Source organism: Mesocricetus auratus, unplaced genomic scaffold (assembly GCF_017639785.1).
Source record: "Mesocricetus auratus isolate SY011 unplaced genomic scaffold, BCM_Maur_2.0 Super-Scaffold_4256, whole genome shotgun sequence".
Classification (NCBI taxonomy): domain Eukaryota; kingdom Metazoa; phylum Chordata; class Mammalia; order Rodentia; family Cricetidae; genus Mesocricetus; species Mesocricetus auratus.
In genome coordinates, this window is record NW_024429182.1 from 57698621 (window position 1) to 57839362 (window position 140742).

Genomic DNA, 140742 nt, shown 5'->3' on the forward strand with positions numbered 1-140742 from the left:
ATGCATACAAGTAACATTATGTGGAACGAGCAGGTTTTATTTATTTAGGAATATGTACATATATATACTGTGTGTGTGTGTGTGTTGGTCATGGATGTGAGAGAGAATAAGAGGAATGCATGGGAGGGTTTGAAGAGAGGAAAGGGGGAAATGATGTAATTATTTTGTGTCCTAGTTAGGTTATTATTGCTGTGATGAAACACCATGACCAAAGCAGCTTGGGGAGGAGAGGGATTATTTGGCTTGTGCTTCATCATTACTGTCCAAACAGGGCAGGGACCTGGGGCAGGAGCTGATGCAGAGGCCATGGAGGAGTGCTGCTTACTGGCTTGCTCCATAACCTGCCCAGACTGCTTTCTTATAGAACCCAGGACTATCAGCCCATGGGTGGCCCCACCCACAGTGGACTGAGGCCTCCCCCATTGATCACTAGTTTAAAAAATTTCATTTTACATTCCAACCAAAGCTCTCCTCCCACTCCTCCTTGTTTGCCCCCCAGCCTACCTGCCCCCCATCAATCAGTAATCAAGACAATACCCCCACAGATAATCCCACAGACCAATCTGAGAGAGCAGATCTTCAACTGAAGCTCCTCTTCAAGTGACTCTGAGATGTTGACAAAACTAATCAGCACGGAGACTATGGGAGAGTGGGAGAACAAAAGAGGGTAATGGATGACACGCCACAAGAAAGCAGGAGGCCCTACCTGAGAGGAGGAAAGACTAATTAGAGGGGAAGAAGGAGACAGAGGAGAACACTGGGGGACTAAAATCAAAGTATAGTCTCGCCTGTGTATGAAAATGTTACAGTGATCCTTAGCACTCTCTATGTTACACACAACTCTGGCCCTCTTCTGCTTAACTTCACCCCTCATTCCAGGATTCCAAAGATGCACTTAGTGGTCATTAGATTTCTGTATCTGTCTCCCCAATGGGACCACACTGAATAAATCTCTTTGTCCTGCTTTTCACTGTTAATCTGGCACTTAAAAAAGAATTATGTGTATGGATGTTTTGCTTGCATGTATGTCTGAGTACCGCATGTATACAGCTCCCAGGAGGTCAGTTACAAAGAGTTGTGAACTGATGTATGCAGGTCCCAGATGTGGGAACAGCCGGAGGCCCATTTCACCCTCAGCCTGGGAGCAGGCAGCTGTAACTGAACGCAAAGAAGACATGTTTACTAAAAACAATTCGGTGCCAGTAAGAAATGTTTACCGGAGCAATAAATTCCTGATAAGGGCTCGCCCATGGAAACACCCTGACCTTGACCTTTTGCAATGGCTAACTGTCTCTTCCTGACCCCCCACCCCGACACTGGTGTCAGGGCATATAATCAGCCGGGGTAAGAATAATGCGAAGCTTTCTTGAGGCCTTTCTTGAAGCTTTCTAGAAGCCTTCTTGAAGCCTTCTTTCACCACTGACTGGTCTCTGTGTCATCAATCCCGACACCCTCCACACATTCTCAGTCACAGGCTGTGCAAGGGTGCGGCACCCAGGATGTCAGTTACAAAGAGTTGTGAGCTGTCTCTGGGTGTTGGGAATAGAACCCAGGTCCTGGGAGAGTAGCCAGTATTCTTAACTACTGAGCTAGCGCTCCATCTCTAGCTGTTAAAAAAATGCATTTATTTATTTATTTTTGTTGCTTCGGTTTTTATTTTTTGAGGCCAGGTTTTTCTGCGTAGTTTTGTAGACCAGGCTGGCCTCGAACTCACAGAGATCTGCTGCCTTTGCCTCCCTACCTGGCAAAGAAACTATTTATTTTATTATGTGCATGTGTCTATGTGAGTGTATGCCACATGTGTGCATGTACCCATAGAGGCCAAAAGAGTGTCAGACCTCCTGGGAGCTGGAATTACAGATGGTTGTGAGCTGTCTGACCTGGGTACTGGGAGCAGAATGAGCTCTTAACTGTTGCGCCATTTCTCCAGTTCCTAATTTGGTTCTTTTAATTGTTGGATTAAGGTCTGCCTTGTTAGGGATGCCACGAGCACAGTCTCTGCCTTTAGTAATTCTGGAAACAAAGCCATCCAAATAGTCATTGACATAAAAAGGAAGAATACATGTATTACAACATGGAGGGATCTGTCTGGCATGATAGTGCATGCTTTAATTCCAGCACTAGGGAGGCAGAGTGTGGGAACCAGTGTTTGTGGGGCTACAGTTGGATCCAGTCGACTTGCCCCTGGTTCGTACCTGAGAGGGAGAATGTAGATTGAGAAAGGTCAGGTAAAGACACCTAAGAAAACGACAGAGACAAGGGATAGAGTCAGGAGGGCAAATCCAGTGAATACTGAATGCTCCAAGTTTATTCATCACCATTCTAAAATACCTTAACCAAAAAGGGGAGCATGGTATCTTGTAGGTATCTTGTATACAGAACAAACAGACTTTCTTCCTCAGTTCTCCAAGGATTCGGTAACCACACCTTAGATTCAATTTCACCTTATCTGGCTTTGAGGGTCAAGAGTAACCTCACCTCATACTAAGTCTGTTGTTATTTAGATAAGACACACAAGGCCAAGATCAAACATCCTACTGTAGCCACACCTTAGACCTTTAGGTCTTATGACTTACTAAGGACAGTTTTGAACTCTATGACCTTGAGCCAAGATGAAGTGGAGCCAATCTTTATGGGCCCCAAGAGCAGAGACAGGCAGATCTCTGAGTTCTAGGCCATCTTGTTCTACAGAGTGAGTTCCAGGACAGTCAAGGATGTTACACAGAGAAACCCTATCTCAAAAAACAACATGGATGTACCTTGAGAACACCATGCTGAGTGAAACAAGTTGGACACAAATGGGCCCTGTGCTCAACAATCCCACAGAGACAGAAATCAGAGTGGGGGAACCGAGGGCTAGTGAGGGGAGGAGAATAAGCCTTTAGTGGTGACACAGCTTCAGTGTGAAAAGATGAGGGAGGTCTGGAGGTGGATGGCTGAACTACATCCCAATCAGGAGTGGGTCCTAGGGATGTGGTTTACCTGATGAGACATCTTGCAATCCTAAAAGTCACTATCTTAAGTATGTCCAAGTGCACTAACTCAGCAGCATAAAGTACACCTACTGTTGATCACCGCCATCCACCTCAGAGATTACTTTTTTTTTTTTTTTGTTTTTCGAGACAGGGTTCCTCTGTATTGTTTTGGAGGCTGTCCTGGAACTCACTCTGTAGACCAGACTGGCCTCGAACTCACAGAGATCCACCTGCCTCTGCCTCCGGAGTGCTGGGATTAAAGGTGTGCACCACCAACACCCGGCTTGCAAGAAAAAACTGCCAGCAGGGTGGTACATGCCTTTGGCTGTTCAGGATTGAGTAAGAGTAGGTGACCTTTGGATTCATTGACTGGAGTCTAGGGGAATTTCAAATTTGTTACTAACAGTTGCCCACAAGGACAGTTGTGATGAGAAGATGTTATTTACCAAAACTAGTCATTGCCTGACCACCCAGATGGGGTCACTTTGTCCGGGGTGAGCACAGTTTGGGTGTTCCTTGGAACTGTTTATAGTTCCTTGGCTAGAGCTGAATCAGGCTTGTGCCACGTAGGGAATTTTTCAAGGTGGCTTTTTTCTGAGGATGGAATTAACGTCATCCTCTCCAGTTTACCTTGATCTTACAATTTTACTATATAATAATGTTAAAAATTAAAGAGAACTATGCAAAAGTGAAAATAAAATATGGGACAAGTGGGCACATATCCTAGACTTGCTAAAACATAGATCTTGGGTTGCAGAGCCCAGGCAATATAAAATGGGTAGCCAGGGAACAGGAGAGTGTCTATCACGGCATTCTTTGCCATGAAAGCTAAGTACTCATCAGTGGCCACGTGAAGAGAATAAAGCAGCAACATGTGTCCTTGGTGACCAGTTTGTGTCATTAATCATAGTGTTGTCAAGGTCCACCCATGATGCCTTTCCAAAGGGAAGCCTACACAGAGGAAGGAGCCAGACTCACATTAACAGTGATTCACAGGCCAGAAGAAAAAGCAAGGGGCCTAAGAATAGTGACAACACCCTTATCTCTAAACACTCCTGGCTGGGGATCTGACTCAGTGGTGGAGTGCTTACTCAGCATGTGTGAGGCCATAGTCCCACTGGAGGAAAAATAGCAAAGAATTGGAGGGATGTTTGGGCTGGCAACATGGCTCAGCAAGTAAAAGCAGCTGCTGGTAATCTCTGGGACCCACATGGTGGAAGGAGAGAGCTTTGCTTTGACCTCTGACCTCCAGATGTGCACCAGGGCATATGCCACACCCTTCTGTTCACAAACATTCCCACAAAATAAATGGAAATGTAATTTTAAGACCTTTTAAAAGATTTTAAAAATATGTATGAGTATTTTACCTGCATGTACACTGTGTGTGTGCCTGGGGCTTAGGGACCAGAAGAAGGCACTGGATCTCTTAGGATGTTTGTGAGCTGCCATGTGGGAACTGAACCCAGGTCCTCTGGAGGAGCATCTCTCCAGCCCCCAATATTAAGAAAATTTAAATACTCCAAAGCACACAACAAAATAAAACTACCTACATGTGGACCAATAGATGTAGTGAGACTACAAACACAGTACAGGAGGACCCCCACAAACCAAACAGTACAGGAGGACCCCCACAAACCAAACAGTACAGGAGGACCCCCACAAACCAAACAGTACAGGAGGACCCCCACAAACCAAACAGTACAGGAGGACCCCCACAAACCAAACAGTACAGGAGGACCCCCACAAACCAAGCAGTACAGGAGGACCCCCACAAACCAAGCAGTACAGGAGGACCCCCACAAACCTGGTATTTCTTTTCTGTTGATGGGACAATACCATGACAAAAAGCACCTTTGGGGGGAAGGGTTTATTTGGCCTACAATTCCAAATCACAGTTCATCACTGAGAAAAAATTAAGGCAGCAACTTGAAGATGGCTGCTTGCTTCTCTACACAATTACCTCTGACCAAGGAGTTTACTTAAGAGCCAAAGAATCATGGCAGGAACCATAGAGGAATAGCTTGCTGGCTGGCAGGTAAGCAGGCAGGTACGCTCATGCTTCCTAGCTTTCTTTCTCTCTCTCTTTCTCTCTTCCTTCCTTTCCTTCTTTTTCTTTTCTTTCTTTTTTTTTGAGATAGTGTTTCTCTGTGTAGCCTGAGAGTCTGAGCAGTCCTGAAATTTGCTCTGTAGACCAGGCTGTCCTCGAACTCACAGATATCCACCTGCCTCTGCCTGCGGGGTACTAAGATTAAAGGACTGTATCATCACAGCCCATAGACCAGTCTGATCTGGGCAGTTTTTCAACTGAAGTATTCTTCCAGATGAATCTAGATTGTGTCAGGTTGACAGTTAAAGCTAATCAGGACACCTAGGTAGCAACTACCTCTGGACGCTGTAGACTTGGGTGGTAGAGGGTGGTGGTGATGAGATCCTTCCTATGGCTTTTCTAATCTGAAACAACAACAACAAACAGAACTGTAGCATGATAAATAAAAGACCCAGAGTCAGATATTGGGGTTCAAACTTCAAGCTGAAGATCAGAAAAACAAAGCAACTTTGGGGGAGAAAGGGTTTATTTGGCTTACAGTTCTGGGTTGTCTATTTAAAACATGTTTTTCTTAGTACATGTGTATGCATGTTTGCATGTGTGTAGGTGCATGAACATATACATGTAGTAGTGCATGCATAAAGCTAGAGGCTATTATCTGGTGTCTTCTTTGGTTGCTTGCCACCTTATATTGGACTAGGGTCTCTAATTTGAACACAGAACTTACTGTTTTAGCTAGTTTAACTCACCACATTATTCCAGGGATCCCTTGTCTCTGTCCCCTGTGGGCTGGGATTAAAAGCAGGCATTTATGTGGATGTTGGGGATTCAGAATCAGGTACTCAAGTTCGACCACTGAAGACCCTGCTCCTATCTTTTAAACCCCTCTAGTGCTGGGATTAAAGAATTTCCCCAGCCCAAAGACATCAAACAGCAGAACACGACCATGTTTCCATATTTGTGTCTGAGCACCAAAGGCATTTACCCATCAGAACAAGTCAGGGGCTGGGCTAGAAGGGAGTCTGGTTTCCTATAGATACATACAGTTTTCAACGTATCAGTTTCCACAGGGACTACACCAGTCTACTTTCCTACCACAGAGAGTAAGGCTTCCCTTTCCCCACGTTCTCATTACCATCTGTTGCTATGTGTTTTTGTTTTTAATTCGGACTGGGGTGAGATGGAATTTCAAAGTGGTTTTAATTAACATTTCCCTAATGTAAGGGTGTTTTCAAGCAAATAAAAATAGAACTATCATATAACCCAATGACAACACTCAGTGCCATATACCCCATGGACTAGGTCCACGTTCCACAGAGATACTTACACATCCACTGGCTGCTGCACTAGCCAGGAAGTGGGACCACCCTAGACGTCCATCAACAGATGAATGGCTAAAGAAAATACGCACAAAAAAGTGGATGGAACTATAACACAAAGTGAAACGCGTCAGACTCAGAGAAGCCAATACTGCATGTTTTCTCTCATAAAAACAATCTAAGCCGGGCGTTGGTGGTGAACGCCTTTAATCCCAGCACTCGGGAGGCAGAGGCAGGTGGATCTCTGTGAGTTCGAGGCCAGCCTGGTCTACAGAGCCGATTCCAGAACAGCCTCCAAAACAATACAGAGAAACCCTGTCTCGAAAAACCAAAAAAACAAAAACAAAAACAAAAAAACAACAACAATCTAGCTATTTTTAACAATGGTGATGGTGGAGCGTGTAGAACGTGAATCTAGAAGAGCTGGCTCAGGTGTTAAGGATGCTACCTGCCTGTGGTAGTTTGAATGTAGCTGGCCCCCGTATCCTCACAAGGAGTGGCACTACTGGGGGGTGTAGCTTCCTTGCAGTGGGTATGGCCTTGTTGGAGGATGTGTGGCACTGCCAGGGAGGGCTTTGAAGTTTCCCGTGCTCAGGATAGCACCCAGTGTCTCAGCTGACTTCCTGTTGCCTGCAAGATGTATGTAGGACTCTCACCTACCCCTCCAGCATCACACCTGCTTGCCTGTCTCCATGCTCCCCGTCATGACCACAATGAACTGAACCTCTGAAACTGTAAGTGAGCTACCTCAATTAAATGTCTTTCCTTTATAAGAGTTGCCGTGGTCATGGTGTCTCTTCACAGCAAGAGAAACCCTAACTAAGACACTGCCCAAGCATGAGGACAATAGTTTGGATCAAAGCACCTATGTAATAATATCTCATGGATGCCTGTGATCCCAGCACTAAGGGGAGTAAAGACAGAAGGATCTCTGGGGCCTGCCGGCTTCTAGCATAGCTAGAGAGGTAGGAGCTTTCGGTTCAGGGATAGACCCTGCCTCAAAGGAATGCGGTGAAGAGTGATGGTACAAAACATCCTTCTTTGGCCTCCACTTGTGCACAAAGGCCCAGAAACCACATGCCCACGTGAGCACACTCAAACTAAAAAGAGAACTATGAGGAGGGACCTTAAGAGATGTGGAAGGGGAGAAAGAGAAGAAATGGAACACATATGAGGGAAGCATAGAAAGCTAATGGGGGGGGGTTGCCAGCACCAGGAAGTGGTGGCACACGCCTTTATTCCTGGCACTTGGGAGGCAGAGGCAGGCAGATCTCTGTAAGTTCAAGGCCAGCCTGGACTACAGAGTGAGTTCCAGAACAGCCTCCAAAGCAATACAGAGAAACCCTGTCTCGAAAAACCAAAAGAAAGGAAAGAAGGAAGGAAGGAAGGAAGGAAGGTTGTAAGAGAGAGGCTATAGTGGGTGTGTGCATGAAAGAGTGTCATAATGAAACCCATACTTTTAAAGGGGTGGGTAGCAGCAGGGGGACTGGAGCGATGGCTCAGCAGTTAAGAACACTTGCTGCTCTTGCAGAGGACCCAGGTTCAGTCCCCAGCACCTACATGTCACTCACAACAGTCTACAAGTCCAGTTCCAGGGTATCGGTCATCCTCTTCTGGCCTCTGAGGACATGCATGCACACGGTGTTCATCATACACACAGAGAATCTCATATACATTAAAATAAATAAAAGCCATTTCATCAGCTAAAAATAATAAAGTATAAGAATAAACCTCTTCCTCATACTAGGTTGCCTTTCCCAGGCTTAATAAAAGGGGAGGAGCTTAGTTCTTCCTCAATTTGATAGGCCATGCTTTGTTGACACCCATGGGAGGCCTGCCCCTTTCTGAACAGAAACAGAAGAGGAATGGATTGGGAGGGGTAAAGGAGGGGGAAATGGGAGGAGAGAAGGGAGGGGAAACTGAAATCAGGATGTAAAATAAATGAATAAATTTAATTTGTAGAAAGAAAGAATAAACATCACCTTTCTTAAAATAAAAAAAAAAGTTTGAATGGTGGTACACGGGACTGAGGAGGTCAATTTCTAGTGGGGACCACCATTTTGTTTTGTAGGAAGACAAAGAGTTCTGCAGATGGATGCTGGTGGCAGTACACCTTATTCTCAAGGTCTCTGGGCTGTGCTCTTTAACGTTGAAAGGGTAGGTGTATGTTTGAGCATAAAATACAATTTAAGAATATGGACGGGGGCTGTGGCTCTGTGACAAAAATGATTGCTTATCATCCACAAGGCACTGGGTTGGATCCCTGGCACTGACACATTAGCAGTGATAATAATAAATATTTTTTTTTAAAAATTAGTAAAGGGCCATCTGCTGCATTAACATTTCATTTACTGTTCCTCCTCTCAGAAGTCAGGCTGGGCAGCCCAAGGGCACGGATGGTTCCCATGCCTCATAGGTTGAAACAAAGAGCTGAACATTAACTTTTCTTTACCACGCAGAGTGGTCAGTGTCTGGCGACCTCCTTAGCTGCACCTCAGGCGGCCAGCCCGCGCAGTATACTGTTGTAGGCAGCAGAGGGCGCGCGCGGATAGAGCAGAGGGCACCAAGCTCGCTACACCTGCTGGACCCTGTGTGAGCAACTCAGCACTCTGAGGCTGCCGCTGCTGGAACTGCCTGGATCTGGGCGAGCCTCTAGCACCTATAGGGTCCTGTCAACATAAGGAACTCCGAAAGATGTGCTCGTGCCGAGGCCGGCATGGTGCGCTCACTTGCGGACTCCGGTGTCCACAAGGCTGCCAGAAGTTGGATCTTGTCCGCTCTTGACACAGAGATCACTACTAGATTCAGCACAGATGAGAGAAGCACCCAGAGACTGCTTTGCCGGCTCCAGACACTTCTAACCTCCACTCAGTTTGTGAATATATACTCTAGTGACCAGCATTCCAGACGACTGCCTCACATTACTGGGGGTATGAGGGAACAAGATCGGGAATGGGAAGAACCCAGCCCCCCACTGAGAAGGCACAGGTTTGCAGAGCAGGTAGTGCTGGAAGGGTACATAACTAGCACTGTTTATATGGAAGAGTCTAGCAAGCCCACCCACAATTTGTAAGTGTCCCAGCACAACCACAAGTGTGTTCCAACACAAAACTATGAATTTACTTGAAATACTTTAGAACTTTTTGCAACCAGATTATACCGTTTACAATATTGTGCTCCAGTCTCAAAAGAGTGGGGACAGATTGCTGGCCACCCCACCCACCTGGAGTTTCAAGAAGGACCTCCAGGTCACCTGTGCCCTGTTGCTCTAACCTAGCTAGAATCTGCCTCAGCATAACCAGAAATCTGATGGACACTCCCAAAGTATCAGACCATAACGTATCATACTCTTCCTCACCTGGACACTCTCTTTGGGTCCCCACAGGACTCCTCCTGGGCCTGGTCGGGCGAGAAGCCAGCTCTCTCTCCCTCTCTCTCTCTCTCTCTCTCTCTCTCTCTCTCTCTCTCTCTCTCTCTCTCTCTCACACACACACACACACACACACACACACCAGGAGACTGACAGCTCCTCTATCAGTCCCCACACGTGCAGACCCAAGCTCTCAGGTCTGCTGCTGTCTCCTCAGGAATTGTACATGCCCCACTTGCCACCTGGACCTGTTCACGTCTCAGCCTGAGTTGCTCCCCCTTCCCAGACTCCAGCCTCCCCTTTCCTTGGGCTAAAGTGGGCAGAAAGCCAGCACATCAGCAATCCCCATTCCAACACTGACCTGGTTAAGCATCCAGCGAAGCTTCAGCTTCAAGGGTTATCTCCAACAGGGTCCAGCCTGAGGCAGGGAGAGAAAGATCTGAACCCAGTGCCAACCCCAAACATCCCTGGGCTCCTCATGCTTCCTTCCTGGCAGCACTCCCAAGTTGTTTGTTTATTTTGTGCTATTTCTGAGCCAGAGACACCTCTTCCCTCCAACCTGTAGTAATCCCAGGTTAGACTCCCAGACTCCCCTTGGGCTACATAGGGAAATTTCTGCAAGCTGTTTTTAAAACACCCACGGTGAAGCAAGCCAAGCAGGATGCAGCAGCGTAGAGGAGAAGGTCTCTGCAGAGCCTTGCCCAATACCAGCACCCATTGTTGTTTGCAGTATTCTTCCCCAACCACACTAACATAGGAGTGTTCCTTTGTGCCTACTTCACTTTTTGTGACCTTTCATCCAACCAGCCTTCTCCCAAGCTCTTTCTTTCACTTATAGTGAGAGCCAGTACTCGAAGGGTAAGTTCAGAACCACCTCTCCAGGAGATTCATGTTATTTGGTCACCTCACTGTTCACCCAGCATCCTAGATAGAGGCACTTTTTTGAAATGTCTGAGGTGGCCTGGCATCATGGTGAGTGCTTGTAACCTCAGCACTCAGAAGGCTGATACCAGCCTGGGATGCAATATAGAATCTTAGGCTAACCCGGGTTGTATAATGAGATCCTGGAGGGAGGGGAAACTAAGGTCACAAGTGGTTCCTGCCTGCAGGTCGACTAAGGTGGCCCAAGAATCCCCTTCCTCTTAGATCTGCCTGACCCCTGTGTATTTCTGCCCTAGTTGTAATTACCCATGTTTTGTTCTGAGTGCTCACGTGGTTGTGCTTGCACAGTGGGATGAGGTCGACAGTCCCCAGCGGGCAGGGGAGATGTCGGGTGGGAGCAGAGGACTGTTTCCAGGCGGCTTTTCATTGGAAGCGTCAGGGACTAGATCTCATAGGTAGAGGGGAGCGTCGCCTGGGGAGCACTAGTGTGTCTGGAGCACCGCCCCCGAGTTCCCGGGATGAGTGACCTGAGGCAAACCACATCTCGTTGGAGTTTCTCCCGCAAGGTGGAGAGCTGGGCTCCCACCTCCAGGGGTCGTGGAGAGGTCAAATGTGGACACCACAGGTAAGGCGCTTTGAGGATGCGGTTCTCTGTGAGCGCGTGTCCGGGCCGCACCAAGGCTAGGGAGGCGCATTCTTGGTGGGCGTCCCCGCGTGAACAAAGGCTAGGGGAAGGAGAGAAACCGACAACAGCTCCAGTCCAAGAGGACCGGGAAGGGAAGACCCTCGCACATAGGGACAGTGGGCACGGGTCAGAGTGCCGCGAGGCTGAGGGCTCTTGGGGTCACCAGGAGCCCTGGGCAGGGAAGGATTCCTGGAGGTGGGGGGCCGCGGCATGCGTGGCCCCTTTAAGAACCGGTGCCGGAGGATCGCGGGGTGTGGGGGACCGAGGGCGGTGGCAGAAAGACCCACGGCTGCCGCCAGGGCTCCGCACCCAGCGCCCGCTCCGCTGACGTCACCTGCCCCCGAGCGGCCCATTCTGATTGGCTGCAGGTGACGTCAGGGGCTTTTTCGCTCGGCATGACCTCATCCCCGCCGGCAGCCCCGCCCTCCGCCCCGGGCCTGTCACTCGCGGTTCCCGCGGTGGCCGAGCCGGCTCCGCGGACCCCCGCCCCACCCGGACGCCGGACGCCGGACGCCGGACTCTGAGCCGGGCCGGAGCCGGCAGCCGCGCCCGCCGAGCCGCGGGCTGGGATGCGCGCCGTGAGCGCGCGTGCCCGACCGCAGTGCGCGCGCTCCGTCCCGAGTGAGCGCTCCCCGCGGTGGCGGCGACGACGACGGCGGCGGCGGCGACGCGCCCCGCGCGCCTCTCCGGCCCTTGCCCCGGCTGCGCGGGCCCCCGACGGGCCCATGGGCGGTGTGACAGATCGGGTGCCCTGAGCGCGGCACCGACGTCGGGGGCACCCCCAAGGCAAGCGAGAGCCAGGTGAGCCGGGCGCCGGCACCGGTCCGGTTCGGAGCCGGGTGTGGGCCCGGTGCGTGCGGGAGGTTTCAGCGGGCGTGCGCCCTGGAGGAGGCTCTTTGGAGCGCCAAGGAATGGGTAGATGGCTCTGCCCCGCGGCCGGCGCGCGCTGCGAATCCGTGGGCGCACGGAAAGGTCTTTCTCCACGCATTCCTTCTTATCTGGAGGGACACCCATTAGAGACCTAGGCATTCGTGGGGGAGGGCTGAGATCCAGCACAGATCGGTGGGACTCCCTGCAAGGCGCCCCCGCTGGCCGCCAGAATTGGAGAAGGTCGTCCGCAGCTGCAGCCGGCGGCTAGATGCGAAACCTCCGACGCCAGAAGGTCGGCTCCGGTCTGTGGTAGGCGCAGTGTCTGGAGGGGGAGGCCCTAGGACCCCCACTCTCCTGCTCTCTGTTGCTGTCTGGCCACCCCCACTTCAGGGTGCTCCACTGGCCTCTGCGGATAAAGAACATCCTTACCCAACACAGAGGCAGCAGGCGCGATGCTGGGGGAGGGGCCGGCACAGCTGCCTCCTGCAGCTTGTCTCCCTAGCCTCTCTGCCCACCTTGGGAAGAAGCGGCCAGTCACCCACCGCGGGTACCTGTGGGCCAAACCTTGCAGGTAGAGGGATAAAGACAGGCCCAAATTCTACTAGATCAGACCTCTTCGATAAATTTGCCTTTGACTCGTTGTTGACAGGGTATGCTGCGTCTGCAACAGAGATGGGGGCCCTGATGATGCAGTGATGGGGGTGGGGGACCAGTGCGGCATCTGCAATGCTCTGTTGTGCAGCTTGGGGTGGGGGTGGGGGTGCTTCAGGCCAGGGGCACAGCTTCTTTCACTGTATGAGTGGGTTCAGAATGGAAATCTAGTGACCTGTAGACCCACCCTCACACTTGCTTGCCCCCCCCCACGGGGATAGCTGGGTAGGTGAATGTAGCCTACAGTGCCAGGCTCTGCTCAGAGGTCAGAGTCCCCGTGCATCCACTCCTTGGTCAACAAGCACCTGCTACAGATGAGCAGATCATGTGACCGGGAGCTGTAGGTTCATCGTTATGTCTGACTGCTGCAGTCAGCCTAGAGATCTTGGGAGAGTTGCTGGGCAGGTTCTCTTTCCCCCTTGCCCTGCACCCTTGGGGAGACTTGAGGCTGCCTCTGGAGACTTAGCACTGAATACAAATGCAGAAAGATACTTCGAGTCAATGTGTCTAGGACTCCTGCCACCATCTCTCTTCTTGGGCTGATATTGATGTCCCAGCCCATAAGTTTCAACTGGACAGGTGTTCAGTGGGGTATATCTGTGGATTTGGGGTGACTTAGATATGCAGCTCACAGAGAAAGCAGGGACAGAGGCTGAGCCCATGGCAGAAGAGACAGTTTTACTGTGGTCTTAAGAACCATAGGAGCCAAAGAACCTCTGACTGGACCTCTCAGGACCACAACTCTCTCACTGTCTTTTCCTGACCTGGCCAGGTGCCATGTTTCTCTCCCTTCTCCCAGGGGCAAGGGTGCAGGGGAGCAACCTGGCCAGAGAAGCCATGGGCTCAAACTGCCATGCAGGAGTATTTGAACCCCTTAGGAGATGGTCTCTGTCAATCTCCAGAAGTGCCCTGTGTGACAGTGAGCTGGCATCACAGTATCTTGGGCCTCTTATTGCTGGCTCTTTTCTGAGAGCCTGCCTGACTCTGGGCAAGGATGCTCTGGCTAGACTACTATGAGAAGTACCCAGTCTTACAGTGGTCCTGGCAGCCATCTCTGGAAGTAGGGAGTTCCTTATTACTAGGCACTGAGCAAGAACTAGCTTGGTGAGGATGCCACCCAGGACTTGAGCTTTTGTTGGTCACATAAGGACTTAGGGACCTGAACATGCTGTGTGGGAACCCCAGTGTGAAAGGTAATGGTAATGGGCTGGCACTTGGTATATGAGCACCAGGAGCTTTGGTGTACAGAAAACGAGGTTGCATGTGCAACTGTATACTTCCGTCATGCACTCCAGGAGACTGTAGCACCGTGTGTATGTGCAGATGGGCACATTGATGCATGTAGAATTGTACTCAGGGACAAGCTGGATTGTCAACAAGGCATGCATCTGCCAATGTGCAAAGGGGTGTGTTCCTGTGTCCAGGGAACAGTTCCACAAAGGTTGAACTGTGGACCTGACCTCCAGCAATGCAGGGTGGTGGGGGGCATCTGGGACCTCTCTGAGGGGCGTGGCCATTAGTTGAGCCTAGGAGAGGGCTCCTCCTGACTTTGGACTTAGGAATGCTTACCTCCTGGCTCAAAATCCTTTGATGAAGGCCTACAGCCTTTGCCTGGAGGGTCTTGACCACCCCCAACCCCATTCAAGGCTCTGGAAGAACAGGCTGATAGCTGTTTTCCCCAGGAGTACTTGAGATCATATGCTCTGCTCAGATTTTGCATGGTCTATGTGTACGGTGCTGACCCTCTCAGAATTAACCCCACATCTCTATTTCTAGCCCCAGTGAATTCTAGGCCTGATGCCCAACACTGAGGAAGCCAGGGGTGATCGTACAAAGATGCGCTGTCAGGATATGCTACTGAAACCAGCATAGCATAGGGTTTCCTGTGTGAGGGGGCTCATACAAATCTTTGCAGTGCAGTATACTGATGGCCTCAGAGGAATGGGGAGCCAGTGAGCTGCAGTGTAGGACTGGGTTTTGGGAATTAGAGCCAAGTAGGCCAGGGTTGGAAAAGGGAGCTTCATCGCTGCCTTTGAGCAATAGGTCAGAGCTTCTGGGCGCCTGCCATGGAGGAGTGGGAGCATAGAGGAGGGAGACCTGTCTGTTCTGCAGAGCAGCCTGCTTAGTGGCTGCTGCAGTAGGAGCAGCCGTTGCCTGGCACCTCTGCTGTTGCCATGGCAACAACGGAGGTGCTAACTTGCTAATGAGTCCCCCTCCGCTGCAAATAACAATACTGTAATGGTTAATAGGGCCCAGCTTCAGTTCTCAGGGTTCTCTGGGAGGCAGAGGAAGGGACAGGTAACAGTCCTGAACAAAGCTGCCCCCATCCCACCTGCCACCAACCAGCTCTCTCCTGCCCTTCCCTCTGGCTCTCAGGCTTCCCTTCCTTGCCATCCTCAGTCGTCATCCCTTGGCGGGGCTGTGATGAGGGTCTTCAGAGGGGGCATCCCCAGCACAGCGTCCCTCAGGGTGGCTCAAGGGCTGCTGCAGAGAGGGTGGGGCTGCGCCTTCTAGCTCCCTAGACTAGTCGCTCTCTGCTGCTTCTCTTGATGCAGTTAACTCATCCATTCTCTTGGGAGGAGGTGGAAACTTCGGGGTGGCAGGACCAGGGGACTAGCAAAGGCCCTCTGTACACCAGCATCCTGCACTATGGTCCTCTCAAAGACCTGGATTTTTTTTAAGTCTCACTGTCCAGTTCTGCTAATGGGAGGGTCTGCTCCTTCCTCTGACCCAGGTCCTAACCATTAGCCTGTTATTCCCTCATGCAAGATCCTGGTTAGAACTCAGGGAAATGTCCCCAAACAGAATGCTTTCACCAGACAGAGAACCCTTTGCATAATAAGTAGTCTATTTTCTGTTGAGCTTCGTTGGTGTGACTGGCCCAGGCCTGGATCCCCAAGTGAAGGGTTGCAGAGAGACCTAGGATGTATGTAAATATCAGGGATTAGCACTCCAAAGTCTCCACTGACCGTGCACGGCTCAGGTCCTGGAAGTTGTGCCCTTGCACCAGCATGGTGGCTCCATGTAGGCTGCCTACATGGCCCCAGGAAAGCCAGAGGACACTTCACCCCAGGATCCCTGACTTCCATGGAGGAGTGGGAATGGGCCAAGCCAAGCAAGGGCTCAAGGGAGTGTCTAAAGAGTCAGGTTCCTTCCTACCCCACTATATTTGTAAAGTTAGATGCAGGGAGGAGGGCCTGCTATTTCACCTCCTCAAGCCTCAACTTTCCCATTTTAAGGCAAACTCATTGTCCCGACACTGCAGGTGTCCTGGGAGCTGCAGGGGAGACAGCACTTGACAGATGAGGGTTCTCAAGCCTGCTTGACAGGGCTTCTAGGTCGCTTGATGACATCTATCACCAGTTCCTCCACACATTCTTCAGCCAAAGAGCTTCTGGGGTCATGCAGAAGGTCCAGCAGTTCTAAGCATCTAAGTACCCCAACCTTCAGCCTAGAGCTGACAGCCCCCATCCCTTTGTGCAGTGGATGCACACAACAGTAGCAGTAGAACAGGAACTCCCTGGCACCTGGCCTTTAGCGTCCAGGAACCCGTGAGTTGGGTGGGGGTGCGGGTGGTCCTGGCCTTTGCATACAGGAACCCATGAATCAGGTGGGGGTGCGGGTGGTCCTGCCCTTCTGTCTACCAGCATTCAGATTATGGGCTTAGAGAACCTTTCCTGGAGATGGAGTCTAGGAATTGACCACGCTGCACTGTGTCAAGAAAAGGAGGGAGGTCTGAGAGTCCCTAGTGGGGAAAAGAGAAGAGACAAACTTTGTACCCTAGGGTCCTGAGAAGAGGAAAATGCAGAGACCATTAAGACAGAGGTTCTAGAAGCTGCAAGTATAGCTGCACCCCAGAGCCCATAACAAGAATGCTCCTCTGGGTCCTCATTTGTCCTTTGCCTTACACCAGAACCCAGGCAGAGTAGGGGGTGGTCAGGGTCTCTTCTATATATTCACCCTGCTGGGTAAGATGTTGATTCATCCATCCAGGAGGTAGAGTCCAAAGGACATGCCAGCTGTCAAACATAGTGCCTGCCTGAAAGTCAGCAGCTACCCGAATCCCCTCATCCGCTGACCATTCGCCTTTCCTTCAGGTCTGGTGCCATGCACTAGGGTACCCAGAAAGCTGCAAGGCCACACCCTCCTCACTTCAGGGGTCACTCTCCCCACTGCCTACCACCCCACCATGGCTGGGGATCGGCTCCCGAGGAAGGTGATGGACGCCAAGAAACTGGCCAGCCTACTGCGTGGCGGGCCTGGGGGACCTTTGGTCATCGACAGTCGATCCTTCGTGGAATACAACAGCTGCCATGTGCTGAGCTCTGTGAATATCTGCTGTTCCAAGCTGGTGAAGAGGCGCCTTCAGCAGGGAAAAGTGACCATTGCTGAGCTCATCCAGCCAGCTACACGCAGCCAGGTACCTGTGTCCCACCCTTGCATACTTAGGTCCCTGGGGCTGACCATTCCTGGGCAAGCATGCACATGTCACCTCTGAAAGAGACTGGAGTTCCTAGGCCTGGTGCCCATGAGTCCTCTAATCAATTACTTCCCCATCTCTGTCACCTAATTCCAAACTGGATTCCTTGGAGTCACAGCTGGGAGTGCTGTAGAGCAGTCCCCTCTAGTGAGACCTTCCTCTGGAACTGGTGGGGCGCGCCTTTGTCTCTCCATCTACAAGGAGTGCTGAATAGATACAGGAACTGGGGTTTCATAGAGGATAGAATAGGGTAGATGAAGCAGGCATTCTGAGGACAAGGACAGCTGGGTCTGGCCAGTCTGACTGTAGTGAGGCCAGGAGGGGGTAACAAAGGGGATTATACTGGGCAGACTATTTCACTAGCCTCCCCATTCCTCCTCCCACCCCCAGTCTTCAGTGACCCAGAATGCTCTCTGTGGCCCCTAAGAAGGACGATCCTTCCAGGCAGGAAGGGACAGGTTTCTCCCCAGTACTACCCAGTGAAACATCTGGGGGAGGGACTAGCTTATCCAGGAGCATATGTGGCCTGGGATAGCACCAGCTACCAACTTCTCCCCCCTCCTTTGGGTTAGAGGGGCATGTCAACAGAACCGGAGGCATTAGGAGGGGTTCAGTCCCCAAACTGTCTGACTCCAAGCTGTGATGTGAGGGAACCCAGGTGGGATGCCGCTTGTCGGGAGTCCCCCACTCCAAGGCCAGAACGGGCTCCCTGTGGTGCCAATGAAGGGAATCCAGTGATTAATCACCCCCAGCGAGGACTCCAGCCAGAGTGCAATTCTATTGGCTGCTGATGACATCATCCAGCCTGGGGTTGACAGCTCAGCTGGCTTAAAGGCTGAGTGTGCTTGGGAGGCAGAGACATCAGCCTGTCTGAGCAAAAGCCCCTCAACATCTGGCCCTAAGGCCACCACAGTGGGGAGAAAGGCAGCTTCTTTCTTCCTCCTGACCTGGTGGTATTTGGGGAGGGGAGGGTCCTCTTGCAGCATCCATTTCTCCATCAGGTCTGGGACGGGTGACAAACAAAAAAAGAGAGGTACTGCCTTCCAGGAAGCTTAGGAGTCGGCTCAGGCTATGCGCATGTGCTCTCTTGGGCCCCATTATACCCACCTGTGCTCTTTAACACTTCTGGTTCTGGTACTTTTACCCATGAGGAGCATGGCTACCTAGAACTCAAGCCACCCCCACCCCACTCCAGTCCTTGCCTGGTACAAAGCCTGTCAGTGGAGCCATCGGATTTTTTTTCCTGCCCATCCAAGGGCGTTGTAAGGGAGGATGACAGCAGCCTCCTACCTCCTGTCCTCTGGCACCTTGATTTTCCAAATGGCCTAACTTCTGCCCTAATGGACCCCCAGGTGGATGCCACAGAACCACAGGATGTGGTAGTGTATGACCAGAGCACTCGGGATGCCAGCGTGCTGGCAGCAGACAGCTTCCTGTCCATCCTGCTCAGCAAGCTGGACGGCTGCTTCGACAGCGTGGCCATCCTCACAGGTAAACTCCAGGGGTGGGCCAGGGCTATGGGACACCTTCTCTTCCAAACACCCCTCCCCACACGCTTGGCTGGGACTAGGAGTGTCAGAGGAGAAACCCAACTGCAGAGACAGGAGGGGGATCCTAGCATCTCTGGATTTCTCAAAACAGCAGAAGAGATAGGCAAGCAGGAACTCCCCAAAGCCACGTTTTTGATAGAGAGGGATCCAGGGTCTCAGGCCACAATCTGTCCCCATCTCAAGGAGAAGGAGTGGAGGCTTTAACTTCTGAAAACCTTGGTCTATCCCAGAACTGGTCACATAGCAGGGGCCTTACTCACAGAGGTGCCAGCTGGCCACAGGTTACCTAACAACAGCCTACTCCATTGTGGCTGCTACTTGAGGGACCAGCAGATCTCTCTGGGCTACCTGTGTTCCAAAAGCAGTCTAGCCAGCTTGCCTCCAGTCCCTACTCAGAGTCACACACACCCGCTGACTAATATTGAATACTCCCACTCTCAACCATGTGCTAGGCACACTCACCCTCAGGCCATGGCTGAAAGGGCTTTTGTAGAATCTACCTCCCTGGGAGGCAGCCTAGATTCCTAAATAGCTGCTAGAGTGGGCTTGTTCCAGGATGCCTACTCTGGCTGACTGCAATCTGGGCTCTTTGCTGATGCCCTCTACCCATGCTGGAAGCCTCTGCATAGCACAGAGCTGATGGAGTGTCCTGTACACCCACTGCATATGGAGTGGAATAAGTGAGTGGGTGGCCAGCTCATTTCAGTGGCACCGGAATCCCATGAGCACCATGACATCTAGCCCAACCCGAGAGGGAGACTGGGAGAGCCCAGACTGCTTTAGTCAGACTTCTAGGTAGATGACCCCAACCTGAGGGGCTTCAAGTGGTTTGGAGACTCAGCATCATGGGTGGAATGAGTGTCTATTTGGATATGAGTTATGTCCCACCATGCTCTAGGCCAGTATGGTCCAAGGGTATCTGTGTGTCTATGTGCCCTGAGCTTCTGGTATCAGCCACATATATATGTGCATGCACCCCACCTCCGGTATCTGGACAGATGCTTAGCCTGTCTGGGTAGGACTCATGATTTATTGTGCTTGTGCATGTGAGAATTCTTAGAACCAGGAGCCACATAGCTGTACCACAGCTCCAGCCTCCTGGGCTTTGTTTAGGAGGAAGAGGAGTTTGACCCTTCTTACAAGCCCACTAGGCCTACAGGAACACCTCCAGGACCCCAACTCACCACCCTAGTCATGACTGGAAGCATGGAGTTCTTCTGAAAATATAAAGGATTCCAGAGCAGCACCCTTCCTGGCCCCAGCAGGACAGCTCAAAACTTGGCAGGGCCTTGGGCAAAGGGCAAGGGGCAATGACAATATCAGAGGCTGGGGTAGTCCTGGGCTGGGATCCTCCCAAGGGTTCATCTGGACCTGGCTGTGCTCGACCCAGCTCCCTCCAGTTCTAGATGTCTGTCTTGCCAAGTCTGAGTCCTTGTTCCATTCATCCAGACATTGAGCCAGGGAGTCCTGATCAATGCAGTCTGAGACAGACTCAGAGTGACAACACATTGGCACAGCCCCTGCTGAGCTAGTATAGAATCAGAAATAGACTACTGAGCAGGGGCTAGGGGTGATTTCATAGCACATACATAGTTCTTTGGCCTCCTGGCCAAATACAACAGAGGCCAGGTCTTTAAATATCACCTCTGGCTGGTACTCACCAGAAGCTCAGGGAGATGAGTATGGCCAGTGAATGGACTCTGGAGAGGGAACTGGGAATTCAAGCAGTGCCCCCTGTGGTGCTATCTGGGGGGAGGGTTTCTTTTTTGTTTCTGTTTTGTTTGTTATTTGTTTGGTTTTTGAGACTGGGTTTCTTTGGGTAGCCCTGGATGTCCTGGAACTCTCTCTGTAGATAAGGCTGGACTGGAACTCACAGAGATCCACCTGCCTCTGCCTCCTGAGTGCTGGGAGTAAAGGCCACCTGGCTAGTTGGGATTTCTATCGAAATGAAAATACACCATGACCACAGCAACTCTTATAAAGGAAATTATTTAATTGGGGCTGGCTTACAGTTCAGAGATTTAGTCCATTATCATCATGGCAGGAAGCATAATAGCGTGCAGGCACATATGGTGCTGGAGAGGCAGCAGAGAGTTCTACATCTGGATCTGCAGGTAGGAGGGCCTGCCTTGCATTTGAAACCTCAAACTCCACCCCCAGTGACACACTTCCTACAACAAGAACACACCTCCTAACAGTGCTACTCCCTATGAGCCTATGTGGGTCGTTTTCATTCAAACCACCACAGAGGGTAATGAACTTAGTCCCTTTTTTCATTAAATAAAGTCAGAGTTTATTAAGAAAGAGCTTTAACCTAGATGTCAGTATGCTTTAGTTCCTTTTCTCTGCTGTGATAAAATACATTTGAAGGTCAAATGTACCTTCAGAGAGGAAGGGTTTATCTGGCTCACAGATAAGGGTGTAACCATCATGGTGGAGAAATTAAGATTGCGGAGCCTAAAGTAGCTGATCACATCACATCCACAATCAGGAACGGAACAGTAAATGTGGGTAGCTGCTGCTCTACTCACTTCCTGTATGCTGTACTGTCCTCCATCCCCTGCTCGGGGATGGTTATGTTCACATCAGCTAACACAATCGAGATAATTTTCCACAGGCTTGTCAGAGAAGCCTCCCCTAAATGATTCTAGATTCTGTAGAGTTGACAATTAACATTAACCATCACAGTGTGCATTTTTAGAGTAAGGGGGAGGAAGGCAGGGGCTTTACCCTTTTACACAGCAGGCAGACCCTTAGCCAGGAGCTGGTGAGACCTATGTGAGTCAGTGATGTCACAGCTATGTCTGCAGCCTGGAGATGCTGGCATCTCCCAGACCCTGATGGGTAGCTGGCTGTGATAAGAGCAGAACAAGCCTGGCCATCAGTAGCCTGGGCTGTGCCAAGTCCATTGACAAATAAATGCAGATTTCTGTATGTGTCTCCTTGTAAACATTAGGCTTGATAAGGGCACTATCTGTGACCTCCCAAGTACAAATAGTAGGAGCAGTAGATGGAAAAGTTCTATAGGAGAATGAGCTTCAGGGATAGCCAGAGCATTTTCTAGGCCTCCCAGAGACTTGCAAATAGTTGAGATGCACTCATTCAACCTTGGTACTCCCATTTCCATCATCCCACATAGCCTGGGATAGCCCTCAAATCCCTACAGCCTCAGACCTTGGGGGGATGGAGTCCGTAGGAGTGATCTGGAAGGGTGCTCAAGGGCTGAGAACTACTGAGAAGTCTTGGGTGGCTATACTTGGCGGATGCATTTGAACCTCTCTCCTGTGGGTAGGGTGGGCAGGGGTCTCTGGTAGAATTCATGCCCTCCCTTCAGCAGGCTGTAGAGGAAAGACTGAAACCCAAGCTTCTGGCAGAGTAACAAGAAGACAAAAGGGCTGTAACCTATGGAAGAGGCTATGCAGAAGCACCATCCCTCTAGGGTCTAGGCCTGAGTAGTCACAGACCCCCACAATGCCCAACTCAGCCTCCCCTTGGAGTGCCTGCATGTAAGCTGCAACATTGCTGGTACTACCATACCACCTGTTCCTCCCTGTCTAGCCTTCTTGAAGAAGGGACTGTTTCTCCTCTAAGGCCACCAAAGATAAGATTTCACCGAGGGCGTAGGTAGCAGCCACACAGATATACTGATGTTGAGGGGTTCTGCATCCTGTCTGTGAGTTAGGGCAGTGTGAAGGCAAAGGTGGAAGCTTCCCTGTTCTTAGAGATTATCCAGGTCCCTGGCACCTACTTCTTTTCAGGCTGGGAAAAATGTGTGTGTGTGTGTGTGTGTGTGTGTGTGTGTGTGTGTTTGTGTGTGTGTACACCTGTGCCCAGAACCCTATCCTCACTTCCTCCCATGGGACACATTGGGTCTTAGCCCAGGTGTCCTGCGCTCTGGATGGTATGATTGATACTAGACAACGAGCCCACTTGCTTGACAGAACTTGCCATTGTGGAGCATAGGAAGTCATTCGCTGAGCTCAACTCACCATGCTGAGAGCTGATTTCTGGATGAACCCCAGCCAGACTAGATGTGGCTAGGTCTATTTCACATCTTTATAATTGTTTCTTTTTCTTGAGCCTGTCAACAATGCTGTGTGGCAGGCAAATAAGGAAACTGAGGCCAGAGGCGTGCCTTGCCTGTGGTCACTGAGTCAGACGTACCAGAAGAGCCAGCTTGGTTATCTCAAACTGGTAGAGGGTTTCTTCCCAGCCCAGAGTCTGGATCTTAGATGGATGTAGACAGTGGCCACAGGGAGCAGGCTGTTTGTACCCTGTGTACAGGCTTCCCTGCTTCTCTGCCATCTCCTGTTGGGTAGACTGGAGCCATGACTGAACCACAAGTGCCCTGTGGGCTGTGGCAATTCCAGTGGATGATGTCATGCCCAAAGAGGCCCCACCTCAGAAGCCCTTTCCTCCCAGTCCTGGCACTAGAGCCCAGGCCTGTGGCTTCCAGCCAACTGGAGTCAGGGAGGGATTGCATCAGCACGGAGAGAGGCTAAGAGCCTGCCTGGCCGCAGGCCAGTCATGTACTGGGGCTGGGAAAGGACTCACCTTGCCATGCCTGGGGAATAAGAGACCCTTGATGAGGTCTCAGCCATCCCCTGCCTGGCTTCCATGTGCTGTGATGACAGGCCACCTTGACCCCACATTTATGAGCATCAAAGCAGTGCCCCTGAGCCAGTCCCTAATTAGCCTGAGGAGGAATGTGGGCGTAGGTGCCTGCTCTAAATGGGCAGCAGCACACCCCCCAGTGCTGCAGAGAAGAGCAAGTAGGCTGCCAGCAAGAGTCCAGGTGCTGGACCAGAAGCAGGCTGGGCTTGGGGTCTACAGGGCGTGGCTAAGCCCAGAGGAACTCTCCTGCCCTGGTTGGCCAGCCTCCTTAAGAGCTTTCTCTGTCTCCTCCCACAGGGGGCTTTGCTACCTTCTCCTCCTGCTTCCCAGGCCTCTGTGAGGGAAAACCTGCTACCCTACCATCCATGAGCCTCTCTCAGCCCTGCCTGCCTGTACCCAGTGTGGGCCTGACCCGTATCCTGCCTCACCTCTACCTGGGCTCTCAGAAAGATGTGTTGAACAAGGTGAGTGCACAGGGGGTCACTGCTCATGGTGTAAAGAGGGGCGATCTGGAATTAGGTCCTAAGATAGTCTGAAGGGAAGAGCAGGTGATAGACGAGTATGAGGTGGGAGCACAGGAGGAGCCACCTCACCAGGACCCCAGCATGGCCCAGGGAGGAACCCAGCGAGGCTAGGTGGGAAAGTAGGCTCCCGGACTCTTCTGTGGTGGGGCTCTGGAAGCCTGCATGCCAAACTGCTTTTGTCACTGGGCCACTGGCCAGCTTTGAAAGAATCCCGTGTTTTAAAAATGGTGAGGAGGGAAAAGGATGAAGGCACCGCCCAGGCAACCATAAAATTCCTGGGAGCCCAATGCAGGCTGTGGGTGTGGCTTGCAGAAGCCATCCTTCCTGTACTCATCCAGTGGTCTCAAAGGTTGAGGTGAGAAGGGGTTCCTGGAGCCAGGCTTTTCCATATAGCAAGATCCTGGACAAAATCTGAGACTCAGAAGTGTCACAAGACTTTAGAGCCCTTCTCTTCTGCAGAGGGGGTGAGAGACAGAGAGAGAGAGAGAGAGAGAGGAGAGAGAGAGAGAGAGAGAGAGAGAGAGAGAGAGAGAGAGAGAGACAGAGAGAGAGAGAGAGAGAGACAGAGAGAGAGAGAGAGACAGAGAGAGAGAGAGAGAGAGAGAGAGAGAGAGAGAGAGAGAGAGAGACAGAGAGAGAGAGACAGAGAGAGAGAGAGAGAGAGAGAGAGAGAGAGAGAGAGACAGAGAGAGCGCTCCTCAGCTCTTCCTCTAGGGGGCGTTTTGCTTTTCTCTGCTATCCCAGTCTGACCCATCTTCCTATCCCTCTAGGATCTGATGACCCAAAATGGAATAAGCTATGTTCTCAATGCCAGCAACTCCTGCCCTAAACCGGACTTTATCTGTGAGAGCCGTTTCATGCGTATCCCCATCAATGACAACTACTGTGAAAAGCTGCTGCCCTGGCTGGACAAGTCCATTGAGTTTATTGGTGAGGGGAGGGGAGGATGTGTCCGGCTCTGTGGTGTGGGGGAGGCTGACTACAGGAAGACTGGTGAGGGGAGGATCACCTCTGGGGCCATCCAGCTCTGGGAAATCACACGCACTGTCTGCCATAGGGAGGGTAGGCCTAATTTTAGTTAGGAAGGAACAGTGCAATCTCAGCCCTCACCTGGTCCCCTACCATCCACCTGCCCCCAGATAAAGCCAAGCTGTCCAGCTGCCAAGTCATTGTTCACTGTCTGGCTGGCATCTCTCGCTCTGCCACCATCGCCATCGCCTACATCATGAAAACCATGGGCATGTCCTCTGACGATGCATACAGGTACTTTTCCCCTCCCGGGCCCTGGGGACCTGGGATTCCACAACCAATGGCTAACAGCATTGCCCCCCCCTTCCTTCTCCGCCCACTTGGATGGTACAATCTATTACCCTGGCAGGGAGGGAAAGCTGGAGCCCAACACAAAGTTTGGGCACAGGGGGAAATCGATCACAAGGATTCCTGTCCTGTTCTGACAGGCATTTCTCTTGCTTGCCCAGGTTTGTGAAGGATCGGCGCCCCTCCATCTCGCCCAACTTCAACTTCTTGGGCCAGTTGCTCGAGTATGAGAGGAGTCTGAAGCTGCTGGCTGCCCTGCAGAGTGATGGACCTCACTTGGGGACCCCTGAGCCCCTCCTGGGCCCGGCAGCAGGCATCCCACTGCCCCGGCTGCCACCATCTACCTCAGAGAGCGCTGCCACTGGGAGCGAGGCAGCCGCTGCAGCCAAGGAGGGCGGCCCAAGTGCTGGAGGGGATGCTCTGATCCCCAGCACAGCTCCAGCCACCAGCGCACTGCAGCAGGGCTTGCGTGGCCTGCACCTCTCCTCTGACCGCCTCCAGGACACCAACCGCCTGAAACGCTCCTTCTCCCTGGACATCAAGTCGGCCTATGCACCCAGCAGGAGGCCTGACTTTCCCGGCCCACCTGACCCTGGTGAAGCCCCAAAGCTCTGCAAGCTGGACAGCCCGTCTGGGGGCACGATGGGCCTGCCCTCGCCCAGCTCGGACAGCCCGGACTCGGCTCCAGAGGGGCGCCCACGACCACGCCGGCGACGTCCCCCGGCCAGTTCTCCAGCCCGCTCCCCGGCTCACGGCCTGGGTCTAAACTTTGGAGACACGGCTCGGCAGACTCCGCGGCATGGCCTCTCGGCCCTTTCGGCACCCGGATTACCCGGCCCTGGCCAGCCGGCTGGCCCCGGAGGCTGGGTGCCGCCACTGGACTCCCCCGGCACACCGTCGCCGGACGGACCCTGGTGCTTCAGCCCCGAGGGCGCTCAGAGCCCAGGCGCCGCGTTCTCTGCCTTCGGCAGGGCGAGTGCTGGTGCACCTGGACCGGGAGGTGGCAGCAGCAGCGACCTGCGGAGGCGGGAGATGCGGGCTGAACCCCGGGACGTGCGGACCGGCTGGCCTGAGGAGCCTGCTTCAGATACACAGTTCAAGAGGCGCAGCTGCCAGATGGAGTTTGAAGAGGGCATGGTGGAGGGGCGGGCGCGTGGGGAGGAGCTGGCAGCTCTAGGCAAGCAAGCCAGCTTCTCGGGTAGTGTGGAAGTCATCGAAGTATCGTGACCCTTCAGGAGTCCCTGAGCCCCCGCTCCAGCCAGGCCAGGCATAAATATATATTATATATAACACACAGAAAGGTAAATGGTTTTACTGCAGTTTTTATCAAGAAGTAAATATTTCGATTTTTTTATTTATTTAAGATAGTGATCTGGCACCTGTGCGGGGCGGTCCTCAAGCTCTGTTTTTACTGTCTGGTATTTAACTGAAACAGGTTTCTAAGCAATATGAGGCCACCTTCAACCCCAAGGTGGGTTGACAGGCCCGGGCCCCTCTTCACCCCTCCCCTCTGGAAATAATACTGACCTTGCAAAGAGCTGCCCAGCTTTCCTGCACTTTTTACATAAGAAAGGGAGGGGAGGGAGGAAAAAACCCTTTATTTGCCACAAACTGAGCCGCAGACCCCTTGCCTTGTCCTTTCCTCCTTCCTGGTCTCTCCTCTCCTGTCTCTCATGTCTTGGGCTCTATAGCAAAGCCATAGGTAAGGGGAGAGGGAGACCCTAGTGTCCCTGAAGAAGGCCCCACCAGCAGTCCCACCCCACTGCAAGTTGCCAAGTCTTAGTGGCATAGGTGTACCCTCTCTGCTGGTCCATCACCCCGGGGCTGTTCCTCAGCAGGTGTTGGTGGGCACGGAACCCCATGGACCAGAGTTTTCAGGGAGACTTGGACAAGGAGGCGGGTTCCTGGAAGCCAGATGAGGTAGCCCCTATGGCAAGGATGGAGTAGACAAAAGAGCTCACACTCCTATGAGAGTGAGGTCCAATTCCTCAAAAGGGTCCAGGAGGCCATTCAGAGGATTCTCTCTTTCCTTTGCAGGTGCTCTTGCCCACTGGGAAGCCCAAGAGACTCCCCAGCGTGGACTGGGCAGTGTCCAATGCTGGTGGGGGGAGCTAGGCTAGCTAGGGCTGGCAGGGGCTAGCTCTGCTGGTCAGAGGGGAGCTCTGGGTCCAGTATAAATGGTGGTAGATCCAAACTCTCATTCTGGGCTCTTCCTGCCCCTGGTAGGACTTGGAATTCAGGTGCACCTGCAGGTCGAGTGGCCTCTGGAGCAGGCCTCCTTACAATGGAGTAAAGCACCTACCAAGTCCTTAGGCTTCCAGAAAGTGGGAATCCTCAGCTTTGAGAGAACTATCTCCAAATGGAGAAAGACCCCATCTAGAAACAGATGCTAGGGAAGTCCTTAGTGACTACCCCATCCCTACAGGGGCTTCTCAGGAGAGAGTCCCTCTGTGTGCTCCCTTCCCAGCGTACTTTCCCAGTGTCTTCAAGATGACGTGCTAGCCTCCACCCAAGGTGGCTTTTTTTTTTTTGGCTCAGAGCCAATCTAGGAGCAAGGACAGGAGAAAAGTACTAGCCACCCTTGCTGAATATACTCTTGGACCATTTGGGACCCCAAGTTTTGAGGCAGAGTAGGGCTCCTTGCCCTCAGATGTCCTCAAGTCTAGGAATGGGACTGTCCTTTTAGGAAGAAGCCAGGGGCTTGGTAACAGGCAGCTGGGGCAGGACAGAGTCCTGGAGAAGACCTGGAGATGCCCCTTTCTACCCCACCTCCCTTGCCTGTCCTTCTGTCTGTTCTTTTGACCCACTGCCCTGTGTTTCTGTCATCCTCCTTCTTAAGCAAAAGTCCTGATCCAGTTCTCTTGATCCCACCCATCCTGATCCCTGAGAAAATAAGCTATTGTTGTATTTGCAATCTATGGATTAGAGGTTTAAGTATTTATTATTATTATTGGTTAATTATTATTATTAATTATGTAAATTTGCCTCCTGTCTGTCATTGGATTTCTAAGGTGACCATGGGTGTGGAGGACGCACTGGCTTCCCCCTCCTTGCCCCCACCCAACTGCTGTCCAGGAGACAGTAGTATGTGGCCACCAGTTGGACCCTAAAGATCCCCCTTGGGTCTGGTCCCTCCCCTCTGTTGGTGGAGGTATGGCATCTATCTTGGACACATGGGGCCCATTAACCTCAGTCTGTCTCTGTTCTCACTCACTCATGACCTTGGTCACCCCAAAGTGAGAAGACAAGATGGAGGAGAAGGTCCCAGCTGCCTGCCCCTGTGCAGGGTAGCAAGTGATGGAGCACAGGCCTTCCCTGGTGACTTTTCACCCACTGTCCATGGTGTGGAGGGTAGAGGGTCCTCTTTGAGCCCCTCACTCTCTCACCCCTCCTACCTGGTCACTGCCTGGCACTGGAATGGCCCAGAATGCGCCTGGCCCCCTCCTGTTGTTTTCTGGAAAGTCCAGTATAGGAGAGGAGGCTGGTCCCTTGCCCAAGGCTTCTGGTCCCTGAGGACCAGGATGCCAGCTTCCCCCTTGGGACCTTGCCCCACGAGGCCGCACTTTCCCATCCCTCCTTTTGTATTTGAAACAATGTGTTGTAATAAATCATGAGAACGATGTTTTCCCCAGGCCTCTGCTGCCTCTTTCTTAGGGCTGGTTGTGGGTGAGGTTGGGCACTGGGGGGGGGGCAGTCTGGGGACTCCATTAGACAAGGGCCTACAAAGCCCACTTGCTAAGTGAGCAGAGAGAAGAATCTGAGGTTTATCCTTGGTAGGCCAGGTATAGAGGAGGGGCATAGGACCTGGAATGCCCTCCCAGGATGTAAAATACCCACCTTTTAAAAAATCTAGTCTTAAAACCACTGAAAACTAGATAACTTTCAGTATCAGTTTGCAGGCTGGGGAGATGCTTCTGTCAGTACAGTGTTTGTTGGGCAAGCATGAGTGCCTGAGTTGGATCACTGGAGTCAGGTATGGTGGCATGCACTTGTAATCCCAGTGCCAGGAGGTAAACACAGAAAGATCTTGATGCTTCCTGGCCAGTCAGCCTAGCCTACTTGGTGCACCAGGCCAATGTGTATGTGACTCAAAATACAAGTCAGATGGTTTCTGAGGAATGACACCTGAGGTTGACCTCTGACCTCTACATACATGCACATGTAAACTGCATAGACGTGCACACACACGAGAGCTCGAGGTTCGCTTGTCAACCCTCCTCATGACACAGTCCTCCTGTAAATAGCTCATTTTCACATACACATACCTCATCACTGTCTTTCCAAAAGACACGGGGTCTACAAGTAATTCTTTTATGTGACATGATCACCAGAACCATGGCAGAGGTGCTGACTTCTGAAGCACAAGTACTCAAACTGGAACAGTATGGAGATCAGCATGGCCCTGTGCAGAGGTGATACATAGATTCATGATGAATTCCATATTTTTAGACCCCCTGGTATATCTACCAACTGATCCCTGGTGCAGCCCACCTTTTTGGTCCCCCATAGGATGTGTCCTTGCCATGGCTACAGCCCCCTCTGCTCCCTTCATTTCCTCATCGCTCCTGTAGTAGAGAAGGGTAAAGGGAGTAAGGCGCAGACCTTGGGTCATGAGCTTCTCAACAGCCATCTTCTTCTTTACCCTCACTGGGACCAGGAGTCTCTCCTCTTCTCCTTTCCCCTTTTCTTTTTTTTTTTTTTTTTTTTGGTTTTTCGAGACAGGGTTTCTCTGTGGCTTTGGAAGCTGTCCTGGAACTCACTTTGTAGACCAGGCTGGCCTCGAACTCACAGAGATCCGCCTGCCTCCTGAGTGCTGGGATTAAAGGCGTGCGCCACCAACGCCCAGCTCCCACCCCACATCTTTGGGGTGGACGATTTCTGACATCTTCAATTTTTTGTTTGTTCTTTGGTTTTTCGAGACAGGCTTTCTCTGTGTAGCTTTGGAGCCTGTCCTGGAACTGGCTTTATAGACCAGGCTGGCCTTGAACTCACAAAGATCTGCCTGGCTCTGCCTCTCAAGTGCTGGAATTAAAGGCATGCGCCACCACACCCAGCCATCTTCAATTTTTTTAAAGTTTGCTTTTTGTAAAAGAAGCATACTAGAGTGCCTGATGTGAGCCCATCCTTGTCTCTAGACACAGGGCTCCTCTCTCTGGACAAACTGCCCCTACACCAGTGCAGTCCAGCTTAGTGCCCAGGCTTACCTATCATGTGTTGTTACAAGTCATATGGCTGTGAGCATGCATGTACCATTCCATAGGACAGACTTTCAGATGTGGCTTTTCTGGGTCACCTCAAGATTTGGTCTCTGTGTGGACTACCCTAGATGCCCTATGGGAATTCCTAAGTGGGCTTCTTGGAGGATCTTAATTCTCATCCCTTCCCCTGACTAATGCAGCATTCTCCAGGTTTGTCCATCCTGTTCAAGAGACCCTTTGTGTTTTCATGCAGACAGTGGCATTGGCCACTCATGCATGTGAGTAGAGGTGTGTGTGTGTGTGTGTGTGTGTGTGTGTGTGTGTGTGTGTGTGTGTATGTGTGTGTAGGCCAGAAGATGGAGGAGGAAGAATCATGAGAGGAGGGGAAGAGGATGTGGCTAGCCCCTCTCCCAGCAGATCTTGAATTCTGCATCCTCAAGAGCCCTCAGAGAAGCTGAAAGCCAGCAGCATAGTCTGCCTCTAGCAAGACTATTTTTAGCTCAGGAACATCTATTTATAGCCCTGGCAGCCCCTCGGAGTCAATAAAACCAAGGACTGGAAAAGCTGATGGTTGTCTCAAGCAGGCCGGGTCCTCCTTCCCCCCTCAGTGCACATGAGCACCTGCAATGGCAGAAGGCGAGTGACAGCACTTCTCCTGGGAGGCCAGCTGGGAGCACTGGCCGCAGGGTCCCAGAAACAGTGTAAGATTCCACATGGGAGTGAAGGAGGTGCCTTTTACTAACTCATCCAGACTTCTAGAGGTCATCTTGACCAAGGACTGCATAAGAGTAGACTATGCTGGGCTTGCCCTCTGTTCAATTCCTATACTGCCATACCTAAAGACTGACCCCAGCTTGCACCTCTCTCCAGCCCTAAGTCAGCCAAGAGCTGTTGACAGTGAGAATGACAATGAGAGAGAGAGAGAGAGAGAGAGAGAGAGAGAGCGCACAGGCATGAGTGTGTGTGTGTGTGCACATGCTTGTGTGTCCTTGGAGACAGGGCATAACACATAGCCAAGACAACCTCAAGACAAGCCTCAGACAAAGGGTAGAACAGATGAGAAGGTGGGAGAATAAAGGAATAGAATAGATAGGTGATGAATAAGAAGAAGGGTGGAGGGGAGGATCAGTGGATGGATTGATGGAAGGGTGGGTGAGTGGATGGATGAATGAATGAATGGATAAATAAATTGACAAGTAGGTGGTTAAGTGGATAAGAAGTGGCTGGATGGAGAAAAGAGAGGGAGGGTGAAAGTGTATATGGGTAAATAACATCCTATTGCAACAGAGCTCTTCTGTCTTATATTAAAGGCATGTGTTCAGCCATGCATTGATGTGGGAGGTCTTTCTGTATGCTTCAAAAATGTGTTGTTTTTATTGGTGGATGAATAAAGCTGTTTCTGCCAATGACCTAGGCTTATTATTGGCTAACTCTCTCTTAAATATTAACCAATTCCTATGAATCTGTGTATCACCATGTGGCTGAGCTTACTGGTGATGCCCTGGTATCTTGCCTCCCACAGCAGCTACATGGATCTCCTTTACTCTTTCTTCCTTCTCTTTGTCCTTTTGTTTGGATTTCCCACCTAGCTAAATTCTGCCTGTCCATTGGCTGAAACAGCTTTATTTATCACCCAATAAAAGCAACACATATTTGCAGCATACAGAAGGACCTCCCACAACATCTCCCCTTTTCTGTCTAAATAAAAAGGAGGGTTTTAACTTTAACATAGCAAAATTATATATAACAAAACAGTTATCAAGCAAGAATTGTAGTTACAATATGAGTCCATTTACATTTGGCAAAAATTTAAAGAAAATTCTCTGTCATCTATCCTATCTTTGTGAGTCTAAAGTTTTAAATCTAATTTATCAGTTTTCATAACTAAGGGAAACTATAACAATCAAGTCTTCAATTCCATCAAAGACCCCAGAAGGATATAATATTACCCAAGTAAACAGGAAGTGCATTGTAAGCAACTTCCAAAACTCTAGAACTGACATAGACATCTTGCTTCCTGGACAGTCACCCAAAGTTCCTCTGCAATGTTGGGGCATCCATCTTCAGTCCACAGGCCCATAGTATCTGGCAGACCTTTTAATGAAGCAGGAAATTTGAAGATTTGTTCTGTCTTGTGCTAGCAAAGTTTGTCAGTTGCTTTCTTCTGTATCCTGTAGAATGTCTGGCAGTTTCCCCTGTGAAGCAGGGATCTTGAAGAACCATCCCATCTTATCTTGACAAATCCAGCAGTCATCTCTCTGTGGGTCCTGCATGTCCAGTTCACACAGCATACAGTCAAGCAGTTCAGGCAAGAGCAGTTTCCTGCCCAAATGTCTACCCCTGCCACACTGGAGGCACACTCGGTAACAAATTTCTTCAATGCCCATCATCTTCTCTGACATCATCGGTGCTGCCAGGAGCAGATGTGACTCACGTCGACAGAATTCTAAATTATTGAAACATTTAAATACCATGTTCTGTAGGTCTTATTTAGACAAAAAGGGGAATTGTTGTGGGAACTCATTCAGCCAATAGCTTTTGAGGTACCGGTCTCTTTTATGTGTGGTCTCAGCTGCTATATGTGAACTGAGAAGTATGCTCTCTCTCTCGGGTGGTGGTCAGAGATCTAATCGCAGCTTCCTGCACCCCCAGGGCAGAAGACCTAGGTGGCTCTCTACCTTGTGTGACTGTTCCCCAGATAAATATTTGATATCCATTTATTAGGACGTTTGTGGACCCCCTTATTCATGCCTACAATTCATGGTGGCCCAAGTTTGTAATCCCAGCACTCAGCTGAGGTAAGAGGATTGCTTAAAGTTCAAGGCCAATTTGAGCTACATGAAATATATGTCTCAGAAGCAATCAAATAGGAGCCAGGGAGATGGGTCAGCAAATTAGGGCACTTTCTGTCAAACCTAATGACCCCAGTTCAATATCTGGGACCCATATGGTGGAGGAAAAAAAACTTCCATGAGTTGTCTTCTAAATTCCACATGCAAGTTGTGGCATAGATATGCCCACAAATATGCAGATGCATGGTTACATACATAATAAGTAAATGTGAGAAAACAAGCAAATAGCAATAATAATAACGAAGGTGTGTGCTTTTCCCCTTTCTACATTGTGCTATAGACAGGCACTGACCTTAAACTTAGAGGGACCCCAGTGAATGCCCTCTGAGTAAGCCATACATTAGAAGTTCTAGGGCTGCATACCACTACAGGGTTCAGTTTCTCTCCTAGGCCCAGAGAGAGGAACAGTTTTGTCCAGTGTCCCTCAGCAAGTCAGGGGCAAAAGGAGCTGGACTAGGCTCCCCATTTGCTCCATTGTCATTCCTTGCAAGACTGTGAAAAAAAATCCCCGAAGATGTCCTAGAGGGCTGTTGTCGGTGGTCTTATGTGACCTGCGCTGCCCTGGGTGGATTTGTCGGAGCAAGTCTCTGCTCAGAACTGGAAGGACTTGGAGAGCGATGCAGGAAGTCAGTTCCCAGGAGGGTATCTGCTTCCAAAGGCTGAATGACTGGAAGAAGCTGGGGTACAGGTAGGGGGCATTGCAGACGGTCACCAGGCAGGAGCAATACAAAGGATACACAGCTAGGAGTCATGGAAATACTGGAGGCCTCTGTCCAGGCAGGGTGCTCAGGAGATGGATTGAACCTACCTAGTTCTGAAGGGCAAATGGGGTGGCAAGTACAGAGGATCCTGCAGAAAGGTAGCTCATCTCAGGGTGGTGGCAGGGGGTTGGGAGCAAGCCCTGCAGAGAAATCAAATCCTATCTAGAAGTGAAAGCAAGACTAGGGAGGCAGAGAACAGCTAAGGTCCACTCCAGGCCGCAGAGCACTGATCTCTAGATGTAAGATACTTTCTGGAAATAGAAGCAGGCACCTTGAAGTAAAGATATCCTTATGAAGGGATTGGGCCCCCCTGTGGATCAGGAGGAGAACCAGTCTTGCCCAAAGAAGAAGGAAAGAGGAGGATATCTAAGCCAATTTCCAAAACTGTCCTGAAGGGTTGGGGGACATAAGAGTGCTGTTTCTTCAGCTACCCCATGCCCCAGGCCACAGAGAAGGATGCTGCAAAGGGTAGGCATATGTCAAAGACCAGACAGATGTCTGGTGAGCTCTCTCCAGGCTTTCCAAGTAGAACAAGACTTGTCTGGCTTTAGTGTCTGCCAATGCACCCCTTCCCTCTCCAGGAGCCCCTGCAAGTAGAGGAGGTCCCAGAAAAGGGAGGGTCTGAGATAGAAGACTTGGACTTTCCCTAAGTTTAGAAGGGTGCTAAGGGTACAGGTGTGGCCTAGAGATGTGTCTCCATCTTTGCCATCTTTGCAAACACCAAACTGGGAACTAGATCACTAGCTGAGGGAAGTGCTGGCAGCCAAAGCCAAAGTTTCCTCTTACCCTTTCCTCACCAGGAATCACACCAAGGTATGGGGGTCGGTGGCACCATTGGCATCTGTACAGGGAGCCTGACTCAGGGTGATGCAATCAGTGGACATGACTATAAATAGCAAGGGAGAGCCTTAAATAGAAGTGGTGGATCGAGTCCCTGAAAGCTGGTGGGGAGGAGATTGGACCTGAGTGCCCGACTCCAGTCCTGGAGTCCCACTGGCCCTCAATTCAACAGTGTGTTGGCTCCCAGGAATGTTTCAGGGAAGAGGGTAAAGTCAGGGCTTTGCTCATCCATACTAGGGTGGTAACTCAGCACCACCCTGGACCTGGGGAAGACAGGGAGGTGGGACCTGTGTCCCTCCAAGCTCCTTTCCGACAGCAGCTCCTGGCCATAGGCTTTCCTGGATAGCAGGACTAAGGACTAAGTAGAAAAGAGAGACTGCCCTACCTTTCTCTGTCCTTTTCTAGTTAAGTCCTTGAACTTGACTCCCCCCACACCTCTTAAGCATGCCTGGTAAGGTTCAGATCCACTTTCCCTGAGTCTGTCCAGTCAAGTCTCCCTCCTGAACACCTTGATCTCCTCCTCAGAAGCTCCCCCAGGTCAGAGGTGGATCTGGGTGAGACAGCCCACATGTCCAAGAGGACACTACAGCTAGTGAAAAGCCAGGCACAAACTTTAGCTCCAGGTGCCTGCCCTACTTGCTCAGACTCTTCCCCATGTCTTGTGCACCTAGGCCCAGGCCAAACACCAGCAGGCAGTTATTCTAGTTTGAGTCCTGGAAAGAGAGAACCCTACAGCCAGTCAGTGACTTCAGTCCAAGTTCTCACTGAGGACATACCCAGCCTAGGATTCCTCATCCTTTGATCTCTGCTGATGGTCACTGGAGGAGGGGGAAAGCTGGGGCTTTCAACATGAGTCAGCGCTAACCTGAACCCCAGGATTTAGGACAGCAGGACCAAGTGGGAAGAGGAGGGGGCGATTGGGCCCCACTCCTCCCTTGGCCAGTGGCTAGTGCCCCCTCCCCAACTTCTGCAGTCTGGCGTGGGTAGAGCTGGGGAGAGAGAAGCGCATTGCTGTACCAATGGGGGTGGGCGCGGCAGAGTCTTGCAAGAAGTCCTCGGCCACTGGCTGGGCATCTTTCTCGGTCAAGAGGTGCCCACGATAGCAGTGGCTAGCGAAGGAAAAGCGAGTGCATGCTCTGGGTCTAGAAGGCCGGGCAGTGTGAGTGCAATGCCCTCAGGGTGCGCCCATTCTCCTCAGTGCCTTCTAAGCATTGCTGCACTGTGCACTGAAGCTCTACCTGTGCTCCTAGGAGCCCAGGGACAACGGAGCACGGGTGCGTTGAACACCTACTTGCTCTGGGGTCTGCATCTAGCGCAGCTCAAGATCCTTGCGATAGGTGAACAAATGGTTGCCTGCGTTTCTCCTCACACAACCTGTCCTGATTAAGATGGTATTACCATGAGATGCGTGTTGGTGACCTGCTACTCACCTCCCCTCCAGCCTGGAGCTTGCGCAGGGAGGGTTGCGAGCAGCCCGCTAGCGCCACCTGCTGCCCGGGTTTGAGCAGACGAGGACTGGGGCCGGTACGTGGGTGATAGCCGTTCAACTCAGTGCTTCCTAAATATCTGATCTCCAAGCTGAGAAAGGAAGGACTAAGACTTCCGAGGTCTCCAGCCCCGCCTTCTTCCTACCTTCCACCTGAGGCCCTCCCCTTGGCCTGTCTGTAGCCTCAACTGTGCCTGTATCCTGCACCTGCACGGCACCTCCACCTGCTGTTGTCTCTTTGGCTTCCCTCAGATACGTCCGCCACACCCATGGTTTCAACCGTCATCTGCCCCGATTGTTTCTCCAACCAGATTTTCTCCTGGACTTTTAGACCTGGGAATGCCAAGCTCACCTGGATGGTTTTACCACTATCCCTCTATTTGCCCAGCCACCCCTGCCAATCCTCTTACTCCCAAGCTATCTACAATTCCTCCCAGAAGGTGTGTCTCTCCCTTGCCTGCTGCCAGTCTGTGCATGTGCCAGGCTAGCAAACCCTTTCCCTGTCCAAGGGCAAGCTGAAGCCAGGTTCAAGGCTTCACTTAAACCCCTCAATATTGAGTGGACAAGTCTTCGGGTTCAAGTTCAAGTCTTGGGGTGGGAGTCTGTTTCCACCCATCATACCCAATAGGGCCTGCCTGGCATTTGAGAGTTTCTCTCTAAGGTATCGTGTGCTTCCTGGGGCTTCTATAACATGCCTCATGAACTAGGTGGCTTACACAACTGGAGTTTCTTTCTGAATTCTGACTAGAAGTCAGAAATCAATTGTTGCTTAGTGGATGGAGGAGTACTGAGAGAGAAAACCCCCTGGGCCTCATTAGCAGCAGTGGGCTCCTGGAACCATTCATTATCTCACCAGTACCTTTGGATTAACATCCCCACATATTTCAAAGTAATCTCATATAAGTTATATGGCTAAGGACTTTGAGTTCAGAAAGATCACATTCTGAGGTCCCAAGCATTAGACCCAGATATGAATCTAGGAGGGATATAAGCCAACCAATAATAAACACTGGAGTGTGGCTGTATGCACATTCTGTAGCTGTGGTCATGAAAGCCACCTGGACCACTTGAACTTCCATCACTAGCTCTGGTGGAAGCTGTAAGCAGGAGGTTGATTAAAGGAAACCAATAGTGGTCATGTGGCCCTGTGGATCCCCATTTCAGCATTTCCTGGAAAGTCTATAAATGCACAACCCTCAGGCCCCACCCAGAACTTCAGGTTGAGACCTAAGGAGAAGGGCCCAGGGATGTGTCCCCGGAGATTCCCCAGATTCCCTCGTATTTGGTGGCTCATTGGATGGGGGTGGGAAATGGACTAGAGTGAGCCCTGGTTAATCAACATGGAGAAGGGCAGTCTTTGGGCTTCCTCCAAGGCTTCTTCCTGCTCTCATCTTAGTGGGTCATCTCCCAGAAGTGGCTTGAATAGCATGTACTCATGCTTGCTGAGGCACAGGCTATGCCTAGCTCAACACACTTAGTTGAAATGCTGAGTGCCTCCCCTCCCTTGCCCGCCCACCCTATAATAGTTGATTTTGGTTGTCAGCCTAATTGCAACCAACATCAACTAAGAGAAAAACCCCAGGACAAGTCTATGAGGATATTTCCTGGAAGTATTAATCAAGGTGTGGAGATCTACCCCAGGCTAGATGAACTCTCCAGCAGAAGCCCAGATATAAAGACGACCGAGAGGAATGCAGTGCTCCTTTCGCCTGCCTGCCTGCCTTGCTCCTTGCTTATGAGTGCATCGACTATGCTGCTGCTGCTGCTGCTGCTGACCACTGCTATCCTTTGCTGATACTACAACCCAGTTACTTTGGCCTTCCATTAAGGGTTGAAAACTCTCCAGGAATCCTCCAGACCTTCAGCACCAGATTTAGACGGCTGAGTCATCCATCCCTGTAGACTGAGCATCAACCTGGATCTCAGCCTGGCCATTGTTGGACTACCTTGTCCAGATTATATAAGCCAATCAAATAAATCCCCTTTTTAATTATATTTATATTATATTTATTCTAATAAATGTATTAATGTTTATTAGTATATTTTATTAACATATTTATTCTACCAATTCTGTTCTCTCTAGAGAACCCTTACTAATATATAGAGCCTCTAAGCTTCAGCATTGTATGAAGACAGAGGCAGAGGTTGAGCTATGTATGTGCAGCAGAGAAATGCCAGGAGTTAGTGGAGCTAGAAAGGGGCCACTATAGTCCCTTGACCTCATGCTTCTGGCTTCCAGGATTGGGAGAGAATCTATTTTTGTTGTTTGAAGTCAACAAGTTTGTGATCCTTTCTAGGACATTCCCAAGAAAACCTATAATCCCCTATCAGTCACTTCAGGGACTCTCCAGCCTAACATAAGCTTGGGAGTGACAACCAGTGTTTCAGGGGCAAGCATAGCTCTTGAGTTGAACTGTAATGGCCTCAGGGAACAGAGAACTTGATGTACATCATGCTTCTTTTTTTTTTTTTTTTTTTTTTTTTTTGGTTTTTCGAGACAGGGTTTCTCTGTGGCTTTGGAGGCTGTCCTGGAACTAGCTCTTGTAGACCAGGCTGGCCTCGAACTCACAGAGATCCGCCTGCCTCTGCCTCCCAAGTGCTGGGATTAAAGGTGTGCGCCACCAACGCCCGGCTGTACATCATGCTTCTTGAGGGGCCTACCAGTTCTGCAGATGCTGTGGCTCCCTGTTAAATGAACAAGATGTGAAACAGAGATGCTGACTGGCATGCTATCTCATTTGGACTTTGGCTGGCAGGGACTGTAATGATTCCTATGATTCCCTGTAGATGTCAGGCAGGCCCTTGGTGAACAGGGCCAGTTACATCTAGGATGCAGGCCTCTGCTTCCGAGATCTTGGGCAGCACAACACACAGTTTGGGGCCTGGGTACAACCTCCTACTGTGCTACCTCAGCCAGGTATCTCGACTGCACCTACATGGAGTATAATGCCAGGCTGCCCCAGGGCCTGCTTGTGATGCATTCGCCAAGCTCCTAGTGAGTACTTGGAAATGACTCCTGTTCATGAGCACGCCCCACCCTGAGCTCTGGCTAGCCCAGGAGCAGAGCACATGCCCTGTGAGCTACAAAAGGTTTTGTTTGTTTGTGTGTGTGTGTGTGTGTGTGTGTGTGTGTGTGTGTGTGTGTGTATGCTCTGCAGAGGGTGACACAGGAGTCCCTAAAGACATCTCAGCCCTTCCTCTGCCACTGGGCCAAGATCCTGCTGTCCAGCTGCTTCTGTGGGTAGCAACCATGACTGTCCTTTTCGGCCTGGGGAAGAAAGTCTCCCTGGAAAGCAGGATGGCATAGGAAGATGGAAACATGTGGCCTGGAATCTCAGCTCCCTTCCTGAGTTGACATAGGTAAGTATCTCGCCACTGGGGATCCTCAGTCTCCACATGAGAATCACTGCTTAGAGCAGCATGAGAATATGATGGAGGCACAGCATGGGCTACAGGGGGGACATCTGAGGTGCTGACTGAAGCCACAGGAAAGCTGGAGAAGAGAGGTCACAGTCCATTGCAGCCCACAGGGGTCTGGCTCTCCACAATTCTTCCCCAAAACAGATCCCCGGACTTATAGAAGATGAAGTAAATATTGTCCTTCATGAGTGGTGAGAACAGAGGGGCCTTCTCTCCTGTCCAGCAGGCACTAACAGCTGTGGGTGCCCTCTGCTTCACTTGGGACAGTCCCAAGCACACAGCAGCTTCCGAGGTGAGAGGGAACCATTGTCCCCAGTCTCTCAAGGGCAGGAGAATGTGTGTCACGTGATCCACCCCTGTGCCAAATCCCCATCCGTAGGGGTGGCAGTGAGAAAAGGAGGAGGTGCTTTGCACCCCACCCTGGTTATGTCTCTGACTCCCGGTGAGGCAGGGCAGGGAATGGACCCCAGGGAAAGGAGCAGTCAAACTTGAGTTGTGAGAGGAGAGGACCCAGCAAACTCAGGAAGTGTCTACTCAGGAAGTGTCTTAGAGCAGGGGCGGGGTCACCCTTATCCTCTGAAAACCTAGCCACTTGGTTTGTGTCATCCTGAAGGTTTCAGTCCTCCACCCCACAGGGGAACAGCTACCTGGATTGGGGGTGAGAGACCCATAGGTCCTGACTTGAGGACTTCCTAGTATGGGGTGGAGACCAGGCCCTAGTCTGCAGACACCTAGCGCCTCCCTTCCTGACCCAGGGACCCCTCAAAACTGGACAGAGGGAGGGGATGTGGAAACAGAGGTGGATCTAGGACAGATCTGTGTCTGTTAGCTCCCAAGGTTGCCATCACAATGTGCCACCAAACAAGTTGTTTATAAGTGCAGGCACATACTGTCTTAGCTCTGAGGGCTTTAAGTCCTGTCTTCAGTGCTCTAGAGATTGGTCCCTCCCTAGGTGTCTTGGGATTTCTATTTCTGCAACAAAACACCATGACTAATAAGCAAGTTGGGGAGTAAAGGGTTTCTTAGGCTTACACTTCAGCATTGCTGTTCATTACTGAAGGAAGTCAGGACAGGAACTCAAACAGGGCAGGGCCCTGGAGGCAGGAGCTGATGCAAAAGCCATGGAGGGGAGTGGCTTACTGGCTTGTTTCCCATGAATTGCTCAGCCCACCTTCTTATAGAATCCAGGATCAACAAGCCCAGGGATGGCACCACCCACCACAGGCTGGGCCTCCCCCACTGATCAATAATTGAGAAAATACCTTACAGCTGGATCTCATGGAGACCATTTCCTCAACTGAGTCTCCTTCCTCTGTTAACTAACTTGTGTCAAGTTGGCGCACAAAACCAGCTAGGACACTTGAGCTTCGAGGAACAAATGCATTGGGTTCCTTTGTGTCTTGGTGTTGGTGGTGTTATCACACCCCCCTCTTCCAAATGAAATTTCCCTTTATATAAGGGTACTGGACTAGGCCTCTACTACACAGTAACCTCATCTTCAGTGAATATACTCCAATTCCCATTTCATATATGGTCATGAGCTGAGGTACTTGGGGTCAGGGCTTCACAATGTTTTTTTGGTTTTTTTTTTTTTTTTTTCGAGACAGGGTTTCTCTGTGGCTTTGGAGGCTGTCCTGGAACTCGCTTGGTAGACCAGGCTGGCCTCGAACTCACAGAGATCTGCCTGCCTCTGCCTCCCAAGTGCTGGGATTAAAGGTGTGCGCCACCAACACCCGGCTAGGGCTTCACAATTTTTTGTTTTGTTTTGTTTTTGACATCATGCATCAATCTTAAACAGCCAGCACTCTCTGCCCTCTGTGAGCAGTGGCTTTATTCTCCAGTGTGCCCATTATTTCCTGACTATATATTACTCCTTTTTCTCATCAATTAGTACTCCTGCCAACCAGCCAACTGCTCTTCCAAGGAAGATTTATGTGTATTTTTCCACTTTTGTTTTCCAAGCACCTTATAAGGGCCTGTGTATTTGACACTCTAAGCTTGTTAATGATGAATGGGTGGGTACAAAGAAGGCAGGACCACATGGAAAGCCCTATGCTCCACCTTCTAGGTAAAATGGTAAGCCAAACCCCAAAATGTCATCTCCAGAGAAACCCAGAGGTTGCTATCACTCTCCCAGTTCTGACAGATACAGAAGAGGGCTTCTAGCATTACAGTTTTACTCCTGTTTTTCATCCTTGAACTGGACAAGGAGTGATGTTAATAAATGGGATTGTCATAAGTTGGAAGACATAAATGAGTCCAATTGTAGCTGTTTCCCCAGATGTGGGGAATCATATTGGCATATCAATAGCTTTAATCCACAATCTATCAGTGCATCTGAAGGGATTCCAGATAGCCTGAGCACTGTAAACATGGCTCTGGCAGGCCTTGCCCTTCCCCAATTCCCTCTGCCTTGCTAAAAAACTGTTAGATTACATTCCTAAAGCTAGGCACCAAGGTCTGTTCTCTTATTTGGCCACTTCCTCCTCCTGAGGCTGACTACCAAGGTCCAGCTAACAAACTATTGAAGTTCAGTAATCAAAAAATCCCTTGTGGCCACCCTAATTAACATGCCCAATAAAAACAAACCAACTCAACTTAACATGGGGCTTCCTCTTTTATCTTTATAAACTGCCATTTTCCTATGGGCTAGTCTGTCTCTTTTCTATACACAAACAATCCTTTGTCCCTCTAGGACAAATATCACTTTCCCCTCTCCCTTGTTCTTTTCCCCTTCTTCCTCATTCTGTCTCCTGTTTTTGATTCTTATTCCCTGTCCCTCATCCTTCTGGGGCAAATAAATCTCCTTTGTGCAGAGAACTTGGTCTCAGGCTGTCTTGTGCTAAATACTGATCCCTTCAGCATCAATGAGCTTTTAGTCACTATTAAAAAATATTGGATTCAGGTTAACTTTGTAAAGGTTTGTTTAGCTCACAGTTTTGTGTAAACATGGTGCAGGCTCTGGTACAGGTCCTCCTTGGCTATAGTACCTCATGGTATACAGTAATGGTGAGAACATGTGTAGGAACAAGTGATCAAATCCCAAACCAGTGGCAGAGTGAGCTGGGAAGGGCCAGGTTTGCCTCCAAGAATTACCTTAGTCTTTTTTCAGAGCAGGGTCAAAGGACCCCCTACAAAATGGCTCTTAAAGGTTCTGACACCTCCCATCACCATCCTGGGAATTAAATTTCCAACATTTGACCCCCACTTCAATAAATAAAGTGTGCCAAAAATAGCATGCTATCTCTTGAATGGGTGAACTTCTTGTCCCTACCATCTTGACTCAGAAGTAAACCAGTTCAAATGCTGTTCTCTTCAAGTTATGTCCACACAGACATGTCCTAGCATGTTCAGGATGTTACAGAAATTCCATAACATAGATAATATCCCATGTGTAGACCCTTGAGCTGAGGAACTTGTGAAAGACTAGGCACTAACACATATATAACAGAGAGGGAGGGAGGAAGGGAGGGAGGGAGGAAGGGAGGGAGGGAGAGAAGGAGGAAAGGAGTGAGAGTGAGAGAGAGAGAGAGAGAGAGAGAGAGAGAGAGAGAGAGAGAGAGAGAGAGAGAGAGAGAGAGAGCTCACACCTAGGCCTGACATGGGCTTTTGAAACCTCAAAGTCCACCACCAACACCACACCTACTCCAACAAGGCCACATTTCCTAATCCTTCTAATCTCTTTAAAAAATTCCACTCCCAAACGGGCGTTGGTGGTGCACACCTTAAATCCCAGCACTCGGGAGGCAGAGGCAAGCAGATCTCTGGGAATTTGAGACTAGCCTTGTCTACAAGAGCTAGTTCTAGGGCAGCCTCCAAAGCCACAGAGAAACCCTGTCTGGAAAAACAAACAAACAAACAAACAAAAAAGTTCCATTCCCTGGTAACGAAGTATTCAAATATATGAGCCTATGAGGGTTATCCTTATTCAAACCACCACATTGTAACAAGACTTCCTGTCCCACCAGCCAGCTTCCAAATAATGACACAGAGACTTAATAAGCGTGGCCTTAGCTTAGGCTTGTCCCACTAGCTCTTATAACTTAAATTAATACGTTTATTTTAATCTGCATTGTCATGTGGCTTGTTACCTCATCTCTCCATACTGCTAATGCTGCTTCCTCCATATCTGGCTGGTGACCCCACCTTCTTCCCAGAGTTCTCTCTCTGCCAGTAAGTCCCACCTATACTTCCTGCCTAGCCGTCAGCTGTTCAGCTTTATGTTATACTAATCACAGCAATACATTTTCACACAGTGCACAAATATCCCATAATACCACATACCCCAGGAAAGTTTAGGAACTCGGACATGGGTGACATTTGGGGGCTCCCATAGTCTGGGAATACCAAGACATTAGCTTTAACCTGGTGTGGTGGCTTGTAAATATAAACCCTAGCACTCAGAGGCTAAGGCAGATGGGTTGCTGCAAATTTGGGCCATCTTGGGCTATGCAATGAAGTCCAGGTCAGTCTAACTGACCTGGAAGTGACAAAGTCATCGCATTTATGAATGTTCAGCGCAAGATCAAGCCAGTCAACATTCCAGCACAGACAGGAGAAGGGCTCATGAGGCTGTACCCCTAGCTGAGGAGCTATTGGCAATCAATGACTGCTAGGGAAGGAAGAATCATTTTTCTTTTGGAGTATGGCTGTTGGTAGGTTGCCCATGTTCCAATGCATAGGCACACACTTTCATGCAGCCAGCACTCAATTTATTTATTTGTTAAAGAAGAAGACATGAAGGTGAGAGGGGAAATATTAGGGGGCTCTAAGGGATGGGGAGGGGGTTTAGTTGAATATGAAGATGAATTTTAGGTGTGTGAAATTGACAAAGAATAAAACATTAGTTTTAAACAAAAACCACACATGAATGCACATACAAAAAGCAAACAAGCAAGAAAGCAAAGGAAAACATTACCTCCAAAGAGAAGCATAAGCCATCCTTACAGTTCAGGCGTTTAATTTCAGCTACTTGGGAGGCTGAAGCAAGAAGAGAAAAGGCAAGTCTGGTCAACTCAATGAGACTGTATCTGAAAACAAAGGAGTCTGGCGATATAGCCCAGTAGTACAGTACTTGCCTAGCATGAAGAAGACCTTGGGTTCAGTTCCTAAATGAAAGAGTGCTACATGTTGGTTGAACATCTTACCACTGGGACATAGGGCTCCAACTCAGATGGTCTGTTTATGTGATCTATAATTTTGTAGACACAAGTGAAGTGTATATATGATGGTGGTCCCATAAGAGTTTAATCAAGCTGAAAAATCCTATTGTCTAGGGATGTTACAACATCTTATATAATCCATCACTTGTGTTTGTGGTGGTGCTGGTTTAAATGATCTGTTTAGATACACAGACTCTACTGTGTTCCAGTTACCTACAGTGCAGTAACACACTGTGGTATAGTATTCAGGCATTATGCTGGCCTGCCCCTGCCACCTGGCAGAATGCACTCAGGCAATACCTGGTCAGCCCAGGGTTCCATGAGTACATGAGTACATGAGTCCGAACGCAGGTGCAAAGGACCCCTTTAAAAGAAAGACCTCTGCCCACTTGCACTGTCTTTTCTCTCTTTCAGGCTCTTCTCTCTCTCTCTATTCTCTTCTTTCTGCTCTCCCTGCTCTCTCCTTCCCACTGTTCCCCTGGGGCAGACAGAACTTTTCCTGTCTCCCTTTTCTCTTCTGTCCTCTTTTTGTATCTCTGTGTCTCTTCACCTCTTTTTTCCTCCCCCTCCCTCCCTTTTCTAATAAAACTTTTCATTTAAGCTCTGTCTGCCTGGCATGTTTGTCCCTTCATCTCAGTCACCCTCGCCGGCCATGGAATCTGCCATGGTTCCACATCCAGGGTCCCCCCTCCACCTTTATGCTAACCCACTGTACAGCCTTTTTACTCAGGAGTAACACCTTACACTGTGCAGCCTGTGTATAAAAGGTCACACCATCTAGGTTTGTGCCTTTTAGGACATTTGTGTGATGAAATGGTCTAACAAGGAAATTCTCACAATATATCTCCATTATGAAGCAACACATGACTGAATTATTACAATGAAAAGGAAATGGAGGGCTGGAGACATGCCCAGTGGTTAATAGTGCTTGTTGTTCTTCCAGAAGACTGAAGTTTAGTTCTCAACATCCACATTGGGTAGCTCACAACTACTTGTAACTCCAGCTCCAGAGTATCTGATGATCTCTTCCAGCTTCTGCAGGTATCAAACGCGCGCACGCACGCGCGCGCGCGCACACACACACACACACACACACACACACACACACACACAGAGAGAGAGAGAGAGAGAGAGAGAGAGAGAGAGAGAGATGGTGGCAGTCAAAAATAGGCTGACTTAACTAAGGACTGATGCTCCTCAGAATCCGAGGACCAGGGAACATTGTAAGGCAACCAGCTGATGGCTGATGGCTGGCTAAAAGCAAGGTGGTTATGGGGGTGGGGGAGTCATTCAGTATGACCATAGGCACCTGTGGGAATGGAAATGGAGGAGAGCACAGGCCTGATTTCCTCCTGATATAGTCTTGTTTAGGTAACTTTTCCCTCTTTAGATATTTCCTTCCTCCCTGTTTCATCTCAGGTTTTTCGAGACAGGGTTTCTCTGTATTGTTTTGGAGGCTGTCCTGGAACTCGCTCTGTAGATCAGGCTGGCCTCGAACTCACAGAGATCCACCTGCCTCTGCCTCCCGAGTGCTGGGATTAAAGGTGTGTGCCACCAACGCCCGCTGTCATCTCAGGTATTTGTTGGTGATAATAGTTGTCACCACTGCCCACCCCCTTCATGTGACTGACAGTTTGTGCTATAAAGGAGGAATAGACCAGAATTCTTCCAGCACCCTGGAATGGTTTTGGGGAAGAGTGACTACCATTTCAAGTATATGTATTACAATGGACAGCTGTCCTGAAGGTATTATCTGTCCGGTGCCCGCTATTCATGACACCCACTGAAGATACTAGTGAGTTCGGTTGTTGCGATCCCTCTGCTTAAGTTTGTGCTCCTGGAAGCATCTCCTCAGTGAAGAGGAGAATGGAGAGTCAGTCTTTCACAGGTACTGAGTTCCTGGTACTGGTCAGGCTCTGGAAAGAGCAGCCAATAGGACAGATACCCAGGACCACGAGAAGACTTATGGGTATCTGGATCATAGAGGGCCACCCAAGAACCAGAAGGTACAGCTCATGGAACAAGGGGACAACGGGGGACTCAAGAGAACAAGCATGTCCACATGCGTGACAGCTGGGGTGAAAAGGAACAGCCAGCAAAGTGAGGGGACACAGAAGCAGCGGTGTGGTCAGAACAGCTCTGGGCAGAGGCACTAAGTGGGGCAAAAGATGACAATAGGGTTAAAGCGGCAGCATGAGGGATGTAAACATCCAGGGATGAGGCTCTGCAGAGGATAGGGACACATACTTGCTGGGGGCACTCTGGGGTTCCAGGCACTTCTGGGCACTTCCAGATCTGGGATACTGAGGTCAGGGATACTCAGGTTCCAGGAATTTCAGACTCCTAGAGGTCTGTGCATTTCGTGGATTCTGGCACTGTGGGGGTAAGGGTCGCTCCTGGGATCCAGGCACTCTGAAGTCCTGGTACTCCAGGATGTGCTACTCCGGGGTCGCTGTGCTCCAGGGTCCAGTGCACTGTGATGTTATGGGCACTTTGAGAGTTTGGGGCATTCCAGAATTCCGCGCAGTCTGGGTTTCCGGGGAGCTCTGAAGTTACACGCACTCTGGGGATCCCGAAGCTCTCCAGATTGCTGGCAGTCATCCGGGATCCCGAGTTTCGCGGTACTGCTGCGAGGTCCTGGCAGGGCAGAACAGCTGCTCCTGGGTGGGGCCGCAGGGGCCACTGGGACTACGCATCCCAGCAAGCCGTGCGCGCGTCACTTCCGGCAGCGGGCGGGAGCCATCGAGTGTTTACTTCCGGCCTCCGGCGGGGCTGAGGCCGAGCGAGGCGCGGGCCCCGCGCAGCCATGGACTGGCTCATGGGGTGAGTGGCGGCTGCCGGCGCAGCGCGGCGCTGCGAGGGGCGGTGGCGAACGTAGCGAACGCGGGGCGGCGGGCGGCTGGCTCCAGGAGGGGCGGGGGCTCGGGAGCACGACCAGTTGTCGCGGGTCGCCGGGAGGCCGGGCGGGTGGGAGGGCGGCCGGCGGGAGCGAGGCCCGGTCCCCAAGGCGCTGTCCCGAGAGGCCGCGGCCCCTCGCCGCGGGGTGACTGGCTGCGAGTCGGGCGCCCGGCACCGTCGGCCGTCGGTCTTCGCGGGGCCTGCGAAAGTTCTTCCGCCCAAATGACTTTCTTCCAATTTACTTTTGAGGAGAGTGAGAGGCGAGCGCTCCTGGCCGCGCGCGCTCTGCCAGCTTCTCGGTCCTCCACCCTGTGGCAGTGCCCGCGGCCCTGCTGCGGGTTCAACGTAACCATGCCGGGCCACGGAGATGCCGCCTTTGGATTCGGCAGTGCGAGGGCTGCGCGGGACCCTAAAGTTAGAAACCGGGAGATTGCGGAGGGCAGCATAAGTGGTGGTACTTTCAGGATGACTGAGGCGACTGAGACGGTTCTGACCTCCCAGTGCGTGCAGCCTAGGGAGAGGGCGGACCAAGAGGACAAGCTTCCCCAGGGATAATCAGGAGACCAAGGGAGGCTGGGAGCCACATTGTGCCACTTAGGGTAATAGTGTGGGTGACACAGGGGACTAGGCGTAGGCCCATCTGGTTTCTCCAAGAGGCAGCACTCTCACTGGCCCCCCTCTGCTTACTAGCTGTGTGCTACTCCTTAGACTTGCTTTGAAGCAAGTTAGATGGAAGCGATGGAATGTGCAGTGCAGGTATATGGAAGGATAAACTGAGATAAGGGCTAGCACATGTTTTGGCTTACAGTAAGCATTGGCAGGGGATATATCCTGGTCATTTTCAAGGTCTCTAAAGTCCAACCTATTCCAGATCACTCTCCCTTTGTGCATTTGTGGAGAGGGCCAAAACTGGAGAGAATTTGGCCTACCTGCAAATATGGTTTCATTGCAAGAGATGTGGGTGGATCTGTCTGCTGGGTCACTGAAGAAGCTGCCCACTGCTGTATGTGTTGTTTTTACAGGCCTGTGCTCATGTGTGGCAGGTGCTTTTTTCCTGCAGACTGACCAGAAGCCAGTCTTTAAACTGACGGAGGACTGTTTTGTGGACGGAATCATCATTGCAAACAGGCAGACATTAACCATCATCAGCCTTTGGAGGCACTGGTCTTTGTGACTCCTTGGTAGCAAGGAGCTCTGTGGGAAAGGACAGTTGAGCCCTTATCTCTTACCCTAGGTTGGAGTCAGTCCAGGCCCTAGAGTATAGCTGGGAGCTTCGTCTGTTTTGGGGGCCTTTAGGAAAGGAAGGAATCTCAGCCTCACTGTCAAAAATAGAGATGTGGTTGCAAAGGGCAGGGGAGAGTTTTAAAGAGGGATCTGGCTGCAGGGTAACTATCTTTATGTTCATGTTCTTAAGTGTCACAGATTGCATAACGGATATTGGCAGCCTAAGTTCTTTAACAATTCTGCCTGAAATATTTTTTCCCAGTGGTCAGGTACAATTCCTCCTTGGTGTTTTTGGAAGATAAAGGCAAGAAGCCCCAGTATTCCTCATCCCTCTTCCGTAGTATTGCTCTAAAAGTAGGAAGACATGAAAGTTTCAGAGTGAGCCTCAGAGATCCCCCCTCCCCACTACATGCAACGCGCACACACACACTCACACTCACACATTCTGATCCCTGGGTGAGAGCTGGCAAGGTGGTCAATAGGGAGGGAAGCCATTTTTTTCCTTCCAAATGCCCATTGTTTGCTCGGGACTGGAGCTTTATCTGCAGCTAACTCTTTAACTAGCTTTTCATCTGGAAGAATTGGAGAAACTTATCATCTTTTACTGTGTCTTCATCATTTTCTTAATTCAGACCATTCATTGTCTATGAACAGTTTAGAATACAGTGTTGGTGTTTTGAGGATTGTTTGTTTGCTTGCTTGCTTTAAAGTAAAGGTTTTGTTGACTTGATTCATGTTGGGTGGACCACGTATGAGTGTGAGTAGTGTTTTCTTCCAGCAATTGTTAGAACTGGAGAGTTGTCTACAAAAATCCAAGTGGAAAACCACATCTTCCTCTTAGCTGGGTGAGGATCAAGCTGGAACTGCGAGCATCTCACAACCTTATCTTTTGCATTCAGCTGCTCAGGAGGAAGGGAGGCCCTGCAGGGAAACATGCTTGGGATAGCCAGAGCAAGAGTTTGGCACGTTGGGACTTGGTTGTGGACCTGCTGGGACTTTTCTGGAGAATGCTGTAGGTGTGGCTCTTAGCCGCCTCTTGTGCTGTAGGTTTCCTCTGCTTGGAGACGCTTTGAGTTTCTTGTTCAGCAGTTTATATAGTCAGATTGCCTTTAGTACTTATAGAAAGGGTTACAGATTTTTTTGTTGTTGTTTGTTTGTTTTTTTTCCAGACGGGGTTTCCCTGTGGCTTTGGAGGCTGTCCTGGAACTAGCTCTTGTAGACCAGGCTGGTCTTAAACTCACAGGGGTCCCCCTGACTCAGCCTCCTGTGTGCTGGGGTTAAAGGCATGTGCCACCACCGCCCGGCGGGTTACAGCTTTTCTATAGTGAATTTTTATTCTGATCTGGACAACTAAGAATAGGATAACACACAAGGGAAGCTGCTCAGGGTTTGGAGGAGGGAACCTCAACAGGCTGTGTGATACTTTAGGAGGAGGGAACCTCAACATGCTGTGTGATACTTTAGGAAACTCTTGAATCTTGCCTGTTGGGCAGGCATTTAAGCAGAAGGTCAGAGTGCACTTTGGATTTTACGTAGCAGACAGCAGTCCAGAAGCTGCTGAGCTCCTGGGAGTCAGAAGAACATACTTTCTCTTCTTCCCACTGATGATAGTGAATTGACCCTCTTGCCTAGCAACCCTTGCTGAACCTCTGCCTTTCCTAGTAGTCCCTCTCCAGCCTGCCACTGTGGCTTCTTTCCAGGGTTTCTGACTTGTGGAGCTGCAGGTGCCTTCTCAGCCATGCTCTCCTGTTACTGTTCAGGCTTTGGGGCCTTTATATTTCTCTAGTGCAGGCAGAAAGAGATGAAACCCAGTGTTGGCCATGTGTACAATGTACATTTGAAGGTCTGCTCTTGCTCAGCCAACAAGTAAAAACTACATGGCCTCAGGGCTTTCCAGTCTCTCTGGAACAGCCTTCAGCTGCCTTGTATTCTGAGCAGTTGTGTGTAGGTGTCTCAAGGTTGGCATGAGTATAAAAGGCTTTATCTCCTGGGAGAGTGTTTTTGGTGACTGACATCTGATGGGGCTTGCCAGAGTCTGTGGGTTTTGTTTGAACAGCCTCATGTGGTATGGTTTATATACCACCAAGTTTGCTTGTTTTAAGTATATGATTAGGTCATTTTTAGTAAAGTTATAGACTTTTGTTACAAAGACCATGATTTAATTTAGTTTAAAATGTGTGTGTGTGTGTTGCTAGGGGTGGAACCCACAGCCTTAAGCATCTTGGGCAAGCCCCCTACCATTCCACTCTCAGCCCAATATGGAATATTACCGTTATTCTTTGAATAGCACTGTAGTTGCTGCGCGCCTCCATCTCCACAAGAAGCAGCATCAGTCTACTCTATTCCAGAGTAGTGTGTAAATGGAGTCATGAGATCTGTTCTGTGATGGATTCAGTGTTGGGTGTCAGCAACTGTGTCCATTTATTGCTCTACCAGGCATTGTGAGGAGACTTGCATGCTCTGTTTCTCCCTTTACCTGTGGGTAGAGGTGGTTGTGGAAAATTGCAGTCATGACTGATGATGCTGTAATCTACCTAGTCTTTTAGGACAGTGAACTGTACTCCCTTCCCCAGCCAAGTATTACGAGTCCACCTCTGTGAGGGTAAGGCTTCCAATGGCTCCAAGGTCAGTGTTTTGAATGCCAAGGCTGGCAGAGGATAGGCAAACACAATGGAAGTATCAAGGATCTGAATGAGTGAGTGTGGTATGTGAAGCAGAGTATAGGGATCTTCCTAAAGGGTTGTGGCTCAGCAAGTGGAGAGGCCTGCAAGAGGCTTAAAGGTATGATGGAGATGCCATCTCTTGCAGCCAGGCTCTCTAGTGGATGGCCCCACTGAAAGATGTGATTCTAGGAACACCCTCAGGAATAGCCTCTTTCCCTGAGGGGCTGCCCAGGTAGTCATCTGGGTTGGGTTTGTAAAGGTATTTGCTTTGGTCTCTTGTGCCCCTCCCCCCAAAAAAGAGTGATCATGAGTGCTGTGTACTTCAGGACACTCTGAACACTTCATTTCTCTCTTGTTTGCATAGTGTCCCCTAGGAGCTAATGCACAAGCATCCTGAAGCTGGCCAGCAGTGAGCAGGGTTAGGCCAGTGATGTGTTGGAGAAAAGCTCTCTGTTGGCCAGGTGTAGTCGGATGGCATGGTTGTGCTTCTCTATAAAGGTGTGTCTGAGCCAGTGTTTACTTTCCTTACTGGGTCCTCAATCCAGCTGTTGTTTGGTGCTGCCAAACTCTATACCTGCCCAGCAAGGCATCTTCCCAGGCTGCCTCCAGACCTTGCTATCATTGTTGCCTATGGGACGACAGTTGAGCGTGTACTAACTTGCAAGACTTCCTCTCAGGAGGAGCTGTGGTCTGCCATGGTCATCTGGTATAGCACGTATTGAAGGCCAACTCAGTGGGGAACACCCATATCAGTGGTCCTGGTAGCCCAGCATTTCCTGTGTCTTCTTTGCAGTGGCCATGGAAACAGAAACACTCAAACCCCACTTCCTGTGTTTGTGTAGACATGCTGTACAGCCCTGAGGGAAGCTCAGCTTGTTGGCAGGGTGGTCAAACTCAGATCCTAGTGGGCACCATTTGCCCTCCACTGCTCTACTGGGTAACTCAAAGAGTACTGGGATGAAGTCATTAGGCATTTCCTGCTGGGGATTTCTGTGTACCCTGTCTGTTGTGGGCCAGTCTGGCAGAAGAAGGTGTGAGCTGCTCCTCCACATCTTGCCAGAAGTTCCTCCCATTCTGTGCCTACCTCCTGTTTGTTTTTCTTTCTGCACAGGATTTCTCAGCTGGGGCACACCCACTGGTGTTCACTGTAGTTTCATGGGATGGTGCCTGGGAACACGGAAGTAGAAACAATTGAAATAAAAACAAGAGGTTAAAGAAAGGAGGAAGAGGTTGTTCAATAGGGTATTCAGGCCGGCCTCATGTGGCCTGTGGCCCCTCCACTTGACATTGCCAGTGTCTGTACCATGGACCATGACCACACCTACTGGTTTTCTTCTCTTTGAAGGTTCCCTTTGCTATAATGCGTGACTATCTGGGTTGCAGTTTTCATCCAGTTGCTCCCACAATCCTTAGTGGACGAATCCCTGGCAAGGTCATGGGCCATCAATAGTTAAGTCCACGTGGTTATCTTGTGTTCTACTTTGGACCCAGTGATTTTGGTTGAAGTATTTCGTTGTTTTGGTGTGTCAGGAAGGCATGAGTACTCACTTCTATGTATGTATGGGCTTGTCGAGCATAGGTCATGGATGGTGGGCAGGTGGATAAAGGAGGGAAGGCCTGGCCTCTGGCTTTTGCCTGTGGCCTTCTCAGGTCAGACACTTTCTCTCAGTTGCCTTTTCAGTGGCACTCCTTTCCTTTCCTCCTTGAGCCAGCAGAATGGACACAGTCTCAGCAGCCCTCGACAGGTTTGGACTGCAGTGTCCCTGCTGCAGGTTCCAACCTTCACCTTGTGGGGCTGTGTCCCCAGTCTTTGAAAAGGCCTGACAGTGCCAAGTGGCCCCAAGGAAGTGATGTCTGAGCCTGAGGCTGGCCTTGGGAGCAAGCCCAGGAATGTAAAATTAGTCTAGGCATGGTGTGACACACAGCTTAGCTTGTCAAGTCCTGGCTGGGTCCCCAGGCCTGTCTCAGGGTTTTCTGTAGGCCAGTGGGAGCCACTGTACACCCAGCATACTTGCCTTTCTGCTCCTTAGCCAGTTCTTTTGATGCCATTTGTGACAATGCAGTTTGTGTGAGCTCTGGTATTGTGAGATACAGAGTATGAGCCAGAGACTATAGTGGAATCAAGGAGCTGCCAAAGTTAAGTGCTTTATGAATAGAGGAAAGTGGCCTGCTACTTAAGGGGGACAGGAAGGAAACTGGGGTGTGGCGGATGTAGGGCAGGAGAGTAATTTTAGTAGAGAGTCTGGGGTTTGAGAAGATGCCTGAACTCAAGGTGACTGGACATCTGCATAGAAGGGCTGCCTGGGCTGCCTTTCCTAGGTCACTGTAGACTTGTTCAGTAGACTATAATCAAGCAGTCTTTATCATTTATTACTTTTATTCTTTTTTTATTTTGATGAGTGAATTGCCCCAAATTTAGCTAATGGGAGTACTTTTGGATTAGCTCTTTTATCCCTTGAATAGGAAAGGGATTGGGAGACGTGACTGGAGGATGGGGGATCTGAACAACATTCTTGGGCAACAGTTCTCAACTTGTGGATCATGACCCCTTTGGAGGTAGAATGACCCTTTCACAGGGATTGCATATCAGATCACATATTTACATTACAGTTCATAACAGTAGCAAAATTACAGTTATGAAGTAGCAACAAAAGTAATTTTATGGTTGGGGGTCACCACAGCATGAGAGGAACTATATTAAAGGATCACTGCATTAGGAAGGTTGAGAACCACTGCTCTAGGGGATAATGGGAAAGTTATTTTGTCTCATGATTTGGCAACTGTCTTTTGAATATTGTGGATTGAAACAAGTACATGTATCAGGAAACAAGTTAGGTTTTTTTTTCCATCTCCTTTTTTTAGTTTTTAGAGTTAAGGTCTTGTTTCAACCAGCCTTAGCACATGAGTAGTGGAATTGTAAATGTCTGAGAGCATGCCTGACTTTATTATTAAGTTTTTTGATGAGGAAAAAAAAACCTGTATGAAATATAATAAACTAACAAAAAACCCTTATAATGTTTTATCAGAGACACTATGAACTTATAGTTTTGTATAGGTTGTTTTTCAGTATCCTGAGGGTAGTGGCCCCTGGACCACCTCAGTACCAAGCCACTCAAATGCTCCAGTCTCTTATGTAAGTAGTATATTTATATGGAACATAGCCACCTTCATATGTACTATATATCATCTCTAGATTTTCTTCTAGCATATGACAGGTCCAACTGCTGTGTAAATAGTTGCAGGTTTGTATTATTTAGGAAATAATGACAAAGTCTGTCACTTGCTCAGTGCAGACACTACTCGCTGGCTTTTTGGTTGGTTGGTTTGAAACAGGGTCTTATGAAGCCTGGGCTGGTCTACAATGGGCTACCACCTCCTGAGTGCTAAGGTTATAGGCATGTACCACCACACATGGTTTATACCCTGTGAGGGATGAACCCAGAACTTCATGCATGCTAGGTAAGTGCTGTACCAACCAAGTCACATCCCCAACATCATATACATTTTTAAAAGATTTATTATTTTTAAGGGTGTGTGTGTATGTGCATGAGCACATGTGCGCACACACATGTAGCTATGTGTATATGAGTGCAAGTGCCCACAGAAGCTAGAGGAGTTAAATCTCCCAAAAGCTAGACTTAAAAGATGTTATGAAGCATTGGGTGTGGGTGCTGGGGATCAAACTCAGGTTCTTTGCAAGAGCAGTTTGTGTTCTTGACTGTTGAGCCATTTTCCTAGTCCCTTTCAGATAGAATTTTTTAAAAAATTGTTGCTTTATTTTTAACCCTTGTTTGGGTGAATCATAGGTCCTTCAGATCACTGTACTGTTTCATGGCTATAATTTATACTTTGCTTATACACAAGGAGCATTATAGACTGGCTTTGACTTTCCTTGTGCTTTGCCAAAGCCATCAGCAAAGGAAGTCCTCTCCAGAGTCCCCCTTTCTTCGTTCCATGATGCTCTTGGCCACATCTCTTTGAAGCAGTGTCTGTTCTCAGCAGAGGCCGCAGCTGTCTATTCATTGTACTCACTATTTCTGTTGTGACAGGGACAGTCAGTGAGGGTAAGTGTATGTCTTATGGCAGCTCCCGGGACAAGTGCCTGGTTGACTCTGCATCTCTGACTGTGATTATGGCTCAGCAACTCCAGATGGGGCAAGGATTGGGGGACTGCTCATCTGTTGCTGCTGCTGCTGCTGCTGCTGCTTCTTGTTGATCCTGAACCTTTGCTCTCCAGACAAGGTGTTTTCATGTTACCTGGCCTAGTTCTTCCAGGTCACCTATGCTGCCTCCATCAGGGAGTCCCAAGAGGGCCTTGCTTTCTTGAGTGTCTTGGTGCTAGCTGTCTACAGAGCATGTTTCCCCAGTGTAGCCCTTCTTAAATGAAGTTTCATCCTTGGCCTAGAGCAGCATTCTCAAACTCTTTGCTCCTAGGACCCCTTTAGACTCTAAGTTTTAGCTGGATTTGGGTGAGTTGTAGCTTTTAGCATTTGCCATTTTAGCCATTAAACAGAAATATCCTTAACCCTTTAAAAAGAATAAAGGCTAAACATAAATAACATTTTTTAAATTGAAAAAGAACTGTTTTCCAAAGTGGAAAGCTGGCAAAAACAGCCTTGCTTTTTGCCACCCCTGGAGCTAGGACTCAGGGTGGCTTTGTGTTGGTTCTGCTGGGGTTTGGCCTTTACCAAGCCTGTGCAGAGCTGTTTTGAACATTAATGGGGTGAAGGTGTAAGAGGCAAGTCATATTCATGGGACAGAGGGATTTTTGGTTAACTTCTGGGCCTAGACCCTACTCTGGGTTCTGTAGCTCTGGGACTGTCCTCCCTGGGGGAACTTTCCATCACAGGCAAACGACTGGAAGGGGAGAGCAGTGTTTTTGTCAGCTTCTGGTGATCAGAGTTACATCTACCCAGATTTGGAGGGGGGCTGGGGAGCTGGAACTGGTCTTTCGGTGAAGTGAGATTATTGTTGGTCATGTTAACCCTTGGTTCTTATCTCCAATGGGAGATTGGTCAAAACATACTAAGGATCACCAAGGTAACACCTCTTTCCTTGGCAGGTGGGTGGAGTTCTGTGACAGGGTAGCTTCAAGTTGACCTCCAGGCCGGGTGAGATAGATTTCCTAGATACCCTGATACCTAATCCCATTGCTAAGTGACTAGTTAGTATCTTTTGGTCTGTGACTGCAGTTGTAGTCTGTAGGGGTCACTTCTGCTGTAAACAATGGGAGCCTCTGAGGCCTGACATCTGAGCTTTTTACTGCTGGGGATAGAAGGGACAAACTCTCATGTTAGTTTGTCCTCAGCAGTGTGGCTGGGCTCTTTGCTTGATCCACTCTCCCTACTGTTTCTTTTTGCCATGACATTGTGAACTGTCCTTGTATGCTGTCATAGGATGTGATGGATCCTAGCACTCAAGACCTAGTGTTCTCAGTAACTAGCAAGGGGAATCACAGAAGCTGCCATGTTGATCAGAGAATAGGAGTCTTCTCCATCTCTTGCCTGTCTGTCCCTGGGCTTTGCCTTTTATCAAAATGACTGTTTCTTAGTGGAAGGTTTAACAATTTTTAAATTATTTCTTAATTTATGAGTATGGGTATTTTCCCTGGATGTATGTCTGTGTACCACATGTATGCCTGGTGCTATAGAGGCCAGAAGAGTGCATCAGAGCTCCTGGAACTGGAGTTACAGTCAGTTGTGAGCCACCAGGGTGCTGAGAATCAAGCCTAGGTCCTCTGGAAAAGTAGCCAGTCTCTTAGTCACTGAGCCATCTCTTCAGTTTCTAGTGAACTGCTTTAAAAAAGACCTTCCTTTATGTGTATAGCAGTCTCTTGCCAGTGCCCCCCACCCCCCTCCCCCGCCTCTGGGACTTGGCAGCCTCTGCATGCTGACCTGCTCTGGTCTTTTGGTGGGAAGACTTCCTACATGAAATCTACCCTTCATTCTGTTCTCCTGCTAGGGTCATTGCCTCCTGGTGTCTTCCTTTGGGATCTTTTATTATTTCCCTCAACTTGGCCTCTCAGCCTAATGTAGATAGACTCCTTTTATATTGGCTTGCTTAGTCCACTCAGCATGGCTTCATCCAGGTATCTGGCTGTCCTCTCTAAGGCCCCAGTTCCCTTTCTTGTCCCAGTCTAGGCAGGGTGTGACTACTTGCCTTTCCTGCCCCTTATGTCTTCCCTCTCTTCTTCCTCTCTCTACTTTCCCTCCAGGTTCCTGTGACTGCAATAGCAGTGCAAGGCAAATAGGTCATGAGCAGCTGCTGTGCCCATTGCTCTCCTAGTCACTCTTCTAAAAGGAGATATCTCATGTTATGATGGGACCACATGCCAGATGGAGGTGCCACTGGAACCACAGAGGCCTGTTTAGGATTGAGCCCACTTCAGGAACTCCTTCCCTTGTGCATTTTCTATCAGTCTGCCTTGGGGAAATAGTTGCCCTTCATTGTGAGCTTGTTTCTCAGCATCTGCAGGGAGTGAAGAGGGATAGTTACCCCCTTGTTTCACCCTGCCTTTAGACCTGAACCTCTGTCTTTCTTACCACTGCTGTGAGGGCAGTAGTCATGGGCCTGGCAGAAACTCTAAACCTTGCCCCTTATTCTTACTCTAGAACAGCGGTTCTCACAGGGGTCACCTAAGACCACCAGAAAACATAGATATTTACATTATGATTCATAACAGCAGAATTATAGCTATGAAAAAGCAACAAAGTAATAATTTTATGGTATGGAGTCACCACAACATGAGGAGCTGTATTAAAGTATGACAGCATTAGGAAGATTGAGAACCACTGCTCTAGAATGAGAAGTGATCACATCCCTACTGCTGTAGAAGGCAATAACATGTTATATGTAGCATTCAGCAAGGGTACTGCCAACCAGTGCCTGTCAGTGGATGAGATGGGCATGTGGTCTGAATCCACCATCCAGCCTGAGTGCTATACAGGTGGTATGGGGTCTGTTTCTGGTCTGATTTAGTATTTACTCTGCCTGGGGCTTGGCCTGGCAGATTTGTGACTTGAAGCAGAGATCCTCTGACTTCCATATGGCTCCTCTCAAGTGTCATCTCCCCAGGGCTTTAACAAGATCAGGGATTGCCCCTACAGATAGGTACTGGGATTGCCCATTTAAGAAGAGTTCTGAGGCCGGGCGGTGGTGGTGCACGCCTTTAATCCCAGCACTCGGGAGGCAGAGGCAGGCGGATCTCTGTAAGTTCGAGGCTGGACCAACAGCCTCCAAAACAATACAGAGAAACCCTGTCTCGTAAAACCAAAAAAAAAAAAAAAAAAGTTCCTGAGCTTCTGTCTTTGGTCTGGATACTTAGCGCTACTTACATAGCCTGAATTCACCTGTTGTCTGTTCTGCCTGGCATCTAGTAATTGGCGGAGTGGTGCTGCTGAAGGAGGGAAGAACTTGTGACAGCCAGGGTAGGCCGTTGACTCCTGTGGGACAGTATGCCTCCACTTAGTGACTATATCTAGCCAGGTTTCTTTGGGAGCGTCTCACCCTGGCTAGGGGTCTGCACATGATAGGCTTTGCTGGCTTGCTGCACTCTACAACAGCAGACCTCATAGGAGCTTACCAATGACTAGGATCTGTGTGAGGATTCAGTGGCCTCCTCACAGGGAGGGTAGGGGGAGTGCATAAGAGGCTGTATCATTGAGCTGGACCTGTTAGAGCAGGATAGAGGACAGCTTAAATGGCAGGCAGCCAGTCACTCCCTATGCTCTGGTGTCACCTGAGTGGGCGGGCTGAGATGGGAGGGGTCAAACCATAGTCTTGGCTTTTGTCTCTTAACATGTGGTCTCTCTCTGACCTGCATTTCTCCTGTACGATGAGAGTGAATCATTATCCTTGCCTTACAGAGGGTAGAGACAAGTCAGTCCTTGCAGTGGCACCCCACACAGTTTCCAGCACCTGGGAAGCCAGCAGGAGGTTAGGTTGCCATTTTGCCATGTTGCATTGTTACTGTTTAAGACAAAGAACAAAGGGTATGGGAAAGGCACTGGGTCCTGCTTATGTGTTGACACAAAGGGAGAAGGTTGATTCTACCAGTGGGACCAACTCCCTGACTCTGTCATCTGTTTTGGCCGCTGACATTTATTCCCACCCCAGGGGCAGAGATTTCTGTTCCCATTCCTTTGTTCCTGTCCTCCTCTTACTGTTGGAGAGGTGATACTGAAATGGTAGAAGGGACAAGAGACCTTCAGGGCCTTGCATAGCACACAGACACCCTCCCATTTGTCTGTTTGTGCTTGTGGGTACAGATTGGGATAAAACCTGGATATTGCCGTGCGGTGGTGGCGCACGCCTTTAATCCCAGCACTTGGGAGACAGAGGCAGGTGGATCTCTGTGAGTTCGAGGCCAGGCTGTCAGTCCAGCCTCCAAAACAATACAGAGAAACACTATCTCGTAAAACAAAACAAAACAAAACAAAACAAACAAACAAAAACAAACCTGGATATCTCCCCAGTGGTCTTCAGAAGTATCTACTTCTTGCCATAGATTGTTAGGCATTTGTCACCCAGTGGTTTTCCTCCTATGCCTTGAGTAAACAGTGTGGTCACAGGGCTTTCTGAACTGAGGCTGCTTTCTGGCCAGTTTTCTATACCTGGCTAAGGACTTGTACCAGCAGTGGCTCTATCTCCCAAGGACAGCATCTCTCCCTCTGTGACAGCGGTACTGTTTATGATGCCCTTTTCTGTGCCATCCTCATCCACACTCAGGCAGAGCCTGTGCTATTGCTGCTAGGCAGGGAATGGTGCTAGTTGAGTCCTTCTGCCTGCCTGCTTGCCCCCCTTGATGGTAGGCAGCAGGGCTCTTTGAGTTATAGGCAGGAGACTTGTTTCCTTTTATGCCTTGGAAATGCAGAAACATTTATTGCAACATCTCCTTATCCAAAACAGGAGGCCAGAGCCCTCTCTGGAAGTGACACTGTCAATAGGAGGGTCACAAAATCTTTTTTTCCAGTACATTCTGCTGTGTCTGTGAGAATGTCTTCTGTCTTGGATGAGATCCGCTACAGATCCAGGCATGGGTTCTCTATATGGTAGGGTGGTAGTCCTGAGTATTAGGATTTAGTCATAAGTTGATTCTTAAGAGACAGGTGAATGCTAAGGTAGATACGATGGGTAGGTTAGGCTAAGGGCATCTGTTTCTACCACTCACAGCAGCAGTAAGAGTCATGGGGAAGTCAGTGATGTCTGGCTGTGCCATGTGACTGTCATGAACTTCCAGGGCCACCATATTTGATGTCTGACTAAATGTTTGTAGGGTCATTGGCCCATGGGTACTTACACTTGTCTTCTTCCCTGTGGGAATGGTCTTTTTATCATGAGGAAGCATCAGATTGTGAGCAGTCTGCTTCCTGGATCAGCTTCTGTTTTACTGGACACTCCAGTCTTAAATACTATTCCTAAGAATGTAGCTGGGTCTTGGGTTCCCTAGCTAAGTGTTCCCTGTCTCTCTGGATGGCTGTATGGGAAACCACAATGGCACAGGCTCTGCTGCCATCTGGATGCTCACCAGGAGCCTTTCAAGTCCACATTTCTGCTCATACAGGATCTAGAACGACTGTTGTGGGCCTGAAGCCACCAGCAGAAGGACTGGGTAGGCAGGCTGTTCTGTCTATGCCCATGATACACTGTAGTAAAAGTGTAGTCTGGCAATACTGGGTGGGACTCACAGCTGCCTTCTCCCAATAGGCTCCTTCCTGTCCTTGGTGTTCTGTAGGTTGAGTGGCTCAGGCATGTGCATTGGTGCTCAGTGTTCCAGGCCAACTGTGGTTCAGCCCTTGCCTGGGGCATATGGTGGAGCAGAGTAGGGCAGGGCAGCTACTGGTACATTCTACCTGTGTCCACCTCTTTTTACACATTGAGGAGTGGCTGGCCCAGTCTAGGAACACAAAGATTCTGCCTTGTCTGTCCTGTGGAGAGGCTGCAATTGCTTGTGATTCAGGAACTGATGTTGGGTTGTTGGGATGGGTCTGGGTCTCTCTCACTCTACCTGCTATGTGGTCCTGGTTGTAGGGGCAGATGTGACAATGAAGGCCTCAGTAGCTGTTGTTTCCTCAGTGACTGAGAAAGAGGGGCAGCATTGGGGGTGCATTCCTTGTCAGCTCTGGGAGTGATGGTGGAAGTGTTGTGTCAAACTGGCTGTGCCCACAGACACAGTGATGTGGGGTGTTGGGTCACTGCAGTGATGCTGTTGCCCTGCTCTGCCCCAGAAAGATGAATGTCTCTTGGACCTCTGTACACCTCAACTTGGTGATTCCTAAAACAGCTTTGTCTTGCCACAGTCCTACTGCTGCATTTTAGCTAATAGTCCAAAGGTGAGATTAGGTGGCACCTACAGCCGTCCTAGGTCTCTGTTAGTGATCTCTGCTGGCTCTGTATCATCTTAGTTATTGGCAAAGCAGGGGAAGGTAGAAACCTTTTGGTCCTGCACTTGTGAAGCTGCTGTCTCTTCCAGATGTGGCTGACAGGGACATTAATATGGGTATGGTCTTGACTCACTTTGTCCTTAAAAAAGTTTTTCTTATTAATGAATTAACTTACTTATGTGTTTGGGTATGTTACCTGCATGTTTGTCTGTGTACTATGAGTATGCCTGGTACTTGGGGAGGCCAGAAGAGGACTTCTGGAAGTAGAGTTACAGGTGATTGTGAGCTGCCATTTAGGCAGTCCTGAGTCAAGTCCTTTAAGATTGGGACTTTAGATGTGGGAAGGTCCTTGGGTTTGTATAGTGCCCTACCTGCCCTGGCCTGGGTCCAAGTCGCAGAGCAAGTGTAGAAATCTATATGGCTCTCTGTTTCCTGAGATGACCCACTCTTTGGCTCCAGGCTATCAGACACCTGGAGTAGAGAGGACCTATTCCTGGTCTTTGATTCAGGAAGCCAATAGAGGAAACTAAACACACCTCCTTCCTACCTAAAAGACTTTTGGTAAATCCCTTTGCCTCCTCCACCCCCATCCTGTATGCTCCAATCATACTACAGCCTGGCTGTCAGGACACCAGGTCTGTGCTCGTGTGTGTTCTTAGCCTTTTTGCCTTATGAGTGAACTTTTTGCCTTATGTATGGACTTTTCTGGCTCCCAATTGCTTTATCTCTTCTGTGCCAGGAGTCACAGGATCAAGACAAGAAGGGGCACCTAGGATGAAATTTAGCCTGACTTTGTCCTTCCTCTTTTCTGCATCCTGTACCTCTTGGGAAGAGGTACAGAGTTGCCCTGATGGTGGGCTGTTGGAAGATGTTGGAGAGCTAAGCACTCCATCTGCTTAGTGACATAAGGGTGGACATCACTGCTGAGGAGGGCCCTTGTCTGGCAGTTCAGTCAGATCTTCTTCAAAGTTGGTAATGAATTGACAACTTGTTGGCCACACTCCTTCATGCACTCAGGAGCATGGACCCAAATGAACCAGACTTCAGCAAGCCTCAGTGACCCTAGATCATGCAGAGTGGGTTCCAACCAACGTAGCATTAACCTAAAACTTGACAGAGGAAACTATTTACATAAGAAACCAAGTGCACTTCCTAGTGACCCTAGTGGCAAAGGATCAGTGATGGGAAGTAGGAAATGTCTTTAGCCAGAAGATAACATGCACAGTACATGCCCAGACTTGCAGAGTGCAGATAGACAGAAGGTGGCTTGGAGGCTTCCATGTGCAAGAGGAAAGTTGGGGTTCTGACTCACTGAGCACCAGCACCAGCCCGAGAAGGTGAGGATGAAGGAGGGTTAGAAATTGGGGAGGGGCGGGTGTCAAGGCAGGAATAGACTCTCAGGGAGAATCAAGTTGGGGGGGGAGGCTCTGAGGCCAGAGGCTGACTCTGGAAACTGGGAGAAAGTGAAAATTCCCTGGATGTGAAGGAAGAAAGGAGAGATGCACAGACACTGGACTTGCTGGTGCATCTCACTGGCACCTCTGAGGTCCACATGTAAGAAACTGACCAGCCTCCTACCACTGAAAGATGAACTAGAAGGTGTGTTCGGGATGGTCTTTGACTGGTGCTCTGGTATAGAAACGACTGGACTTTTAAGAAAATGATGTAAAATCTTATCAGCATTTTTTCATATTGGATATTGGATAACTGTTAGTATTTTAAGTATCTGGGGTTAAATAAAATATAATATTTTTGAATGTGTTCTGATATGTAAATGTCTCAGGGCCCTGACACTGAAGGACATAACTAAGGGACCAGACACTGTTTCCTTGTTCAACACCCGCCCTCCCTAGAATGGTTTTGAATTTGATCTGAAGTCACTTTTTATGAACAGTAGAGGAAAATGAAGGTTCACAACTGAGGGTAGGTATATGTTATGGTAGGGTGATAGCCACAGTGTGCCTATACTTAATGGTTGAAGAACGAGGGGGGGAGGAGAGTGGGAAAGAGAGAGACAGAGACAGAGAGAGACAGAGACAGACAGATAGACAGACAGACAGACAGACAGACAGACAGAGAGCAGGGGCCCTTGGGAATGGAAGGAGCCAGAGGGACCTCTGCTCTCAGTTCTATGGGCCACTGCCTCAGGGCACACCTATTGCAGTAGCTAAGGGCAAAGCACAGCTACTCCCTGAAAGCTGCACTAATGTTGAGGTATGTTCACACACGAGTATCTGAGATCTTGGAGACCAGTCCCTTCTCTGGTGACAGGAGAAGAGAATGGAACAGAAGGGAGAAAACAGACAGGATGTGCAAGTGCTTGGTCACTGACCCTAGGCCACCTTTGCTGCTCCTGTGAATCATGGCTCTCCTGAACTGTGAGGCTGATGGTTCTGAAATCCATTTCTAGACACTGTTCTAGTTGAGATACCTTTTCCAGCACAATTTTATCCTGATGTTCTGTTTTGGTCGGTCGGTTGGTCTGTCTGTCTGTCTGTCTGTCTGTCTGTCTGTCTGTCATCTATCTGAGACAGGGTTTCCCTATGTAGCTCTGGCTCTGTGTAGACTGGCCTCAAACTGACAGAGATTTCCCTGCCTCTGCCTGTGGTTAAAGGCATATGTGCCATTGCACCTGGCCTGAAGTCTGAAGTTTGACCTTTCTTGTGAGACCTTTCTTTTGTTACTCTTTTTTTTTTTTTTTTTTTTTTTTGGTTTTTCGAGACAGAGTTTCTCTGTATTGTTTTGGAGGCTGTCCTGGGACTTGCTTTGTAGACCAGGATGGCCTCGAACTCACAGAGATCCGCCTGCCTCTGCCTCCCAAGTGCTGGGATTAAAGGCGTGCGCCACCAACGCCCAGCTTTTGTTACTCTTTGAAACAACATATAATGTAGCCCAGACTGGCCTCAAACTTGGTATGCATCTGAGACTGGCCTTGAGCCTCTGATTCACCTGCCTCCACCTCTTGAGTGCTATGACTATAGGCATAAGCCACCACATATGGCCTAGTATAACTTTCTGTTTGTTTGTTTTTTGAGACAAGGTGATCTTCTGGTCCTCCTACCTTTGCTTTCTTAGTGCTGAGATTACAGGTATAAGCACCTCATTTGACCTAATGTAACATACATTTATTTGTTATTTTGTGCTGGTATTACAGAAGTGTGCATCATGCCTAAATATTATGTAACCTATAAAATGTGCTGTGACATACTTGCACTCCTGGAGCCCACTTGCTAGTGTCCCTCAGCCTGGCAAAGGCCGGAACACTTTCCAGTTTCCAGAATACTCTCGTGTTTGGTAGTAGCTTATCCTCTGACCTATGTCCTGTGTCATGGGCTAATGCCATAATCTGTATTCACTATTATTCTGTTGGTATGACCAGAGACTGTCCAGAAATGATATAGCTCTACATTCCTTTGCTTGCTTCTATCCATTGTGTGCTCTGATTCTCTCCTCAGCACTGGAGCCTTTACTTATAATATCCTGTGGGTTTTACATGCCAGCTTCCCCCTGGAAACTGGATGAAACAGTTAATTATTGGGTTCTTTGTACTGTGGTCTTATGGCACTGGCCTGGGGAAGATACCGAATCAGTGCTCCCTCTGTTACCATTGCCCATCTTCTGGCTGGCATTCTAGAGAGGCAAAAGGGCCCTTCCCATGCATGTAGCTTGTTCAGGGTATCTGGTCATCTGTCTTAGAGGGCTCTCTTCAGGTATTCAGGAGATCCATGCCAGCCTCTGGTAACTAGACTCTGAACATGTAACTCATGGTTACCTTCTTCATAAATCCTTGTGAATGAGAGTTAGGGGCTTTCTTGAATGGTTTGGACAGACACCAACCCACTGCAGAGGTTAAATATAAACGGGCTCCAGGGCATCAAAACTACCAGGTTAAAAGAGATTCTGCCACCTGTGGTGGGTATGGTGTACAAAGACTTTGTCCCATCTATAGTCCATGAGTAGCTTAGGGCTCTGGTCCCTCCTTGCTAGCACTGTCTGCTGCTGCAGCTCATTGCTCACTGCCTGGTGTACAAACTCTTAGCCTTGGAGCAGAGTAGACAGACAGGTCACTACTTTATCTACCTGTTCTTCTATCATTCTGAAGATCTCTGTCCACATGGGTGACAAGCTATGGCAAGTTTTTGCAACAGCTGGGGCTGAAAGACAGCTTCACTGGGAATATAGCCAACTTACTTCCCAGGTCCGAGTTGAACTCAGGGTCTCATTCACTTTGTGTCTGCTCTGCTATGTGTTCAGAGAGCAAGCAGGTACATCTTTTACCTTCCCCATCTTTGCCTTTCTGCCTAGATCCTGGGACTTGGCCATAGGTGCTGTGGTCTAATCTGTGTACTTAGGGGTCAACTCAGGAGGAACCCAAGGCTGATCCTGATTTTACTGGTGTCTCCTCCTCTGAGCAGGGGTTACACACCTGAACAGTCCTGTCATATCTCCTCAGCTCTAGACACTGACTCCTGCTTTCACTCACCGTCTGCCCTGAGCCATCAGGATTCATCTCAGGGCAGGTATGTTCACAGACCAGAACCTATTAGAATACTAAAGGGAACTTGTTTCGTGAGTACTAGGCAAATGTGGATCTGTTAAAATGTATTAGATCCCCTGCAGGACGCTCTTCCCCCTGGGTGGCATTAGAAGATCCAGGGAGCTATCTGGGAACTCTTCAGAAATGAGAGCCTGTCAGCCTTAGGCCAGTTGCCTGCACAGGATGGAGAGCCTCCAGGAGTCCAAGTCATATTTACCCCAGGCCCTTGCACGCCCACCATGGGACTACCTCTGGTTGCTACCTTTTTCTGGTGGGAGCTCTAGTGACTTCAACTGTGTGTGTATGGATGTGAGAATACGTTAATGCAAGAAAGTGCTGCTTCTAGATTTGTCATCCTCTGCATATACCCGTGGTAAGTGTTTCCACAGCTGGTGTTCAGGAAGTGTGGTGGATATGTCTAGCTACATTAAGTTGTGTCCTGAGATGGGTGGGGGTAGGGAGCTCAGAAGGGTCTTTTCTCCTGTGGAAGCTGCTCGTGAGGAAGGAAGTGGCTGTGGCCTCATTACAAGGTTAGTTCTGAAGGCAGAGCAGTCAGGGCTTTTAAGTCTGTAATGAGCTAATTGTTCTGGCATTCGGGAGAGCTGTGTCTAGGTGTATGATACAGTGGAAGGGTGAGCCCGAGAGAGTTCTGGGCCTACCTCCTTTTCTCCTCTCCTCCCTTGATGCAGAGTCACCCTTTCTAATCATGCCCAGACCATAGCTGTGTGGGATTCTAACGGAGCCCAAGAAACTGAAGGGCACAGCCCAAGATGTGGAATGTGATGCCCAGGCCATAGAATCAGAGCTTGATGTTGATGGCATCAGCTTGTGGCTCAACTCCTGCTCTGCTGTCTGTAGCTCTTCTTTCCTGTTCAAGCATTTGATGAATCTTATCTCTGAATGTGGTACTGGGAAGCAAACTCAGGACCTTACACGGTGGACACATACTTTACCACTGAACTACACAGTGTCCCAGCCCTCTGCCCAAACGTATTGAAGGCCTCTAATTCTCTTGTAAGTATTTCACTGTACACCTCTGAAAGATGAAGAATGGTTTTTGTTTTTGTTTGTTTTAAAGTATGGTCTCTGTTTGTCACCCAGCTTGGCTTTTAACTCCTCTGCGTACTACGTGCTGGAATTGCAGATGTGTGACACCACTCTAGTTACAAGAAGTCTTCTCTCAGTGTCCACATTTCCTAAGAACCCCACATATCTGTCCCTTTTCCTTCCCTCTTCCAGCTTGTCACTCCCTTTCTTTCCCCTTACTCACCCCTCCTTCCCTGGTTCATTCTCTTCTTGCCTTCTTTCTGAGACTCAGATGAATCCCATGGGTGACTCTATTGGTATTGGTAGGTGCCATCTGAGTTGTAGGAGCACCTTCTTTGCACTTTTCTGTTTAGGAAACTGGTTTTGCTCTATGACTGCCACCTGTACTGTGCCTTTTATAATATCTTTCTTTGCTTGGGCTAACTGTTCATAGGCATCTTGGCAAAGGTCCAGACTCCTTCACCAGTGTAGGTGCTTCCTCAGTTGTGGTGGCGCTGTCAGCCACTGGTTGTTGGCAGGATCCATGAAGTCCTGATTGCCACATGATAGTTCCCTTGTCTGTTTTTCTCACTAGGTAGACACATATGAAGAAGTGTCCTTTGTGACTGCCTGCCCCACCCCCCCAAGTTTTCCAGCTCTCAGAATGAAGGTGCTGACCTAATTGTCTTTCAGAAGTGTCAATTTAAGATTCATATATCTGTAAGCATTCTTGGGGTGAAGGTCTGTCACCTGTCCTGACTCTCACTATACTTATGAACACCTTGTTCCATCTTGAGCCACGCTTGTGGTTTCCTGCTCAGCTCTAGTGCCTCCTGGAGCCCTTATGTATGTGTCCCTTGGCCCTGCCCAGGCTTCCTGCTGCTGTCTGCAGTCTGCAAAGGGGTTCCAGCATGTTTCTTAAGCCTTGCCTCAGTGCTGCAGGGTGCAGGTAATGCATGTAGACAGATAGACATCATGTAGATAGACATCATCAAGGCTTGTCACTTAACCCTCCTGAAAATGGAAGCCTGAAACAGGGAGGTATAGGGAGGGAAAAAAAACTAGATACGGTTTTCCAAGACAAGTGAAGGCCACATGCAAAGGGCTTCAGATAGCTTGGCAGGCACTAAAAGAACAGTTTTCATGGGTTCAGGGTTGATGCCAGTTGGGCAATGAGCATAGGATAGGTCCAGCCAGGCTCTAAGGCAAGAGTAAGATGGGCAGGGGTGAGGTAGAGAAGGAGCACAGAGAAGTGGGACACAAGATATTCTGCATGGTCAGAGGGAGGGTGCAGGGACAGATGAGAGCCCGCAGGTGATCATAGTGTTTCATAGGTTGTGTCTCTGCGAGCAGAAGAACTGGTACAGAGGTGGCTTGTTGGGTTAGGCTTGCCTTGGAGATAGGACTGGGATGGCCCTGTCAATGCAGCCAGTGCTCAACATCATCTGGCAGCTGAAAGATTCCTCCTCATGCGACTCTTCAGAGGTAGCTACCAGACAGATCCTCTCTGCTAGGGTTCTGTCAGATTTGCGACACTACCTCAGTCTGTTCAGAAACTCTTCAAGTACTGATGGCCTTTCCATTTCCAGGTCCAGGTCCAGCCAAGGGTGCCCAGGACTGTTGCCAGATTTCTAGAAAGTTGATGTACTCTGCTCACTTGAGCACACCGGAGCCATTGTTCTCACTTCACAAGTGGGAAGGTGAATCACTGTGACTGATGGGCCCAGGAAGTCTGGTTTTTCAGAGCCCACCTGGCCTGAGGGCTTCTGAGGAACATTCAGGCAGTGTCTAAGAAATGGCTATCCCAACCTTAATTTTTCCTCAGGACCCTGTAACCTCTGTATAGCAGTGCCTGTGGTCTCCAGTTCTCTGAAGTCCTCAAAGGATTGTAGGTCTGGAACCTGCTGGCCCAGACTAGGGTGGGCCATGTGGAATCCACCAAAACTGATTAAGAACTGTCTATTTATCCACATGTCAGCATGTGCCATCCCTATGTGTGTCACCCACCCCCACACCAGAATGTAGTTGTACTCAGGCTAGGCTGGGCCTTGTTTCCACTAGAGGGCACTCTTGACCACCTAGGGCCCCACAGTGATCTTGTTCACAGTACAAAGGCTTAACTACCGAATTGTGACTTTTCTGTGTGGTTGGTGGCCTCTCTTGAGTTGCTGGGGGGTTAATGAGAGAAGGCTGGAGGAGTTCAGCATAGTGACAGCATATCCAATACCAAATGTGGAGCTGACATTGGGGTCAGCGCCTAGTAGCCTACACCCTTAGGTCTGTCTATACACATGTGCACATATGACCCAGGAGCCAGGCCCCAAGACCTGTGTCTTGTCTCAGCAGTGGTAGGAGTCTGAGTGCTTAACCTCTGCCAGCTTAGGATGACACTAGTATTTTCATCTTTGATAATTCAGAGGGTGAAAAAAGATTGTTTTGTTTTCTTAGTTTCTTTCTTTTCTTTTTCTTTTGGTGCTAGGATATGGGGTAGAACCCACAGCCTTGTGCAGGCTAGGAAAGTACCATACTACTGAGCCCAGGAACAGTTCTGAAGCCTTAAGCCAGGACTCTTGATGTGGTCCATGAATTTGGGCAAGGTGGGGTCCCTGATCTCCAAGGTCACGAGAATGGCACTTATTGTGGGATAGGCCTGGAGCAAAGCCTTGGGTCTGTTTGCTGACTGGGAAGTGGGGCAGGTGTGGAGCCAACCCATCTGCCATGGGAGTCTGTATAATGGTCTTCCTCTGGATGCCCTAGAGTTTACCTGAGTGGGGATGGATGTCCCTGATAGCCCACCTACCACATGGCACAACCTCCTCATTAGCTTCTATACATGAGGAAAAGCAGACTTGTAGCCTTCATGAGGGGAAGGGCTATCTTGCTCTTTCTGATGTGTCATTCTGTAATCAGCACTTCATTTAGCCTCTTTTGTAAGTTATTCTGAGTTTGAATGTTTGTGATAAATTGATAAAAATCAGACTTTCTGGTCCATGTTTTGCATGCTGAAGCATTCTGAGAGATGGCCTCTAGGCAGGAAATGTCTGGCCTGATGTAATGGAAGATAGGGATAGCCTTTGTCTTTAGTTGTTTCTTTTCTTTTGTTTGTTGGCCTTTTGCTCTCCCCATCCTACTTGAAATTATTTTTTTCCTTGCTTTTTATTACTGTTTTTGGGTGGAGTAGACATCTCTTTGGTGTTGACTTGCAAACACTTGAACTTATGGGACTGTCCCCCTGTTGCTTGGGCCCTTCTCTAGGATGCAGGTGACAACCTATAACTCAGGCAAGATAAGGACGACAGCATTCCTGGGTAACCTTGAGAAGATTCATAGAAGAGGGAAGTGGGAGCCTTCTGGGCAGAGGGCATGACAAATGATAGGGTTTGAAGAAGGTCTGTGTATGCTAGCACATGTATGTCGCGGTAGGTCTTAGAGACCCTTGGGAGTCTGAGTAGTTAGAGCAAGACAGGCACTGCTCTGATTTAAGTGTGCTAATGCTAGAACTATGCATAGGCAATACTTTTGCTTGTTTTCTGCCCCTCTGCTTTCTGCTATCGATGCTATAGCATGGAGATCCTCACCAGATGCCAGCTTCTTGGACTCAGGAATAGATAGTTGAGTGAGCCTATTATAAATTTCCCACCCAGGTATTAGTGTGTTACATCAGTATGAAAAAGATCAAGATGGGCTTTGGAGACTTGGATCCAAGAGGGACTTGAACAAACTTGACTTCGAGAAGGCTTTCTCTGGCCAAGGGCCAAGGCTACCCTGCCAGGGTCAGCGAGGTGGTAAACTGCCCTGTCATGACTGACTGGTGAGGTGGCTGGCAGTGTTATCAGGTCCTTTCCACAGGTGCTGTACGCCAAGAGTTTCCCCTGGAAGTCACAGCTTCTCCGTTGCTGCCTTCTTGAAGAATGTGGATAGTCCCTGGCATCTGCTCTGCCGTTCTAATCACTTTCAGAACACAGGCAACTCCCACATTTAATGCCTTCCCTCCATCTTTAAAAACAAAAACATTTCTAATTAGAGAGGAATGTGCCCTTGAGGGGACAGCCTGCCAGCTTGGTGACCTGCAGCTGGTGGAACAAGTGGCCAGTGAAGGACCAGTGTCCCATGTCTTTGGAGTGCCAGCCTCTTGCTGTTCTGCCCACCAAGTTTTTCCCTGTACAAAATGACCAAGACTGGTAAAGCCCTTTCAAGGTCTGCTGGTTGTCCTTGGCACCTCTCACCTGGTATTTGTGACACAACAAACAAGGACAATGCCAGGTGCTGAACTAACCTCTCAGATCTTAGAATCCACTTGGTGCTTTTGTGACTCCTCCTTAGAGCCATAGGCCAGGCACAGTCCTTAAAGACTGTGCTGTGTGATTGAAGCTGCACTTCTGCAACAGTGGGCCTGGGCTTTCCCATCCGCATCAGGTCAAGTGCCTGGTGGGATAAGACAGTAACCAGTCCTCAGTGGGGCTCCCTACATTGGAATCCTCTGCACTCCCTTCTGGGGATGCGTCTTATCCTTCAATGGAGATGCACTTTTATTTTCCTCTGATAGGCAGTTTCTCTGTATTTCTCTCTGAAAGTCCTACTTCTCTGTGTTTCCGTATTTCAGACTTTTCTTTTGGGAAAAACAAAACCCACCAAAACCCTATTGCTTTCCAGTTTTTTGGGTTTGAGTACCACAATAAAGCCTCTGTGAGAGCTTCCTTGCCTGGCATATAATGTGGAAGGACAGGACTGGAGGGGCCTTATAGCCCAATACTCAGGGAGCAGGCACCTGGCATACTCTGAGCGACTATCCATCTGGCCAGTTGTGTCAGAGCTGTTGCCTCCTTCTTGTGTAGGGCTCCTTGCCTCCTTCCTGTGTACTGAGCTGGGCTAAATTTTGCAGCTGAGGTTTTTATACTACCAGGCAGGGAGGGGCAGCTTGGCAGAGTTGGCCATCACCCTTTCCTGGCTGCCTGTGCTCAGGGCCTGTGCAGCTTGATGACATGCCAAGGGTGTGTGATAGGCAGGATGTTATAGTCTTCCTGCTGTGAATGGACTTGGCTTTGGAACCTACAAGCTCCTGGGAATAGTGAGCAGTCAGCTTGGTGGGAGTAGGACCCACCTGTAATTGCAGGTGAGCCTAGAACTGGTTCTGTGCCTCTCCAGTATAGGGCATGTTTTAGCTACGAACACAAATCTTTCTTTCTCCCTAGACCTCCTTCCCTCTCACCATGTGTGATAGGTAGTCTATGAGTGTAGGGCATCAGAAGGAAGAGATATGGAGGCCCCTTAACACTCCTGCCCTCTTGTTGGTACATCAACTGGGCCAGATAGCATGACTCTAGCCTCGGACAGCCTCTTTAATTTTCTAGTTTTTGGTGGGACATGAGCTTGAAATAGAAGGATTTGAGTAGCATGGTGGTGCATTTCTCTGCCTTCTAAATTTGTCCTAGAATTCTGACTTTCCTCCTCTTCCCTTTTGATTGTGCCAGGCAGTACTTTCTTTCCAGCCTTACCTTATTGCTGCTTCCTCACAATCAGTGCCTCACCTTTAGGAGTGTGTTTGTCCTGTAACCTGGCCCCTGTGAGTTCTCTGCTTGCTGCCTAAAGGTGAACTCTTCCTGATTTCTTGTGGCCAAGTTGTGTCAGTTTGCAAGGCATATAGGGGGTTCCACTTGGCTCCTCTTGGAGCTGAGTACCCTGACTTGCTGCCTACTCCTTTCTATATTTTACATCGGCCTGGACTCTCCAGGTCCCAGGTTGACAACTGTGGAAGGAAGGCTCCTCCTGACTTGGGAAAGGATGTCCCTGTCACAGGTGCTGAGTTCCAGCATCACTGACTGGCTTGTGGGAACAGTGGTGTGTTTAAGAGTAGAATTCAGAACAGCTTCTTCTCTGTAGCATGGAGAAGGAGCAGGATATCTCATCTTAAGTAGTAGTGGACTTGTCTCCTGAGCCAAGTACAAGATTCCTGGTGAAGGACTATGGAGTCCTGGCACAGGAACATTCCTGGTCACATGAATGTAAATATGGATGCCTTCTTTCCCTGTGCACTTATTCCCTTTGAGGTGGTCAAGGATAAAGACTCCAGTGCTGGGCTGCCAGTATAGGAAACCCTGTGGAACAACCTTGGGGTGTAAGGCTGGGTCAGACCCCACTGTAAGGGAGGGCCTGCCTTAGCTATCAACCTCTGCCTCAGACAGTTTCCTCTCCTCTGGTGTAAGATGCTGGTAAGTAAGCTAGTTCTAAAAGCTCTCCCTGTGTCTCCCTCCAGTGTGTATGGCAGCTCCTTTTCTTGTGACTTCTAGGATGTTGGTAAACAGTTGAGGCTTTCCTTAGGTTGCTTCTGGATCATATCCACCCATGGGATAATGACTTCTCACTCAGGAGCTAGCCCAATTGTTTTGAGTATTAGTATTTGAATATACGATGTCCTATCCATCCCCCTGGGGCATGTTTACATTGGAGGGTGTCTAACGTTTCTATTGCTGTGAAGAGATACCATGACCAGGCAACTCTTATAAAGGAAAGACATTTAATTGGGGGGAGGTGGCTTACATTTTCAGAGGTTTAGTCCATTATCATCATGGTGCCACGTGGTGGTGTGCAGGCAGATAAGGTGCTGGAGCAGTAGCTGAGAGTCCTTACATCTTGATTCACAGGTAACGGGAAGTTGTCTGAAACACTGGGTGATAGCTTTTTTTTGGTTTTTGGAGACAGGGTTTCTCTGTGTAGCTTTGGAGCCTATCCTGGCACTCACTCTTTAGACCAGGCTGGCCTTGAACTCACAGAGATCCACCTGCCTCTGCCTACTGAGTGCTGGGATTAAAGACATGCGCCACCAACGCCCGGCAGTGGGTGATGTCTTGCATACAGAAAACCTCAAAGCCTGCCCCCACAGTGATACACTTCCTCCAATAAGGCCCACTCCAACAAAACCACACCTCCTAATAGTGTCAGTCCCTTTGGGGGCCATTTTCTTTCAAACCACCAGAGGGTATATATAACCTAGAGGGAGTACTGTTATCTTCAACACCTTCTTTCCCTTTCTTTTATCTTTGTTACTGTGAATTTTTTATCTGAAAAAATCTCTTAGAGAAGAATGGAGCATGTAACTACAGATGGAGCTCAGAAATAGATCGTGATATGTACAAGTCCCTGGGCTCCATCTTAGCACTGCAGAAAAGCCACCATCCCATGGCTCCAGCACTATCATTATGAGTGTTAGGTTGTGCAGAACACAGCAGTTCCCAGATTTCCCTCCTTGATCTCTCAGTGACCTTTCTCAGCCCTCAGAGGAGCCAGATCTGCAAATCTGGTTTTGTAGGGGTTGCCTTGCCTATCTTAGACTCTTGAGTAGACTCTATACTGTCCTTTTACTTGCCACTATCTCTATCTAGGTTGTTCCCTAGTGGAAGCTATGCTGAGTGCCCTTTCTCAAGATGTGAAATATATGTTTAGAACAACTCATCCATTTAAGGCATATGCTTGAGCACACACATTGACAAAACCATGTAGCCATGAACCATACCCCAGGAGACTATGTAGAGTAGTAAGAGCTTGTGAAGCCATTCCTAGCTTCTCCCTTAGCCACTGTCCACCTGTCTTCAGTACCTTATTTGTTTGTATTGGAATGTCATAGAAAGGGGCTCCTGGGTTGCCTTGGTCTTGATTCCTCAGCCTGGGCTGTGCATTTGGTGCTTATTTTGCACTTTATGTCTATAGTTGTTGTAAGCCTACTGGGAGGCATGTTGAAGTGTTCTCTCTGCATGGGCAAACTGGCCACAGTCAGTGATCTAGAGCCGTGTGCTTCTTGTGTCAGTTGTGTACAAATGAAAAAATAGACCAACAAAATTTGGCCATTGACACTGTCAGTGGTGAGCCCTCTTTAGCAGGAAAGTTGACAGAAGCCTAGACAATCATGCACACGGGTCAGAAGTGCCACTGGGTAAAAAGCTGAACGAGGCGACTTGCCAACAGTACAGTGAAGTCAGTTTACCCACTCACGGCATCACCTCATTCCCACCGTTACTGTAGGTGTTGGGGTGGCCAGGGGGAAGGAGGTGATATAATTCCTCTTGGGACTTACTGGTGGGGTGATGGGTCAGGGCAGGTAGTGTTGCTCCTGAGTGTGTGGCTCTAGTGAGAAGAGTGGGGGGCTTCAAGATGAAGTGAGGAGAACACTTTAGAGAGAGAATGGTTTGGAGCCTTCACAAAGCCTTCAGGGCAGAATGACTTGGGGTCTTGGTCTGGCTCTGTGGCTGTGTGGCATGGAGAGAACCTGATGCACACATGGGCATATGTATATATAGCTTTGCCTTGTACATCCCTCCCTGAATACCACATGGAAGAAAGGTGAATTATATCCTGTTCTGTTAGGCCATACTTTTGAGAAAAATAATATAATGGAACTGGTTGATTGCAGTTAAAACACTGCTTCTCCTGATAGACTGCCATGGACATGTGTCAACTGTCCTATTCTGTGTGATTGGGAATTTGAAAATTTGGGTGTGTGATAGCTGTTACTGTTTAATTGACACAATCTTGACTTACTTGGGAAGAGAGTCAAAGAGGGATTCTCTAGATCAGGGTGACCCGTGAGCAGGTCTATAAGGGATTATTTTGATTATCTTAATTGAGGTAGGCATTGCTGTTGATGGTGGGCAGACCATTCCTTGAATTTGGATCCTGAGCTGTATAAGAGTGGAGAAAGTGAACTGAGGAGTTAATGGTGCATATATTCATTTTCTCACTGGATATGACTAGGTGACTGTGACTTGACTTCCTCCACAGTGATGGACTATAGCCAGTTAAGCCAAATAAACCCTTTCTCCTGTGTCTTAGTTAGAGTTTCCATTGCTCTGAAGAGACACCATGACCACGGCAACTCTTATAAAGGAATACATTTAATTGGGCTTGTTTCCATTCTTAGAGTTACAGTCCAATATCACCATGGTGGCATGCAGGCAGACATGGTGCTGGAGAAGGAGCTGAGAGTTCTATACCTTGACCTGTAAACAACGGCAAGTGGTCTGCAACACTGGGCATGGCTTGAGCATATATGAGACCTGAAAGCCCACCCCCACAGTGACACACTTCCTCCAACAAGGCCATACCTATTGTGATAAAGCCACACCTCCCAATAGTGTCACACTCTTTGGGGGGCATTTTTTTTTTAAACCACCACATCCTGTAAAGTTGTTTTTGTCCAGTGTTTTAGCAACGGGGAAGGAAATTAGGACAAGAGGTCTGTGTGGGTCTTTTTGTTTTGTTACGTTTTTCTGAGACAGGATTTTTCTATGTATCTCTGGTTGTCCTAAAACTTGCTGTGTAGACCAGGTTGGCCTTAAACTTAGAGTTCCAACTGCCTCTGCCCTCTGAGTGCTAGTATTAAAGGCGTGCACTACCATCCAATGCCCAGCTGTGGATCTCTTTTTAAAACACCCACTGTGGGTATGGAAATACCTGCTGTGGTGGTCTTACAGGGTTAAGACGATGCGCTGAGATGCAAGGATGCTGTGCATGCATCTGATGGGCACTTGTTTCTCCTCAGTGCTAGCTCTGTGCCAGTTGCTATGCCTTCTTCCGGCCTCTATGATTACCAAATAAACACATGGTACAGACATACATATAGACAAACACCCATGCAAAAAAGTAATACAAATAAAAAAGGAATAGTTGACTTTTTTTTGTTTTGTTTTTAGACAGTTGCCAAATGGGGGCTCCTGAACTTCAGCACTATAAACTAAACAAGCCCTCTTTTTAAGATTGCCTAGTTTCCAGGCTGTCCAACCCTGCAGCTACCCAGGCTTGGAACTGGAGTTAAATGTTGCCTACCCCAATTTCCATCCTATCTGTGATCTGCTGGACTACTGGAGCAAAGGTGTGTGTGTGTGTGTGTGTGTGTGTGTGTGTGTGTGTGTGTGTGTGTGTGTGTGTGTGTGTGTGTATGGGGTGGGTCCTTCAGACCCAGGGCTACAGGATCTCCATGATACAGGGCAGCAACAGAATATCCTGAAAGAGTCCCAGTAGGGCCCAGTGTCAATAATGTAGCAGAGACAAGCAGCTTTGCCCAAGCCAATGATTCTTTGTGATGAATGCCTACATGTAAAAATGTATGGATAAAGGGTTTCTGTTAAGAGAAGCTTTTCCTTTTGCTAGCCGCTTTGGTTTATCACCCGCCAGTCGCCTGGGCTCTGCCGCATTGTAGTCCCCAAATAACACACAAGACGCTGTATTAATTATGAAGCTGTTGGCCTTGTTTGTCTCTTACTGGCTAGCTCTGACTTAAGTAATTACCCCATAATTGTTAATCTAAGTATGTTTCTTACCGGAGAATAGTTCCAGGCTTCCTACCCCCATGGCGTTACATGTTGACTCTCCTGTCTCTCCTTCCCAGAATCCTCCTGGACTCTTAGCCCCACTTATCTAGATTCCTATAGGCTCAACAGTACTTTATTGACAAATAACAGGACTTCCCCTAACATCTCCTCTTTTCTGTTTAAACAAAAAGAAAGGTCTTAACTTTAACATAGTCAAATCATATATAACAGAACAGTTATCAAGTAAGAATACAGTTACAATATTTTAGCAAGATTTAAAGAAAATATCATCCATCTCATCCTTGTGAGTCCAAAGTTCTATATGTAGTTTATCTCTTATCATAACTAAGGAAAACTATAACTATAACTATCAGTCTTCAACTCCATCAAAGACCACAGAAGGATAATATATAAACACTAGGATTGACAGAGACATCTTACTGCCTGGACAGTCACCCGAAGTTCCTCTGTAACGTTGGGGCATCCATCTTCAGCCCATAGGCCACAATGTGTCTGGAACACTTCTCAGCAAAGCAGGAAATTTCAAACTGTCCATCTGCATTGACAGTCTATCATTCATTTTTCTTTGTCCTGCAGAAAGTCTCACGGACTCTTCCATGAAGCAGGAACCCTGTAAGACTGAGTTCAGCAGTCACTTTCCTGTGGGTCCTGCATGTCCAGTTTATACAGCAACAGTCAGTCTAGGCAAGAGGTTTCACTGTGTCACACTACAACTTCCATGATGAGATTTCCCCTTTCTTTCTTCCCCCCCTTTTTTTTAATCTTCTATTTTATTTTTTATTGGGAGGGGGAGGTTGTAAGGGTAGAAAGTAGATGTGAGGGGACAGGAAATGGGTCGGATCGGGATGTGTGATGTGAAAGACACAAAGAATAAATAAAAAAGAAAGTTTGAAAAAGATTACCCAGCTTCAGGTTACTCTTTTTTTTTTGGGGGGGGGGTTTCGAGACAGGGTTTGGAGGCTGTCCTGGAACTCGCTAGATAGTTCAGGCTGGTTTCGAACTCACAGAGATCCGCCTGCCTCTGCCTCCCGAGTGCTGGGATTAAAGGCGTGCGCCGCCAAGGCCCTGCTCAGGTTACTCTTAATAGTAAGACAGAATAAAGTGATACATGTTGCTAGAAGCCATACTAGATGCCATCTCTTCCATCACCTGTACCAAACTTACCGTCAGGTCCTGGTGCTATCTCCAGGGCATGTTGGGCAAGTGCTTCTACCTACCCCACGTTCCTCAATGTTTGCAGAAGCTGCTAGCCCAGATTTCTTGTTCTGTCCCCATTAGTACATGCCACCAGAGAACCAAAAACCCGTGAGGAACATAAATTGAATCATGCCACTGCCCTGAGTAAATCTTTTGATGCTTTTCTGTTCCAATCCCCTCCCAGGACTTTAGGCCTTGTGCCATTTGTCCAGCCTCTTTCTGTGTGTCCATCATTATACACCACTAATGCTCCTTTTGGGTTCTGGCCTTCTGTCTGTTCTTTAGCTAGTTGGTTGACTTGTCACTAGGGTCTCATTTCACAGTGTGACAGGTTTGACTTACATGTTTTGTGTTCTTATTCATTTGGGTACTGATTTTAAATTCTAAAAATTAACACATAACCTGCTTATGGGCTTCAGTTACTCACTATCCTTGGCATCTCTGAATCTGTAATGGCTTTTTTTTTTCCTGGTCATGTTTGTTTTTCTGCTTCTTTACATATCCAGCACCTTCTAATACTCCCAGGAAGTATATTATTCAACAGCTCAGCTTCTTGTAAGCAGACCACCCTCCAGAAAGGAGTACTAAGCTTCTCAGCAATTACCTACTCACCTATGGCTGAACAAAGCCTCTTCCTTCCTGAGAGAGACTCTGCAAGGGAGAGACTTGCAGGCCCCCAGCCAGGACATCCAGGGCTCCTGGCAAGAGACAAGCCATGTGGGGATCCTTGATGGGAGGTTAAGAGAGGGCCATATTCCTTTCTCATCCCACAGCCTCTGTCTAACACTGGAGAAAACATAAAACACCCAAATCTAGTTCATACCTGTCACCTATGTGGAAAAGTTCTATGGTGCCCATCTCTTGATTGGCAGGAGCATGGGAACTTGGCCCATACCCAAACCATAGCAGAGCTTGTGGAGCAGAACCTCCATATCAGTCCATATTGACTACTTTGACACTGCACTGGAGTCCAGGATGAGATGGGGTGGGAATACCACTCCCAGGTATTTGATTTCTAAGGCTTGACAGTCTCCTAAGGAAACAGAACAGCCATAAAGAAGGCCTTGGCTACACAATTTGGGTAGCCATGAAGTGTTCCAGATATTTCTGATGCCATAGTCAGCGGTCCTAGCCTAAGGAGCAGCCCTGTCCCGAACCAGGTTTGTGCCCTCCAGATTCTCTCTCCGGAAACCTGTTGACCCTTTTTAAAAAAACTTGTCTGGATCTCACCTGCAGAGTAGCAGCAGTTGTGACTACTCTGGAGGGAGCCTAATGGTCTGTTGATCCCGTCCTGAATATGCTTGCCTGCCTGCTGGTTTCCAGGCTAAACTCTTCAGGGCTGTGTTCAGCTAGGTGGCAAGTCCTCCAGGTGTGACTTGGGCCTCTCTGAAAGGCCCTTCCCATTGCTGCATCTGTCCTGTCTCCTCCCTTCTGGCTTTGCTGATCCCACCCTGACCAGCCAGCTCTTTACCACTTTGAAAAAGCACTTCAGACACTCCCCTATTTCGCCAGCCTGGGCGGCCCTTGCTGTGTAAAGGGAGCAGCTGTTTGTCTCTACTGTGGTCCTCATTGGCCTAGAGCGAGGGCGGAGGGCACTTCCGAGGGAGGGAGCCCAGGGCGGCATTGCCTGGCCTTTACTTTCCCTCACAAGCTCTGTACTCCCCCCCATCATGTTCGGAGAGCACTGCAGTCTCCCTTCCGAGCGAACTCTGCTCAGCCATCCCCCCAAAACTGGACTCCGCTGCAAAATGGTGCTTCAGGCTGTCAGCAAAGTGCTCAGGTAACAGCCGGCCCAAAGGCAGTTTGCCTGGGAGGCAGTTGGCTGTGGACCTGATTGCCTTCTCAGCAAAGCAGCCTGCTGTGCTGAGCTTGTAATGGGGTGGGTGTGCTGCCCCTGGGCCTGGTGCTGTGTTAGTTGATGTAGCCTGGCTGGTCTAGCAACTGAGCTTACTGCATGCTTCCCAGGAGCAGCTAGCTGCTTGCATTAGACCTTTGCTATGTGTGACTCTCCTTGATGTTAGACAAGAGTCCTATCTTGCTTCCTCTGGAGAGTGCTGGACAGTAAGTGGCCTTTATCACCAGCAAGTGTGTCTCACTGGGCTTGTGTTTCTTTGGCCAGTGGCTATCTCTTGAGAATGGGCCTTGGCTACCCAAGCAAGGATTTCCTGGAGCCTGTCCTTGAATGTCAAGAGAAGTGACACAGTGTCTATCCCAGGTGCCTGCTGTATGTTAGCTGCTACTGGTGTTGCCAGGAAAACTTCAGACTTCTGACCTGCAGTGGTGCTCTTTCCCCAAGCCTGGGGTGTGTGGAATGCGAGTGGATGGGTGGGAGGGTGTGTGTGGGAGTTGGAGTGGCGGTTTTGAGGCAATTTGAGGCGGTGTTCCTCGGCTATGAGGGAAGAGGCACTGCCTTTTAGAGTTCATTCAGTTTTCCTTCAGTGCAGAGATCTTGTGTTTGCCTTTTAAGTCAATGGATCACCCCCCTCTCTTTCCTTCCCCCTTCCTTCCTTCCTTCCTTCCTTCCTTCCTTCCTTCCTTCCTTCCTTCCTTCCTTCCTTCCTTCTTTCCTTCCTCCCTCCCTCCCTTCCTTCATTTTCCCCCTTTCCGTCCTTTCTCTGAGACAAGGTCTAATATGTAGCCTTGGCTATCCTGGAACTCACTATGAAGACCCGCTGACTTTGAACTTACAGAGATCTGCCTGTCCCTGCCTGCTGAGTGCTGGAATTAAAGATGTGTGCTGCCATGTCCAGTGGGGCTGTTATATTATTTAAAATGAAAGTAAATAACATTTGCTTTTCCAGTGCTTACTTTAACTGTGAACTCCCAAAGCAGAACTCTTGGTGAGGCTTTTGACATGAATCCAGCCTATAGTGGCTCCTTGCAAGTGACTGATGAGTTTTGGGATGCATGTGTCTGTGCACCTGCCTGTCCCTGGTCATCTCTGACCCTACCTGCTCCCATGGGCCATTGCCACCACATCATTAACTGAGTACATGAACAGGAATGTCAGCAAAGTGGTGGCATCATCTATCCTGATTTAGAATGTTATTGACTATGACAGTACATGGAGAACCATGTACATGTTAATGTGTGTGTTTCTGCATGTGTGTGGATAGCAGATACTACCATTAGCTCCAGGGGAGACTAAAGAATGGCACTCACCTGCCAGTGACTCCTGGCTGCCTACACTGGGGAAGGTGCCATTGGGAGACATCCTAGTCTGGCTTCCCTGAGGACCACACTGAATTCAGCAGGATAAGTGGGTACTGTCCAGGCATACATTAACCCTGATGTGTCTATCTCTCTTCTGCCTTCTTTTCCAGGTGAGTTGTTATTTTACTGAGTCAAGGACACTGGTGAAAGTGTGCCTTGTCTAGGGATACTAACCTTTCTGGGTAGAGGGCACAAATACTCTTTAAGAAAGAAATCCAGTGACACTCTCCACTGCTTCTGACCCTAGCCCAACCTGTGTAGTGAGGTGGTGCTGAGGGATAAGATGGTGCTGGGAGAGTCTTTCCACCTTGGTCTCTGAAGCCAAGTGTTGTGCAGTAGAGTTAGTGAGCACTTGGTCCAGATATGGGCTTCCCAGTATTAGAAATTATCATGGAATATGGAACTGCACAGGATAGGTTGTCATATAATATTTATTGAGGGAGAAGTCACTTTACATGAGAAGCCAAGAACCTGAGGTCAGCGCTCTGCTGGTCTGCGAACCTTGACCGGAACCCCAAGAGAGGACGATCCCTTCCTCCTAGCCCTTTATGCCCTGCCTTCTCCCACATACCTGTGACCACGCCCAAACAGGCATGGTCAGTGCTATGTGTATGTAAGATCTCTCCCTACAATTCCCCTTTTAGTCTAAAGATTTACATTTGAAACAAAACTAAGTTGTGTCAATATACAAAATGTCTCAAACATATATAAAGCATATATACGTAGAGGATGATAAACAAATTATAATCTACTTATATCCTATCCTAAGCATATCTATCCCATCTAAACCTTAAACTTATCTGAAAGAGATGGCCAAGTCTGAACCTCCTTCCACTCCCAATCCTGAACAATTGAACGCTAACTCTAACAGGTGTAAATTATCCTGTAATATCAACAGTAGGGAAAGGGGATGTAGTATTCTCAGAATTAACTTCCTACTGAAATGGGACGACTATACCGTTTGGGATCCTGTAGGAAGAAAATGTTAGTGTAGTGAAAGTCTCAAGTGGACTAGCTACAGCATTTGTACCCAGTCTCTATTTGGCGGGAGATGCTTGATTGAAGTTCTTGTCTACAAAGTGTAATAAAAAGGTACACCATATAAGTTAATTATTCTGTAGTTGTCTAGAGCAATGTAGTCCTAAATGGTTTCAGGGTGATACTTGTCAGTTCAGATACATCAAGTTGAATCATGTGGAATTGATGAAGTGGAGCCCCATTTTCTTTCTGGAGTGTTTGAAGATTGCTGTTAGGGAATTCTTGTTCTCTGTGAAAACTCAAGTGTTAATGTCAATAAAGAAATTTCAACTTTTATATGTATGTATACCGGCAAAGGCAACAATAAGGAAGATAGTAAATATGAGGGAAATCAAACGGGCGTGGTCAATGCCCTTTCCTCCTTGCCATCCCCGCCTCCCATGTTACTGCCCAGCCCTTCAGTGTTAGCATCTCCTTCCTTAATGTTGACCACAGGTCTCTAGATCTTAACTTCTGGTCCCTCGTTGTTAAATCCCCACTCTGTGCAGCCCCTCAATGTTAACCCAGTTCGGATGGCAGGGTGGGAAACAAAAACATTCTCCATTTCTCTAGAGGTCTGAAATTTCCACTCTTAATATTTCTTACTTCCTTGGAGTGGTATACTTTACCATAAAATTCATGTATCCTCTCCCAACCATCCTCAGACCTTAGTGTTCTTAAGCCCTTCATCCTCTTGACTTGCTATGTATGCCTTCCCCAAGTCTGAGTATCCTTCTTCTGAAGCACTTTGCTTTGTGAGCATCTATGTTGAGACAGAGGCTGGGGAAAACTGGGTGGTGTGCCAAATGGGGGCTTGACGGGAAGATGCAGGCTAAATCTCACTTAAGGGTAAGAGCACACACCAACTTAGCATCTTACCATCCTGGTCCCAGAAAGATGCTGCTAGCCTGCCTCCCTCTGCCATGCCAGCCTCATGCTTGGCACCACAGGTGTCACAGAGGTTGAATCTCTCTCTCTGTCTCTCTGTGTCTCTGTCTCTGTCTCTGTCTCTGTGTCTCTGTCTCTCTCTGTCTCTGTCTCTCTCTGTGTCTCTGTCTCTGTCTCTCTCTCTCATCAACCAGCAGCAGGAATATGAGTCTGGTAGAGCCTGGATACCTCTAAAGTAGACATTTTTATTTATGAGTAGGCCCCCCTGCCCATTGGGGACTAGCCTAAGCCTCACTGTTGGGGGCCTTGGGGGGTGTCTTCCTAGGAGCTCATAGCAACTCAGTGGATATGGTGATGCCTGGATTCCCTAGTCCCTATTATAGTTTCTGTGCTGCCCACACTCAAGGCCTTTTCTGCATAGTTCTTCCTACACATGAATAACAGTGGTGAGTGATGTAAGGGAAACAGGAAGAGCCTCAAGCTAATATGCAGGCATGGCCAGCCACTGATGCCATGGTGTCTTTAGCTTGCCTCAGAGCCCAGGAGATATTTGTTTGCTCATCCTACCAGGTGAAAACAGAAACACTGGAAAAGAAACTAGAACTGGTCATCTAGATGAGTCTAGTGCCGTGGCTAAGTCCTGCCCATTTAGGGAAAGGAGAGAAGTTGGAGTTTGGAGTTTGATGTCCTACAGAAGCCCTTCCACTAGCATCTACCACATTCTTCCTCAGGCAGAACCTGGACCCTGGGCTGCCTCTTGTTCCTCTTGTCAGAGTCAGGACTCTGTGACTAAGACTGAGAAACTTAGGTTGGCAGGAGAGTATCCCAGAGTGCACTATGCTCCGGGGCCCAGGTTGGCTCTTTGTGATGGGGACAGCAGCTAAATGGTGATGTGATTGAAATAAAGAAGGCATAGGGCCTGGTGCACACATGCTGGCGTCTATTTGCCGCCTTTTGACTTCACCGTAACCCTCTGTGGCCCATTACAGAGTGAAGCAGGCCTTTTAGGAACTCTTTTCCCTATCATGGTTGGGGAATAGCTTCTGTCTGAAAGAACTATCTGCTCCCTTGTGACTGAGTGGGAGTGAGGGCAGGATGCTGTTCATAGGACACCCTCCTTGAATGGGTCCTGACCTATGCTCAGGAGCCATGGTGATGGCTGTTTCCTACCAGCAGCTCTTCCTAATTGTCCTGTTTTCATTCCCTTTAGCTTGCAGGTGATCATTTCAAGACACAAAGCATGGAAATGGCTTGACAGCTTGGCATCCTCACCAGCCCCTTTCTTTGTAGTCTTGGTTTCCAGGACAGGACACACAGAAGACAGAAGGTAGCTTGTTAGTCTTGAGGAAAACCTGTCCTTTGAGGACACTGAAGGCCCGATTCAGCATTAGAGAAGCAGAACTCTGCCTTCTGACCAAATAGCAGGTGAACTTAGCACACCTCAGTAGGGAAGATGAGGGTTCAGAGAAAGGTCAAAGACAGGGAGTGGATGAGTCTCAAAGACATTGGCAGAGCCCCTCCTGGGGTTTGTACACAACTTCTAGAGAGACTGGAGCTTACACTGCTGGGCTGCAAAGCTCAGAAGCCTATGCCAGAGGGGCTTGGAGTGCCCACTTTCTGTATGGTACATCCACACCTGTGTTTCAGCCCTAACAGACTTCCGTGCCGTTTCCCTTAGAGCTTGTGCTGTGCCAGGAGCCTCAAGGCTGGGCTGTGCCCTGCCCTGTCCACTGCCTGGTTCTGGCTGCTCTTGGCCCTGCCCTGGAGGGCAAGCACACATCGCCTTTTAAGGCTAAGCTCTGCCATGAGAAGCTGAAAGGAAAACATTTCCCTGGCATTCAGGGAACATTTTTCTTTCCCCTTTCTCTTAAATAAACTATCACAACCTTTCAAAGCAAAGAAAGGAAAAAATAGGTCATAGTCAGTTAGAAAGACCTTTCACCCCACCCCCATCTAGCCTCCCAGGATTGTGGAAGACAGGATTCAGAGCCAAGCCAGGCTGCCTCCTGATGCCATGCCTGGTAGCTGGCCTAATTGCCTATGTTCTTAAGTCAAAAAGAAAGGTATCTAAGAAGTACTCTGGGCTGAGGCCTACATTGTACTTCATCTGGACAGGCAGGGCTAACCTGGAATGGGCATGGTAGAAATCTAAGCCAGAGGCCACCCCCTGCACACACTTCCACCAGTCCTCCTGTTTACCAGGAGGCCATAGCCCTAGAGTTATGCTTTTAACACACTGTTCTTCCCTGCTGGGTGCTCTGGCTGCTCTGGTTCTCCCCTCTGTGGAGCAGGATGGGTTCTCCTAAGGAGGCTGCTTCAGGGACAGAGGACCCCTCTGCTGGATCTGCTCCTCCCCTTAATCCCCTGATCTGTTGTAGGCCCTGTATAACCCACTGCTCCCTGCAGTTGCTTGCCTTACTAAAGAAGGCCGTGTTCCTGTCCTTGGTCTTCCCACTGAATCCCATATTGAAAGTTTCTGATCAAAAGCATCCTTTTCTGATCATAAGGGTTCATACCAGTATCAATTTACCGCTTACATTTGTGTGTGTGTGTGTGTGTGTGTGTGTGTGTGTGTACATGTGTGTTTGTGTTTTTGAGACAGGGTTTCTCTGTGGCTTTGGAGGCTGTCCTGGAACTAGCTCTTGTAGACCAGGCTGGTCTCTAGCTCACAGAGATCCGCCTGCCTCTGCCTCCTGAGTGCTGGGATTAAAGGTGTTCCCCACCAATGCCCAGCTTATGGTTTACATTTTAAAAGTCAGAATGTTCACCACTGAAGAATTCATTTGATTATGTGAATTATTTGCTGTGGGAACATTCATTGTGCTTCTCAGACTTGTCACCCAGTACTCTCATTCTGAACCTGAACATGTCAGACGTGTGTGGGTTGCCAGCTGGCAGTTCAGAGATCTTAGAGGCGCCTTTGTTTCTAGCATTGTGTGGTCAGTGCTTGGAAGAACCTGATATCCAGTGCTGGTCTGACATGGCCAGCCAGGAACAGCTCACTTAACTGCCTTGAGGACCTCACCAGGGAGACCAGGTCAGAAGGCCTTTCTGACCAGGCTCAGACTTAGATATGTGAGAGATTTCAGCAGAATTATGTGTCTTCTGGTGTGCTAGCACCCCATAAGGATGTCAGGCCAGGTAGTCACTGCCAGTGGGGCACACCCTATCTCAGTGCCTACTTAGAAACTTGTTCACCAAGAGCCAGAGGCACACAGACGCAACTGCTGCCACCAGTGTTTGGGGAGTAACTTGACCTGGAGTAATTAAGCATATATGTAATTGGGGTGTGCCACTCCATGGCTTTAGGATTTCTATTCAAGTGAAAATGAGACATTTAAAAATATGTTTATTGTTTAAAATATATATAATAAGCCCACTGTTAATAGAGCAAAAACAATTTTATTAAAACATTTTCAAACAAGGTAGAACTTAACATAGTCCTGTGCTATTGCTTAGGAGGAGGCTGAATTCTCTTACTGCCTCTGCCTTTACATGGAAACTAGTGGAAGGAGTCTTGGTGCTGAGGCAGAGCCTTAACCCTGAGGGTTGTTTTCTCTTGCATTCACTCCATGAAGGGTGGCAAGGTAGGAGTGCTGTACCCTGGCTGGGTGCTGCTATACCCCAGCAAGAGGATACTGCTCAGTGGTAGAGCACATCAGTAATACCTCAAGGAGGAGAGTATTCTGTCATGGGGTGCCCTCCTGTGGGTTGGCAACCTGGCACCTCTCATGAATGGTCTTTCCTCTGAAGCTTTGATGGTAGCTGTGCACCCTTCTGGAACTGGCTTGCCTGGAAGATAGAGCCTTGGTGTGGCCTGTGGGCCTCTGCTCAAAAAGGCCCTTGTATAATGTTACAGCTCTGAGGGGAAAGGAAAGGTTTCCCCAATGCAAGTGTTATAGCTCTGAAGGCAAAGGTATTCTGGCAGTTGGGAGCCAAGGAATGCCACAAAGTAACACCACACAACAAACCTCACACAAGAGACTTATTGGGAAAGATACAAAAGGGTGGCTGCCTCTGCTTAGCTGAGAAACAGCAAAGAACTACATGGGAGACAGACTTTATAGGGCAGTGTTTCTCAACCTATTGGGATCACATATCAGATATCCTGCATATCAGATATTTAAATTATGATTCATAGCAGTAGCAAAATTACAGTTATGAAGTAGCAACAAATAATTTTATGGTTGGGGTCACCAGAACATGAGGAACTGTATTAAAGGGTCACAGCATTAGGAAGATTGACAACTATTGATACTGTGTTTCTGGCCCCCCCCCCCACCATGCGCCCAGGGTAGAGATTGGTGGGATTTCAAATTCTGAGCTTGGGGCAAGCTCAAGGATTGGTGGGATTTCAAGCCCTGAATTTGAAATTTGGGCTTTTTACTTTGTAGGGACGAGCTTGACCACCTACATTTGTAAGGTTTAAGTCAAGCCATCATGGCAATTAGAGTGTTCTGTGGGCAGAACCTGTTGGTTGGAGGTCCTTTGGGGCTTGGCTCAGCTCTTAGAGTATTCTTTGGGGTGGGGCCTAGTGGTTAGAGATCCTCAAGGGCAGGACCTGTCATTCATGTACCTCATTACCTTTTTTGTTTGCAATTAATAAACAGGGGTCAGGAAAGGGGGGTAACATTATCATTAGACTACTTTCTGTTGAATGGGGATATCTAGGTCCTTGGGCAAGCTTGATCTTCACCATCAGGGTATGTATAATCAGGAGTTGTAGGCCTCTGCTCTCTAGCTAGAGACCAGTAATCTTGTAATAGCAACTGATTCAAAGTCTGGTAGAAATCTTTTGGATCTGTTGAAATCTAGACAAGAAGTTTATAAGGCAAGATGTGACTAGTAGGATTAAAAAAGGAGAAAGGGGGTTAAGAAAGTCACTATCCAATTCCATGTTGGACTGTTAACGATCCAATGCTTTTGGGCATTGAGCTGTTTCTTACGGTTTTGGAGATCTGTCTGGAGTTGTCAGATCTTATTTTTTACTATACCCAACTGGTTGACACAGAAGCAACAGAACAAAGACCACCTCTCTCTGAAGTTAGTAAATCTAACCCTTGCTGATTTTGTAGCACTACAGTGGCCACTGAGTCTGTTTAGTCCTGGAGGGTAAGGATGGTCTGAGCCACCCATTGGAGATCATAGATGAACTTAGGGGAAAACTGATGGTAGACAGCTAGGAAAGCAGTCACCCCACCACCCTCAGTGGCATTGCCAGTGATTATACCCAGGACTTGAGAAAGCATAGGACCTGAATCACTCATTTGTCATGCCATACTGCTGTAAACCATGTGATGTGAACTGGCAAGGGCTCTTCCTTGGGTATCACCACCCCTAGTTTTGGAAAAAAGAACACAAGGGCTCTATTCCCAGACTACCCAGTGGGTGGGCAGCAGGAACTTGAGTGCTGCAGACAATCAAGACATTTTTGGTCATAGGACCTTAACCCTTAACTAAGGGTTAAGATATTATTGCACTCTGAGGAATGCAGTATGCCTACAAAGCATGCTCCTGAGGAGTTAATGCAATCTGATGTCAAAGAGAGAGATGTGGTAGAGATAAGGGATGGTAGTAATATTTGGCTTAGAACAGTTAATGAGTGGCGAAGTAAGAGTGTCTAATAAGACAATGGGCAAGGCCACAAAATGTGCTTGTGAGTTTGATCCAGGAGGGGCATACACACAGCTAACATTCTCCAGAGCAGTCAGACAGTGTTGTTCAGTAGCTGATAATGTAGATTAAGGTCTGAAACAAGAGATGGTGTGACAGGGAGGTGGGATCAGTATTGTCTAAGAGGGTGATAATTAGGGATGTAAGTACTTTTGAGGAGTGTTGGACCATTTCTTCTACCATGTCTACCTAGGGATTGAGAGTGGGGTATGTATCCTTTGTATTTTGATGATGCCTGATGGATGGCTGTGATAAATACTATCAGTGACCCCCATCTAGGGTGTCATATGTTCTTAATTAAGATATAAAAGATTCCCCATTCCAAATATGCATCAAGTCTCCTACAGGACCAATAAAGGTAGTTAGTCTCCGTAAGTATCTGGTCAATGTTGACAGTAATCTCTAGTTTGATCATAGAGAAAGCAAGCATAGGGGACAGGTGTTTTAGAAATTGATTTAGGTCTTATAGGGATAAGTATCTGTTTTTGGCAATCTGCTGATGAGCAGTCTCCAGCAGTCTGGTTGACCCGTTGAGTGTAGGTTTCCTGAACCTTTAAGTTCTTAATATAACAATAGCATAGGGGAGGAAAGAAATCTGAATTTTTTTTTCATTTTCATGACCTTAAATCACTTCCTTATACATTCAGAACTTTCTTAGAACCTTGGATGAGCAGCTTTTTGAAAGAGGTTTATGGTTCAGGCATCAGGTGCTGCCCCCTGCTGTCACACCCATGTTACAGCCCAGGTCTACAATACTTTCTCCCAGGATGTCTATAGAGTCGTGACCATTCGGATTGGCTACCCAATAGCCCTGAGCAGTCTGGCCTTGGGTGATCTCTCTCCTTACCTACATCTGACTTAATTAGCTCAATGTGCAGGTCCTTCTTAGACCCCCATGGTTTCGGCTCCAATGGGACATGTGACATTTCATCCATGACATCCTTTCTTTCTTGACAGGAAGTCTAAAGCTAAGCCAAACGGCAAGAAAACTGCCTCAGAGGAGAAGAAAGTATACCTGGAGCCAGAGCACACCAAGTCCAGGATCACCGACTTTGAGTTCAAGGAGCTGGTAGTGCTGCCCCGGGAGATCGACCTCAACGAGTGGCTGGCCAGCAACAGTGCGTGCGGGTGGGGAGGCGGGTGAAGCAGCTGCAGGGCAGGGAGCCTACCCCCATCTCCAAGTACCCCCAGAGCAGTGGTCCATGGACAGGCCGAACTCAGCTGAACCTACTCCCTGTCACGCCAGCTGGAGCAGGGGTGTTTACTCACCTGGCCCTTTGCTTCTCTTCCAGCAACAACATTTTTTCACCACATCAACCTGCAGTATAGCACAATCTCAGAATTTTGCACAGGAGAGACGTGTCAGACAATGGCCGTGTGCAACACGTGAGTAGCAGCTTGGCCATAGCACCAGTTGGGAGTGTGGGATGGGTTGTGGTTGACCTTGCTGTCCTGGCTACTAGCTTCTTGGACTCCATTCTTAACTGGAATCTCTGCACAATCGCAGGCTAGGCATGCCCAGTATGAGTGCCTCTGCTGAGGCATAAAAGATACTAAGAACCATCAGAGGCCAGAGGCGGGCCATGCTTAGATGGTCCCTGAGCCTGCAGAGTGCTCAGTGTCCTAGGAGCTGCAAGGCTAAGTGAGCAGGCTCATTCTACTAGTAAAGGTGTCTGTTGACAACTTCAGAACAGGTCTAGTGCTGACAGCTCTCTTTTGGATATATGTGTACATTCAGTGCTGTAGTATGCAGGTGTCTTCAGGGTTTCCAAGATAACTCACCTTGCTTTGTGCATAGGAAAACCATTGGGTGGCACACACTTGCCAGCAATCCTGGGTTGATGGTAGGAGTGGCTGTGCTTATGCAAGCAGGCTGGGTTTGGCATGGCTCAGCCTAGGGTAGATGTGGCCAAGGAGGTAGAAGATCTTCCATGATGACTTCTCAAGATGCTGTGGGTACATGGAAAATGTGTGTGTAGTGTATACTCAAACAGCTCTCCCTGTAGGTACAGATTTCCCCAGACAACAGCTCTGCTTTCAAGAGTCTGCTGTAAGTCCTGATACAGCAGGTGATGGGAGTCTCCTCTGTCTCAGGTCTGCTCACAAAGTTCTAGTGGTTATAGCTCAATTTCTGGCAATGTAGGGGGAACAGAGCCAGCTCTCTTCCCTAGGAGGGTCAGGTGTCAGCTAAGCATTGCCAGGGAAGGTGAGAAGCCTTGCTGGGGACAAGCTTGGTGTGTGTGTTTAACAGAGGTGTGGCCTCTGAAGGACAGACCCAGTCAGATTCTGAAGTAGCACATGAGTACATGTGCAAGCCTAGATAATACCAAACAGCATGGTACCCTCCCCAGCTTCTCCCATGTACCTCTCAGAGCTGAATTTGTTTGGGAAAAGCTTTCTTGAGAGCATAGGAGCTAGTGTTGTGCAGACCTGCATTCAGTGCATGCTGGAGAGCCTGGGCAGCTAAGCTTGCCATTTGCTCACTTTGTGGAATCACTTAATAATTCCTACTATAATCCCTTTGCAGGAATCATGTGAGACTAAGGGATTTTGAAAACTCAAAATTAGTTTAAAAGGAAAAGTGGGTTAGTCAGAAATCCACAGAACTCCTTGCTGTGCACAGCCCTGAAGGTTTGCCTAGGTTGGAGAAGACCTGCATTAGGCTAGGTCTCATTTCTATTCTTGCAATACCTGCAGGATAACCCCAAAAGGCCAGCATTGGGATCTAGGGAGCCAAGACACATTCAGAAACATGGCCAAACAGGTCCCTCAGAGACACTCCTTTGAATTGACAGAGCTGAGTGAACCCTTAAGGACTCCTGTGAAATAACCCAGACACCAAGTATAGTAAAGGCCCTCTAGCATCCAAGGCAGTGAGTGCTGTGGGACTTGGGGAAGCACTCCATGTCTCACCTAGCACAGGGAAGAGGCATTACTCCACATTATTTCACATCTAGCAGCCATGCCCTTCAGAAGCACAATCGAATGGACCATTGCAAGGTATCTGATCTACTGTAGAAGAGTTTCAACCAGTTCTTCAGCTGTGCGACAGCACAGAAGAGTCAGCAATAGGAGAAATACACACTCTTCTCTGGAGCGCTCAGAAGTTATTTCAAGGTGAAATAAAGTATGGTCTGACACATTCTCAAGTTCAGAGAAGGGATATGTGAGCAATGGCGGTGAGAGGAGATACCAAACTCAGCTTGAAACCTTGAACATGAAAAGCTATGTATGTACTTTATAATTCTTTAAGCAACTCCAACAGTGATATGAAAACATACAGTCAGAACCATAATTGGTAAATTGAAATGGAATCATTAAAAAGGTGGGGGTGGGGAGATACAGCCCTGTATACAGCAAGACCATGTAATTATAAAGATAAAAACAGAACAAGCAGAAAACCAACAATGGTAATGTAAATCCATCAGATGAATGACTGCTACAAAGTGAGCATAAGAGTTTCAAAGAGATTTTTATGAACATATTCTTTTTTTTTTTTTTTTTTTGGTTTTTCGAGACAGGGTTTCTCTGTGGCTTTGGAGGCTGTCCTGGAACTCGCTTGGTAGTCCAGGCTGGTCTCAAACTCACAGAGATCTGCCTGCCTCTGCCTCCTGAGTGCTGGGATTAAAGGTGTGCGCCACCAACGCCCGGCTATGAACATATTCTTGTAGAATTAAATCTGAGCCTCCCTGTGAGAAATACTCACCATCATCAGTCATAACCGGAGGCTACTAAATAGCACTGCTATATATCTCGTGGTTCTGAGAAGAACTTCTTGGTTCATGAACAGCAGCTCTTTTTGAAAGGCATGAGTACTGGCCATGGCTGCTCTACCACTCTGGCTTGATCACCTCCAGCTTGGACAGCATGGCAGAATTCTGTCTCTTATAAAACTTTAAACAGGGCTGGGGATGTGGCTCAGTAGCAAAGCAATTGCTAGCATGCATTATGCTGAACTTCAGCATAAATTAGTTACTCACCAATCAATCCAAATGAACACTTTGGTATATATAAGTTCCTCAAATACTTATAATGCATCCTCACCCCCAAGGTCACAGTATTAGGAAGTAGGCTTCTGGAGGTCAGACCCTGAAGGAGCCCAGCAATGAAGTAAATATAGAAAGATCAGTACACAGAAACAGTTACAGGTCTGCATGCTAGTTGTGTATGATTGAAAGCCTAACTAGTCAGAACCATTTACAATAGCTCCAGAAGCAAGAGAATGCTTAGGTATAAACTTAGCATTCAAAGGGCTCTGTTTCTGGAAACCACAGAAGGACAGCACATGAACAGCCACATTGTGTTCGTGGATTAGAAGAAAACAAGCTGAACGTACAGATTTACGCTGGATGAATTTGTGGTTTAGTGTATCCCCAGTTAAAACTCCTCAGAGCTATTAGCTACTGGACTAGTGTGTTCTGGAATTTACATGGAAGTGGGTAGCTGGAGTTAGCCACAACAGTGCAGCTGGAGGGGGCCACAGTTTGAAAATACACTGTTGAACCACAGTGATGGAACAGTGTAGTGTTGCCCAAAGGTGAGGCAAAAGTTGGTAGGTCAGAGCCCAGTCCAGACAGAAACTCAAGCATAGTCTTTGATTTCTGATGATGTGGCCAATGAAACTGAGTGCAGAAATCTTGAACTTGAAAAGCTGTGTATGTACTTTGAAATTTTGTTTCATTTCTCAATAACTGCTGCTATGAAATGCAACTTAAGCCTTACACCTGATGCAGAAATGGGAAAACACAACAAGGATCTTATCTGACATAGCATTAGGCTATCAAACATTACGGAAAAGGAGTGGCCCACTGATGAAAAGAACTCAGCCCATTGGACTTTAACTTTACTCTAAAAAAGACAACTATGAGGAGGAAGAACAAACACAGACTATGTGGAAACATCTGGGAGGTACCTGCTGGATGAGAACTAGTATCCAGGACATGTAGAGAACTCTCAGTGCAGCAGCATGCAAGTAGCAGTTTGATTGACGAGAATGGGGAAGGACTTGTTGCACAGTGACAGTACAGCAGTGAGCCACTAAGAAGATATTCAGCACTGGGGTGTTAAAGAAACATAAATGAAACCCACATGGGGTATTGCAGAACACTAGGTGCTGGGGAGCACATGTCATACTGGTGAGGTACAGGAAGCACAGCACATGGGATAACATTGACACATTCTCATGAAATGATGCGCAGACCTGCTGTGACCATAATCCTGTTCTTGGCTTTTGCTTTAGAGACATGAAAACTTGTGTTTACACAGAACACCCCTCCCCACCCCCACCATGGGAACATATGTAACAGTGTGGTCTATAATTGTCTCCAATTGGAAGGAATCACAGGCCCTCAGCAGGAGCTTGGAAGAGCATGCTGTGCCCTTGAATCCAGAGCACCTAGGTGGTGTGACATCCCCACAACATGGCCAGATACCAGAGGCTTGTGAGAGGCCCATGTGAGTCCTTCATCCAAGCTCTCCTAAGGAGATGCCTGAGGGGGCAGCAGTCAGTGCAGCAAGGGTAGCATCAGCTCCTCTTGGCAGAACACAGAGTGACTGTGATTCTGCACATGGTTAAGACCCAGGGACTCTGTATACCCAGCATCTCCTCATCCCTGATGCTGGTCTTCTCAGAACTGGCAATCTTAGGAGGACTGGCTACTCCATGCATAGGCTAAAGAGCTTGGGGTAGGTCTCCAGGGGTCAGGTCACTTGACTGAAACTATCTCCTATTCCCCATGGGGAAAGTGTGATCTCTAATTCTGAGAATAGGACACCACCAAGCATCTAGGCTCTCTGACCAGTTTCAGGCCACCTCCTAGACAGATACCTGTGCCAAATTAATTTTAAGGGATTTATTTAAAATAAATTAAAATTTAATTAGAAGAAATGAAATCTGCAGAGCTAGGCAAAATAAAGGTGTCACATTGGGCTCCCTGCATTCTCAGTTCTATACACAAGCCCCTTGCTCTCCTCAGATGCTATTCTGAACACTCTGTGTGTTCCACTGGAATAGTTGTATGTAGCTTGCCTCACTCTACTGCCTTTGCGTTTGTTTTGTATGAGTGGCAGCCCAAACTGGGGCGGGTATTTGGCAGGGTTGGCACCCTGACCAAAGTCTCTGTCCCTACAGACAATACTACTGGTATGACGAGCGGGGGAAGAAGGTCAAGTGCACCGCCCCCCAGTATGTTGACTTTGTCATGAGCTCTGTGCAGAAGCTGGTAACTGATGAAGATGTGTTCCCCACAAAATACGGTATGTCTCTTGTAGCTTGTGCGCAAATCTTTATGCTAAGCCAGTAGGTTCTTCAGCATTGGGCTAGAGAATCTCTGGGGTATGATTGCAAGTGAGGTCTAGAAGGGCTACAACTTTGGAATTCTGGCTCCTGCTCAACAAGGGGAACCTGGGCTAATGAGGGAGGGAGGTTCCCATGCAGGGTTCAGCCCAGCTAGGGTCAAATATTCACCTACACTCTGGGACCCACTACATGGCCCCACTTGGCCCCTGCTACCAGCTCTGCACAATGAGGCCATCACAGTCCATCTTGCTGGGGTTAGTATTTCCAGACCAGTCAAGGTCCTGATGGGGCTGCAAAACTCATCCTGAGCAGCAAAAGGCCAGCACTGACTTACAGGGTTTCCCATGTACTTGTTACTGTTCCTCTACCTGGTCTACAGACAGCCCTGGGGTGTCTACTGGAGGAAGCATGGAGCCTGAGGGCCTATTTGCTGTGCAGGTGACCAGCATGGCTCAGCCAGTGCCTGCCACTCTGGGAACATGCTGCTCTGAGGGACAGATTGCTGGGAACTCTGGGAGGAGTGGTAGCAGGTGTGACCGAGCACTTCAGGCCCATCCAAGAAAGCCTAGTTGTAGGAGCCTGATCTCCTTGCAGGTCTGTGACATGTGGCCTCCCCCTAGGCAGAGAATTCCCCAGCTCGTTCGAGTCCTTGGTGAAGAAGATCTGCAAGTATCTGTTTCATGTGTTGGGCCACATCTACTGGGCCCACTTCAAGGAGACCTTGGCCCTTGAGCTGCATGGACACTTGAACACACTGTACGTGCACTTCATCCTGTTTGCTAGAGAGTTCAACCTGCTTGACCCCAAAGAGACCGCAGTCATGGACGACCTCACTGAGGTGCTGTGCAGCAGCCCAGGTAGCAGTGGTGCCACTGGGGATGGGGCCAGCAGTGGAGCTTCTGGAGCACAGAACCACGTGAAGGAGAGATGAGCCTCCAGGGCCAGATGGGTGCACATGTGCAAAGAGACAACTGTGTGTCTGTGTGTGCGCACACATGCCCCAGGTGTGCTGGTGGCAAGGTCTGAGGGCCCTGGGCTGCGCAGAGTGTGGGCTCCATGGATGCCACTGGAGTCAAGGCGTGTTTCCTGACTTCCCTGTTGGATGGATGAGTGCTATTTGTAGTGAAGAGCCTTTGGAGTCATTCATTCATTCATTCAACAAACATTTATTGGACTGATGTTTTGATTTTTCTTTTGTGGGGTTTTCCTTTCTTGGGTCTTCCATGTGGCTCTTGCCCTCCCCTCCCCTCTCTCAGGGGGCCTCTGCAGCTTTGAAAGAAGCACCTTGTGAGAGGTGTCTCCCCTTACGGGACTTGCCCTGCAGACCTGGAGTTCTGCTGTGCTTTGGGGATGGGCTTTTATAGAGGCCTGCCCCGCAGCTTCCCTCCCTAGCCCTTGCCTGGTTCTTGGCTCGGAATCCCTGGGGTGGAGAGGCCTGGGGTGACCCATGGGGGCCCACACCTGCTGCTTGCTCCTGTCACCCCTTCTTGCTGCCTCTTCAGTGCCCATGGAGGTCCCATTTGTGCATAGGGGCCAGGGCAGCACCAGGACCTGGCTGAGGCTCTGTGTGGAAACAGGGCTGTCAGTGAAAGGCAGAACCTGCTTTAGTTCATCTGTTGAGTCATAATAAACGAACTCTCTCAGGTCAGTGCCTGTGTCCTCTCGGCCTGCTGTTCCATATTGCTCTTCTGAGTCTTCCTGAGGCTCCTGGGAAGAATGCAAGCACCTTAACCTTATTCTCACTGCTTGTACCTCCTTGAGTGAGGATGGAGGCCTTCAGACCTGTTTAGAGTTGGCTCAGGCTCAACATTGGGGGTTTAGGAGGACTCTGTGGGGATGGGGCCTAAGTTTATACCTTGAGCTGGCTCTGGGCCCAAGTAGGCTAAAAGGGTAGGGGGCCGGGAGACCGACATGGTTATGACTTGGTCCTCACAGACAACAAACTCAGGCCTTTGGATCCTGGCAGCCTCCTTGCTGTGCCTGCTAACCACTCCTGGGATGCCCCGCCCCAACAGGTCTCCTTTAAATCGTGGGGCATCCCTGGGTTTGGTGTTCTCCTGCACCTCAGTGGCCCCTGGGAGGCTGAACTTGAGGCTGGAGGCTCTTCTGTTAACTTATGGGGACTTAGCTCCTGTGAATACCTGGACCAACCCTACCTGCCCTCTACTGACATTCTCAGCAGCCATCTGTCCCGTCTGATGATTACCAGAAAATTCCAGGCTACTTGGAGTCTTCAACCTGGTCCTACTCCCTCTCCATAGATGTCTCCTAGGCCTGAGACAGGAAGATTGTAAGTTTGAGGCCAGCCTAGGGCTACACAGGGAGCTCCTATTTAAAACAAACAAACAAACAGAAAAGCCCTCCGTGGACCAAGCCTTTTGTCTTAGTTCCTGGGAGTGGAACCCACCAGACTATGTGAGCCTCTGCCCCCTGGGTATTGCCCATTACATCTGTCTCAGCACAGACCCCTGGAGTGTAAACCAAAGGGTACCCATGCAACTGTATGTCTAGGACTTACAGAAGCTTGTGGTTGGACCTCAGCTGGCTGAAAGTGCCAGTGGCGGTTCCTGGGGGAAAAGGACACCAGGGGCACAGTGGAGCTTGGCCCAGTGAGACTTCCCTCTCCTCAGCTTCCAGGTACAGGAAGCTGGACTAGAGCTTCCCAGGGAAACAAAGCTACCAGAGCCCTGGCCACCCAGTGGAGGGGAGGGTGCCCAGTGCAGACAGAATCCATGGCTGGCTGCTAGGAAGATGGGTTTCTAGCAGAAGCTGCTGTGTAGAGCCTGAGACAGAGTCTAAGTAGAGTGGTATGCCTCCACCTCTCCTTGTGGTGGTGGTGGGGTTTGCATCTGATATATGTTGGTTGGTCTGCTAGGAAGGAGTGGCAGGACCTCTAAGCTCATGGTGTTGTCACAGCCTTTGGAAGACTATCCATGAAGTGAGGGTGGCCACCTGCTGGGCTGTGCTGGTGCAGCAGCTTCCATGCTCTTAGTTACAGAGCAGTTCTTTGTACTCTCTCTCCACCATGTGGATGGCTCCTTGCTGACTCCTTGTCCCTGCTGTGGTGTTTCTCACCTATACAGGGGGCAGTCCTTGGATTTAACTTTTGGTGAAGTTGAGCTCAGCTCAAACTGAACCAACCTAGGGCAACAAAGGCTGACTGCTGATAGGAAGGCACATGTGGAATGCCCAGAGGTCCCTAAATGGTAGCAGAAGTATGGCTGTCAGTGGTGCTACCTACCAAGTGAGGGTTGGGAAGTGAAGCAAAGGGTACAGCCAAGAAAACCCACTCCATCCCTGAGAAAGCACCGAATTGCTGTGACTAGTTTGTAATGGAAATACAGATGTGAGTAGCACTACTAGTGAGGGCTCAGGATAGAGACACGCCACTGGGAATGAAAGATAAGATGTGGCAGAAGGTAGCTGGGCTATTGCACAGCTGTGTGGGAAACAGGATTTGGAAGCAGGCACCTTGAGCATCTGGCAGAGGTTTCCAAACAGCATGAAAGGCAAAGCCTGGCCTTGCCAAGATGTATTCTGAGGGAAAGAAGACAGAAGAGCTATAGCCCAGCAGGTAGCTAACAAAAACTGGGAAGCACAGAGGCTATGCGAATGACAAAGACACTCAAGTTTCACTGTCAGGAAAATAACTCCAGAGATAGAGCCCAGATGAACCTGGACAGTCCTGTTTGGACCTCAGGAAGGCAGAAAGGCTAACCTGGCCTGTTCGCAGTTACTGACACCTTTAGTCAGTCTCCTGGCCAAAAACTGAAAGTAGAGCAAAGATTATTTATGAAGGACTTGTGGACAAGGCTTTTGTCTTGAGGAGTGAGTCCTGTGATAGACCCTGCAGTTCAGTGAGGTTCTTGAGAACAGTGCATCACATCAGAAGTCCTGAGATGGAATGAAACAAAAGGCTATTGAGTCAGGAAGTTCTCAGGTGGGAAGCTAACTAGTGCAGTAAATAGTGGATATTGCTTTTTCTACAAACTGGGCAGGGCACAGGGCTAGACCCCTGAGGTAGAGGATGCCCACCATGGCTTCCTATTTGTCCTTCTATGGCCGGGAGTGCATGACTTTGTCTGGCTCGTTGGCCTGCAGGTGTAGGAAGATTATTCCCAGGACAGGTCACACACTTCTACAGGATCACACACAACATCCTGCTTTGACTTAGAGAATGTAGTTTGAGGCTTCTGAGCTCAAAGAAGATAAGGTCTGAGGCCTGGTTTGATACTGTGATGTGTTAGGACTTTGGGGTGTGATGAGTATTTTGCATATGTGATTAAAGTTTAAGTGTAGCCCATTGTCAGACTGAGGTAAAACAATCCCTAGCACATCAAACATGCCCAGGTCCATCCCCTGGAACTTATGAATGTTAGCACTGAGAGGACATAAAGTTACAGGTAGAATGACTGAAACAATGTCCATAACAGTGGAAGGGACAATATCCAGCAGAATAAACTCAGCCTGGAGCACCTGTTTGGAAGGCAGTGGTGAGGCTGTGAACTAAGGGATACCAGGCCTCAGGAACCCCAGGAGCTCCAGGGTGGCCTCCCTAGGAGGGAACCCTCTTCCCAAACCTGTCTGTCTTTCTCAGAAATCACACCCTTGGTGACCACTGCCACTTCCTGGCACTCTACTGCTGTTTGCTCTTTCCAGGAGACTAAGCTAGTGGGTATGGAACAGTGCCAGTGGAGGGGGGTGGGCATTGGGTCACAGGAGAATGGGATACTTGACAAGGAGCCATCAGCCAGGCTGGCTGTTATAGTGAACTGGCATTGAGGTGCTGACAGGCTATATAACAGCCTGCCCTACAACTGGCCTGTAGGACTTTGAGGCCCTACCCTCTCTCTAAGGAATCGTGCCATTTGCTCTCAGGATGCTCAGCTGAAGGCAGCATTAAGCTTGAGATGGCTCACCAAAGTAGAGGTTGGTTGTTTGAACATCTCTTCCTGAGGGTGCCAGGTTGTGTTTCACCCCTGGGGTGGGAAGTACCCATCAGAGTATCCTACTGTTCCTGCCTACACACTTACTACTGGGCCAATCAAGTTATGTCTTGAGACAGGGGCTGGCCTCTATAGGCCTTTCATTTACCTTTTGGTAGTCCTCATTTTAATTTCTTCAGAATAACGTCTAATACTCAGTATGAACTGCATAAGGCCATGTCTGGTGCACAGTCTTCCTAATTATTTTTCATGTGAATAATGGGCTGAGCTTGCTTTGCCTTATATACAGTCAGGAATGGGATTGTGAAGATTCCTTTATGAGCTCTGGGGGTGCAACGGTATGTAGATGGGAAGCTGCTGGGTCTGAAATAAGCTGGCCTCCTTAGTGCCTACCAACACTGACTGTAGATAACATGTCCAGTGGGCCAGCTGGAGGAAGACTGGGTGGGGATGGGTGGGTTGCTGCTTTTAGAAAATTAGATGCAGGACCACAGGAAGACATCTTAGCACCCAGACCAGATAACCAGGCACCTTTGGATCCAATCCTCACCCAAACTCACATTTCAAGTTAAAGTTAACTGAAAAAGCTCAAACAGGAGCTTGGTCCCTTGAGCTTGTCAAGTGCCTTTTGGGTACCCCACTCCTTAGAGGGCACAGCGACATCCAGAATTCAGCAAAGGGTGACCTTGGCTTTGTTGCTTTCTTGTCTGGGGTTTTGAGCTTGATTCTGCAGAGCTGCCTCCCTTAGGTCACAATGAAGCTAGGAAAAATTGGCTCTTAGGCTTCTCTGGTAAGATTGTGTGTTAACTAGGCCTCAGCTCCAGGACAGAACCACATTTGGGGCTACACTACCCCCAGGAGAGAGCCCCAAAAAGGTAGAAGAAAGCTGGCATTTACCAGGCAGAGGCCAGGGATGCTATGAACTCCTACAGTGCAAGGCAGAACCATCAGGCCCCCTACTGTCAATGTGCTATATAGTAGAGCTCTGCCTCCAGGTATTGTGGGACTTGTGCCAAATGCACAGCTTCATGGACTGGGCATTTTGCTCAGACTCCTGAGGATTGTCCAGCCACAGGCTCTTGGGCATTCAAGACATGGTACTAGACCTGTTCTAGCAGCAGAGAGGTAGTGATGAGGCTGGGGTAGGTGGCTTAGGCATATCTGGAGTGATACTGGAACTGCTATGAGGAAGACAGCATTCCTGTCACTTCTGCTATCTTCCTAGCAGAGCTCCTTGTCAGTCCATGTCTCTAGACTGCTCTTTTCCTAGCTCTGTTTCTCACTGGAAGCCCATCCCTTGTGGAGTCTAGGGAAACACCCCAGCCTTTCTAACAGACCCCCGTCCAGGGGTGAACCTCTTCCCTGAGGAAAGCCCAGACAGATACAAGTTGGGGCAAAAGCCACTTCCAGACATCCTGTGCCCTTTCCCATGCCCACCCATCCCGGATGGAGACCTTGCGTCATGTGTCTTTATGGAAGGAATTTATTGTTCCAGAACTGAAATTGCTCACAGTTATTTGACAGGGGTTACACCAGATGGGGCTTGTCCATTTCTGTGATGTCTGCGAGTCCGCATGTGTCCAAAGTACAAAAGAGGAAGGCTAACAAGAGGTATTGCTTTCAGTATCCTGACTCCATGGATAAGCCCCTTCCCACTTGTACTTCGTGGCTTTGCTGTTGTTACAGGTGTTTGATTTTGCCCTATGTATGGGAATCCCAGCCTATGATGGTTGAATGTAATAGAAGCATTAAAATCTGTACATGAGGGGAAGAGCAAAGGCATGCATGAAACCTGCCCCCCGGCCCCTCCTGCTGCTACGCCGGGCACCTTGGGCCAGCTGGGAGGGACTGGCTCAGCCAGACAGAACAGAACACAGACAGAAGCTGGGGATGAGGGAAGTGAGATGGGCTTCGGTGGGCAGCAGGCAGTGGTGTGGGTCCCTTGCCCTTGCAACCTCCAGGAGGAACCCACTGCAGAGCACACTGCTAACTCCGTTTCTGGCTTTGATTTTTTGTTTACCTTTTTTATTATAATTTTTAAAAAGCCCCGAGGTACCCCTGCCATTCTGTGTGTGAGTAGGGTGCCAGATCAGGGCCTTCTACCCCTTCTCACTCAAACACCAAACCGAGATCACCCTCAGCCTGGTGCGGCAGAGAAGTACTGGGCAGAACCTCTGGGAAGCAGGCACAGCTGGATAGTGCAAGCTGACACTCTGTATCCTGAGCCCTCGTGTGGAACTGGAGCTGCTGCTAAGTAGTAATAAAACAACCCGGGACAGAGCTAACCACATCGTTCTTTAATATATATATATATATATATATATGTATATGTGTATAGAAATAGCCAAGAGCGAGGAGCCGAAACACAAACTCTAGCTCTGCCCCATCGGCCCCACCCCACACCATTTTCCAAAAACAACCAAGAAAAGAAAGTTTATAAAAATATCTTGCAGGAATTCTTTTAAAGTTTACAGTAGCTTGCCAGTGCTGCATCCACTGGCCGGCTCCCCACAGTTCCCAGCCCCGCAACGGCTCTGTCCTTAGAGGGAACCTGGGCTCCAGACTCACCCTGCCCAAGTCAGATAGACAGAACAGACAGACAGATGGCAGGAGGGTGCTGCTGCTGCCCCCCTTCCCTGAACAGAGAACAGAGACATAAACTCAATAAATTAAAACAGCAAATAAATAATACTGGTCTCAGCCCAACCCCTACAGCTTGGCCAGCCCAGGCAGCTCGGGGGCACCCGGGTCTCTTATTCCACTTCAGCCCGAGAGAACCATCACAGCCGGAGCTCTGCAGCCTGACAAGGTGGAGCAATGGATGCAGATGAGAAGAGGTGGCCCTGGTGAGGCCAAAGTGTGGAAAAGGCGAGGTGAGTGACTCAGGAGGCCTCCTAGTGTGGCATGGAGGACAATCCATTCCCACTGCTTCACCCACCATGGTCCCCTACCCTGGAAGATGGTGGACAGGTTGTCCCTGTCAAGGGTGTGGTTGCTGGGAGTCCAGAGTGGCTGGGCTAGAAGAAGAGTCCCCTGGGAGTCAGGCCCTCCTCCTTTGGGCCATGCAGAGCTGCCAGGGAATGGGCAGAGGTGGTGGACAGTGGGCTAGCCTCTCTGCCCAGCAGCAGCAGCAACAGCAGGAGGAGGGAAGGTGGTCCGCAGCAGCTGCCTTCGGTCAGCCAGTGTCCACACGCAGCACAGAGGATGGCCTCGTGGAGGTGACATGTTAACTTTTCGGGATAATTCCTGGTATCAGAGCGGAAACAAGCGATGCTGTCAGAGACAGGCAGAGACAGACCGCAAGAGAGAAAAGAGAGCAAGCCCAGCAGCCCAGCCTGCGGGCCGTGCCCTGGCCACTCTCCTTTCCTCCCAGGCTTGAGACAAGTTCTGGGCAGGCAGGTGGGGCCTGGTCCACACAGGGCGGTAGAAGGCCACAGTCAGTGCTGTGCTGTGCTGTGCTGTGTTGTGCTGTGCTGTGCTGGGGAGGGACTAGTGTCTAAGGCTGCTCACGGTGGGCGGCGGGCGGCCCCATCTTGGCCATGTCCTTGCCCATCGGGTACTCGGTGTCCCCTCCAGGGCCAGCGGCCGCGGAGTCACCCAGGGGGCCGTGGGCACTCCGCTTGGCGGGTGTGCTGGGGGCCTGGGCCGCCTGCCCGTTCTTCTCGTCTGAAAAAAGTTGTTTAATTACGTCAAAGAAGTTACTCAATGGGGTGCCTGGGTACACAGAACAGAAGACAAAAAGAGAGAAAAGAAAAGAAAAAAGGGGAAGGGGAGAGAAGGAGGGAAGGAGAGAAAGAACAAATAAATGAACGAAGGGACCTTGACAAGAGAAAGAAAAACCCAACGAGATGAAGTCAGATGGAATGGCAGAGCAAGGATAGGCAGGTAGCAAGCAGGGTGGGCAGGCGGCCAGTGGGGTCCCTAGTGCCAGGAGCAATGCAGTGGGATAGACCCTTGGACCCTCCATACCTTCAAAGTAGCATGGGACCTGGGGGCTGCTTCTGAGAACTGAGGCTCAGGACTGGCAGTGGAACTCCTCCCTCACCCAGTGTAGCCCTGAAGGTCCTGGGCCTCCCTTCCCAAGTGTCAGAACCACGTGAGCTGGCCAACCCCAGGTGTAGAAATAGCAATGGAGTGACCAGGGCTGAGTCAGACCCTGGGGTTGGCTGCTGCTTGGTGGGTAATGATTGCTCTCAAAAAGGGTGGCCAGAGCCAGTGACCAGCAGCATACAAGGGAAAGCCTGGCCCTGGCTAGCACAGACAGTTTAGCAGCAGACAGACAGGATGAATGGTCGGTGGGCAGGCAGGGAGCTGGGAACAGGCAGCCACAGCTGGGTTTCTGGTCCTGGAGGGCAGAAGTAGTGAGTGACCCTCCACCCTCTTGGGCCTGTGCTCACTACCAGCTGTGCCAATTGAATACCTCAGTTCCATTTCCTCACCTGACCTCAATCTGAGCCAGAGCTGCATGCGCCTCTTCTGACTGGCATGGTCTATGGACAGGTGTCTACCTTGCCCTCCAGGGCAGTGCTACATACAGGCAGCGCTTTTACATAGAGGACCCTTGTTGGTGTCAAGCACAAGGACCTTTTCCTGCTCTAAGCACTGAAGTCCCTCCTCAGCCTGGCCTGATTGTAGAAATGGGGGGCAGGAAGTGAGTGGTTAAAACCACTCTTGGTAGAAGGGGCCCAGGGGTGGTGGGTGGTCCAATGCCTGTGCATACACAGGAGACCCAGGACAGCCCAGGGACAGTGGGACAGCACTAATCAGGGTAGGCTGTGGGGGCACACAGTGGAGGTGGCAGGCTGGGGGCCAAGTGAGCATGAGGGGTTCTTACCACATTTGGAAAGCCGCCCCGTCATCACTTCCATACAGTTAGTGGTGTCTGGAGCACAGAATGGAAAGAGGGAGGGAGAGAGTAAACAGGCTGCCCACCTGCTACCTGGGGCTGGCTGGCAATGTGCAGCCAGCGAGGGTGGGAGTGGGGCAGGGTCCTGAGAGGGCTGGAGCCAGAGTGGACAGAGTCCAGAGGGTTTGGGACTCAGAGGAGCAGTTCTATGAGTAGGCAGTGCCCAAGAATACTGGCTGGCAGGAAGAAAGGAGCTGAATCTGCAGAGACAGGGTGATGGAACAGGTAGGTCCAGGAAGTATAGAGTTTGGAAGGAGAGCGGAGAGTTAGGATCTAGGTCAGAGTAGGCCTATGACTACAACTGGGTGGAAGCCAGGTAGTTAGTGGAAGGCTACCTTCCAATAGCCAAAGCCAGAAGACTGGGTGTGGTCTTTTCCCCTTGTCTTGTGGGCCTGTCACCCCTGGGCTAGATAAACCTCTTACTCTGGGACTGTTTGTGAACAGGCTACCTACCTATGCAGTGCCTGCACCTCACCACCCACTGGCTCCCATTTGCCCCTGCCTCTCCTACTATGGCAGGCCTGCTGGCATAAGGAGACCTGGGTGGGGCGTGTCCATTAGGCCTACTCGTTAGAGGTTCCGAGCCTCCTCTCCCTGAGTGCGGTTCCTTTCTGGATGGTCCCGAGGTATCCTGGAGGTCTGTATTTCTGCCCACCTCCAGCAGGGTCTTTGGGGCCAAGCTCAATGGACAAGGGTCCAGGACACAGGAATCAGGGGGGACAAACTGAGATCCAAGGTTTGGGTGCCCAACAGTCTCTACAGTAGGCTCCAGCACTGTCAGGGTTGACTGAATAGAACTGGTAGGTGGACCCTGTGTAAGGCCACATCCACCACATTCCCTGCAACAGCTGGGGTATGACAGAACATCTCATAGGCTAGTGTGTGGAGAGCTGTCCAATACCCAGTAGTAGAGAGGGTTGTAGTGTCTCAGTGGTCACCATGAGCAGAACCCCAGCAGCATGCTGGACCCTGGCTTTATTGCCTTGGACAGTCCTGGCCTGCCTCTGCCTCGACCACTGCCTGTCATTCCTTGCTCTCTGTTTCCCACTACTGTTGCTATTCCCTACCTATTTTCCTCTTTCTAAGATGGAGATTTAAAGCCCCAGGAAGACAAGACTGACTGAAGTACAAGTGCCTACAGGAGCATCTGGCCCTGCCTGCCCCAGAGGAGTGGACACCTGAGTGAGCCCAGGGCTGCTGGGGGCTCCCGCCCCACCTGCCAGGGATGATAAGGCCATGTTGGGAGCACATCTACAGGCGATGGAATGAGGATGGAATGAGATGAGAAACAGGTGGAAAGGATCTGCACGCACGCACGAGCGTGTGCGCGCACACACACAGTGACTCTAACAGGCCCCAGCTGTGGAGACAGTAGGCTGGGAATAGGGCTTAGAGAAGCTGGCCCTAAGCCACCTCCCATCACTTTAGACTTCTCACGAGTGTCTAAGTAGCCCCATGCCATACACCATCAGCCTGTCCCTTTGCTAAAGGATAACCCAGACTGTATCTTAGCTGTTACTCTGACACATAGGTCCCATGTGTATGCCTATGCATAGGGCCAGACACATACAGATACTACCTCCTCCCACACCCGGCTGGGACCAGAGCCTCAGACCCCATCCTGCTTAAGGCAGAGCTCTGGTGGTCAATGGCATGGGGGTGGCAAGTTATCAGCCATTGTGGGGTGCTACAGTGGGAGCCCCAAGGATCAAGGCCTTGGGCCCTACTCCCAGAGCCTGCTCAGGCTGCCCTCATGTTCAGCTGCCTGGGTGCTGAGCCTGCAGGCCTATCCATAGCCAGGCCAGGTGAGTGGCCACGGGGCACCCCTCTTAGGGCAAGCCTGGCTTTTGCAGGAGGCCCTGCCCGCAGCCCCTCCCCTCCCCGGCAGCAGGCCGGACACCTTACCTGCCAGCGTCAGAGGCTACTCTCGTAGCTGGTGGCCACCTTCTGGCCCTTAAGCCCAGCACCCCAGCTTATTCCTGGCGCTGGCGGGGGTGGTTCTACGGTGGACAAGAGGCGCCTTTCAGTGTGATGCAGCCCACCATGCCCGGGGAGGGGCCCTGCTCCCTGAGGGGTGCAGCACTGCTCAGGGCAGGGAGGTGGGCATCCGTCAGAGTAGGAGGCCATGTCAGTCCTCGTACCTCCCATCCAAGCAGCACTAGGCACAGATGCTATGCCGAGCCCCCATCTCACCTGACAGGTGCTGGGCTGACGGTTGGTCATGGGTGCTCAGCAGCTGGGCCTGGATGGTCTCTACAACCCTCTTGAAGCGGCGGCTGGGGCCTGGAGAAAGACTGGCAGTCAGGGCACTGACAGGACCAGTGAGGGTGAAACACAACCTCCAAGTCAGCTGGCTTACCTGACAGCAAAGTGAATGTGACTGAGTAGATACCATTCTCCTTCTGGGCCTCTCCACCCTCAGTGTAGGTGATATCCACCTGGAACTTGACTGGCTTCTGGAACACTGCCGGACCCCCTGTTGCCTTGTATTCGGCCCGGAAGCTTGTCTGGGAGATAACGCTGTGGCTGAGGCTGGGTATCTGCAGTGTGTACAGGTTGGACATGAGCGCAGCCTACCTGCAGGCCTCACTAGCCCACTCCTGGGTTTCTGGGGAGATGACCTCAGAAGAGCCAGCACTATGTGGGTACCAGACACAAACCTAGCTCTCCAATCCATCTCCAGCTTTGAGAGCCAAGTATAACACAGAAGACTAACAGAGAGAGAAGCTTACTTCAGAGCCCCCTTGCTCAGCCATCCAGGGTGCATACTAGCCACTACCCTGGGTTTCCCACACAGAACCCTAAACTGGAAGGGGCTAGATGGCCTTACAATCCAGAGTCAGGAGCAGTGACAGAGGAACATTGTAATAGTGACCAGGAAAGCTATGAACCTTTTGTGGATGTGGGAGGCTGTGTATGAGTCCACAAGGGCTGGTCACATGGACTTGACAGCAGCAAGAGCAAAGCTAGAAAGCTGAGCGGGGTACTCCAGTATACAGGACCAGTCACATAGAGGAGTGGTTGGGGGCCCCAGGTTGGGGATGTAATGGGTGGAGGTGTGGAGGAGACAGGCTAGGTCAAAGGGTAGGAGTGTCAAGGAGATATAGCAGGCCAAGAGTCTAACCAGCCTCAAGTGTGAACCCTCTATTGGGAATGGGTTTTCCTGGCTTGAGGCCTCTGGCAGACATTCTCAGCTATCCCCAGGGAACCAAGGAAATCCTTCAACTGTAGCCACAAATATGGTAGCTTGGAAGACTTCAAGGCAGAACATCCAATGAAGCAAAAGCACCGTGGAGCAGGACCTGTCTTGCCTTGGAACAAGACAGGTGCCTTCTGATGGACAACCATAGGAAAGATGACTTCCCTGGGCCAAAAGTTAGCATATCAGGGTCCTGGAGTGAGAGGCACAAACTGAGGAAAGTCCCAGAGAGGCCTAGCCCAGCATAAGGCAGCACGCCCTATGCAGGAGGGGCAGAGTCGATTCTGAGGGCACTCTGGGAGCTCATATCCTGGCTGGAAAGTCTCATCTCCAGTCTTTATGTGCCTTTTTGCTTCTCAGAATCTAGAGATGCCATGTTCTCTGAGAACTCCAGTCTCTTTAGGAAGGTTGGGGGGGGGGTCACAGGAGGTCACAGACTTCAAATAAATAAGTAGTATGGGAAACAGACTCTGGGCCTCACGATGTTAACTGGGGTCATCAGAACCCACACAGATCCCTCAGGGTGACAGCCTCTTTTGTTTCATATGGTCACCTGTGCTTCACCCTCAATCTCTGGGAGGTTCCACCTGAAGACCAGCACACCCCAGCCATAGGCAGCTCCCCACTCCCAGACGTGTGTGCAGCTCCCAGCAGGTTGAAGGCCTAGGTAGACAGTGGTGGTCCAGGCAGAAGAACATAAGGACAGGTGGGTGTCCACAGTTAGTGGGAATGAGAGGTCCTGTGGTCTGCCTGGAGGCTGGGCCCATGGGTTAGAGTGTCCACCTGGCTCTGCCGAAACCTCACCGACAAGAAGGCATGAACGATGTCAGCCTTGATGGAGCTCAGGGGCTTGTCCTTGATCACCACAAAGATCTGCTCCTCCTTCTCCAGGTTGATGAAGTTTCCAAACCATGATTTCTTGGCCAGCCTAGGCAGAGCAGAGGCAGTGATGATGGGAGTGTGATGCCTGGTCCATTCCTGTAACCTCTATAGGGGCTGGGGCAGTGGAGCCCTCCCTGCAGAGCAGTTCAGGTACTCCCAACAACCAATACCAGCCCTGTGACCCTAATGCAACTTGACTATACCCACTCCTCCTAACCCCACAATCTAACACTAAGGGAAACCCCTAACTCTAAACTTACCCCACAAACAAGACAAAACCCAACCAAATACCTTTTACCATAGCAATAAACCGAAATCCTTAATCATAACCAAACTTCCCTAATCATAACCCCTAACCTTACCCCAACATCCATAAACTTAGACCTACATCCCCAGCCTGAACTCCATTTCACTAATACAGACCCCATGTTTTTATTTTGTTTTGTTTGGTTTTTGAGACAGGGTTTCTCTGTGGCTTTGGAGGCTGTCCTGGAACTAGCTCTTGTAGACCAGGCTGGTCTCAAACTCACAAAGATCCGCCTGCCTCTGCCTCCCGAGTGCTGGGAGTAAAGGTGTGCGCCACCAATGCCTAACCCTAATCCTGTGTTCTTAACTACAAATTTCACCCCAATCACAAGTCATTGACTCCTACAGAGATGTCTGAGTGGCACTTGCTAGACATTGCATGAGACAGAGCAGGGGACAGGAGAGTGTCTATGTCTCACCCTTTATTTGGGTCCCTAAATTTTGGAGAAGCCTGCTCTCCAACTTCCTGGCAGAAATATTCCCAGTCCACTGCAAACTGGTGCATACTACAGTCTGGGGGCCAGGTAAAGGTTATGTGACTCCACACCTCAGCTTGTGAGGGGTGAGGGAAGTTGAGCTGCAGGCTGTCTCATGGCAAGCTCCCAGTCAACATGGCCAGGCAGACTTCCCACTGCCTGGTATGGCTGCAGTGGAGACACAGTCAGCACCCCCAGTCAGATGTATCCCTATACCAGTACTCAGAGGGGCTAGAAACTGGGGAAGTGGTCACAGAAGCACACTGGTATTCAGGGATAGGGTCAGCATGTAGCCAGCATAAACAAGAATATCTGTGCTAGACAGCACCAAGCCTCTGTTAGCCTAGGCTAAATGCAGGTTTTCCTGGCTGTGTGACTTCCTCCTTCTTGTTCGTTTCTGGGATGGTTCCTTTGCCTCTGTGTGCTTCTGTGTCAGCTCTGTTCAGTCCTGTGTATATGCCCCTCATGTAGGCCCTTGCCTGTGTGTATACCTAAAGCCCATGCCTGGGCCTAGAGACCAGCAATGCTCATTTCAGAGCAGCCAACTGGTTCTAGAAAACAAGTAGAGTTTCTGGCTGAAAATCAGATGCAAGCAATAATACTTGGGTTGTATGGCATATGAGACACGGCCATATCTGAAAGAAGCCAGAGGATCAGAGGGGATTGCATGGCTCAGAGCAACACAGTTCATAATAGAGCCCTGGTGTCCATATTGCTGGGCTATGGTGCTAGCCTGTGCATAAAGAATTCAGGATGTGGTCCATAAAAGTACATGACAGAAGGGCCTAGACCGGTGAGCAAAAACCATTCAGCTTGGTGGGCTCTAGCCAAGAAGCTGAAGGCACTAGAGAGAAAGGCTCTGGAGGAGTGAGTTCTATAGACTTCCATAGCTCCCATGTCTTCTAGCCAGACAGCCCGACGACATGAATGACCAAGGGAGCCAGTTCCTGAAATACCTCTCCTCTCCTGGTTATACTTCTGTGGAGGCTATGGCCAGTGAGGGGCTCCTGGTGACAGAAGATGAGGGTGCTAAGCTCTTCTGGGCTACTATGCAGGGCCAGAGGTGAGAGAGCTTCCAAAGTGTCTTGATCAAGGAGGAGGGGTGTAAAGTCAAGGCTTTCCTCATTGGCCTTAAGCTACTGTCAGAGATTTTCTATTTTACAAAAAAAAAAACAAAACAAAAAACAAAAAAAACAAAACGTTTCTAACTAGATCTCCAAAACCTTTGATTAGACCAACATAAAGGCCTAACCTAGGCAAAAACGGTCCTGTGCTTCTAGAGCCTCAGGAGAGTTATAGTGAGTGTCAGCCTCTGACGTCCACCTGGACAAAAGGCTGTGCAGTAAGCACCTCCGCAGATGCTGCTCTGTGGGTTAGCACAGAGAAAGCAACCTCCCACGGGTCCATACTGAGTGCAGGCAACATAACTGAGGCCTCTCCTCTTATCTGGCCATTATGTGAGGTCGTATAGCTAATATGATCTGGGCCATGCTTCCTCCCACCTTGGCCATATGACATTTTAACACTTTCACACCAGTAGCTACCAAGGAAGTAACTACTGAGAGGCCACTGTGAAAGACACAAAAAAGCCACACTATGAAGGCATTCAGCATCTGTAGGGTGGGAACACTGGGTCCACCTATATTCCCTTTCCGTCAGCTCAAGGCCAGAGGCACTCTGTCCCAGGCCTCTGCCAACCTCCCCTCCTCGCAAGCATCACAGGCCTCAGGCTACTGGTGCTCTACCTGGGGCCCGTATCTTGTAGTTGCCCTTTCTCCTCAGCACAATCCCATTTCTCCTTGTGTCCAAACCATCTCTGTAATCCCTTAGACTCCTGGGAAGCCCAGAACACAGTCACTTGACCTAGTCAACTTCAGGTTCCTCTGAGTAGAGTTAGGACACGTCCCACCACTGGCATTCCTCATGTGGACAGGACCTAAAGTTCATAAAATCTCATCGGCTAAGTCAGGCCCAAGGGTTTTCATGCCAGGAACCAAAAGCCCTGCCCAGTGGGAAAGATCTAGGTCCCTCTCTCATCAGCCTCAAGCAAAGCCACTTACTCTGGAGACGACTCTGGGGTCAGGTTGGACATCTCCTCTGGCGTGGGAACTGCGTATGGCAAAGGACAAGGGTAAGGTTGGTTAGTACTGCAGGTGGCGCCCATTTTGTCCCCTTGCCTAGTGCGCTGTCCATGCTCTGGTGCTGAAACCCCATTGTGCCCTCGTCAGGTCCCAGCTGAACAGAGAAATAGCCTCAGCACAGGCCAGGACCTGTAGACTTCCTGACGACCCAGCAGGCCTCACTGAACATACATGAAAGAATGGGGTCTGGGACAAAAGAGGGTACAGGGCAGACTCGGAGAGTTGTAGAGAGGCCTACAGACCTGCCAGCTGTAGGCATGGTCTATCTCAGCAGTGCAGGACCTCCCCTGCTCCCCCAATCAGATTCCACCACCTACCCAGCCTCACGTCCATGCTAACCTTGCAGTTTCCGGCGGTGGAAGCGAGGTGAGCCCAGGAAGCTGTTCTTGATGGAGTTGAGCCGTGTCCGCCAGGGCACCCCTCCAACACTAGGACTGGATGGTGGTGTGGGATTGGGTGTGCCAGCTGGGCTCTCCTTTGGCGTGTGGACAGGCGTCCCTTTGGGGGTAGGAAGGGGACTACCCCTTGGTGAGGGGTGAGGGGTCACCTGTATGGTGGGGACAGATTTGGTGTTTGATTCAGTCCCAGTTGGCAGGAGCTGAGCAGGGGCCGGCAGGGTGGGGGGCCCAGGGGACAGGGCCAGTGGAGGGCCAAAGCTGGCTCCAGGAGGCCGGGTCTGGGTGCAGGCCGGGAGCGGATTGGACTTGGTGCCCTGCAGCGGCTTGTCAGTCAGCTTGGCCTTGCACGGCAAGGTCTGAGTCTTGGGGTTGGGCCGCAGGGCGGCCTGTGGAGAGAGGATGTGTCCGGGCCGAGAGGCGCTCCGATAAGCTTCGGGCTCCGAGGAGGTGGTGGGGGGGCAGGCCACATAGGAAAGCTCAGGGGGCAGAGGAGGCAGGACAAACTTCCTAACAGGCTACAGTGGCGCAGAGTAGGAGCAGGAGGGGTGACCGCGAAGTGGAGCCCATGCCCATCCCACCCACATGCACACACAACAGCCAGGATCACCAAATCATTCAAGCAGGACCAGAGGGAGGGGGCAGGCGAGGGGAGGGTTTGCCATAAAAGAAAACAAGTGACACACGAGAAAACGGACAACACAAAACAAAAGAACATGCAGTTAGCCAGAGCCCAGCATCAGAGCAGCAGCCAGGAGGGAGCCCGCAAAGGAGGCCTGTGTGCAAGGCAGGGAGGGGACTTCTTCCCAGTCTGTGGAGGCCCTGTTCCCCACCCCCGGGCACTTTGGCTGGGGTTCCTTTTTATTTCCCTGTAACCTAAGGCTTAGGTGGGGTAGTCACTCACCCGAGGACTGCTGAGTGGACTTGTAGAAAGGCCTGAGGAGGCGCCACTGATAGATCGAGACCTGGGGGTGCAAAACAGAGTGTTGATTCAGCAAGAGAGGGCTCCAAGCTCCTGTCCCCTAGGTAGCATTTTCAGAAGGTCTGGGGTCCTGGCCCAGAACTCCAAGGCTCCTACCATGCCCGGGAGGGTCTCTGGAGGCACAGCTGTGTCAGGGATCATCCTGCTGACCTTGGCAGTCACCATTGGTATGCAGCCAAGGCTCCTACCATGCCCAGGAGGGTCTCTGGAGGCACAGCTGTGTCAGGGATCATCCTGCTGACCTTGGCAGTCACCATTGGTATGCAGCCAAGGTTCCTGGGGCTCGTCTCCACTCAGATGAACCACCCGCCAGTGAGCCCAGACCAGACACAAAAGGTACTAAGGGGCTCTCAACAAAAGTCCACAGACACTGTGGGGACGGAGGCGCAAGGACATGCAAAGGAGGGTTCCCATTAACTAGATACAGCCTTGTACATTCCATGACCCTGGCACCCAAGTCCAGCCTCTCCAAGGCTGTACTGTACAATGTCCAGTATGTGGTTCACTACCTGGGCAGTTGCCCAGTCCTTTCACATGCACAGCCACCCATAAAAGAAGCCCAGGGACATCCCACAGCCTTCATCTTAACCCACTATTATCCCACTGGACTGAAGGCCTAGCCTGAAAATAGCTAGGGGCAGGTGCTAGCCGTGTGTGTTCATTGCAACATGGGTGAACAGCTGCCCTGCAGGCCAGGGACCAGGTCTTCCACCCAGCTCACCATGAAAGGACACAAAAGCACGGGTCAACCTTGGCAGTGGGACCTGCCATCTTTGGAGAGAAAAGTGGGGATGGGGTACAGACACAGAAGAAAAGAGAACAGAAGAGCACTAGACCAGCTTGCACTGTGCAGCATGAGCCAGACTGTATACAGAGGGTCTCTGGTTCCTACCTGGGCAACTCCAATCTCTACTGGTTCCTTGCCAGCTCCTAGAGCACCTGCGACCAGAGCCCTGTGACCATGACCTCCAAATCTTTCTACCCACTGCTAAAGGAGCCCAAGAAACAATGGAGACCCATGGTCAGGGCAGCATGCCTGAGTCAAAGTGGTTGATACCAGGGCTTCCCAGTGGGACAAAGGTCTAGGTGTACAACTAGGAGCCAGGCCCTGAGAAGATGGAGATGGCCATACCAGGAGATGGGAGAGGGGATGCAGTCACAAGCAGTGAGACCTAGGCCTTTGAACCCACCATGCCAGATAGGAGCACATTGCTGGGAACAAGGGAAGAAGAAGGGAAGCTGAGACGTAAGCATGGGAGCCATATCAACCTCTCTTCGTTCTAGCAATGCTGGAGTTGAGCTGCAGTTTGTCCGAAGTAGGAAAGATGACTCCAGCCCCGAGGACAGCCAAATGGGCAAGAGGCAAGCAGGAAGGGACACAGGCAGGTACAGGGGCAGTGCACAGCTGCTCAACAGGATGTGGTCCAGCTAATCAGCAGCATGAGTGGGCAGCAGACGTTACTGGCCTGCTGTCACCTGCCGGGGCATGGGACACAAAACTGGCTAGCCCTTGGGGCAATAGTACCCAAGGCCACCTGAACAAAAGAGTGGCAGGGGTAGTAGGCCTATAACCATAAAGCAGGTGTGTTCAGGGTGCAGGGTCGAGCACCTGTCCAGGCTCTATGCAAACCTGTATTATGTGGCCCTTTGCCATGGGCTGGCCATGGGCCTTGCCCCAGCAACCCCACCCCTCCTTGTCTCCTCATAGCTCGCCAGGCTCTTCCCTGACCTGCTGGATGGTTCCATTCCCAGAAAGGAGAGGTGGAAGTGTCTTGTCATTAAACCCTGCCTCCAGGCCCGCCTCTGTCTGCCTGGCTCAGGCAGGAGTTCTGCATCTGGGGCTGGGAGGACAGGATGGATGGGCAGGGTGTATACCTGTCTTCTTTGCTGAATTGGGGATGGGCTTCAGCGATATCCAGGCTTTTACTGAACACTGCTTTACTATAGCAGGAACAAAGCGAGAAAACAGAGTTACTGCCCTGGCCATACGCACGCAGGTCAGCTGCCTGGTCACACCGAGCAAGCCCTCCAAGCATGGCCCGCCAACCCCAGGCCACTGTACGAAGATGAAGAGAGAGGAAGGGGACAGGAGCCACAGCACAGCCTGCCCTGGGTGACCTTCTGGGTAGGGAGGCAGCCAAGCTTAGAGATGTCGAGACTCACCGCCAGCCACAGGATCCCTTGTTCCAACCAGAGGTCCCATCAGAGCCCAGTGTCAAGTGGCAAAACCAGAGCAGAAGCAGGCTGGATGTACCAGGGCAAAAGGCCTTCCAGATTCCCCTGGAGACAGCCACCACCCCACTGATGGGCCCACCCTGTAGCACCTAAGCCTAGAAGGTGTATTAGAAGCCAGGGACGCTCACTCAGGCTTTAGATGCTGGCCCCCAGCTACCATTTGGGGTTCAAGGGAGGCCAGGGAGAGGCAACCATCTTTTGAGTAGATGGTATGCACTAGAGCTACTGGGAGAGTCCTGATGAAACATGTCCACAAGAGGCAGAATCCCAGAGAAGGGCTATGTGAGAACATGGCCAAGTGGGACCCTTGCTGTCCCACCTTGCTGCCAGAAGTTGAGGGACTATGGACCATGGCTGGCTGGAAAGCTAGAAGAAGTTCCTCAAGGACTGAAACTTTGAGGCTGGAGCATGAATCAGCCCAGATCCACGGGGAGCACTTAGTGGGGCAGGAATACCAGTACACTAGAGTCAAGGCAGAGGAAGTAGTATCTTGATGACTACCTAGTCACCTCAGAGCTCTCAGTACCTGACAAATTCAGAGGCAGACCTGGCCCACTTCAGCACTCCAGTTCCCAGCAGGAGAAGCGAGCAGTGAGTGCTGTGTACAGAGTACAGTGCTGCCCTCTGCTGGTAGGGCCTGTGGGACCTCCCAGCTCTATGTTCACAGATGACCAAAACCCTGGTTGTTAGGGAGCTCCACTCAGCCAGGGCAGGCTTTGCAGACTCTAAGTACCCTCCTACTCATCACTTTCCTGAACTGTACATCCTGCCCACAACACTGCTACTGGCCACTAGGGAAGGACACACCTGCTAGGCCAGGGGCTCTGAACAAAGTTCTACCACACCATAGCCCAGCTCAATACAGATGAGAGACAGCCAAGCACCAGGGAGGGACAAGCCTGCTGAGCAAGGAGCTCTGAACATAGCTGCACCATATCACAGCCCAGCTCAAACAAGAACAGACCAGCCAGGTACAGCCCATCCAGTCCATCCCAGCTTAGCTCAGCCTAGTTCAATTTAGTCTAGTCCAGTCTAGCTCAGTCATGCTCAACTCAACCCAGCCCAGGACTGCCCAGCTTAGTACAGACAGGCCAGACCAGCTCAGTCCAGGCTGACTCAGTATAGACCAGTTCATTCCAGTCTAGCACAGCTCAGTCCCAGTCCGGATCAGATCAGCCAGTCCAGTTTAGTTTAGGACAGCCCAGCTCAGACCAGAGCAGACTAGTTCAATCTATCTCAGCCTAGCTTAGTCCAGGCCAGCATAGTTCAGTCTAGTCCACCCCAGCTTACCCCAGTCCATTTCAAAACAGTCCAGCCCATTTCAGCCCGGTCCAATTGAGTTCAGTCCAGCCCAACCCAGATCAGCTGAATACAGTCCAGCTCAGCCTAACCTAGTCCAATACAGTCCAGTCCAGCCCAGCTTAGTCAGCTCAGTCCAGTGCAGCCCAGCTCAGCCCATGCAGCCAGCCCGCATGCTTAGCACAGTGAACTCCAGCCCAGTCTAGTGGCCTCAGTTCAGATCCCAGAGATAGTGAGCAGAGACAAGCAAGGCCAGATTAAGGGTAGTAGGCTAAGAACTTGATGCTGTCCTGGCTAGGGCAACAGGAGGGAGGCTTGGGCTCCCAGGGCAGGCACATACCTCTGGCCATGCTGGGCCATCTCAATGGCTCTCCGTGCAGGCACCGGGGAGCCACCATCTGTCACACTGAGCACCTCCATGGACTTGCGCTCAGGTCGCCGCTTGCCATGCCGGTTCAGCATCGGGGAGTCCACACGCTTCCGGGGAGGGTCTGTGTGTAGACTGGGGTCAGACTGGACCAAAAGCTATGAATAGTGGGCACAGGGTGAGCTGGAAGCTTTGTACCTATCTCATTCCTGGGAGGCAGGTCCTCATCCTCATGGCTGGGATACCGTTCTTTCCGGTCCAGGAGGAGGAAATAGATCATCTTTTCCTGATTCTCCCTGCAGCAGGTGAGAGGTGTCAAGAGGGTGGGCATATAGTGACATCGAGTACCTGACAGTGGCCCTGCAGTGACTCTGGCTGTGGCTACCTGCCTTGGAGGGCCCACAGTGGGCAATAAGGGGGCTCCCTAGAGCAGCTAGAGCTTGGGGATTGGAGCCAAGTGGCTAAACCAGCCCCACCCCAACTCCAACATACTCCTCAGATAGCAGGTCCTGCAGCAGCTTGTTGCGGTCTCGGAAGCAGCCCAGTGAATGCATGCTATCCAGCACATCAGGGTCGATGTCTTCCAGGCTGGGGAGTGAGCGGATCTGAACCTTGCGTGGGATGGGCTGTTCCGGCTCTGGCTCATTCTTGCCACCTCTGTGGACGACAGGGCATCCAGCAGCAGTCACTCATTTCTGGCCCATCCTGAAACCATTCCACCCACCCTGAGGTGGCCAGGAAGGTGGGAGGTCCACCCTCAAGTGAGCCCAAGTCCTGCTGCTGTCCCTGCACCCAGCCCTGCAGACCTCCTGTATTCTGCAACAGCCGCTCAGGGAGGTGGAGAGTGAGGCTAGGGCAGCCCCGAGCTGGCTGGCACCCTCCCCCCTTCCTAGCAGGCCCTGCAGGCCACAGCAACAGGCAAAGCAGGCGTTAGTGGGCATAGAAGCTACTTACATATACCATATGTGTTTCTGAATGTGCTCTAGCTACAAGGAAAGAGAAACAGGGGGTTAGTACCAGGGGGAGCCCACGTTAGGAGGTAGGGGGCCAGAGCGGGAGAATAGGAGAAGGCAGGGCAGGGGCTGCATTCCCAGAGGCCCAGGCCAGCACCCATATCCCTGCCCCACCCCAGATGCAGAGGAAATGAAGCCAGGGAAGGAGAGGCTGGGGGACAGGGGTCTATCGAGAAGAGAGGCAAGGAAGCGAGCAGCACCCTGGGACACCTGTCCTGCCTGGTTGGGCCCTCCTAGATCGGAGGGCATGAGTGAGAAACCAGTCCAGGAGGCAAAGCCAGGCGGCTGGGAGGGGCTGGGTGCAGGTGCGGGCAGGAGGCTAAGGTAGCCCACTACACCTTTCTCTCCATCCTGACTCAGAGATGGGATAACTTGCTTTATGGGAGGGGGCAGAAGATAGTGCTTCTAGAAAAGGCCAGTCCATTTGGCATCTTGCTTCCTTTACATGGGCAGATACTTTGTGGCTCAAAACCAAATGCTAGGGCTTTCCTCATGCCTTTGCCCACCCACAGCTGATGGAGCTGTGAGGCTCACATTGTCAAGAGGCATTCCACAAGTACGTCAGAGGGTCGGGATAGCAGTGAAGGCGAGCAGACTCCAAGGCTCACCTGAACCATACACACAGGCACTCACCTTACATGCAGCTGGGCACAGCCACATACACACACCTATGCACATCTATAGCCACAAACTGCTGTGTACAGGTGATACATACCTGAGGACTCACATTGCATACAGCTGGGCATACAGCCCCCCCAATACACACCTAGATCCACACAAATATATGTGTAACACATGGGCACTTACCCTATATGTAGCTCTGCACAGTCTCACACACAGCTGGGTACACACTCTCCCCGCACATATCCAGGCATACATGCCGTCAAACACGGATCCACACTTGAGCACACCCACCTGGCATGACATAGACTCACATCCCTGTGCATGTGGTGTGCCTGCAGTACACACACAGGCACAGGTGGGAAGTCCCACTCCCAGAGACATTTTCTCCCTAAAGTGCTGAGGAGCAAGTGCTAGAGATGGAAGCCTGGCCCCACCAGTACAGGGCTCTCTGGGGAACGGACAGGTCCAAATGATGGTGAAGAAGGGACAGCAGGAATGCAGAAGGGCCTGACTCCCCATAGACACCCAAGTTCTGGCTAGGGCAGAGGGGTGGCAGGACGCACCGTGAGGCGCCGAGCTGCGTCCACCTCAATCATGCCGCGCAGGAGACTCTGGCAGTCTGGCGGGATAAAGTGTGGCATGTGGAACACGCCACGCTTGACCTTCTCCAGCAACTGCCGCAGGTTGTCATCGTCGAAAGGCAGAGCCCCCTGTGGGTAAGCAGGACAGCACTCATCATGGGTAGGTAGGATAAGAGGAGGGAAGGGAGAGGGTGTGGGGAGCAGGGGCAGGGGATGGAAGAAGAAGGAGAGGAGGATGGGGCTCACCACCAGCAGGGCGAACAGGATCACACCGCAGCTCCACACATCTGCCTTGCGGCCATCATACTTCTCACCCTGTGGGAGGAGGGCAGTGCCAGGTGTTGGCAGGATGCAGGGTGGGGTGTCTGGTGGGGGAGTGGGTCTGAGGGAAGGCAGCTGAGCTGTGACTAGCCCAGCAGTAACAGGATAAGGGGCCCTTCCACCACAAGGACCCCGGTGGCTGCTTACCCGAATCACTTCCGGACAGGCATAGTGTGGGGATCTAAGGGCAAAACAGCAGGTCAGGGGGCAGGAGGCCAGGGTGCACAGCCCAGATCTTTACACCCTCCCTGCCGCTTTCTCCACCTGAATCCTGCCCTAGGAAGCCTGCATGTGAGGTCTACAGGCCATGACTGGGCCAGCCCCAGGAGGATGAATGGCTTTGAGACCAAGTCTCCCCAACCTAAATATCCAGTATGCTCTAGTAGGACATGGAGGTCTGGAGCCAGGGAACTACGGTGCTCAGGCCTGCTTGCCTATCTATCCAGACCCAGGAGAGAAGGCCCAATGAAATGGTCTCCCAGATCCCACCACCAAAAGAAGATGCTGGTGCCAGACAAAGGGGCCCCACATGCCTACTACAAGAACAGGGGTCCTGCTTTCTGCCCTCAGTCCAGCTCTAGTGCTGGGAGAGAAAGGCCTTGGGCTTCCCCCCAAAATGTCCTGCAGCTCTGCAGCCATAGGCCAGTTTCAAAGCTTGTCCACTCTGGGCAGCAATGGCTGTGGTGTCTGGGGCCTGTGGGGTCACCAGTCACTCACCCGCAGCTTGTCTCCAGCAGGCTGTCTCCCACCTGCAGGGATGCCATGCCAAAGTCTGCAATACGGATGTTGTTCCTCTCATCCAGCAACAGGTTCTCTGGCTTCAAGTCTCTATGGCTGGGGAGTAAGACCCAGGTGAGCCTAAATGTGGCCCTGCTCCCACTTCCCCACTGCAACTCCTGCATAGGGCCTGCTCCCCTTTCCGAACTCCTGCTAGTGGGACAGGACAGTGACAACCTCAGGAGGTAGCACACTGGCAGCTAACTCTAAGTGGTCTTCCCGGCCTGGGTGACAGGGATGAGGTGTCCTCCTGCCCTCCATAGGGATGAAACCTGGGTGGGCCCCAGGCAGCCTTTCAACACCTCCTAGATGAAGCCCATAGGAACCCCACTGCCCTCTTGAGATGCAGGCCTGACCCAGTCTGGCCTGGCTCGCACCATATCGAGTGGCTGTGGCAGAAGTCCAGTGCAGAGATGATTTGCCGGAAGAACTTGCGGGCCTCCTTGGGGGTCAGCCGTCCCTTCTTCACCAGGTAGTCAAACAGCTCCCCCCCAGACACGTGTTCTAGCACCAGGTATCTGTGGGACGGGGTGGGGGAGCATCAGTGCCAGCACTGTGGCCTGGTGCATAGCCCCTGCCTGACCTCCTGCTGCCTAGTCAGAGAAGCCCAGTGCAGGGCCCAGAGCAAGGCCCCAAGGAAGACCCATGTAGGACACCTGCTATGGCTCCTGGTGGCTCTCACACCAGGCAGCTGGGTCCCAGAAAGATCTTACAGCCCCCCTGTAGCTGGGCAGAGGATCAGGGGTGGAAATCACAGAATGTAGTGAGGCTGATCCAGCAGGCCTGCCATCTCCTCTCTGCCCAGTTTGTATCGGTCCCTTGGGGTCATTACTATACTGCAGAACCAGAGGGGACTGGCTTCTGGGGAGGGGTATGGGTAACTGGAGGATTATGTCTCAGTCCCCTAGAATCTTAGCTGTATAATAGGACTCAGGAAGAGACTAAGGAGAGGCAGGGGATGCAGTCTGATGGGCTCAGACTGAACAAACCCTTGGGGAAAGCAAGGCTTCTAAGGGTGGGAACAAAGGGCAGCTAGGGTTGTAGATGGGAGCCATCTTACTTGGTGACAGGGACCAGTGGTACTTTGACAGGAATCCAGGCTGGGGTGGGGACCTGCTGACAGGAGTTGGGGAGCCAAGGAAGTGGGACCAGCATTTGGGGACACAGTGGTAGAGGCTCAGCACTGTCTCAGCAGAGCTCCGCCCAGTTCTCTCCTGACAGTCATGGAGGTCCAGGACTATCGAGTGCCCAGCCCCTAGGCTTGTGGAGGCTGATGCGCAGCTCACTGCTTCCCACCCCCACCACACAGCCTCAGCTCTTAAAAGGGCCAGCATAAGTTCTTCGCCCAAGCTGCTTCCGGCCAGGTATTTAGTCACAGTCCCACCCTCCGTGCAGTGCCCCATCCGCTTCACTCATGGCCCTGCTTGCTGGCCTCCTAATGGTCCTGGCAAGCTACAGCTCCACTCTCTTCCCAGGCTGTCTCACTGAGCCTGGGCCTTGTGGGGCAGTAGGAGCTGGAAGACTGATGTTTCTCCACAGAGGGGCTATTCAGTAGGGGACAGTATTAGGCAGGAACAAGCTTTACTGGCCCTAGACCCAAATCTTCCTCCAGGGCAGCTCTTCTCATTGCTGGCCTCAAGTTCAACAGCCTGGAGATCCCCAGGAGCACCAGCCACAGGTCTGGTAATGAAACGGCGGCTACTGTGGCTAGGGCTGAGAGCCCCTCCTCAGTTGGATGGCAACACTGGCACAGCCAGCTCTCTAAGAACAAGAGCAGCCTGGGCCTCTGCAGCCACCCACCCCAGCCTCCCCAGCTCTCCAGGCCCAGCAATACCTACAAATATTTTTTGTTTTCATAGACGTCATGCAGCTTCAGGACATGTGGATGCTCGATGAGCTTCAGGATGGCAATCTCTCGCTCCACCTGCAGAGACACCATGTCACTGTTCTGCAGCCAACAACAGCCCACTCAAACAGACCCTCCAGTGGCCTACATGTATTGTCTCCTAGGGTTATGAGTTGGATTTGGGCTGAGCTGGAGAGAAGGGATCTCTGCAGCTTGGACCTTGCTATCCCAGGAGGCCAAGGAAGAGCAGATGCCAGGACAAGTGCCTCGGGAAGGGGTTCTACATAAGTTGGCAGTGGGAACCAGGACAGTGCTGCAGGTGAGTGTGCTTGCTATACTGTGTACATGTAGGGGATTGCTTGTGTGCACAGGCATGCATGTGCAGGGTGTGGAACTGTGTGGCAGGCCCTGTAGAAGATCACAGCCTTCTTCTACAGGCTCCAAGCTGTCATCATTCTTGAAAGTGAAGGTGGAGCCTGTTGTAGTGCCTCCCCCAGGTCTGTTTCTGAGCTGAAGTCTAGAACTCTGATGAGCATAGCTCTGCCCACAGATACCCTGGCCCCACAGGCAATGCCAGTGAAAAGCTACCATTAGGCTCTCACCTCTCATAAGCCTCTCTGTCCCCAAAGTCTTTAACCCCTATAAGGTCCCATGTGTACAATGCCCACAGTACCAAAACCCTGCCCTTTATCTTGGGGCCCCTGCACCATGGAATATACCCATCCAATGTGTCTCCAGTTCAAAACTGCTCAGTTCACCAATGCCAAAAGTCCTCCACTCCACCTAAGCTGTTGTCTTCTCTTACAACTGCCACCCTCTCAGCTCTCTCAGCTTTTCCACATCAGAAGCTAGAGCCTATCCAGCCCTCTTCAGAATAGCCTGGTCCTGGCAAGAGGGGTCTCAGAGGCAAAGGGCACTTCTTCATTCCAATCAGAGAACTGAGGCCCAGCCTGCTGTTCCAGCATGTCGACCCAGCACCACCACTGTCCACTTTGGGGCTGTTCTCCAGGCTGACATAGTCAAGACAAGTGGAACCCTTCATGAGGTTGGACTAGCCAGGAGCTAATCTGCTGTTCCTCTGGCAGGAATGGGCAGGATCCCATGGGTTCAACTGGGGTTAGGAGTAGGGCAGAGACCACCCATGTTAGTCCCAGATACCTAAGTCTATCCCTCCAGGTGGAGCCTTCTGCCTCAGCCCACTGCCTCACCTTCATCAGCACCGACTCACTGAGCTTCTCGCGGTTGACAATTTTGATGGCGACTTTCTGGCAGGTGACACAGTGGATCCCCAGCTTCACCAGGCCTGTAGGAGAGAGGCCAGACTCTAGCCCCAGCACTGCATCATCCCAACCACAGATAGAGTGATCACATCCTAACTTGGGAGCTCTGCGTCCTGACTTGCAATTCCCAAGCCTGTCAGATCTTGGCCATTGACCACCTTGCTCACTGATCAGAAGGCCTCCATGGAAAAGTGGCTTGTTGCACCAAAACCAGATTCCTCCTGAAACCTGAGGTCTTCTTGTGATATTGCCCCTCTCCAAAGCCACAAGAGCCCTTCCTTCAGGCCAAGCACACCCCAGTGGAAGAGGCAACAAGCTCTGAGTCCAGAGCCACTCTTCCATCTAACAGTCTTACTCAAGACCCTTCACTGGCAGACTTCTGTAGGGATAGTGTCTTGTACCCAATCCCCAGAGCCCTGTCAGGCCCAGTCTCTAGACATGCTCCTCACGGAGGAGTCTACCTATCTTGAGACTGGTGTGTAGAGCTGGAAGAGACCCATGAGACATATGGATGCTAGGCAGGCTGGAGGAGATAGGAGGACCCACGATGGTCAGTGGAAAGCAAAGCGAGACCAAGATCAGCAGCCATGAGGCAGAGACTGCACTTTCCTACTCAGGGTGTGTCCAGATACTGTCCCGACAGAGTGAGCCACAGCAGGAGACATGAGAGCAATGCAGGGCAAAAGCAGTGAAAAGGTGGGGTAGGGTTAGAGGAAGCATTGCTGACACGGGCAGTTAGTTATCCCCCTTCTCCACAAAAGATTAATTTCCCAGCCAATCAAAGGGCTCTTGCAAACTGGTAAGAAAACACATACACCATGCACACAGACAGTCATTTGTGTGTATGTGCACATCTATGTACACACACATGACAGTATTATACAAATAGGCAAAAACGATCACAAAGCAGATAAATGTATAGAAAGATAGTTCATGTTTTGAGTAAGGTTCAACAGATGTATGGTTTTGAAACCCAGTTGGAGCTGAGTTCTGTGTATCTAAGTGCAGAGCTGAGTTCTCATGATGGGCGAAAGCCCAGGCTGCTATGTGAGAGCCCAGGGTAGGAGGTGGTCATGGGGTATACCTTAGCCAAGGAAGCCATCTCTGAGGGTTGGCACAGGCTCTGGTACCTCCTGCTGGCTGTCTTTGATCAGCATGAATACCTGTGATTCCAGCTCAGATTGGGGAGAAAGAACACTGGCCAGGAGGGCAAGGGTACTGATAACCTGCTATCTATAATTCAGTCACTACACGAGCTGTGGCCTTGGCCAAGGCACCAAGACATGAGGTCATTTGCACTTGGTCAGAAGGTACTTAAGACTTGGTAAAACTATCCATTTCTCAAAACAAGACTATAAGCATACGAGAAACGGGGATGGACAGTATAACAAGTGATAAAAGCCTCCTGCCCCAGGGGGAAGGGTTCCTGCAAACGTAGCAGGCCCACTTGTGGAAGGACAAGGCCACAAGGGCAAAGCAGGAGATGACAGTGACCCAGAAACAATGTGTCCCCTCAGGAGATCTCAGAGGACAAAAAGTCATGTTCTGCCCAAGGATGGAATAAGGGCAGAGCTGACGGGTAGGAAGGAGCATGGCAGGCATCCTCAAATGTGTTCTAGGCAGGTAGGTTCAGTCTTTCAGCTGACACATGTAAGGAACGGGGAACATTGGAGTCTCAACAGGAAGAGTTCCATATGTCATCACAATGCAACTGGCAAGCATACCAAGTAGCCATTTAAGCAACAGTGCAGTTATAGCATGAGATGCTCACCAACTGACCTCACGGACATGCTGGACCCTGGCAGAGATGGCACATGCCTCATCTCCTCACTCTTGTGTTCACACTACAGGCAAACTCACCCTTATATGGCCATGTATACACCCACCCCCACCACAATGCACTATGCATATCCACTTACATACTATGTACATGCCCACATAGTCACCCTCACAAGCTTGTGGCATATATATGTCAACCTCCCATGTATATGCCCATACAGCAGAGCATTCACATCTTACCCATTTGCATGCCCCATGTACTCACCATCACATGAATATGCACACATACCCCACACTCAATCCCACATGCATGCACTCACACACACTCTCCAGTCAGATAGCAGGCACCATGAGACGCATGTAGAAAATTATTGTTCTGCCTCAGGAACTGGGGGGACATGGTACTAAACTGGAGCGGGCATCAAATATTAAGAAGACAGTGCTAGCTGGGCAGTGGTGGTACACACCTTTAATCTCAGCACTTGGGAGGCAGAACCAGGTGGATCTCTGAGTTCAAGGCCAGTCTGGCCTACAAAGCTACACAGAGAAGCCCTGTCTTGAAGAGAGAAAGAAGGCAGGGAACAATGCTGTTTTCTCTATCCAGTGTGACTTCCTGAGTCTGCCGAGCATAGCTATGTATCAGGCCCCACCTTAGAGGTGTGTGTGGGGACTTGGGTTATGGCATCTACCCAGCTGACTTTTCAAAAGCCAAAAGGACAGAGGGCCACAAGAACAAGGTACCCCTGACCCCAAGCCTTCTCTAGGGGCTTTCTGGGAGTAAGAAATCATGACCCCTGCTCAGGAATGAGTGACACAGTGAGCAGCTCTAGATGCAGTATGGCTAGGGTACAGGAGAGCCATCCTGGACCCCTCCCTTCACCTTCTTCCGCCTGCTTCCAGTATGCACAGCAAGCCCATTTCCCGTCACTGCACCCTGAATATTCCTACATACCTTGCATAACCCAGCAGTGCAATGCTTCTCTTTAGTAAAGACCCCCTGATACTTTAGGACCCTTCTTCCATGTTTCCGTATAGGGAAATGGGGTCCTGCCTTAGGAATAGGGGCACATAGGGATCTTCTGAGGTTAGATGTCTGGGTTATGAACATCTGCCCCTTCCCTGTTGCAATGAGTAGGGAGTATGCCTTCAGGAGCTCTGTTGTTTTGCCTACAGCCTCAGGGACAGGAGGCTTTCTGGCGGAAAGCCCACAATCACCCCTCATTACCCAGCCCTCTAACTCACTGGGGCCAATTTTCCAATTGTAAATTTATCTCTAATTATTGTCTTCACACAGATGCAGCCTCACATAGAAAGGGAAAGTATACCATGTCACAGATAATTACAGGGGGCCTTGCCAGGGTGGAGCTGAGCTGGTATCATGAGAAGTCACCAGCTCCGACTGTGCACGACTTCTGTATGGGGCAGCAGCAGGTTCAAAGGGACTGGGGCTTCCATGCCTCTAAGGAGGGCCCCCAGACTTCCAGAGGTGACTCTGACATGAGTGTGAGGGCCCCAGGCCCTTCTAGGGCTACTCCCACCCACAGGCACCTGGGGCTTCTGAGCCTGACTAGAGAATCAGGGGAGGTAGGCAGGTATGCAACTGTAGCTGGTCAAGTCAGGCATTAGGCAGGCCCTGACTGGGCTCCCAGCTGCCCAGCAATTATAGAGTGACTGGGTTCTGAGCACTTCTGAACCTCACTAGAGGCAGAGACTAAGGACTGTGCCAGAGTGAGGGCAACAGGATGACCTTCCAAATACACCTGTCCTCCAACCAGCTAAACAGAACTGGGGCAAGACACTATGATGTGGGCTGGGCATTTCCTAGGTGGTGTGGAGTAGCAGCTTGACATGCTGCTCTGCCCTCTGGACTCCAATGACCCCACAGAATCACTGCTTCAGTCGGGGAGAGGAAGGAATGAGCCTAATTGTGGATCAAGCCAGGTGATCTCCAAGGATAGCCCAGGGATAACTTTGGGCAGTGGAGATGGAAAAGGATGAGGCCACCATTTGGGAGGCAGACGTGGCTCCCTATGAATCTGTAAGAGTCCTTGGTTGATGACCAAGTGCCCAGGGGTACTGGACACAGACTATGGTCCACTGCCCTGCCCTGCCATTGCTGGACTCTCTTAGAGGTCATGATCCTTCTGGAAACCCCAAGTGGGGTTCTCTGAGCCCTGGGAACTATGAGTGCAAAGGTCAGAGAACACTTTCCACTCTGCAGTGACAGCCACCAGGATGGGCTGCTGCTCTATGGTTTGGGCAGTGTATCCTAGTTAAGTGACAATGTCAGCATTGGGGAGGGACCTTCTGTAACTCCTAGTACCTCAGGCAATGGACATGGAGTTGGAGGGGTAGAGATAGCAGCCCAGAGATAGACAGAATATCCATTTGGGTAGCAGTACCAACCATGGATGCAGCATGTGCCTACATGTCTCACAACTGATGTCTACCTCAAAGTGACTAGCAGGCAGAGCTGACGGCTGCACCATACACCCACTAGATCCCAAGCACAGTATTTCTGCAGAGGCATCAAGTCAACTTAGAAACCACAGTCCACTTATAACCTATTGCCAATTTCTTCCCTCCATCTTTCTATATTGGGTCAGGGCACCTAGAAAAAGCATATGGCTACAACTTTCTGCTTGTTAAGGTCCCAGTGCTACCTTCAAGACTGTGACATGCCCCCTGTGGTAGTTTGAAAGAAAACAGCCCCCCAAGGGAATGGCACTATTTAGCTGTGACCTTTTTGGAGTAGGTATGACCTTGTTGGAGGAAGTGTGTCACTGTGGGGTTGGGCTTTGAGGTCTCCTTTGTTGAAGCTACACGCAATGAAACAAACCGCTTCCTGTTGCCTATGCAAGATATTGAATATTGAACTCCCAGCTACCTCTCCAACATCATGTCTGTCTGCTCACCGCCATGTCCAACCATGATGATAATGGATGAAACCTCTGAACTGTAAGAGAGCCCCCATTAAATGTTTTCCTTTATAGGAGATGTCATGGTCATGGTGTCTCTTCACAGCAATAGAAACCCTAACTAAGACAGAAGCTGGTACCACCGACTGGGAATGCATTGCTGTGATAGGCCTGACCATGGTTTTGTTTGAAGGAATGTGGACCGTGGGACTGTGGGTTAGAAAAGCAGCTGAATGCTTTAAGTGCTGTTTCATAAGCCATGCTAATAAGAACATAGAAGACAGTGGTGCTGAGTATGATCTGAACTGTGGGTGCCTGGGTAAAAGGTTTCAGAGAAGAATGTTAATATTTGGCTTGGAGACCAGTTTTGTGATATTTTGGTGAAGAAAGTGGCTGCTTTTTGCTCATGTCTGAAGAGTCTGCTTGAGGTTACAGTGAAGAGTTCTGGAGTAATTACATTGGCAGAGGAAATATCAAAACAGCCTACTATAAGCTCTGTTGTGTGGTTACTAGTGGTAACTCTAACGGAGATTTACAATGGAAAGAAGCAAGCTGATCAGGGTGAATTACAAAATATAAAGTTTGAGAAAAGGACCACCAGGAAGTGCTTAGGCAGTGAAGGAAGCCATTGAAAACAGGAAGTTGGTGAAGATGTAAATGAACAAGGGGACCATGTTCCAGCCCCAGTAAGCAGCAGAACTTGGCAGCTTTGGCCACATGGTTCTGGTTTTAGAGTTACGGATAGAAGAAAGGGGCTATGGAATTTGCCTCCACAACTAAGGAAAGCTGCTGGGGCCAGGCATGTGTCAGGGGTGTCCCTGAATGGAGGCCCAGAGAGGCTACTGTAAAAAGCTGTGAAGTTGAAGCCTGGATTTCCTTGGAGACTCTGAGATGTTAGAGATGCCAGATTTGTGGGATTCCTGCTGAGGAGAGCTACTAACAGGGAGTGGAACCAGCCCAAGAGAAAGACGTTGAAAGGAGTCAGAGATCCGAAGAGCATTTTGACATCACACTTGGAGATGTAGAGTTTGGAGTTTGTCCAGCTGGTTTTCAGTCTTGCTTTGGTCCAGTATGCTTCCTTCCCTAAATTTTGTAATGGTAATGTATATCCTATGCCATTATATGTTGGAAGCATGTGATCTGTTTTGTTTTGTTTCGTTTTGGTTTTTGGAGGGGGGCTTTTTGAGACAGGGTTTCTCATATTGCTTTGGAGCCGGTCCTGGAACTCGCTCTGTAGACCAGGCTGGCCTCAAACTCACAGAGATTCATCTGCCTCTGCCTCCCCAGTGCTAGGATTAAAGGGGTGTACCACCAATGCACGGCTTGATTTTGATTTTATAGGGGATTACAGCTAAGAGATTGCATAAATCTCAGAAGAGATTTTGAACTTTAAAGCACTGTTGAGACTGTGATAGACTATGGGTATTTTTGAAGTTGTACTGAATGCATTTTGCATTATGATGCAACTACAAGCCTTTGGAGGCCAGAGAGTGGAATGTGGCAATTTGAAAGAAAATGGCCCCCAAAGAGAGTGGTACTATTAAGAGGTGTGACCCTGTTGGAGGAAGTGTGTCACTGTGGGGCTATGCTTTGAAGTTTCCTTTGCTCAAGTTACAAGGAGTGAAACAGACTACTTCCTGTTGACTGTGAAAGATACGGAATTCTCAGCTACCTCTCCAGCACCATGTCTATTTGTTTGCCACAATGTCCCACCATGATGATAATGAACTGAAAAACTGTAAGCCACCCAATTAAACGGTTTCTTTTATGAGTTGCTGTGGTCATGGCATCCCTTCACAGCAATAGAAACCCTAAGGCACCCTGCCTCCCCAGGATTCTTATCAGGGAGACATGAACTGCATCCATGTTTCTCAGGTCCTCAAGCTCCCAGCGGCCCAGGGTCTCCTGGTATACAGAACCTCAACAGATCTCGGCATAGGATCAAGCTCTCCAGCTACACTCTGTGAAGGATGCTGGTTTTCCTAAGTCACTCTCCTTACAAAGCCAAGATATGGCTGTCTGCAATAGCCTGAGAGGAACAGAGACCATCAGCCCTTCCCGCAGGATCTTCTCAGGCCTTCCCACCTACACAGCTCTACCTCCCCTCTTGCTAATGACACGACAGGCACACAGGCCACATCTGCTCGCTGCATGTGGGCCTCGGTGAAGGCCCAGCTAGGATACAGCATACTACCTACCATGTGCCGGTGAGGACCCAGAGTTCACGAGGGCCAGAGTCTGTATTCCCAGGCATGGCACATGCATGTGGCCACCTGTTGTTGGGAGCACATAGTCCAAAGACACAGGCTGGACAGGGAGGCATGATTCCCACAGACTCCCAGGTCACTCCACACAATACTGACTTCTTAAAGCTTTGTACACTGATGCTCAGGTGCAGGGTATGACTATATAGAAGCCACCGGTGTCACAGTAGCTGCCTAGATCAGGCTAAGTCCATGAGCTCTGTCCCACAACTATGGGATCAATACAAAGGAAAGGCAGCATCTTAGTCAGAGGCTCCCAGGAGCCAGGTCCAATGACACTTGGGTCAAGTGCTTTTCCCTCCTCTCCTATCCCGTACCCCATCTCTAACCAGTCACCCCTTCCCAATCCTCCCAGAAAGCCATCACTCTGCCTAGTCTCCTCCCCTGAGCCTTGTCATTGGTGGACTCCCCTCTCCACAGGTCTTCAGGAACAGCAGGTGTGGGGGAAGCACCTCTCCTCTGGGTACCTGTCTGCATCTACTTGGGTGCATCCACCCTTCCACGACTACCCATGAGGTTGCTCATCTGCCTAGAGGTCACCCTGGGGACCCACTTCAGCCAACTCCTGTCCTAGTCAGAGTTGGTTCAGAGGATGGACAGGAATCAGTTCTGCCCAGGGCAGAGTGTCAGTGGTCAGATGCAGCACCAGGGCAGAGGATGGAGAGGGCAGGCCGAGGTTGAGCAGCCTCCTGGCTGTGCAGGAAGGACTGCGCTGGACTGCTGTCCTTGGTGCTGAATGCAGTAGGCTGGGGGCAATGGTGCTTAGCCTGAGGGGTGGGCAGGGTCCTGCCGTTGGTTAGCACTTGGGTGCAGCACATGAGTGGCTGGCAGCAGTACCCTCTGCAGTTGTTGAGGAGTGAGGTTTATCACAAGGCAGGATGTACCTGAATGCTAACCTCAGACAGCTGATTGATGGGTACACCACCCCCAGTTCAAGTAGAGCCCAGCAGGGGCCACCTGCCTCAACCTTAGGCTTGAGACTAGTGCTCATAAGAACAATGTTTCAAAGGTCACCTGACATCCCCTATAAATGACTAACCTGCCTCTGGAACCAAGTACACCTTACCCTAAGACCCCTGGCTCTACCCACCCTGGGAAGCTCAGCTCCTAGGGCAACCACTATAGCACACGATGACCTATTTTCCTTCACTTCTCTGTAGGCAGCACTGTGGGTGTGTGAAGGGGCAGTGGCTCCCATTTCCCTGAGGTGACAGATGGGACTCACAGCCAGCCTGTGTGGGCTTGGCAGGGGGCGGCCTCATCCTGGGAAAATAGATTGCAATGCAGAGTCCAATGTGCCCTGGCCAGACTGCCCATGACAGCAGCAGGTTAGTCCTTGAGGGAGTGCTTGGTAGGTAAGATGCAGGACAGACACCTGAGAAATGGAGTCCCCACCCTCAACAGAAGGGGGCAGATGTTCTACATCATGCACAGTCTCAGTGACAGCAGACAGCAGATGAAGATCCCTGCCAGCTCACAGTTGCCCTTGGCCATCCTGAGAGAACTCTGCAGGCTCTTCCCAGAGAGCAGGCACCACTAGCAGCCTCATGGTGGTCTCAGCTATGACTGAAGATCACACTCCCAACACACACACGCACACACACACACGCGCACACACACACACACACACACACACACACACACACACACACCAGGGCAGGGCACTGGTACACAGAGCGGACTGGGTTCCCATGTTTTCCTGAAAAACGCCGAGCCTAGAGTTGGAGAGGAAGGTCAGGAGGCAGCAGCCACCCAGCTCCCTGGTCACCATGCTGATAGGACAGGTTGAGGAGACAAGCCCCTTGGGCATAGGTAGCCACAGCTGCCCTATGGGTCAACCTTTCTGGTCTCAGCTCTTCCATCCACTCAGTCACTGTTCCAGCAGACCTTTCCAAGCCCCCAATGAGCCAGCCTGTTGGGGCCACACCGCACACAGGCCCCACTCCAGGCCATGGGCCCCAGAAACATGGCCACCATTAGGGTGCTGCTCTCTAGAGACCCTCCTGTGGAGGGCTGAGGTCTTTATACAACAGTTCTCTGGCCCTGAGCAATGGAGGGAGTGGACTTCACCTCCCAACAACATCCCAGCTGAACCTGTGCGCCAGGACCACAGCTAAAGTAGGGCTACAGATAAGCCATGACTACAGCTAAGCCATGACCACAGCTAAGCTTGGACTGCAGCTAGGTCAATGCCACTGCTAAGCTGCCCCAAGTTCCTAACACCACGGACCAAGAAATGATGGTGTTTGCTACCCTAGACCAGTCAATGTCAGGGTAACCGGTCATACAACAATGATGGAGACTCAGTCCCTAAAGGCCTCCAGATGATGCTAGGACAGCAGGCAGCCATAGGGGGCAGCTAGTCACTGCAGCAATGCCCTGACCAGATCAAACTTTCTTTCACCTCCTCCCCTTCCCAGGCCCCTTCCCGGGACAAGGCTGAGCTATTCTTGAGTGACAGGAGGCAAGGTTCAATAGCATCAGCCTGCTTAGCTCCCCTTCACATCCCCAGCCATAACCACTACCCCAGAATCCTCCCTCTTGGGAGTCCCATAGCTAAAGCACCCCCTGGGTAGCAAGGACACACAATGCTCACTAATCCCAGCTCGACCAATGCCTGGGCACCTCAGGCCAGGACAGAGGGTCAGGGACAAAGGATAAGGGACACTGGCAGTCAGCATGGATACTGGAAGAGGGCAAGGGTCTTGGCCATTTCTTGCCCTTGCTGGATACCAAGATTTTTGGAGTTCTGCGTCTCTCTTCCCTTTTACATGCTGGCAAAGTTCCCACTGCTGGGTTCCCACTCTAGTAAGTGGGTTCCTCATCCTGCCACATTTCTCATGATTCCACAACTCCCCCGCTACCTGCTTGGAGATCAGGGTCCTGAGAGTGAGCTGGAGCTCCCCTGTGAGCACCTCCTCCATGCCTGGCTCTCCCTACTCTTGCCCTACACTGGGACTCATCTGGTGCTAGGGAACCCAGAGTGGGAGGCAGTCTTGAGGGAATGGAGGTGATAGACTTGGTGGAGACAGGGTTGTCATGTACTCATTGCTGATGCCTGCACCCATCTTGAGTGCCAAGCCTCAAATGGGGAATATGGGGGATAGGTGACAGCTTTGGTAAAAGGCCTTTGTACATTGATTCAATATCCCAATGTGATGTATCTGGGTTTGGGGGTACCAAAGACTACCAGTGACCCCCAACACTGGAAAAAAACTAGGAGTTCTTCAAAAATCAGCCCTGCCTACCCTGTAGTGTGAGAGATCACATCCTTTTACAGTGACTTCTGTGTGGAGGCCCAGGGAGCTAACACATGACGCCCCAGCTCACATGCACTTAACACATAACAACACACAGTCCTGTCTCCACAAAGGTTTATTCAAAGACCTTTTTGCTCATTACAATATGACTGCCACCAGCAAATATACCCGCAGTGGCCAGAGGCACTGAGAACTACCGCCAGCCTTGGACATGGAGGACAGAATGTCCCAGCAATGCCACGGTGTAACCAGAACTAGGCTCACACACACCTTCCTTTTAATCATGAAACTCTGTTCTTTTTCTCAGAAGGGGAAGCGGGCTCAGGGCCTGGGGTCACATGCTCAGAAACTAGGTTCACAGGACTTCAGGCCTCATTCTCCTGCCATTGCATCAGTAGTCTAGGTTTCCAGCTGGGTACTGTCCCAAGCATTATCTATCAGTCCAAGCTCAGGGTGTCTACCATGCCTGAACAAAGGGACAGTCAAAAAGCGAGAGAAGACCGAGGGGTCATGTTGTTTATCCACAGTCAACCACATTGGGGAGACAGTCCAGGGACAGCACGGGCAGGAACATAAGAAGCTTGGGGTCATGAGAAGATCCTTGACAGCCACCAGCTGTCAACACAAACAGCACAATGCAGCTGCCAGGTAGAAGGGCCTCTTACCACACAAAGTTGAGCAGTGTAGGAGAGCAGACTTGCCCAGAACTGAGCTGGGGGTGTCCCAAGTCACCAGAAGTCCCTAACTCTCCAGAACCCAAGTTTGGTGGGGTTTCAGGGTTCCAGATTGCTAGACATTGACCCTCCCTCTGCCCCCTGAGAGTGACATTGCTCTTGAGAGAGAGTCTGGCTCTTTAACCACAGTTCTAGAGCCTGCCTGCTGGCCCAGGAAGGCCCTTCAATCTTCTCACCCCCAAGCCCTGACTGGCCCCTCTTCTGATCCTGATGACAGATCATGGCAGGCTGGAAATCAAGGCTTGTGGGCAGAGCGATCAGGATGCCTGGGGTACACACAGGGGAGGGAATTTGGCTCCCAGGTTGGGGGTGCTCAGACCCAGTGGGCAGCTTCAAAGGAAGACTGGCTTGGTGCATGCCTCTCTCTCAGCCGGGCTGTGGAGACTTTGAAGTTGTAGACATCAAAGTATTCATGTTCTCCTCAGCAGCCACACAGCTGTGAGTGCTGAATCGGCCTCCCGAGTCACTCCTCACCTCTCAGCCTCCGCCCCCACAGCTTGGGCATCCGTGTTTCCAAGCCATGGCTGTAGTCAGGATTCCCCAGTGCTGGGGGAGGCTGGCGACAGGGTACAGGCAAAGCTCCTCCACACGGATCCCAAGGACGCCCACCAGTGCGCCAGGGAAGGCACACGTCTCTGGGGAGACAACTGTTCACACTCTGAAAAGGAATCTCTCAAATTAAATTAATTAAGCCCTGACATATTTCACATGCCAGAGGCCCTTTTGGCTGCCTCGGTGTGCTCCTGCCCTCCCCTGCCTATCACTCAAATAAGGGGCAGGGGCCTCCTATTCTTAGGCAAAATGCACCCCCAGTTCAGTGCCCACTAAAGGAGGCTCTGACCCAGGAAGGGAAGGGATGTGGAAGGGGAGAGGGGCATCAGCCTCATATAACCCTCCTGTCCTATATCCCAAGTCCTTCCCAGATAGAGAAGTTGTCTCTGCAGTCTATGGATGGGAAAGAAGAGCTGAGAGCCTGGCTCCACTATAACTTGGTCTGGAAGGACCTGAGTCCCTCCAGCCTTGATGCAGACGACTCTAGGTATCCTTTCCTGGTGGTAGACATCAAATGTGAAGACCCCACACTTGAAGCACCAACAACTCTGCACTTGCTCATCTCATCTCCCACTGAAAGGTGGCTAGGAGCTCACCAAGGAAGAGGCACAGGCAGAGGTCAAGCCAGGAGCCATCCTTATTGCCTAAAGGTAGCTTGGAGGGCTTACATACAGGGTGCCCAGGTCTCTAGGGACAGGCTAGCAAAGGCTCAGAATAGATGGGACAGAATGGCATTTTTGGCCAGGAGTAGCCACAGAGGCATTTTTACCCATCAGGCCACAGTCAGGTGATGATAAGGAGGCCACAGAGCGAAGTTAGAGGAAGGAGACAACTCTTAAGAGGCCTTCCCAACCCAGGCAATGGTGCAGGGTGGGGTGCTTGCAGGTAAACAGTCCTGGAGTTTATAAAATCAGACTTGTAATAGGTAAGCAATGCCACAAAAAGAAAAAATAATAAAATAAAGGCAAATGAGAACTCCAGGAAACACAAAGGACTCAGAGACATGGTAAAAATGTAAACCAACCACATCATGAATATAAAGCATTCATAGTATCAGATAAAAACAAAAACAAAACAAAACAAAAAAACCTACTCAGCAGGCTTCCAGTCCTGACCTCCCACCTCTATGAAAATCATGTCTCAGCAGAGAACCACTAGGCACACGAGTAGTGTTCTTCCAGTGGGTTTCTGTCCCTCACTCCATCTGCCCCATTCTCCTGCTTCTAACAATAAGAACACAGTGAAATTAAATTGATCCATATAATGGGAACATTCTACCAAGTGGCCAAGAAACCCCCTTTGATCCCCTACTTTGGGGGGAGATTAACCCTTTGCCTCTACCCCACTTCTCCAAATGGGCCCCAGTGTTGCATGTTTCCAACAGAGAACTCTCACACCAGGGCCCAGAGGACCCGGGTCCTCTGCATGCATTCCTTTCCAATCAGAGAACGGCAAGATTGGGCAGCAGAGGGAGCCCAGCTCACCTCCACCGGGGGCTTCGGTGAGCTTAAAGCCGGCTGTGTCATCCCTGTGATCTCAACCCTGACAGCAGACAAAGAAAGCAGGGTTTCCCTGCAAGTGGACATGGGGCTTACAGGGGGTCACCCACCACAGCAAGGAGGCGCCCAGCCTGTCAGCCCAGACATGTCCGTTTGTGACAAGTCACTTCACCTCCACTGTCAGCCCAGGAGAGGAGGGCCATGCTTTTACGCACCTGTGAATCATGAGACAAAGGCTCGGGGCTAGAGGGGTCTCAACCTTAGAGCAGCCAGAGGAGCTAAACTCAAGTCCTATCACAGCTGCCTCTCCCTCCCCTTTGTTTGGTACAGTCTCTGGGTACTGGCAGAGAGGAAAGGCCTGGCACCCTTTCATAGAAGCAGGTGACGCCTTTCATTTCCCAACACAGTCAAGGACAGGGTCACTCTTTCCTGTCAACACCAATGCCAGAGGCCCTCACAGACTAAAGGGATCCACCTGGACCCAAGACCTTCTGTAATGTTCTCTTGAGGTGGTCCGTCTGCCCCCAGCACCCTCTAGTGGCCCCATATGGGGACAACCACATTCACAGGGACCATTACCGTGGGGGTTTTGGAGGTCAGATAAGAACCCAGGAAGTGGGAAGGCCAAAATTCCCTGGATTAACAGGGAGGGTAGTGGGTTTAGCATGTCCTTACCTCAGTCATGTCCCAGTGAAGTCATCTGAGGGTAGTAGACTAAAGATTGGAGAGAGCACTGTGCACAGTGGAGTACAGGATCACCAGAGGTGCTTACAGTCAGTAAAACCAACTGGTTCCAGCCTTAGTGTGAGTTGGGATGGCTATGAGACAAATACCCAACCCACCATCCTCCCTGGAGGCCGAGCGAGACCGCCAACCAGGCTTGTGGTAGGCATGAAGGCATATAGGGGAGGATCACACAGTGGCTGCTGGATGAGCTTATATACTATCCTTTGCTCTGTTTGGGGTCCAAGAAGATCCTGACATATATCCAAGTCTGGAGAAAGATAGCCAAATGCCCTGGACTCCACAGACATGGTAGGACACTGTATCTCTGTGTAGTCTGGGTCCCAAGGCCTACACAAGGCAGGTGGGCAGTGTTTGACCTGAGGCAGAAACTACCATAGAATCCTTACCACTGTCTCCAGCTGAGGAAAGGTCTTCCCACTGACACCAGCTCCTTCCTTTTTATCCCCTCCCTGAGATGCCTACTTCCTTGCCACTGGGTCTCACCTAAAGAACCCATACCCCAGTCCGCTGACCTGTTAGGGAAGATGCAGCAGGGAAAACGTACTGGGGGCTAGAGGCCGTGCTCCAGAGGGAAAGTCAGGTAGGGGTTTCTAAAGCCAAACCAGGTTGACAAGTAGCTTCTGGGTACCAAGGCCAGGCTTATAGCCAGTGATGCCCTCCCCCACAAAGGGTGGTGCCAGGCCCAAGGCCTCAGCTCTAGTGCCAAGCTCCCACAGTACTTGGGAATATAACATCTGGCTAGGGCTGTTCTCCCTCCCTGTGCTGAAAGTCCTCACTGTCTTCTCAGGAATTTGCCTAGGCCTGCCGAGAATACCAACTCTCTCTCTGAACTCCTCACGCATCAGTATGAACTTTCACAGACCATTCAATGTCCTATGCGGGGCTTGTCTGAATCTGCATGCATACCCCTAGCCCAGCCTTGAAGCGGCCAGAGTACTGAAGGCTGAGCCTGGGAGTGAAGCCAGGTGGTACTCCACAGCCTAGTTCTACTTGCCAGGTCGGGCCAGGAAACTCTCTGGGGAAGAGGGGAGGAAGGGCTCAGAGACATCTGGGACATAACTATAGATGGGTGAGGTTGGTGTCCCAGGGAGACCTTTTCCCTGACTTCAGGGTGTGAGAGACAGAGTCATGTCCACTATCAAGCTCTCCACCCTAATGTTCACTTCAGCCCAGCAGCTATCTAGATGGTCACATAAAACCCTTCCTAGTCTGCCATTCTGTGCCAGGTATCAGGCTTAGAGGCCCTAAAAAAGAGGATCAGCCCTATTCCAAAGCCCACTCATAAGTCTTGGGGGGTCAATGTCCCTGTCATGAGGTCTTGAGATTACATCCCTCCCTCTTGAATAATCCTTGAAAGATCCCTGTCCCTAAATCCCAGGCACCTCATATAGAGTCCTCCTTCTCTTTTTCCAAACCTCCTTCTGTTGCCATGGTGACAGGAGCAGATAAGGCAGGAGCATTCAAGGCTCTCCTTTCCTTCTTGTCTCCTTTAGGTGGGGCTAGGTTCTGACCCCCACTACGCACCAGTCACTTCCCTAGCCACTAAGTCCTATGAACAGAGTTTCAACTGCCTACTGACTGTGCCCTCACCTGCTGACAGCCAAAAGAAGGGATGCCCAGGTACATCCTGTCTGGGGTCCGTGGATGATGCTTGAACCAGCCGCCAGAGTCAGAGAATATGGCTCCTTTCTATGTCTGCTACCCACCAAACTTCCACAGGTCCAAAGAATAGAGGAGACATCCAGCACCTGCCTGTGCTTTACACTGGGGGCTCTGACCTGTCCAGGACCCATAGCAGCCCAACCGTCCACCAGTGGGCCGCATAGGAGTTAGCTCAGCATCACTCATAGGTTCTCCACATTCTGCAGTGCAGAAAACTAGGCCACCCCTACCATAAGACACCCGAGTCTCAAAAATTAAAAGGGCTGCATGACAAGCAAGTGGCAAGTGGGAAGAGGACATGAACCCATCCCTAGGGGCGTCACAGTTCCTATCTTCTGTTGTGAACTGCTGATGTGCTCCTGAGACTTGCTGTCCAGCATCCCACCTTACCTACATCCTGTAGCATTATC

The 140742-nt window shown here is 50.1% G+C and overlaps 3 protein-coding genes and 1 non-coding gene across 26 annotated transcripts in view; 3 read left to right on the forward strand and 1 right to left on the reverse strand.

Annotated features, from left to right (window-relative positions):
• Window positions 1-11084: 11084 nt before the first annotated feature.
• Dusp8 (dual specificity phosphatase 8) lies at window positions 11085-28911 on the forward strand. 3 transcript variants are annotated; one of them, XM_013116405.3, is made up of 7 exons: window positions 11085-11218; window positions 16897-17219; window positions 18632-18770; window positions 23741-23907; window positions 24738-24897; window positions 25107-25230; window positions 25446-28911. In XM_013116405.3, the coding sequence occupies exons 2-7, from the start codon at window positions 16989-16991 to the stop codon at window positions 26509-26511; spliced, it is 1887 nt and encodes a 628-aa protein (XP_012971859.1). In that variant the 5' UTR covers window positions 11085-11218; window positions 16897-16988; the 3' UTR covers window positions 26512-28911. The 3 variants fall into 3 exon arrangements, with proteins under 3 accessions (XP_012971859.1, XP_040607184.1, XP_012971862.1); XM_040751250.1 differs by lacking the exon at window positions 11085-11218 and adding an exon at window positions 11941-12079; XM_013116408.3 differs by lacking the exon at window positions 11085-11218 and adding an exon at window positions 12202-12457.
• A 717-nt stretch (window positions 28912-29628) lies between these two features.
• Window positions 29629-29731, forward strand: LOC121135572. Its single transcript, XR_005872669.1, has one exon. It is a non-coding gene; the product is annotated as a U6 spliceosomal RNA (small nuclear RNA).
• A 16253-nt stretch (window positions 29732-45984) lies between these two features.
• Window positions 45985-97989, forward strand: Mob2 (MOB kinase activator 2). Of its 5 annotated transcripts, none has more exons than XM_040751328.1 (5): window positions 45985-46044; window positions 91001-91161; window positions 91336-91429; window positions 96174-96298; window positions 96962-97989. In XM_040751328.1, exons 1-5 carry the CDS (start codon window positions 46022-46024, stop codon window positions 97270-97272), a joined length of 714 nt encoding a protein of 237 aa, XP_040607262.1. In that variant the 5' UTR covers window positions 45985-46021; the 3' UTR covers window positions 97273-97989. The 5 variants fall into 5 exon arrangements, with proteins under 5 accessions (XP_040607262.1, XP_040607272.1, XP_040607287.1 ...); XM_040751338.1 differs by lacking the exon at window positions 45985-46044 and adding an exon at window positions 47727-47826; XM_040751353.1 differs by lacking the exon at window positions 45985-46044 and adding an exon at window positions 80877-81032 and having other exon boundaries at window positions 96966-97135.
• A 4763-nt stretch (window positions 97990-102752) lies between these two features.
• Brsk2 (BR serine/threonine kinase 2) overlaps window positions 102753-140742 on the reverse strand; it is a 53298-nt gene continuing 15308 nt past the window's right edge. Inside the window, exons 2-22 of one of the 17 annotated variants that reach the window (XR_005879048.1) lie at window positions 124846-124940; window positions 123630-123715; window positions 122169-122309; window positions 121732-121848; window positions 121162-121195; window positions 120940-121008; window positions 120676-120822; window positions 119430-119461; window positions 118968-119132; window positions 118674-118771; window positions 118449-118599; window positions 116450-116515; window positions 114497-114557; window positions 113537-113744; window positions 113117-113165; window positions 110197-110320; window positions 108553-108733; window positions 108387-108476; window positions 108099-108193; window positions 106122-106169; window positions 102753-104533 (exon numbers count right to left, since the gene is read on the reverse strand). Coding sequence is in view for 15 of the 17 variants with exons in the window: in XM_021227635.2 (XP_021083294.1) it covers window positions 104784-105001; window positions 106122-106169; window positions 108387-108476; window positions 108553-108733; window positions 110197-110320; window positions 113117-113165; window positions 113537-113744; window positions 114497-114557; window positions 116450-116515; window positions 118449-118599; window positions 118674-118771; window positions 118968-119132; window positions 119430-119461; window positions 120676-120822; window positions 120940-121008; window positions 121162-121195; window positions 121732-121848; window positions 122169-122309; window positions 123630-123715; window positions 124846-124940 (2180 nt within the window). In the remaining 2 variants the exon portion in view is untranslated. Of the gene's footprint in view, window positions 105002-106121; window positions 106170-108098; window positions 108194-108386; window positions 108477-108552; window positions 108734-110196; window positions 110321-113116; window positions 113166-113536; window positions 113745-114496; window positions 114558-116449; window positions 116516-118448; window positions 118600-118673; window positions 118772-118967; window positions 119133-119429; window positions 119462-120675; window positions 120823-120939; window positions 121009-121161; window positions 121196-121731; window positions 121849-122168; window positions 122310-123625; window positions 123716-124845; window positions 124941-140742 lie in introns of those variants that run through there. The other 16 variants (XR_002382903.2, XM_013114660.3, XM_021227635.2 and 13 more) reach the window with 16 other exon arrangements.

Excerpts from the sequence above, each read along its gene's own strand:
- Dusp8 (XM_013116405.3), top strand. The coding sequence starts at position 16,989 with ATGGCTGGGGATCGGCTCCCGAGGAAGGTGATGGACGCCAAGAAACTG. Across the intron at positions 18,771-23,740 it reads CAGCGTGGCCATCCTCACAG|GGGGCTTTGCTACCTTCTCC; the intron begins GTAAACTCCAGG and ends CTCCTCCCACAG. Across the intron at positions 24,898-25,106 it reads CAAGTCCATTGAGTTTATTG|ATAAAGCCAAGCTGTCCAGC; the intron begins GTGAGGGGAGGG and ends ACCTGCCCCCAG.
- Mob2 (XM_005064184.4), top strand. The coding sequence starts at position 80,923 with ATGTTCGGAGAGCACTGCAGTCTCCCTTCCGAGCGAACTCTGCTCAGC. Across the intron at positions 91,162-91,335 it reads CGAGTGGCTGGCCAGCAACA|CAACAACATTTTTTCACCAC; the intron begins GTGCGTGCGGGT and ends CTTCTCTTCCAG. Across the intron at positions 96,299-96,961 it reads TGTGTTCCCCACAAAATACG|GCAGAGAATTCCCCAGCTCG; the intron begins GTATGTCTCTTG and ends GCCTCCCCCTAG.